The sequence below is a fragment of the Chrysemys picta genome, chromosome 12 (assembly GCF_011386835.1).
Source record: "Chrysemys picta bellii isolate R12L10 chromosome 12, ASM1138683v2, whole genome shotgun sequence".
Lineage (NCBI taxonomy): Eukaryota > Metazoa > Chordata > Testudines > Emydidae > Chrysemys > Chrysemys picta.
In genome coordinates, this window is record NC_088802.1 from 44,209,962 (window position 1) to 44,327,629 (window position 117,668).

The window sequence follows — 117,668 nt, forward strand, 5'->3', positions numbered from 1 at the left end:
GGCTATTGATTGTGGATCTGTGAAACCTACAGGAATAGTTGATACCAATTCAAACATAATTATTAGCCTAGATGTGCTAAAAAAGGCAAGGGAATAGGGGGATCCAAACCTGAACCAACTAACTGGAACAGTGATGGGGACACAGGCAACCATCTGGAAATTGGGTTTGAAGATTCAATTTGAGCAAGAGGGAACGGAGACATTGGATGAGCTGATAATCTATTTGGATTTCATTATGGCTAATAACTGTGTAATCAATGCCAGGAAGGGGGTCTTAGAAATTCACTCCGTGGAAATTCCCTTTAAAGATATGGTGGCCCAGGTGAGAGAAATGGTTTGCAGGCAACTGGTTTGCAGCGAACAAGCTGTCATACCTCCAAGGTGGAAACCATCATCACAGCTATGTGCTGTGATAGCTTTTGACCAAAGGAGAAAATGAGAAGTGATTGAAACCTGTTTTGAGCACCAGGGGAATCTCAGCTGCCAAAGCTCTTGGGATCTGAATGTGGAACACCTGCCTCATCAGTAGCTGAATATTTCTGGAGAACAGCAAATAGTGAAAAAGGAACCACGGTTGCAAAATGTGAATCAGTGGATCTGGTAAGTGTTGGTGCAGAAGGAAACCACAGGAGGGAATTACCACTGCCAATAAACAAGCTGTGCAGAACTGGACAAGTCCCCAGATACTCACACACGTGCAGTGTTTTATAGGACTCTGCTCCCATTACAGAAGGTTTATTTATGGGTTCACCAATAGTGCAAAAACCACCAAGGGCCACGGGGCTCTAGGGAAGCATCATGTGCTACCGCACTACCCAGTGACCTGTTAACAGGCACCAGAACTTGAAGCTCAGCTCTGACAGAGGACTTCAGTCCTGAGCTCTGACTGGTAGAGCTCCAGGTGTCCTGATTGGGTTCCTGCTTCTATTTAAACCGAGCAGAGGAAAAGGAAGTCACCCATGCAATTAGGTTTCCCCAGGGCTACCTGCTCCCACTGCCTGATGTCTGGCTCTCAGGCTGCCCTCTGGTCTCCTGGTATCTGCGATCTGAACTGCCTCCTGTTCTGACCATCTGCTCATGACAAGTGGGCGGAAGAGCGTGATTGAGCATTTTCAGAGTTGAAAAAGACTCTGATTGTTCCTGTCTTGGCCTATGTTAAAAACCCCTTTCACACTGACCACAGATGCTAGTGCTTACTGTTTGGAGGCAGTAGTGACACAAGAACATGAAGGACTTGAGACTGGTGGCTTATTACTGCAAACGTTTACATTTTCCTGAGAGAGGTTATTAAAAAAGCTGTCAGGTCCTGGGGGAAAACTCAGTTGTTTTTAAACCACAGATGTTTCAGTAAGAATCACCTTGCCGTGAACAGGGTTCTCACTGTCTGGAGAAGGAAAGCCCAGAGGAGGCTGGCTGTTCTCTTGCTCTCTCCGGGCTCGGGGGTACAGTACCTGTTGCTAGAATGTTTTAAGGGCTCATAAGCTTATTTCCTAATCAGAGATAATCGCACGTCCTTATTAGCATGTATTTAGAGAGGCCAGAGTGATGACAGGGCTGTACAGAAAACACAGATGGACAAATTCTAATCAGCCCTGTGATTGTACTGGGGAAGGCCCCTGGTAATTGCTGGGGATCATTGCTGTAACCAGTTAGCGATGGGGGACATCAGCCCAGTGACTGAAAGGGGGTGGATGGCACAGGAGACACAGACAGCCCCGAAGCCACAGGGGATCGGGCAGCAGAAGCTGGGGAAGAAGAGGCATCCTCAAGCAAAGGGCAAAAGCCAGGGTGCTAGGCCAGGAACAGTCTCCCAGACCCTTGAGAAGGCCCCTAACGAGGAACTCCCCTAATGATATAGCAGCTGGGGAAAATGATACGCTCTTGAAGAGACAAGGCCTCTGCTTTGGGAACAGATTGCACCACAGCATGCAGTGAAGATCAGACTTGCTCCGGGGTGAGCACCACAAGGGACAAGCTTAAGAGGATGGGGATGTCCACTGGGACACCTGGTCTACACAGGGGGGGGGGGGGGTTGCCAGGCTGCCAACTGTCATGATTTCATCACAATTCTCATGATATTTGATGTTTTTCTTTGAGCCCCAGCTCCTGGATTCCTGTGATTATGGGAGGCTTTCCGCTTTCATTCACCAAAACAAAAACAGGTTTCTACCCCTCACGGTTGTGGAGACAAATATTGAAAGTGTGACCCAAGCACACTTTAAATGTTCGAACACCAGAAGGGAAATAAAAAGAACCCAGGAGATTTCATTTTTTGCTCAGTGACACATTTGGGGCTAGCCATGGGATACAGGGTGACTCACTACTGCTTGCTTACGGCAGTAGGGAGCTTTGTTGTCTGTGCCCGCTGAGGGGAACTCGCTCACAAGTACCAGCTGCTGACAAAACAAGTGCCCCACTCTGGGCTCTGTGAGCCCTGCTCTTTCCCTCTGCAGGATAGCGATTTGCACACCCCAGCCCTGAGGCTCCCTAAGTGAGCCCTTGGGTGGAGCAGAGAGAACTGGTGCAGATAGTAACCCCCAGAGTTCTGCTCTGCCCCCAGGGCACAGGTCCCTGCAGCCTGTCTGCTCACCCCACTTCATTACACTCGAGTATGCAGTCCCTCGACCTCCAGACGCTCGCAATGCACACAGATTCGTTACCTCCATGGAAGCAGTGCCCCCCAGTTCACTAGCTTCCCCTCCATTCTGCACTCTCCTTAGCACCTAATCACGTCTAGAGTAAAACCAAACAGTTTAATTGGCAACACTTAATATAAAGATTCAGATAGAAGCAAATATAGGGACTGGAAACACATGGCTAAAGACAAAAGAAAAATATAAAATGCAATCTAGAGCTTATGGTTATTCATCAGTTCCTTTCCCATCTAAGGAGGTATTTGTCACCCAATGGTCATTCCATGCAGTGCTTGTACAGTTGATAAAGCTGGGATCCACCTTTCACGAGACACTCCTGCTGGCCGAGCGTCGCCTCTAATGGCTACCAACTTGTGTCCTTCGTTTTCCTTTTATACAGTTCCAGAGAGTCTCTTTTCATAACCCGGGTGGTTTTTACAACTTCATTTTGCTCACAATGGTCCCCCTATTCAAGGTCATTTTCTTGAGTTCTTTTGTGCTTGGGAAAGGCCCAAGTCTGCCCCTTGTCTAGAGCGTGAACACCTGGCTAGGCCAAAAGATGTCACTTGTTCTCACTTGACCGAGTTAGCTGCAATAACCTGCAATAATCACAATGATCGGAGAGTTCTTAGATTTTGGCACAGGCCAAATGTGGCCCCCTTGGGTGAAATCTTGAAGATGGTGATCACAGGGGAAACATGCCTGGTTAGACAAGTCCCTGAGAATAGACTTGTAACTATGTACCTCCATCAGTTGCCAACATGGGGCATCCAGATCACACGTATTCATGACTTTTAAGCCAGCCTCATGACTTTCTGGGGCCTCACTCACTAATTTTTGAATGCTTGAGGTTGGCAATACAGGGTTTGCACCTGTGCAGTTACATCACTATTGTTACCCCAGTTGCCATAAACCTCAGCGTAGGCCCAACTTTTCAGAGAGACCTGTACAATCACAGAGCCATTTTAGAGAAGTGAGGCAGATGAGAAATCTGGAAACTCCAAATGAAGAACTGGCCAGGGAGCCTGAGGGTTTCATTTTTACAGGTGGCAACAGAAAGAAGGTCCCTGCGCTATCTCAGAGAAACCAGACTCTTGTGGCAAGAGATTCACCTGCTGAAGGAACCAGGTGGACAATGAGGATTTTCCCTGTTTTGTTTTGGATTCTCCTCAAAGGTGAGAATGACATGGGCTCTGTGGGGGAGGGGGAGACAGGCTCACTGGCCCCCCACAGGTCCCATTGTCCATCATTTGCCCCCTCTTCTCCCCCAGTGGGCAGCCTTTGGGGAGGCTCTCTGCAGGCTCAGCCAACAAGCCGGGGTTGGCTCTTTCTTTCCTTCCCTTTGCAAAGTGGGGAAGGTCTGGCTGGACCAAGGACCAGGCTCTCAGGCAGCCCCTAGAGAGTCATCTCTAAGGACTGTCTCTCAGAGTCTATTGCCCCTTTGCAGGGTTTGCCTCCTAACCCTCTTCCCAGGGCATATTGCTTTACCATCGGTCAGTGCAGCTTTGGGAGTAGCACCTCACAGCGGTCTCCTCCTCAGCTGGACTCCCTCTGTCTCCAGCAGTCCCTGGGCAGAGCTACTTTCCTCCTGCTCACTCCCCTTCCTGTGAGGAGTTCCTGCCTTTTAGGGTCCTCCTCCTCCAGGCTGAACAAACCTTGCAGGTGCATCTCATTAGCATGGAGCAGGTCCGGAGGAGCTGGTTAACCTCCTCCATAACAGGGTGAGGGTGAGTCCCTTCACAGGCTCTTTGTGGATCACTGGAAATACACTGAAGTTACTGGGTTTACACAGTTCACAAGCTCTGCTGGCTTCACTGTGGGAGCTTGAAAGCCCCAAATATGACGTTTTGGTAGTTTTCTTAAAGCCCTGGGGCCTGGAGTCATGTGATTTGTGAGAATCTCAGTTTTCATCTTTTAAAAAGTGCATTTGTAGCCTTCATGGTTGTGGGGGGGAAATGGTTTGCACTGTAGGATTTTTCTCACATTCGTAGTCTCCTGCAGGAGTCTCTCTCTCTCTCTGCATCCTGTGCAGGGGTGGGGGAGGGTCTGAATCCTTTTCAAAATTCCCCAATGAATAGTTTGTTCCAGTGAGACAGGACAATCTGAATGTGAAGAACATATGGGGGAGAAGGGAAACTTGTCTTGAGATGTAGGGGTGACAGAGCAAAGAGCCAAGTTAACATATAGTGTAAGGAAGTACAATTCTACTGAAATCATGGGGTCAAACACAGGATCTGCATCAGAAAAGAGTCTGCATTGAGGACAATCACCCTGTCCACATACTCACAGTGATTGCAATGTATAGAGGGAGCTGCCAGGACAGGGACCCATGAGGGAACCTGCTTCATGGAATTCACTCTCACTCTTAGTCTAAAATAGGGAACCGTCTCGCCAGTTCAACTTTCACCTCTGGTACAGGTTTCTGGAGAGGAAGGGGAGCATTGAGAGTTGATGTTTGTGTATCAAGGCTGGAGTGTGTTATCACCTCTCTTAAAGAGAAAATGTTTTTAAAGAAAACGAACAGATTTCCACACAGCTTGAGTTCCGGCTTTGTCTCTTTTGTTTACTACCAATCAGACCCTAAGGATCTATACAGCACACAGCAGTTGGTGGCTGAATAGTATAACTACAAGGACACATAATTCAAGAGCAGGGGGCTCCCCTTCCTAATTTTGAGGAGGCTAGTACATTTATTTTTGTTTGTACTAGTTTGTATTTTTAATATATGGCAAAGGCACCTAGAACCCTGCATAGGGGATTTTTATGTTCTGATATATTACATCATTGATACATTCTAGTACAGGGGTTCTTAAACTTCATTGCACTGCAACCTCCTTCTGACAACAAAAATTACTCCATGACCCCTGGAGTGGGGACCAAAGCCTGAGCCTGCCCAAGCCCCACTGCGCCGGGTGGGGAGGCCAAAGCCTGAGTCCCACCACCCTAGGAGGGTGGGGGGACACAGTCGAAGCTCAAGGGCCCCAGCAAGTGTAAGCCAGCCTTGGAGACCCCATTAAAACAGGGTCACAACCCACTTTGGGGTCCAGCCCCACAGATCTCCTGTCCCAAACTGCCCATTGTCTCTCTCTTTATTTTATCTTCTTATTTATAAAGTGTACAACCAGGATGTGAAATTAAAACAAAGCAAAAGGAAACATGTTATCAGCTAAGAGTAAAAGAAGCAGAAGTGTTTGGGTGGCATGAACACTGGAGGCTTTGCAAACTCCAGAGGGAAATGTCACCACCTCAGAAGCACGACTCACATTTTGGGGCATTTGGAAGAAAGTAAGTGAGAAAGGAGCAGCTGAGCTGCCCTTTGCTGGGGTGAATCTCTTACTTCCAGGTGTGAGGTTCACATTCATCTATTCATGCCCGAGAGGTTAATTTAACCAGTGGACTCGGATTCATTCTCTTCCCTTTTCCCTCTGTCTGCTTCAGACAAGAGACACCCACATGTGCAGGGCTGGTGGATATTCTGATCTCTGTATGGTGGTTCATGCTGTGCATCCTTAGCACGAACACTATTGGTTATTGTGGTTATACTCCCCTGGGTGTCAGAGACTCTTCCCCCCTCCCACCAATATATTTCTTATAAGGTTTCCCCTGGTTCTTTGCATGGTATCATGCCATCCAGTGCAAGGGATAGTAAGATGAAGAACACAGTGACCAGCCCGGGCTAAGGGAGAGGAGTCACTTGAGTCGCTGCCTTGTATCCTCGACCCTTCTGTGTAGGACAGAGATGACAAGTTTTGCTTTATTTTGTTTTTCAGGTTATTTCCATGGGCTGGCTGCCCTTGAACTGACTGGCCCAGAGGCAGTGAGTGGGCTATGGGGCAGGTCAGTGTCTGTGCCATGTCAGTACCATGAAGGATATCAGGAAACTCCAAAATATTGGTGCAGCGGAATAACTTGGCAGAGCTGCTCTAAAGTGGTTGAGACCACGGGGTCGGAGGCCGAGGTGACGCGGGGCAGAGTCTCCATCCGAGACAATCACACCCTGCGCGTGTTCACAGTGACCATGGAGAACCTGACACTGGGAGACACTGGGATTTACTGGTGTGGGATAAATCTAAGAAGCAAAAGTGATTTTAATTCCCCTGTTAGCGTGACTGTTCTCCAAGGTGAGTCCTTGCTCTGATCTCTTTGTGGCAAAGCAGAGCCCACGTGTAGCTCAAGGTGAGGGAGGGCAGGGTAGAGGCCAATCTTTGCTATGCCTGGCCCCTCTCTTTCTTGGTCAACAAGATAATAACGGGGTGGGGGAAGGATGGATTTGAGAAAATCAGAGTGGGGCCTGGGATCCACATGTAATGATTCATCACATCACATAGGAACCACCCTGGAAGGAAGATAGAGGTCATTCTCCTCTCCAAACCTGGCCTGCACCAGCTCCCAGGCTGGCTGCAGCTAGGAGATGCTGAGTCCTGCTTCGCTCAGCTGCCGTTATTGCTGCCAGCCACGAGGCAGAACCATGTGGTAGATCAGCAAGGAGCCAGTCAGAGACAGAGGCTCCAAGGTTGTCTCTAGCCTGACCCCTAGCCCTGGTGTGGGGGTAGCAGCTTCAATATCTTCTTTCCCAGCAAAATAAGAGGTGTAGCTGTTGCCCTACATCAGTCCATCAGCTCCCACAACAGACAGGTGAGAGGGAGGTTGTGGGGAAAAGATAGCTCCTCCACTCTACTCCAAACTTGCCTGCTAGGAGCTGGTGTCCTCATTACAGTGGCTTGGAGGGGCACCTACCAGGAAGCTTTGGGATCTTGCACCATCCTCAACCCAGGACAGCAGTTACCTCAACAGGAGTGGTTAAGTTTGGTAGCTCCTAGTGAATGCTTTTCTAATCAGAGTGGATGCTTTGCTCCATATTTAATCCCCTCCATGATAATGGCTAGTACGCCAGCGGTGGCTGCCGGTATGTGGTGGGATTCTTGGTATGTTCTCGCTCATTCCTTTTTAACCTACTACACATGGGTTGGGAGTGAGTTAATTAACGTTTGTGAAGAGCTTCCCGTTCAGCACATGAAGCCATGGTAGAAGTATGGAGTGAGCATTAACATAGCATAAATCACATAATGAGATTTTGGTTTCTGTCAAACAGAGTTTTTCTATTCTACTCCATATACATCTCTAGCCTTTCCTCCATCACCAGGTGCACCAAAAACAGAGATGTCACATCCCGCACAGCCAAGTAGTAACTTCTCCTCAGGACCAGAGCTGGACTCCAGAAGGTCTGTTTGCGTCAATCTCAGTGCAATCCATGGCACAGGTAGCTTCTAGCCTCTCTTTCTTCTGGGAAGGTTCTAGGGCATCCTTGCCAATATCGTTCAGTGAAAATGAGAGGTTTCTCCAAGGTGCTCCTATGCTGGAAACACTCCACATAATTGTATCTTTTGCTAAGATTTATCACCCCATCCCAACCAAAGTTATCTCAATGAAACCAGTTTGTCATCACGTTGCACTATAGAAACCCAGAATCAGCATTTCTTGTGATGAGGCTGAAGTTTGTTGTGGTCCTTCTAGACAGAGGAGACTCCATCACCTTCTAGTCCTCTGCTTTCTACCAATTCCCTAACAAGAGCAAAGAATTCTCACATATATCGTATGCCACAAGAAAATCTATTCTCAGGACAGCATGGATTCTGAGAGGGTAGGATTGATTTGTAGGTCAATGGGGAACAGTTGAATTGTTGAAGCATCTGTCAGGTCTTGTCTGGACCAACACTAACATTCCAGATGATTTTGATTGCTGCTTTCAGGTAAATATTGTGAGCAAATGGATGATCCCAATAGATGGAGTTTGCTGAGGCCTCCACTTCACTGGGAAATCTCACTCAAACGTTCAGACAGAGTAGCCAGGCCTGTTTTATTCAGACAGGTTTGATCTCTCACACACAGCCTTGCAGACCAGGTGTCATTTTCTTTCTCCTACCTAGATACCAACTCAGCAACCATTTCATCCCTTTGCTACTCCTGGGCTTCTTGAAGACCTCCATTTTCCTGTGCCTAGTCTGTGCTGCAATCTGGGTGAGCGTACAGAACAAGAGAAACTCCAGGAAGCTGGTGCCAGATGGACATGGTGAGAGTCTCCCCCATGGGGGTTATACACTGCATCAGATTACTTTTAGTCTAGTTTTATTCCCCAGCGTATGAATGAGGAGATCCCGCCCATACACTACTGCATAGCCCTGCTCAGCAGTTCAGAGAGACACATAGGAGCAGACTCATACCATGATGGGTATGGAAAAAGCAACCAACATTGAGAGCTTTGCATCCAGTAACTGGTGGCTTCTGTTTTTCATTTCAGCTCATGACCTGCCTCATTCTGAGGTTAGGAACGGATCAGAACCAGCAGAGGTTAGCAGACCACAGCCCTGTGCATCTACCCAGCCACCTAGTGAGCGCGATTTTCCTCTCACACAAGCGAGAATGTGGAACAGCTCCAGTGAAGTCTATCGAGCTACACGGGTGTAAATCCAGTGTCAGTGAGACAAGAATGAGAACCAGAGTCTGCATGGTGGGGGGGGGGGCATTTCTGCCCTAATTTTGAGGAGTCTAGTGCCCTAACTCTTGTTTGTACTAGTTGAGTATATTCTGAATATTTGGCAAAGGCACCTAGAACTCTGGAGAGGATTTTTTAATATTCTCTGTACATCTAAATAGATAAAATATTCAAATCACCAATACATCCCAGTAACCAAAACTGCCATCCCTCCTAGAGCTTCTATAACAAACTGCCCATTCGCTCTCTCCTTTCACTTCACCCTCTTGTTATGAAGTGTGTAAGGGGCACGAGGTTAGCACCAGAAAAGCATCAGATAAGAAAAGAAGCAGAAGCATTGGAGTGCTATTGATGCTGCAGGATGTGAGCAGTCACATTATGTCATGTGCTAAAACCCAAACCAATAAAACCTTTTAAGTGAGAATATGGATGTCTGGGTGGGCTGGATTTGTTCTGGGGGTCAATCAGTGACAGCTAAAATGCAGAAGTATCTGTAAGGCGGGGGGGAGGGGGAGAAATCAATGAGTTCAAGTTCTAATTGATTACACTTGCTGCTTTCAACAGTAAGTGGTGCACAGGGAGAGAAGAAATACAGCACTAAGATGGGAGGCTGGTGTGAAGATTAAATAAATTAGGGACAGTTTAGTGAAACTGAGTTACAATGAAACCAGACCATGAGAAAAATGTATGATATACACACAAATGCAAACTGTCCATTGCACCTTTAACCAAATAAAAATCTCAGGATAGATCCCCAATGATATATTCACCACTGCACTTTCAACTAGTTAGGAGTGAAAGAAAAGCTCTTGGTGGTTTTTTGGTTTATTTGCTTAGCGTTCTCAAAAACAAACAAAAAAACATATTGTTTGGCCCATCCCGACCTTGATTTCATTGTTCCATAACACTTCCGTTATAACAGACGTAGTTCTCTATTTGTAGAAGGCTTGCGGTATTTGAGTTCCTCCTTTCCCTTATTGCAGGCTAGACGAGGGCTCATATTCAATTCCTGTTGTTACTTCACTACCAGGCTAGGCCTCAGGCAGGAGGGAAGGATGAATGTGCAGCAAGAATTGTCATCTTGACAGATGATGCCCAGAATTCTATCCCCACCACTTGAAGCGGGCCATGGAGGAATGATGGAACACTGACCTAGAAATGAGGGTTTGGAAGGCTTTCAGACCAAGTTAAAAAAAATACCCGTAGGGATTGTGTGCGTGCGCCTTGGTTTCTGTGAAGCCAGTTTTCAGAATGTGCTGAGCATTCACTCTCTTTAGAAGAAAGTGGCTCAAGGGGAGCATCCAAACACACTAGTCACTTTGGAAAGTCTTGGCCTCAACAGCTTCCACAATGGTTTAAACAGAATCAGTCCCTAGGACAGGCGTTGGTAACCTTTCAGAAGTGGTGTGCCGAGTCTTCATTTATTCACTCTGATTTAAGGTCTCGCGTGCCAGTAATACATTTTAACATTTTTAGAAGATCTCTTTCTATAAGTCTATAATATATAACTAAACTATTGTTGTATGTAAAGTAAATAAGGTTTTAAAAATGTTTAAGAAACTTCATTTAAAATTAAATTAAAATGCAGAGCCCCCTGACCAGTGGCCAGGACCTGGGCAGTGTGAGTGCCACTGAAAATCAGCTTGCATGCCACCTTCGGCAAGCGTACCATAGGTTGCCTATCCCTTCCCTAGGAGATGAGTGTTCTCCACTTTGGGGCAGCCAAAGAGAAAGCTCTCGGGTAGTTGTGTATTAAAATAGTGCATTTTAGAATTAGTCTGAACACTTAAACAGGAACAAAGAAGAGATGCCCAACCAACCACCTACTAGAGTTCCAAGGGGCTTATGCTGCAATCGTGTTTAGCTAGAAGATATCCCGTGAAGGTAAACAAAATAATAAGCAATTTAATTTCACATGCACATGAAGATAATCCCATCAGAGATTATGGGCCTGGGCTGGTTAAATTGACTTTGGCAGAGCTTCACTGATTTCAATTCTGCAGTCCTGGCTCAGTGGGTCTTGTCTGAGGTGGGTTTAAAAAACAAAACAACAGTTTTATCCAGCGCTTTGTTTCTTATACTGTAACAGGAGACCTGAGCCGGCTAACTACAGCCAGCAAAAATTCTTACAATCCAAGACTCAGATGGACGGACACCCAGAGATTGATCCAAAACCAGCTGCCAGTGGCAGATCTGCCTGCCTGCCAACCATTAGACATACACTTAGTCAATGGGTTGCAAGCGTTTGAGAGAAAAATTCAGCCTGTTAAGTCTATAGTGAGGGAAGTGTTCAGTTTATTTTAGAGGTGGCTGTGACATTCCCCTGGTATTATCTGGACGAGTGATCTGCTAGGTCACTCCAATCCTCGACTCTGGAGCCAGGCTTACCCTGCTCTGCTGTGAGAACCCCCACTCCTGGGCTGTTCACGCACAGCCTCTAGTGTGTAAACTGCTTGGATTGTGCAACCGAATGACACTAGCCAATATCTCCAGTCCCAGGCACAACCCTAGGAACCTCCGTCTTGCAGTGTCCAGTTATGCCCGCTGGATGCTGCAAGCTTATATGAGTGCGTCAGTTTAACAAAGAAATTGATATGAACCAGGCTTGTTCTCCCAACGGGCGCCTCTGACACACTTCAAACCAAACACTGCTTCAGGTAGAATAAACACACACATTTATTAACTACAAAAGATTGACTTATAATCACTTAAAATCTAAGCACAAGAAGTTAGATTTGGTCAATGAAATGAAAGCAAAATGCATTCTAAGCTGCTCTTAACACTTTCAGTGCCCTTACAATCTTAGATGCTTCTCACCACAGTCTGGCTGGTTGCCCTTCAGCCAGGTTCTCCCCTTTGATCAGCGCATCAGTTGCTTGGTGGCGGTGTCTGCGGATGGAGGTGGAAGAGCGAGTGCATGGCCAATGTCTCTCCCTTTTATCATGTACTTTCTTCCTTCGTGGCTTTGCTGCCACCCCCCCCCCTTTCAGAGTCAGGTGAACATTACTTCATCGTAGTCCCAAACTGACCAAGGGAAGGGGGGCAGATCCTTTGTTGCTGTCTAAGCCAGTGTCCTTTGTTCCTGTGAGGCTGGGCTAGGTTTGTCCCATACATGCCCTGATGAGGTATGAACTGCCCCTCTGCTCCTGGAGAGTTTTGCCTGGGCTTGAGGACACATTTTCAGCCTCATAACTATATACATGAAATTACAACCTATAACATCACTATAACAACCATGCTCAATGCATCAGGAGCCTTCCAAAGACACCCGACATGACAAACTTTGTATTGGATCCCACACAATCATTTTATAAGGATGAAAACGGGGGGGTTGCAGGGTGTCCCCCCAGAGGTACAGAGTGTCACAGTGGCAGTGATTTAATATATTCTGAAATACACACACACACACACACACACCCCTAGTGATGTGATCCTGTGACGTGCTGAGCCCCTCCTCCACCACCAGGTATCCTCTGTTCCTATTGACTTTAATGCTGCATACCTCTCTCAGGTGGACTTCAGCACCTTGAAGGATCACAACAAGAGGTTTCCATCTTTCTAGATCTACTCAGGTTTTTTTTTCCAGGAGGAAGGTGGATGGTTTTATGTTTATTGGGCTAGATCCTCAGCTAGTGGGAATCAGATCAACTCCATCAAATTCAATGAAGTTATACCAATTTACTCCAGGATCTTCTTATCTTAGAATCATAGGACTGGGAAGGACCTTGAGAGGTCATCTAGTCCTGTCCTCTGCACTCATGGCAGGACTTAGTATTATCTAGACCAGTGGTCTCCGAAGTGGGGTGCGTGCACCCCAGGGGGTGCACAAGAGGATCCTTGGGGGTGCACTGCAGGAGGAGCGCTTTTTTGGGGGGGGCTTCAACAAAAATGGTAGAGCTGGCGCGGCAGGGGGTGCGTGCTCAAAAAAAATTTACTGATGGGGTGCGCGATCAAAAAAGTTTGGAGACCTCTGATCTAGACCATCCCTGACAGATGTTTGTCTGACCTGCTCTTAAAAATCACCAATGATAGAGATTCCACAACCTCCCTAGGCAATTTCTTTCAGTGTGTAACCACCCTGACAGGAAATTTTTCCTAATGTCCAACCTAAACTGCCCTTGCTGCAATTTAAGCCCATTGCTTCTTGACCTACCCTCAGAGGTTAAGGAGAGCAATTTACCTACCTCCTCCTTTTAAGAACTTTTTACATACTTGAAAACTGTTATGTACCCTCGCAGTCTTCTGTTTTCCAGAAGAAACAAACCCAATTTTTTCAATCTTCCCTCACAGGTCATGTTTTCTAGACCCTTAATCATTTGTGTTGCTCTTCTCTGGACTTAATCCAATTCATCCACATCTTTCCTGAAACGTGGCAACCAAAACAGGACACAGTACTCTTACTGAGGCCTGATCAGTGTGGAGTAGAGCAGAAAAATTACTTCTTGTGTCTTGCTTACAATACTCCTGCTAATACATCCCCGAAGGATATTTGCTTTTTTTTTTTTTGCAACAGTGTTACACTGCTGACTCATATTTAGCTTGTGATCCACTATGATCTTGTTTTAGGCCTCATGATGTAAGTACCATACTCAGTTACTGTTCATGCTTTTGGGGCATGATTAGACATTCCATTAAGAAAACAGGATGCAGGAGTTCAAAAAACAGGCCTGATTATGAAGAAAATATAAACAGAAGTTTAAAAATGGGTGACGTGACACTCCCTCCCAAAATAACCCAACCACAAAGAGCAGAGTGAGCAGCATCTACTCCTCTCAGAAGGAAGCGAAGCGGTCAAAAACAGGAACTCAAACTAAAATTAAATAATTGTCCATAAGGGGTCATGCTTTTACTGTAGCCTATTAGAGGAGAAAGGTGGTCCTGGCTGGCCTAGTACCACACAGAAAACTCAACTTATTGCAGAGCGCGTTACTTTCCATTTAGCCTTCTGCTGCTCCGAGAAGGAACCAGGACAATGAGAATTTTCCCTGGCTGGGGCTGGATTGTTTTCCCAGGTGAGAAGGAGTTCTTTAGAGGTCAGTGGAATGAGGGCAGAGGCCTAAGAATCCTGCTACGGGATTTTTGTCATCAATAGCGGTGGGAGGAGGATATTACTAGGAAGGGACTGTTGGAACAAAGGCAACGGTTTCAAACCTGCGTACCCAAATTTAAACCTGCATTTAGATGCCTAATTTTAGACACACAAGTTTGAACATTTTGGCTAAAGAATAAATTCCCAGAAGCAGTCTCCAGGTAGGAACCCAAACTGGAGAACTCCACTGGGAAACAGTTTTTAATCTAAGAGCTGAAGCATTAAGGGAAAGTTTTCAATACTGCTACAGTAACTTTGCAAATGAGACTCTGGCTGCTAAGTGACTTAATCAAAGTGCCGAAGTCTCATTGAAAGTCAACGGGACTTAGGCACCTAGTGGGGTTTACAAAAAACACATGAGCAGCCTAAGCACCTAGAGTCACATTAGGTACTTTTGTAAACCCCACTAGCTTTACTTGCTGAAAAAGCTTTGGAAAATCTGCCCTTTGATCTGCTGTAGATAGGGTAGCATTTTTGAAAGTGATCTAAGTGGTTTGGAAACATTCAGGTACCATAGAATGTTAATACTTGCCTGCCAACGATCTTCGAATATTTCCATGCGTGCCTGCTGCTGAAAGGTCAGGAGGTTTGAACTGTGGCATTAACACCTCTCCCCTACTCTAAGCTTCATGCACTTTGCTGAGCTGATAATCTATTGTTAGCAATATGACTGATGGCAGTTCTGTCCCTCATGCGTACAACCAGTGTGCATATGCACCTTGGGATATACCGTTAGAAAAATTACTTTGGGGGTATTAGGTCTACTCACCTGCTGATATATCTGTTTGGTCATAAAAGAAACGTTTGCTGCAACATGCCTGCAGTCTAGCACAATGATAAGAAGGACTGGAAAATTGTTAGAGGACAGAAAGGCATTTCCCTTGATTATAAATGAACATGCTCATTTCTGTGAAAGTACTTCGGTTGAGGAGTATTGCTTTTGGGTACAGAATTGGCTAGGAATTGGATTTGGAGATTAGCTTGGGTAACAGTCTTCGGGGGTAGTTAGCGAGTCGCCTTCCAAATTGGTCTGTGCGGATGTTTGCGAATTCAGCCCAAGGTTATCTAAAGTCACTAGTGATGTTGAGTACCTCGAAGGCCCCCATGCCCCCCTGCAGCAATTGTGAGGCATGAGTGCTCAGCACTTTTTGAAAATTCAGAACTCTTCAAAGAGGTTGCAAACAGGGTACTCAAAAATCATGACTCTTTTGTGAACTCTTGGCCTTTAGTGAGAAGACACAGGTTTCTTGACGCTCACGGTTGGGTGTCCTACAGACGCCAGGAGTATACAAGTAGATGTTTAAAAATTGTCTATTTGTTTCTTATTCATTTTATCTTCTGTGCAACATGGATGTAAGAAAGCCCTGCTGAACAGCCTGGTTCCCCTCCTCCTATCACCTGTCCTGGTGGCTGTGTAGTAATGGAATTTCCTCTCCACATTCAGACCTGTCACAACTGTAGAAACACTTCAGACTCACAGCAATATGATCCTGAAGGGAAGAAGTGTCCCCCTCCCCTCTCTAGGTTTCTAATACCGCACAGTGAAGGAATTGAAAGGAGTTTGGTAGGTAGGTGGCTAGCCGAGTTCCTGGTGATTACTTTAATGCTGGTTGCAATCTTATTAATAATGATGTGTTAGGGTGCCTATAGCCTCGAAGAGGCATCTTTATATCATTTAAGGGTACGTCTATACTTACCCGCTGGTTCGGTGGCAAGCAATCAATCTTCTAGGATCGATTTATCGCGTCTTGTCTAGGCGCGATAAATCGATCCCGGAAGTGCTCGCCTTCGACGCCAGTAATCCTGCTCCACGAGAGGAGTAGGTGGAGTCGACGGGGGAGGCTGCCTGCCGCATGTTGACCCGTGGTAAGTACCTTTAAGTTCGAACTAAGATACTTTGACTTCAGCTACGTTATTCACGTAGCTGAAGTTGCGTATCTTAGTTCGAACTGGGGGCTTAGTGTGGACCGGCCCTATATCTAAATAAATAAAATGCTAGATAACGTCAGAGCATCTTGCAAATATTAGGTTAAAAGACGCACTGGTGTTTTTCCACTCCCGGCCATTGATTTTTTTTTTTTTTTAATAATAAAAGGTGCGGGAAAGTGGAGCCAAAGAGGCCAGAATGTTTGTGTCACTATCCTAGATGAGGGTGTGTGTGTGTGTTGGGAGATTTAACAGCACTTTGGAACTAAAAAGCGCAGGTTATTAGTTAATTTCAGAGAAGTTATTTAGGTAGGGCTGGAGGAGGAAGGTATTACAGACGATCAGGGCCAGCTCCAAGTTTTTTGCCGCCCCAAGAAAAAAAGTTTTCCCATGCCCCCGAGCCCCGCCCCAACTCCACCCCTTCCCCGCCCCATTCCAACCCCTTCCCCAAATCCCCAGCCCCACCTCCTCTCCCGGGCACGCCGCATTTCCCCTCCTACCCCTCCCTCCAGGCTGGGAGGGAGGGGACAGAAGCGGAGCGGCAGTGCACTCGGGGGAGAAGGTGGAGGTGAGCTGGGGGAGGGAGCAGTTCCTCTGACCCCCCGTTACTTCCTGCGGCCCTCTCCGCGCCCCTCACCTCCGCTCCGCCTGCTCCCCTGAGCGCGCCACCACCGCGCTGCTTCTCCCCCCTCCCTCCCAGGCTTGCCACGCAAATCAGCTGTTTTGCGGCAAGCCTGGGAGGGAGGGAGGGGGGAGAAGCGGAGCGGCAGCACGCTAGGGGGAGCAGGCAGCAGTGGAGCGGAGGTGAGCTGTGGGGGGGGGGGGGAAGTGGTTCCTCTGCCCCCCCCCGGTTTACTTCCTGTGGCCCTCCCCGTGCTCCCCACTGCTACAGCTCACCTCCGCTCAGGGCCGGCTCCCGGCTTTTCGATCAAAAAAAAAATAAAAAACACAAGGAGCTGGAGTGCCGCCCCTTGGAAAGTGCTGCCCCAAGCACATGCATGGAGGGCTGGTGCCTAGAGCCAGCCCTGCAGACGATCCCATCTTCCCCACACAAGTGAGAAGAGAAGAAGAAAAAAAAAAACCCACCAAAAAAAAGGAAAACATTTAGTCTGTTTTTGGACAGCCAAGCCAATGTTTTCTTTTGATACAAGGGAATCTACACAAGATAGGAAGATACAGGTAACTAGTTCTGAACTGTCCGATTGTAAAGATGCAGACCGTACTACCAGCCAGTCAGACTGGTTCCTCATCCTGAGGCTATTTATAAATCTTCTCCGCTACCAAAACCAAAAATGATTAATTATTGGGCTGCTGGATGAGCGAGGTGCTAAAGGAGCGCTCAGGGAAGACCAGGCCATGGCAGAGAAGCTGAATGAATTCTTTGCATCAATCTTCACTGCAGAGGATGTGAGGGAGATTCCCACACCTGAGCCATTCTTTTTAGGTGACAAATCTGAGGAACTGTCCCAGATTGAGGTGTCATCGAGGAGGTTTTGGAAAATATTGATAAAATTAAACAGTAATATGTACCTTGGACCAGATGGTCTTCACCCAAGAGTTCTGAAGGAACTCAAATGTGAAGTTGCAGCTACCAACTGCGATATGTAACCTATAGCTTAAATCAGCCTCAGTAACAGATGACTGGTAGATAGCCAATATGACACCGATTTTTTAAAAACAGGCTCCAGAGCAATCCTGGGAATTACAGGCCAATAAGCCTAACTTCAGTACTAGGCAAATTGGTTGAAACTACAGTAAAGAACAGAATTAGACACATGAACACAATATGTTGGGGAAGAGTCACTACAGTTTTTGTAGAGGAAAATCATACCTCATCCTCCTTGAGTCAACAAGCGGATAAGGATGATCTAACAGATATAATGTACTTGGACTTTCAGAAAGCCTTTGACAAGGTGCTTCACCAAGGCCTCATAAGCAAAGTAGGCAGTCATGGGTTAAGAGGGAAGGTCCTCTTATGCATCCGTAACTGTTAAAAGATAGGAAAAAGGATAGGAACAAACATCTTTCACAGTGAAGACGGATCTGTACTGGGACTAGTGCTGTTCAACATAATCAGAAGTGATCTGGAAAAAGGAGTACACAGTGAGATGGCAAAGTTTGCAGGTGATATAAAATTATTCAGGATAGTTAAGTCCAAAGCATGCTGAAGAGCTATAAAGGGATCTCACAAAACTGGGTGACTGGGCAACAAAATAGCAGATGAAATTCAATGTTGACAAATGCAAAGTAATGCACATTGGAAAACAGAATCCCAATAGATTATATATTTATTTATTTTACATACACACACACACAACAATGGGGTCTAAAATAGCTGTTGCCACTCAAGAAAGATTTTGGAGTCATTGTGATAGTTCTCTGAAAACATCTGTTCAATGTGCAGCAGCAGTCAAAAAAACACCACAACAAAAAAACAGAACTAAATGTTAGGAACCGTTAGGAAAGGGATAGATAATAAGACAGACAATAACATAATGCTGCTATATGAATCCATGGTACTCTCACACTTTCAATACTGTTCGCAGGTCTGGTCACCCCATCTCAAAATGTATATTAGATTTGGAAAAAGGACAAAGAAGGGCAACAAAAATGATTAGGGAATAGCTTCCCTAAGATTGTGACTGTTCATTTTAGAAAGGAGGTGACTAAGGGGGGTGGATGTGACTAGGGATGTCTTATTTACTCCTTTATATAAACACAAGAACCTGGGGACACTTAATGAAATCAATAGATAGCAGTTTTAAGACAAACATAAGGAAGTTCTTCTTCACACAATGCACAGGTCAACCTGTGGAGCTCATTGCCAGGGGATGTGTGAAAGCCAAAAATATAACTGGGATCAAAATAAGAATTAGAGAAGTTATAGGTCCATCAATGGCTATTAACCAAGATGGTCAGAGATGCAACCCAATGCTTTAGGTGTCCCTAAATCTCTGACTGCCAGAAGCTGGCCAGAAGAGACCATAACGATTGTATAGTCTGACCTGCACATTGCAGGCCACAGAACCTCAGCCACCCACTCCTGTAATAGACCCATAACCTCTGGCTGAGTTACTAAGTTCTCAAATAATTGTTTAAAGACGTCCAGTTACACAGAATCCACCATTCACACTAGTTTAAACCTGCAAGTGATCCATGCCCCATGCTGCAGAGGAAGGCAAAAAAAAAAAAAACACCTCCAGGGTGTCTGCCAACCTGACCCAGGGGAAAATTCCTTCTCAACCTCAAATATAGTGATCAGTTAAACCCTGAGCATGTGAGCAAGAGCCAGTCAGACACCTGGGAAAGAATTGGCTGTAGTTACTCAGAGCCCTCCCCATCTAGTGTCCCATCTCCAGCCATTGGAGATATTTGCTAATAGCTGGCGCAGATCGGCTAGATGCTATTATAGGCAGTCTTGTCATCCCCGTCATAAGCTTATCAAGCTCAGTCGTGAAGCCAGTAAGGTGTTTTGCCCGCTCTACTCCCCGTGGAAGGCTGTTCAGAACTTCACTCCTCTGATGGTTAAAAACCTTCATCTAATTTCAAGCCTACACTTGTTGATGGCCAGTTTATATCCATCGATTCTGTTCGCTCCCTCTGAAGCATTTGGCATTGGCCACTGTCCAAAGACAGGATACGGAGCTAGATGGACCTTTGGTCTGACCCAGTATCGCCGTTCTTATGTTCTTATCCCCATTTCTTTCTGGATTTTTTTTTTTCGTAGGATGTTGGGCTTTGATTGGCCCTCAGGAGGCAAGTGGTCCCCTGGGCGGAGAGCTCACTGTACAGTGTTGGTATGGCAGAGGCTACGAGAATTATATTAAATACTGGTGCAGAGGAACAACTTGGACATCCTGCCTCATAGTTGTTACGACAGGGTCAGAGGCAATTGTGAAGCACGACAGAGTCTCCATCAAAGACATTCACACTTTCTGCACGTTCATAGTGACCATGAAAAACCTCACAGAGAAAGACTCCGGGACTTACTGGTGTGGGATAGACAAACTGGGATTGGATCTCATGTTCTCTGTGAAAGTGAATGTTCTTCCAGGTAAGTTCCTGCATGAGTCTTCTTTGATTGTTACTGCCTTAAGTCTGCACACAGACTTATACTGGAACAAGGGGTGTGAATTGTAACCAGATGTAATTACTGCAGTGCACGTTTGTATGTAGACCAGTCCGAAGATGCAGGGCCGGCTTTAGGCCAATTCCCCCGAATTGGGCCCCGCGCTTAAGAGGGCCCCGCGCCCAGTGGCAGGGTCGCCCAGAGTGGAGGGCAAGTGGCAGAGAATCCCTTCCCTGGCTAGAGGCACCTTTTTAATTTTTACTCACCTGGCGGCGCTCCAGGTCTTTGGCAGCGGGTCCTTCACTCGCTCGGGGTCTTTGGCGGCACTCTGGCGGCGGGTCCTTCAGTGCCGCCGAAGACCTGGAGCGAGTGAAGGACCCGCCACCAAAGGCTAGGAGCGCGGCCCGGTGAGTACAAGCCCCCGTGTTTTTTTTAACGTGGTGTTTTTTTTTTTTTAGTCATCCCTGTCGGGGCCCTGTCGAAAATGTTCGAATCGGGCCACGCACTTCCTAAAGCCGGCCCTGCAAAGATGTAAGCTAAACTGATAAAAACAATTTTAAACCTGGGGTCTAGGACTGCCCAAGCACAAGGTTGTACTAGTTGAACTAAATTGGTTTAAAGTCACGTGTAGTTAAATCAGTGCAACTTGTTTTTAGACCAGGCCTAAACTGAAGAGAAATGTACAAGGGATATAAACCCTCCTGCTTCAGGGCAAAAACCAACCACCAAATGAGGGGAGCTGGAAGAAGTGTCCCCTATGAGCAGATTATTCCCTAATTATGGGACTCTTGCCCCTTCCTCTAAAGTAGTGGCCACTGTCAGAGGCACATCAACATGGACCACTGGTTTGATCAAGTACGACAATTCCCATGTTCCAGTATAAATAAGTGCCAGAGACGGGTGTAGGAGAAAGAATACTGACTTGGGCTAGGATGGCGTGGGGAAGAAGAGGGGAGGCCAGAAACAGCCGGCAGAGAGAAAGCCTAGTAACAAAACAGAATGTTTAAGTTACACATGTGCAGCAGCAACTTGGCTGTGTCCGCCCTGAGCTGGGATATTTTTGCTGAAAGTCAAACTCTCGTTACAAGTTAATTGGAGCTTTGCGTGCATCATAGTCAGGCCGTTAATACTATATTTGTAAGGCGATGGGACAGGGCAGCGATCACTGCACAGGAAGCCAGGCTTCATCTTTCTAAATCTTTAATAGCTATTTGCAGTTTCAGTCCACAAGAAATAAACCAGGAGATCTAAGTAGAGCTACAGGGTTAAAACCAAAGCACCCCACATCGCTGCTATGTAAGAGCTAGGTATTATTAATAGGAGTCATCCAGCAAATGCATAAACAGGGTGTTCAATACCCTGAAGACAAAGGCAGGTATATACTCAATTAATATGAAGCCAAAATATTCAGCAAAAATCAGAAGACTGTTAACACAGCTAAGTCTGCCTGTTCACAGCTGTTCCTGCCTCACCACCCCCAGCACCAATGAGAGAGACAACAGTGCATGCTGCCTCCACTGAGTCTTCTTTCAGATGGACTGCCCCTGAAGTGGCTGAATCCAACTCCACGGTTCACAGCAGCGACCCTCCTGCAGGGTGAGTGTCCAGGCACATTCTAGAGGGGTCATGACCAGGATGTGGGCAGTCTGACCTAGTGGTCAGAGCAGGAGCCAGGCCAGGTCTGGATACCAGGAGACCTGTATCTGAGATAGGCCAGAGGGCAGACCAAGAGTCAGGTGTTACCAGAAGATCAGAGTCCAAGACAGACCGGAGGCCCAGGCTCACAGGGTGTGCCAGATCAGGATGTCAGAATCAGGTACCATAGCCGCTGACTTCTGCTCCCCCCAGCCCCGCCCTGACTCTACCCCTTCCATGAGGGCCCACCCCCTCCCTGCTCCTATTCCAACTTTTTTCCCCAAATCTCTGCCCCGGCCCCGCCTCTTCCCCCAAGCACGCCACATTCCCATTCCTCCCTCCCCCTCCCGGAGCGGCCTAACAGCTGTTTGGCAGTGGCCGGGCAGGAAGCACTGGGAGGTAGGTGGAGGAGCAGGGACGTGGCACATTCAAGGGAGGAGGTGGACGGGAGGGGAGCTCGGCTGCCGGTGGGTGCAGAGCACCCACTAATTTTCCCCCCCATGGGTGCTCCAGCCCTGGAGCACCCATGGAGTCGGTGCCTATGTCAGGTACCAGGAGCTGGTAGCCCAGGGGATGCGGGCCTAAGCATGGAAAAACCCAGTTGCACAGACCATTTCCTGTACCTCTGCTCAGTTTAAATAGAAGCAGGAACCAGTCAGGACCCTCTGAGTTTTCTCACTCAGATCCCAGGACTGGAGTCCTCGGTCAAAGTTCAGGTTTGTGTTCCGGTGGCACATTGGAACATACCGGCTGTTAAGAGTCCTGTGGACCAGGGTTCGAGACCAACAGCCCCTGCCAAAAGGGCACTGTGGGGGAGCCCATTTCATGGAACATTCTGGCACGGCCGTGGTTTCTACACTGCTCTCAGAGGGCAGGCACTCCCTGCAGAGGACACCCATAGTGCTGGAGGTTTAGAGACATGCTCAACTCCAAGAGCATCTGTCTACACTGGCAAGTTTCTGTGCAGTAAAGCAGCTTACTGCGGTGTAACTCCTGAGGTGTACACACTGCCAAGCCACTTAGTGTGCAGAAACTGCGCAGTTGCAGCACTGTTAAAAAAACAAAACAAAACCACCCCGACAAGAGGCGTAGAGCTTTCTGCACCGGGGCTACAGCTCCGCAGTGCCAGTGCTGCAATTGGCCTCCGGGAGGTGTCCCACAATGCCTGTTCTCGCCTCTCTGGTCATCGGTTTGAACTCTACTGCCCTGCCTTCAGGTGACCAACCACGAGTCCCACCTCTTAAATTCATGGGAATTTTGCAAGTCCCCTTCTTGTTTGCTCGGTGACACGTGCAGTGGTCTCAGTGCATCTTTCCAGGTGACCACAGCTGCTCCATGCACCAGGAGATCCCCCACTTGGAGCAATGCCAAGCTGTTGGACCTCAGCAGCATTTGTGGAGAGGAGGCTGTCCCAGTCCCAGCTGCAGTCCAGCCATAGGAATTATGATACCTACAGACAGATTTCACAATGCATGATAGATCTATTTTCCAGCCACACACAGGTCACACCAGCAAGCCTTTCTTGGCGTGGTAGAAACAAACTTTACTTTTAGGTTGGAAGCAACAAAATCAGAGACAGCTTTATTTAAGCAATTGCAAGGGAAGAATACAGCTGGCAGAGAGCATCTCTGCCTCAGTGTCTCCGAAGTACAAACAAAATCACACAAACATTTATACCTCTTGTGACGTGCATTAATTAAGGTTTTCTAGACCCGAGACAAAGCACACACATCACTGCCTGCCCGTTCCCATCTGAACCCAGCTCTGCCTCGCTGAGCATTAGGAATGTAAATGTAAAAAATTAACTGGCTGCTGAAGTCAAGGGACTAGCACTTAGACTGTACGGCGGGGAGTTAGGAGATCCAAATTCTGTTCCCAGCTCTTCCACTATCTCACTGTAGCACATTGGAGATAGTCACTAAACATCCATGCCTCAGTTTCTCTCTCTGCAAAATGGGGGTAATACTCACACATCTCAGCCAAAGGCAATGAGCTCTTTGATTAAAATGCTACCTAAACAAGTGCAAGTATCAAGCAGGGTAGAAACAGACTTTCTTTTCCTCTTGCTTTTAGTACAACAGACCCAGTCCTCCATATCCTGACACCATGCATCCTGCTGGTTCTGCTTTTGATTTTGCTCACTGTTGTACTGTTTAGAAGGATGACGCAGAGGAGAAACAAAGGTAAAAACAATCCCTTTCCCAAGTAATGAGTCACTTTACTCTTCACTCAGTGCGGCCTGCATATTCAGGTTCATTTCTCTGACCCGCAGTGCTCCTTCCACCAAACGTAACTGCAGAGAAACTGTCTCCAAATATATCACAAGCATCTAGTCACAGCCACTCCCACCCCAGCAACCCCTCACACAGAAAGGGCATGCGAAAATTGGAAGGCAGCCGGTCTACACAGAATCAAACCCCAATCCCAGTCATAGCATAGGCATCTAACACAGGCCAGCTGGATGGGTGGGCATGTTTATTTCTAAGAAGCCTGCAATTTTTTAAGTGCATACATGCCAATAGAAATCAAAAGAAAACAATTGAGAAACCCAGCAGTAGAAGGTCTCTCACTAACCTGATGGTGAATCACCAGCTCTTTGACAGCCACTGCTATAAAGGTTTTCTGTACCTCCAAAGCCCCAGGCTGGCTTGGGTTTTGCACTCTGGGAATTGCTGAACCTCTGACTTTATTAGCCACAGCTGGGCTAGGCAGGTTCTAATGGCCAGAAGCAAAGAGACCAATTCCCTCCCTCCTGGAACAACCTCTGTAAGACCTCCTTTTATTGGCTAACACTGATCTTTCCTCCTAGCTTCAATGACCTGCAGCTGGGCTTTAATGAGCCTCATACATGGGGGTAAAACCCTGCAGTTCTCTTTTACTAGCTCTGGCACACGGTAAGAAAACACTGCAGCTGTTTAGAAAGCAAAAGGAAAGTTAATAATTTCCCCCACCCCACTTGTATCACACACACACAAAGCAGAAGAGCCAGGGCTTGTCTACATGAGAAAGTTGCACCAGTTTAACTTCGCTTTCTCCTGGCAGGAAATGTCTTGTGTCCACACACAAACGGTCTTACATCAGTTTATCTTGCACCTTCTTTCAAAAAATTAAACCTCCATGGAAGCAACTTAACTATTTTGGTGGGGGTTATATCAGGGCAACCCCATTCCATGGTGCCCACAGCCATTCCGTTCGCCCTCCGACTGCTATCCCATGGTGTGTCATTCACACCCAAAGTGACTTACCTGGTTACCTGTTTGTACTCCATTATCCTGGAGTCACATTAACCACATGAGCCTGTTGGGTTTAAATGCTGCTGGCACATGCCCAAGATCTTCTATTTGCATCTCAAACTAGTTACAAGTACACAGAGCCTGAGGCCACCTTGTCGCAATGTCTCTCTGCCTTGCTGGTGGCAGCCGACTCTCCTTTGGCAACATAGCTGGCTCCCAAGAAATGCTCCCAAAGCCGGGCATAATGATCCCACCATGGGAAGCTGAGGCCAGTCAGACCAGTGTTAAACTCTCTGGCAAGTTTCTGCCCTGCTTAACTATGGGAAGTCCTCCTTGGGTAGTGTTGCCTGGCTCTGTCCTCTCCTTGCCAAACATATCCGCAGACTCCTAACCTCATGGTAGCAGGAAAGAGGGGCTGAGCTGTGGAGGAAGGGCAAACACACTAGAGCCAATGTTACCACTTTCCACATGCAGTGAAAAGCAGAGTGGATCTCGGGATCCAGAGACCTAGAACCACTTCTGTACTGGGAGGTTCACCTGGTTCATTTAGGTCAGTGGTTCTCAACCTGCGGCCCGCAGGCCACTTGCAGCCCAATCAGTACAGAGCTGCGGCCCATGTGACATCCTCAGGGTCAGACAGGTAATATTGGCTGCGGCCCACAATGGTAAATAGGCTGAGAACCACTGATTTAGGCCTACTGGGCTGAGTCCATGTTAGCACCACTGGGTCACCCAAGTTCAGTGGGTTACATAGGAACCCAGACAGTCCAGTGTTTACCAAACTCATTCTCAAAAAGCCCTTAGATGATGAAAATTGCTAAGTGTTACGCCTTTTCCGAGGAGAGCTTCATATACCTGGCACTGCATCGAGGTGCTCAGCTATGGGTGTGCCAAGGGACTTAGAAACACCTAGACACACCTAAAAATAGCTTGACTTCACCTTGATGCACTTCCTCTTTCTGGTTCTTTCAGCCCTTGAGGGAGCGCCTGGACAAAGAGAAAAGAACTTCCATCCCTATCGGCTGGTAAGGCAGACCCGAGGCAGATGCCTGAGTTTAGAATATTTCACACATTGCTCAAAAGCTGAAAAAGGCAATGTTCCAAGGATCGGTCACCTAGTGCTGATTATCAGCCCTCGAAAGGGGGCATCTGTCTCCCCTGTGCTGAAGTAACTGCAGATGTGACCCACACTAGCACAACGTGTGACTTTCTCCCCCTCTAGTGGCTGGTCCACATAAAAGAGTTTACTGCAACTACCACTTAGCAGAGTTACTACAGCGTAAGTGGTGGCGTTTTCAGTCTTTTAATGCTGAAAGTGTCAAATTCAACTCCACTGATGACTCTGTTTAGGAGTCATTATTCAAACACATTCAGCAAAGGTGCAGAGGAGAAACTGATGCCTCGCTTCTGTAGCCCTATAGCTCCCCAGTGTGGACCTTGGGAAGAAGGGACTTGGAGTTTTCTCTTTGTTCTGAACACTGTTTCAGGTACCTGGAAACACCCCGTCGTCCTTCGTTACCAGTGAACCTGCAGCCTCTTGTAAGGCAGCCATCTGCACACCCATGGAGGAGACACCGGACTCAGCAGCCGATGAGGCTGCCTATGAAAATGTCATTCATGAGACCCAGGTAGGAAGAAATCCCAATAGTTACCACTGTTAGCCGAGTGCTGCTGGAGAGCGTCAGTCACCAGCATGGGAATTCTTCATGAGACCAGAGCAGGGGATAAGGCTGGTCAGATGTTTTCCATCAACATTTTGGATTTTCAATAAAAGAATTCATAGCTAGATAGCATCTATGAAGTTTTGATTTTTCATCAGAAAACCAAATAGCCAAAAACTGGAACATTTTGCAGTTTGGGGCAGTTTTCAACTGGAATTGGTTTTGGGTTTTGTTGCTGAAAACAAAAGAAAATTGGTTTTTGGTTATTTGATTTTTTGATGACAAGTCCAAGTTTTCCATGGAAATGCCAAAAACATTTGAGTTTGTCCTACTTTTCCATAGAAAAGAGACATTTTCCCACTAGCTGATGGAGTAATTCAGTAATGAAGAGAATGTGTGGGCAAATTCTTCCCTCTGGCCTTTCCTGCACAGAGCCTTTTCCTCTGTCTTAAAGATCACCAGTCTCATCTAGTGGCAACAGCTAATGAACTCTACAGGAAAGTGCAACAGAATCAGTTGAGGTCATTTTTCGCCGGTGCCTGGAGCTGCTCCAAACTAATCTGCGTCCTCTGATTCATGGTGCTTTTGTTTCAGGCTTCGAGATCGACAGAAGAGGTTGCTCCTGGCACAGTGAAATTTCCAACCTCACATCAGCAGACCATCTATGCCAATATGACTCCAAACACACGCAGTAGGACATCCCCCTCTCGTCATCAAGGAAAGCGTGGGAAAAAAAATACTGGATGAAGCTCAATGCTCTTGGAACGTTTCCCCTCCTACTGTTGGAATTTTTAGCGCTTGTTCTCATTTCCCTGCAGTTACATAGAAGCTTTCCGATTCCTGTTCCTCCATTATTCTTCTTATGCCAGGTCCCCCTGTACTGACATGCTAGTGTTGCTGCTGATTGTGTCCCATTGCCAGCGAGACTGTTTTCACAGATTTACTTACCGCTCAGTGCTTCTCGTTCTTCACATCAACTTGAAACAGAACGTATTCCTGGGGGCTTCACCTTCTGGATGACTGGGAGCATTTCTAGAAAGACTTTGTATGGGTCTGCAGGTTTGGCACACTCCCCCTTTGTCCGCCATAATTTCCGCGCTTTAAAGTTAGACAATTGCTAATAAAAAGCTCTTTTCTCTCTTCCGGACTGAGTTCCTTGGAATGACTCAATAACAGGGTGCCAAGGACAACATGGGAAGGGGCTGATGTCAGATTGTATCTGTAACAAGTGATCCGCTCAATTCCTTCGGTGGTGTAGACATGCCCATAAAAGGTAGTCTGTGCTAAGCTGTATTTCCACTCTCCCAGGATTTGGAATCTCTTAGAGGTGTTTGTCTCTCTGCAGCCCACGCTCAGGGGTATCTGAATCCTGATCATTCATTACTAGCAAAATTTCCCAATGAACAGCTCATGCCAGTGAGACAGGAGAGTCCCACTGCGATGAACATGTGAAACGGGCTGCAGAAGTAGGAGAACAAAGAGCCAGATTCACAGATGGCATAAACAGCTGCAACTCTACTGAAATCATAGAAACAGAGTCAGCAGAGACGAGGTTACCCCCTGTAGCCTTTTATTCTATTTAATGTTAATTATGCTTCAGGGGGTTCAGCTCCGGCGGTTACAGTCTCAAGTTCAATAGCGTTATCTCTGTTTGTTCTGGACCTAGAGCCCATAGGAACACATGAAACCACAGATAATTGCAAGAGCATCTATCTTTTAGCAGTTTTATTAAAGTTACCAACAAAATCATAAATGTCGCAGCATATACAATTCCAAATGAAGATAGGTACCATGTACTAGTTATAACTACAGACATAATCACCTCCTCCTAGATGGTGTTAGAGCCTGTTGGCCCTCTCGTGGATTGATAATCTATACGGGAGTCATTTCTGCCGGAGTTTCTCATAGGAAGCTCAATTTTCCTGCTCTGGGCACCCTTTTTTATACTATGATTCTGTCTATTCCTACATTCTGTGCATGGACATGAAAGTGTCAGTCCTCTCTTTCTTATCGGTCTGTGTCCCCTAGAAACACAAGGAACCTTGAATTCTACAGACTGGGTAGGTACCACCTTTATCTTGTGGTTAAGGCACACATTGGAGACAAGATGTGTTGTTACAGCATTTTATAATTTAAATTGAATCTTTCCAGCTAGACTTTTGCAATATTACCAGTTTGTACCTCTTTTCCCAGAATCTTTCGGGTTATTTCTCGGTCATTGACTTATGCCATTATTTCTTAGCATAACTTCTTGGTAAGTTCAGTGGAGTTACACTTGCTTACACCAGGTATGAATTTGGCCCTGGGCTCTCCAACCCCCTGATAAGAACCTACATACCCTGGCCTGGGAAACAGAAATAGACACCTCCAGCAGACTTCATCCTCTGAGAACATTGAGGAAATAACTTCCCTTGACATGAGAAGAAAATCAGGCCCCTGGTGTGGGATACCTTTGCGCAAAGCTGGAAAATGAATCCTCCTTCTGCTGGTTATGATCCATTGCTAAGAACTAGCAAAGAGGCAGTTCATGAGCTGTAACGAAAACAACGACACCACCAGTGACTGGAGGAGAAACACTTCATGCTGGGAGCTTTTTGTTCATAGCCATCGTGGGGTGAGTCTGGTTCTAGGAATTCCTGATCAGGGCTATAGAGCAGCGAGGATGTCTCCCTATTCACACACAGACTCATCACAGTCCTATGTAAAGGTTTCGGTCAAATCATGGCCCTGCTAGTACACCAGAGGGGCATAAGGGGGTGTAACTTAGGTATCTGTGCAGGAGAGGAAGCAGATGCAGCCAAGCACAGGACAGGTAGAAGCTAAAGGTTGGGGAATGGGTGGATCATTGGCTCCACCTCCACAATGAACCTGGCAGTGTAGCTGAGCCGATTCACCACTGGAAGTTCTCTGCATCAGTTATAGATCTGGCGGTTTGCTCCATCCCTGAAACAGGGGGAGAACGGAAGGGACATTGTAACTTGGGCAGTAATGATCTGCCTCCCAGGGTGCTCCAGGGGCAATGCAACAACTCCCTGCCCCTTACTCTGCTCACAGGAAAGCTATAATTGAGCCCTTGGTGTTCAAGAGAAGACTGAGAACATTCCCATGGAGCGTGTCACACCGGAGTGGGAATGTTGGACGCTCTCACCTTGTCTGTCTGGCACCATCTCCCTGTGGCTCCTCCTGTCGCGTACGCTCATCCAGATCACAGCACAGACTATGCACAGGAAGAGGAGAACTTTCAATAAGCCCAGGAGCAGGAAATAGATGATGATGGGTTGGAATCTATGCAGTGGAAATACAATAGAAACTCTAAAACTCTGTAAATGTGACCAAACTCCTCCCAATAAAACATTCTGGGGCTGCTCCCAGACTGAAGATACGCACAGAATTTCATTGTAGAAGATGCAACACACAGAGGCTCAGCACCCTGCCCTTATGGGGAACCACAGCACCTACTTGGGGATTCATTCATCCTGTTGTACAGTCTGATGTGACTGGACCCAGACAGTCCCTGTCCAGTGCTACTCTGCATCTAGAATTGCCATTTTCCTATATATGAATCCAGCTTCACTGGACCTCCAGGTTCTTGCTGATAAAAGCAACATTCGTTTTTCTGTGGGGCGTTATCACCATGAGGTCACTATTTGTTGTGCCTCTGGAGATGGCTCTTGCTAGGGCACCGGGAGAAGTGACCAGAGCGACATGGGACAGGAGTAATGGCACTCACCGGGGAGGAGCGATGTATGCAGTAGGAGAGAACCTTGATTCAGTCTTTGTTGGAGGAGGCGAATCTGGCTGCTTTGTTGCATGTGGTGTCCTTGCAGTCGGGTTTGGGGAAGGAACAGCTGTAGAGAAAACCAGAGATCCAGTGTACTCCACAAATCAACCCAACCTGAGATGTTTGGCATAAGTTTGTTCATTAATGAATCTGTTGCTCTCCCAGAACCTCACACTTAATCCTGGCCCACATCCCAGTCCAAGCTTTTCTCAGCCACCAACCCCTCCACACATATACCCCCAAATAATGACGTCGACCTCTGCAAAGAACTTGGCTATCTCAAAAGTCTGCTTCCAATGGACTGTAGCGCTCCTCAAGAAGTTCTACAATTTATTTACAACAATCAGCTTCATGGCAACTTCCCACACAGTTGGATAGCGCTCAGGATCTTGTTAACTATGTCCATATCTGTGGCGAGCAGTGAACGGAGCTTCTGGAAGTTGAAGCTCATAAAAACATATTTGCGATCGACCATGGGAGATGACAGGCTATCTTCACTGGCCATCCTTTGTATCAAGAATGCTGTGGCTCAAAATATAGACCTGTCCCAAGCAATATCAGAGTTTGCAGCAGCGAAGGCACGCAGGGTTTTGCCTTCTGAATCTTAGAATCTTGGTGAACAACATTTTTTAGTTGTTATTCATTAGTTTAGTGTTTAATTTAATGTTTAGTTTATGTGTCTCTTAGCTATAGTGTTATTTTTATGACTTACATAGTTCATTATTTGAATAGAATTGAATGCAATTGAATCAAATTTTGTAGCATTTCCTCTTTTGTATTTCTCTTAGTAAAAACTTTTGAGATTGCAGCTTTATTTCTGAAATTTCCACTAACACTACTGCATACTCCAACTCAAAGGGCATCAAGGGCTGCAGTCTCCCGACGGCCGGCCCTGCTGCGGCTGGCCTGTGCTAGCTGACTCAGGCCAAAGAGCGCGGCTACGGGGCTATGTCATTGCGGGATAGACATGTGGGCTCAAGCTGCAGCCTGAGCTCTGGGACCCTCCCACCTTGCAGGGTCCTAGAAGCCTGGCTCCGGCTCCAGCCCAAGCCTGAACGCCTCCACTGCAGTTACACAGACCCTTAGCCTGAGCCCTGCGAGCCCAAGTCAGCTGGCACAGGCCAGCCACAGGTTTTTCATTGCAGTGGAGACCAGTGGCTCTCAACCCATGGCCCGCAGGCAGCTTGTGGTCCAATCAGCACACAGCTGTGGCCCATGTGACATCCTCAGGGCCATACAGATAGTGTATATATTGTGTGGATGTGGCCCACATAACACACAGAGAGCTGCATATGCGGCCCACAATGGTAAATAGGTTGAGAACCACTGGTGTAGACATATCCACTGAGGCTTCAGCTACCTGTGTGTCTACAGCACTTATTATTTCTATATGGCAGCAGGGATATGGTCGCCTCCGCCTCCCCCCCCCCCCCCCCCCGGGAATTCAAAAATCATCTATAGGTCTCAGCACCCATGAGATTGGCTTTAAAACCTCAAGAGTTTGTTTATTTAAAAATGACTCTTTGGGTTCATTTTTTATCTTCCATTTTTTGAAATCTGAGGGCGCACTTGGGTCACCTATACAAATTTTTCTCTGCTGCAGGGTGGGCTGGAAACGTATCATTTCTTTTTCTAAGGAAAGCTGAGATTCTCCAATCATCCCAAGAATCCAGGAACTGGGGCTTTAAGCAAAGCAGCGAATGTTGTGAGACTTGCACTAAAACCATGAGAGTTGGTAACATTGGGGCAGCCGAATGGAGCTGGTGGGGGCTGTGCAGACGGGGAGGTCAGCATGGAGGTGGTGGGGGGCAGGGTTGAAAGAAGAGTGGAGCTCCTGTGGGCAAAATAGGGAGAAGGAGCAGATTCCCTATTCCCCCCTCCCCCAGCATCATGATTCAACGTGGGGTTACTGGAGGTGCTGGGGGTGTGTGGTACTAGGAACCCTAGTGGAGCACATGGTGGAGATGAGGCTAGGAAGGAAAGGCTGGAGGGCATAAGGGGAAAATATGGAAACTGCAAGGGAGAAGGAGAAGAGGGAAAGTCTCCAAGTATGAAGACTGGACTATACTATGCGCCTCACTCACCCCCCATTTACTGTCTCTCTTTTCTAGAGGTGTGTGTGTGTGAGAGGGAGAATTGATTAAAGTAACTGAGTCTAATTGGACAAGTGAAATGGCTCAGATAAAGTCACAGGTTTGAAGGCAAAATCATGAACTCAGCTGGAAGGAGCAGAAATCACCCCAGCGAAGGGCAGCTGCGTCGTCTCCCCAAATGCCCCTTTCTCACTAAGCTTTTTTCAATCTTTTCTTTAAAATGCCTCAAAAAAAAATTGCCTCCCTTCGGGACAGTCACATTTCCTGCTGGACTTTGCAGAGCCTTCAGCTTTTCTGAAACTTGAAACATTTATTTCTCTCATTTGGGGTCTCATTGCCTGTTCTCTGTTCTCTCCCCCTGTCCCTGTTATACAGTCTATAAACCAGAAGGTGGAAATGAACAAGAAAGAGAGTACGTGTAACCAATGAGCTGCTGGGGTAGCCTTTGAGACCTTATCCACTTGGTTCCCAAGAACTCAGCTTGACTCTGAAGGCATCACTGAGGTTCCTTTGATTGTATGCCAATAAATTATACTTGAGTTGATCAGGCTCAAGTGTAGAGGGTGGGTGCAGGGTATACCACACATCCAATGTACATAATCATGAATCAGCTTCTAGACATGCTTACACTTAATACTACTGGTTAATAGATCAGATCACACACACTATGACTGGTCCACTAATTTTTGTAGCCAATCCCTGTCTAGATCATGAGCTGTTCACATGCTGCAAGCAATCACATGTTGCTTACTATCCTATTCTCTCTTTTCTACTAGCTACATCTTTTACATATTTACAAGGCTATTGTCAATTCATACTTTGTTCATTGGTTCATGTTCTTGCTCAGAACAGACTGACATGGACGACAGTTCAATGTGTGACAATTTTGGTCCCTGTAATGTTCCAGTAATTTAATGTAAAATATTGTATGTATTTATTTACTTATCTAAAACTCCCTCCTGAAAGAAACTAATATAACAGCTGTTCTAAGGTAAGAAGTAGGCTATTTTGAATTAACTTAACTATATTTTACATGTTTGAAGACTGAAATGTAACCACAGAATGGCTTTACGTTAACTAAAAGGCAAGTTTAGTATAGTGTTAATACCCTCGATGCCATAATTGTGATCATCTTATTTTAAATTAGGAAAAAGACTTGTATACAGGGGCCCCACAAAATCTCATAGCCCCGGGCCCACAGGAGAGTTAATCCAGCCCTGGCTCCAGGTTGCCATCAGCAGATCAGAGCAGAGACTCACCTGGGAGAACAGTCAAGTTAACAAGGGAATAAGGATCATCTCCACCTTTTATATTTATTCCACACCAGTAGATCCCAGCATCTTCCAGAGTCAGGTTCTCCGTGGTCACAGTGAATGTGCTCGTGCTGTGACTGTCTGTGATGGAGACTCTGCCCCGTTTCACCTTGACCTCTGACCTTTCAGTCTCAACAACTTTGGAGCAGCTGTTCCACTGTGCTCCCCTGCACCAGTATTTCGGAGATCCCTGAGCTGTTTTACCGTAGTGACACGGTACGGACACCGTGCCCCCCGGGGGCCCGCTCACCTCCCTAGGGGCAGTCAGTGCCGGGGCAGCCAGGGCAGAGAAATAGCCTGAAAAACAAAGCAAATCTCAACACCCTGCTCCACGCCCCCAGGAGTGAGGGATATGGGACAGCAGCCCCGAATCCCAAGGGCCTCATTCCCTGTGTCATGCTGAATACATGCCGTTCCATGCAATGCACTGGATGGCAGGATGCCAAGCAAGTACTCCCCAAGCCCTGCTAATAAGCATTTCTCAGGTCTCATGTGGCTCCTGCGGGGTTATGCACATGACGCCTAGCAGCATTACTGCTGAGTTACACAGCGTAAATCCCCAGCTGGAGAGCGGGAGATGCCCCCTTAGGTTCTCTCCACTCTGAAGTTGAGAGAGAGCAGGAAGGGGAGAGAAACTCCAGTGTGGGGTGACTGACCTTCCGGGCAAAGTGGTTCTGGTGTGAATGGAGGAATAAAAACCTCTTACCTGGAAGGAGAAGAATCACCCTGGTGAAGGGCACCTGCAACATCCCCATAACTGCCCCTTTCGCCCTTAATCTGTTTCACGTCTTTTCTCTAACTGGCACCGAAAAGCAAAATCTGCTTCCCCCAGGGACCGCAACCTTCCCTCTGAAGGCTGCCTTGTCAGTGATACCCAAACACTTCTGCTTCCTTTTTCTTATCTGATGCCTCATTTCCTTTTGCTCTGTTCCCCCCGCCCCCATTTACAAGCAAGAAGGCAGAGAGGAAAGGAGGGGTGTCAGTGGCAAGTGGAGCGGCGAACAGCAGAGGCTAACAGAGGGAGTTTGCCTGGGGAGAGCTCACTGAGGCTTTCATCTGCAGGTTTCTCTGAGTAGTTCCTGCAACAGTTGAGGAAGCTCTTAAGAGGACGGTGATATGGAAGGTGAGCGATCAGCTGTTGTAACCTGCACAGGTTGTGCCATGTTTGTCTTTCTTCCACAGGACAGAAGCGACTTTGTCTGTGCAAAGTGCAATCTGGTCTCCATATTGGAAGAGAAAGTTTGAGGGCTGAAGAAACGAATATCGACTCTGCGTTGCATAAGGGAAAATGAAGATTTCCTGGACAGACGTCAGGAGATGCTTCTATGGCCACAATGTTCTGAAGATTCAGAGCAGGCGCAGCAGGGACAGAAGGATTGTGAAGAGTTTGGCAGCATGTGACCTTCAGAAGGAGAAAGAGGAACGTCCATGCACCAGCAATGGAGATACAGGTGAGCAATCGTTTCCATGTTCTCTCTACAGGTACTAATGTGGAGAGTGGACTAGATGACCCATCTGAGGGAAGGGAGCAGAAGGAGACTCCACCGATTGGAAGGCAAAAGATGCACTGTCCTAGGGATGGGGGTTCCACGACCACCACTCCCAAGAGGAGGAGGAGGGTGGTGGTGGTCGGGGACTCCCTCCTCAGGGGGACTGAGTCATCTATCTGCCGCCCTGACCGGGAAAACCGAGAGGTCTGCTGCTTGCCAGGAGCTAGGATACACGATGTGACGGAGAGACTGCCGAGACTTATCAAGCCCTCGGATTGCTACCCCTTCCTGCTTCTCCACGTGGGCACCAATGATACTGCCAAGAATGACCTTGAGCGGATCACTGCAGACTACGTGGCTCTGGGAAGAAGGATAAAGGAGTTTGAGGCGCAAGTGGTGTTCTTGTCCATCCTCCCTGTGCAAGGAAAAGGCCTGGGTAGAGACTGTCGAATCGTGGAAGTCAACGAATGGCTACACAGGTGGTGTCGGAGAGAAGACTTTGGATTCTTCGACCATGGGGTGGTGTTCCAAGAAGGAGGAGTGCTAGGCAGAGACGGGCTCCACCTAACGAAGAGAGGGAAGAGCATCTTCGCCAGCAGGCTGGCTAACCTAGTGAGGAGGGCTTTGAACTAGGTTCACCGGGGGAAGGAGACCAAAGCCCTGAGGTAAGTGGGGAAATGGGATCCTGGGAGGAAGCACAAGCAGGAGAGCGCAAGAGGGGAGGACTCCTGTCTCATACTGAGAAAGAGGGACGATCGATGAGTTATCTTAAGTGCCTATACACAAATGCAAGAAGCCTGGGAAACAAACAGGGAGAACTGGAAGTCCTGGCACAGTCAGGGAACTATGATGTGATTGGAATAACAGAGACTTGGTGGGATAACTCACATGACTGGAGGGTAGGGATCGGATACAGAGGGACCTAGACAAATTAGAGGATTGGGCCAAAAAAAACCTGATGAGGTTCAACAAGGACAAGTGCAGAGTCCTGTACTTAGGACGGAAGAATCCCATGCACCGCTACAGACTAGGGACCGAATGGCTAGGTAGCAGTTCTGCAGAAAAGGACCTAGGGTCACAGTGGACAAGAAGCTGGATATGAGTCAACAGTGTGCTCTTGTTGCCAAGAAGGCTAACGGCATTTTGGGCTGTATAAGTAGGGTCATTGCCAGCAGATTGAGGAACGTGATCATTCCCCTTTATTCGACATTGGTGAGGCCTCATCTGGAATACTGTGTCCAGTTTTGGGCCCCACACTACAAGAAGGATGTGGAAAAATTGGAAAGAGTCCAGAGGAGGGCAACAAAAATGATTAGGGGTCTGGAGCACATGACTTATGAGGAGAGGCTGAGGGAACTGGGATTGTTTAGTCTTCAGAAGAGAAGAATGAGGGGGGATTTGATAGCAGCCTTCAAGTACCTGAAGGGGGGTTCCAAAGAGGATGGAGCTCGGCTGTTCTCAGTGGTGGCAGATGACAGAACAAGGAGCAATGGTCTCAAGTTGCAGTGCGGGAGGTCCAGGTTGGATATTAGGAAACACTATTTCACTAGGAGGATGGTGAAGCACTGGAATGCGTTACCTAGGGAGGTGGTAGAGTCTCCTTCCTTGGAGGTTTTTAAGGCCCGGCTTGACAAAGCCCTGGCTGGGATGATTTAGTTGGGAATTGGTCCTGCTTTGAGCAGGGGGTTGGACTAGATGCCTCCTGAGGTCCCTTCCAACCCTGATATTCTATGATTCTATGATTGAACTGGTTACAACTGGATTTGTGATGGAAGCTCCTGTAGGACAGTGGCTTTGATTGCTGCACGGTTACAGTGGTTTAACACACACAACATGCACGTTTTCTGCACCGATAGCAGAACTTCCCTTCCAGCAACTCTGTGGCCCTAGTTATCTGAGCACAGGGATGGGAGTTAGGAAATCCGGACACTGACTTGACTCTGTGACTTGTGACAAGTCACTTCAGCCGTAGGATGGGGGTACAATGTACTTACCTGTCTCTCGGTGGTGCTAAGAAGATAAACCCATTAACATTTGTACAGCGCTGCTGTGAAGACAGGAAGCACCATATAGGTGCTAAGTGTTATATATTGAGCTGCCTTTCCTGTGTCTCACATCAGGTTATCAGACACTTGAGATTGCAGCTTTGCTGTTAACGGTTGATATTTATTACGTGTAAGGGACTTTAAAAATAGCCATTTGCTCTTTGAAATGTAGCTGTAGTGATTGGAAAATCATTTCTACGCAGTCTTCCTTCAAATTAGGTGTGGGTTCAAACTAAACCCAAGCTCCAGTCCCTTCCCTGTCCCAAACATTGGAGTGTGGGTGGGCGGGGAGAGAGAAAATTCTGGATCTGAATTTTGTAGTTGGCCCCATGCCTGTAAAGAGCGGAGTCAAAACCCTTGATCTGGACACACACCCCCCAAACCCTGTGGGGTGCAAAATCTGGATCCCTATTTTGTGGCTTGGGCCCCTCTCTTTTCTAAATAGATGATATCAGGGCCGCCCGGGGGGACAAGTGGGGCAATTTGCCCCAGGCCCCGGGCCCCACAGGGGCCTCCACGAGAATGTTGGAGGTTCCGCCTTTCCCCATCCCCCGGCGCCTCAGCGCGCCGCATCCAGGAGCGGCCCTGGACAGCGAGGCAGCGGCGTGGCTCAAGTGGGGCCTGAGGTCCTCCCGCTCAGAGATGCATGGTAAGGGGGCGGGGCTGCGAGCTCCGGTGGGCCACGTGGCAGGAGCTCCTGGACGTGGCTCACTGGGGCTCTGGGTAAGGTAAGACCCTCTGAGCGGGGCATCCCCCCAGCCCTGACCCCTAGTTCCAAGCCCAGCCCCTCTGAGCCGGACACCCCCCGACCCGCCCCTTCAGCCCTGACCCCCACCTACAAGCCCAGCCCCTCTGAGCCGGGCACCCCCTGATCCCATCCTCCCGCAGTCCTGACCCCCAGCTCCAAGCCCAGCCCCTCTGAGCCGGGCACCCCCTGATCCCATCCTCCCGCAGTCCTGACCCCCAGCTCCAAGCCCAGCCCCTCTGAGCCGGGCACCCCCTGATCCCATCCTCCCGCAGTCCTGACCCCCAGCTCCGAGCCCAGCCCCTCTGAGAACTGTCTGGTGGTGAATGAGGTTCTAGTGGGAAGGGTTGTTATTTTGCTGCTGGCATCATTTGGGAAGACTGTTTTCTGCAAGACTAGAATGTTCCACAGGGCATGGGTTTATGCTGCATAGGCCGGATCTTCCCCAAGGAAAGGCTAGACAGGTTGTTGTTGAATAGCATTAAGGCTTAGACTGTAGAAATGAGAAGTGCCAGGGGCACCCTTGGTACTGTAGCCTCTGTTTTCCAGTGAACCCCTGCCTGCCTGTCTGAGGTTTTATGCTGTAAATATATTCTTCTTCCTCAGAATAAAGAAGAAGTTATACAACCCATTGCAACAATTGCAAAGCATTGACCGCTAGCTTGGTCATTGACATGCAGGGCAGAATACACGAGAAGAGGGGCAGTTATGCTTGCCTTTAGAAGTTCATGTCCTTCATAAAAAAAGTCTGTAAGTACCTTTTTTAACTTTATTTTTATTAATTAAGAAGTAAGATACCTAGTTATGCGATTGCTTGAGTATCTCTCAGACTGAATATTCAAAGCAGTCAGCGATTCAGAAATAAAAGCAAAGATCTTAACATGGAAGCGCTGGGCAATGTAAAGATTTCTTGAAACTAAAGTTGAAGTCATGATAAAGTATAATCCAAGGCAGCGAATAAACTGAACTAACAAAGCCAGTAAATGTTTTTGGATGCTGGATCTACCCCATCACGTTTTGGAGCTTTCTGTGCCAAAGAGCCTGTTTTTAAGCTGGTGCATATCCCCCGGCCCCCCATAGCTTGCTGACTTATGGTTAATGAGGGTGGGGAAGATCCCTCCTTTCTTAGTTTTCCACCACTAGAGTTTCCTTTTCCATTGCAACTTGTTTCAGTGTTTTCCCATTAACTTTAATGGTCCACCATCACCTTCCCCTGGGGTGCATAATGCTAGGTACTTGGAGCTCGGCTCCATGGTTGGAGAGGCTGCTTCTCCCTGACAGATCGCTGCATCTCCTCTCCGTAGTAAGGTGGAGCTGAATGCTGCAGCGCAAATTATGAGCATAGTTTTATAGATATAAATTCATACCCACAATTTGTAAACCTCTCTCATAATGGCCGGCAGGCTCAGAACATTACAAGTTTTCATGAGAGACCTAACCTGACATATTTATACACAATAATATTGTCTACAACCCGTTGCTTCAATTGCATATTCTTTGGGTTTCAGATCCCTCTGCTCTCCCCTGGGGGTGTCTGGACCCTGATGGTCACAGAAATGTCGAATTAGCAGGAATTACCTGTTGCTTCTCTTTTCCTTGCTGCAGTCCAATCAGCCACTGCATTCAAGTGGACTAAGCAGTTTTCATGTTTGATTCAACCTTTGCCAGGAGACAGTGCATTTTTTCAACTGTAAAATCCAGATTTGATAAAAGCCATATCAGCTCCCATTCCACCAGGGCGTGCATACATCTGAAACCATGTCAGCTTTAACAGAGATGGTACCCACAACCCTGTTGTCTGTCGATTTAGGCATTCCCCTTGATGCTGCAGTAGCAACACAGGTTTTTCTGGGCTCTAACGGAGCATTTCAGTTCTAATCAGCCCACCCATGCGCCACAAAAGGAACTCTCTCCTCTTCCTTCCATACACATAGGCCGGGTCTGGTCACAGAAATTTCTCCTCCGATACCAATCTGGTGCCATCGTTAAGGCTTTGCCCTAACTCTCCTTCAGCAGCACACCCTCTCTTAATGATACCGCTTCTCTTGCACAGTGGGAGTGAGCTGGGCCTGCATTATATAGGACCCCAGATTCTGTCCACTCCCTGCAGGTTTTGCTGAGAGTTAGTAGTTAATTGGAGGCTGCAGGACCACACCCTAGTTCTAATTCCTTGGGGTAGTCAAGCTTCCTTGCTAAGTGTAGCTTCTTAAAGGACTTTTCTTTCCTAGTCGACAGTTTAACTTGTCAAAGAAAACATGGCAATACAAGAGTCTTCTGCACCAAAGTTATTTTTCCCATGTTCTTGTGGGATGAAATATGCTGCAGCCGGGCATCTCTCTGCTCTTAAGGCGCTGGAGTGTCTGAATCTTGAGCACTTGTTAGTAGCAAAGGAAAAATTCACGCTTTAAGATTTTTCCCTTCTTTCCCAGGAGTTGGAATCTCCTGGAGATGTCAGTCAGGCTGTCTCTTTGCTCTCCATGGGGAAGGGTATCTCAATCTTTATTATTACACACAAGAAAATGATGTTAGAAGAATGTTACGGTTGTACAGCCAAGTACTCAAAAGTTAGGCAATGCCAGAATTAAAGTTGCCCATATACCCTTAACCCAGCGCTCTTGAGTGTATGCATTATGATAGCCTTTAGTTGCAGGTCACCTACTATTTTCTATATAGGATAAGGAGACATTTTTTGTGGGTGCCCTTTGTTAAACTGTTAGCAGCACATCAGTGTTCCCAAAATAGGGAAGTTTGGGTTAAATAAAAATCAGCCCCGGATTTGCCATACTCTGGTGCAGACACATTTCATGCTTCTAGGATTTTGACAACAGGATGGTCCCTAAAGAGGAAGAAACCGGGCAAGGCTGCTCAGTCTTTGAGGAGACGGAACCTCTAGTTTAGGGACTACATCAGCTTGGAACAGGTCCCCAGGACAGCAAGGATCTGACATTAAGCCAGGTGATGGCCACGGTTAGACCCTGTAATTTGTCACCAACAGAAGCTGTAGCCAGACCAACAATGCAGCAAGATGCCAGGGCAATGACACAAGTATGCCCCCCAGCTCATGGCCAGATTCTTGGAAGCAAAGCCAAGCCCAGGCCTGTAAGACCAAGGATCTAAGACTCTCTCTGTCAAAAAGAGAAGCCATAAAGAACAAGGATCATCTTGTACTTTCCTACTGACCTGCCCTTATTGCAAACTAATATGAATTGGCTCCTTTTCTACTGGCATGGTAGTTGGTGCAGTTACAGTTTGCCAAGTGATTTTGTTCCCCGCTACATGCGTGCAAGGGTTGAGTTAGTTTTGGTTGTGCAAGGTTCTGCACAGAGTGGCCTGTGTGAGCAGCCTGGCCCAGATCCATGAAGGTGTTCAGAGTCCTGACTTCCATTGCAATCAATAGATGGTAGGAGCCTACATACCTTTGTGGATCCGGGTCTGCATCAGTAATTTTTCCTTCTCTGGGAAGCTGAGCTACAAGGCCCTGGACACCTGTTACTGCTCAGTAGAGGGGCAATGCTCTTCCACCAGCCCTAACAAAGCACCATCACTAGTGTTGCCATTGTGCGATTGGGCAGTTTTCTGCAAAGCAGGGGTCACAGGCCAGCTGTGCATCCATTCCCATTGGGAAGGCTCCTCACAACTGAAAAGAGCCAGGACATTATTCTAAAGGAAGCTTAGATTCTTTGGTAGCTGGGAAGACATTTCAGAGAAACCCCGAAATAGCGGGATGCTATATATGCTGTGTCTCACTGTCCCTCTGCTTGCTTGCTCAGGAGAATGACCGACAAGGAAATGTGACTTTTAATAAAAAACCCCAAACAAAATCGTTTTAGAAAAGGGAGGAGGAGCAGCCTCTGTCAAAGGAAGTGCGGCACCCAGCAGATTTGGAAAACTCAAACTAGACACCAGGTACGTGAATCTCCAAGTTCCACGTCAACATCAAAAAATACACACAGCGGTGGTGCTATCTTGAAGAAAGGTGATTTTCCTGGAGACACTCGCAGCAAGTGACTTTCACCCAGAAGGAGTTGCAACAATGAGGCTTTCCCCGGTCCTGGTTTGGATTCTTTTCCCAGGTAAGAGTGACACGGGCTCTTGGTGCATCACTGAAATTACTTGGCTTGCACAATTTACACGTTCTGATGGGGAAGCCAGCAGAGTTTGAAAGCCCCAGCTAGGCTGCTGTAATGATTAAAAACTGCACTGAGGAAGGTTTCCACCTCTGGAGCTTACGAGCTAGATAGGAGAATAAAAGTTGCAGCGCAGAATCTGCTTCTCCATTGACAGCTGTCTAGAGAGCACGTTTTCCATGGTACAGACTTTCTACCCACAGCAAATATTAGCTACAATATTAAGTGCTACTGTTAGCTGCGTTGCTGACTGTATTTCCCTGGCCTAAACGAAATCAAGGTTTTAAATGTTAACAAGTTCATTTTCTTCAGGGTTATTGGGGGGGGAGGGCGCGAGGGGAGCGTGTGCAAACAATGGAGGGCCAGTGCTTTAAGAGTCACACCTTGCCTGAAGAGTGTCCAGCTGAACAATTCACTGCCCGATTTTTACATATAAATGAACATTGTTATGTTTACTTAAAATAGGCAAGTTTACATTGGATAAATACAGTTAGAAGCAGATTCTCCTTTGTGTATCTCAAGCCTGCTGACACTTTCCACAAAGAAATTCAACTGGGGGCCGAGACCAAGCACTGAAGTTTTCAGGCAGCGAGGGAATTGTTTCAGAACGCTAGGGGTATGTGAACAGGATGTTTTAATGAAAGCCCTGATGTGAGCTTGCCTATGGCAGTTGCGACCAGGCACTGGCTAGAACAGCATCAATACTGCTTTTTAAATACGAAAAAGTTTGCAACAACTGTAGAAAGTAAGAAGTTGCAATTCCCCGACTCTCAATGGGCTGGAATGGTGCTCAACGTGAATTTCTTCATAGCTCTGATATCAGAGCCTGGTGCATGCTGAGGCATCACATCTGAGCAGGAACCAGCCAGCTGCACTGGGGATAAGAGCCTATCAGGAGAAAAACAAAGTCAGTGCATAAGAACAGCCCTACTGGGTCAGACCAAGGGTCCATCTAGCCCAGTATCCTGTCTTCCGACAGTGGCCAGTGCCAGGTGCCCCAGAGGGAATGAACAGAACAGATAATCATCAAGTGATCCATCCTCTGTCGCTCATTCCCAGCTTCTGGCAAACAGAGGCTAGGGACATCATCCCTACCCATCCTGTCTAATAGCCATTGATGGACCTATCCTCCATGAATTTATCTAGTTCTTTTTTGAACCCTGTTATGGTCTTGGCCTTCACAACATCCTCTGGCAAGGAGTTCCACAGGTTGACTGTGTGTTGTGTGGAGAAATACTTCCTTTTATTTGTTTTAAACCTGCTGCCTATTAATTTCATTTGGTGACCCCTAGTTCTTGTATTATGAGACGTAGTAAACAACATTTCTTTATCTACTTTCTCTATACCAGTCATGATTTTATAGATCTCAATCATATCTCCCCTTAGCTGTCTCTTTTCCAAGCTGAAAAGTCCCAGTCTTCTTAATCTCTTCTCATACGGAAGCCGTTCCATACCCCTAATCATTTTTGTTGCCCTTTTCTGAACCTTTTCCAATTCCAATATATCTTTTTTGAGATGGGGCCACCACATCTGCACACAGTATTCAAGATGTGGGTGTACCATGGATTTATATAGAGGCAACATGATATTTTCTGTCCTATTATCTATCCCTTTCTTAATTATTCCCAGCATTTTGTTTGCTTTTTTGACTGCTGCTGCACATTGAGTGGATGTTTTCAGAGAACTATCCACAATGACTCCAAGATCTCTTTCTTGAGTGGTAACAGCTAATTTAGACCCCATCGTTTTATATGTATAGTTGGGATTATGCTTTCCAATGTGCATTACTTTGCATTTATCAACATTAAATTTCATCTGTCATTTTGTTGCCCAGTCACCCAGTTTTGAGGGATCCTTTTGTAGTTCTTCGCAGTCTGCCTGGGTCTTAACTATCTTTAGTAATTTTGTATCATCTGCAAATTTTGCCACCTCACTGTTTACCCCTTTTTCCAGATCATTTATGAATATGTTGAATAGGACTGGTCCCAGAACAGAACCTTGGGGGACACCACTATTTACCTCTCTCCATTCTGAAAACTGACCATTTATACCTACCCTTTGTTTCCTATCTTTTTACCAGTTACCAATCCATGAAAGCACCTTCCCTCTTATCCAGTAGCAGCTTACTTTGTATAAGAGCCTTTGATGAGGGACCTTGTCAAAGGCTTTCTGAAAATCTAAGAACACTATAGCCACTGGATCCCCTTGGTCCACATGCTTGTTGACCCCCTCAAAGAATTCTAGTAGATTGGTGAGGCATGATTTCCCTTTATTAAAACCATGTTGACTCTTCCTCAACAAATTTATGTTCATTTATATGTCTGACAATAATGTTCTTTTTATAGTTTCAACCAGTTTGCCCTGTACTGAAGTCAGGCTCACAGGTCTGTAATTGCCGGGATCACCTCTGGAGCCCTTTTTAAAAATTGGCATCACCTAAAAAGAATGGCTCAGGTTTGGGAATCTCCCTCAGATCCTCAGCCGTGAAGACCGATGCAAAGAATTCATTTAGTTTCTCCGCAATGGCCTTATCGTCCTTGAGTGCTCCTTTAGCATCTCGATCATCCAGTGGCCCCACTGGTTGTTTATCAGGCTTCCTGCTTCTGATGTACTTACAAAAAAAAATTGCTTTTACTTTTTGAGTCTTTGGCTAGATGTTCTTCAAATTCTTTTTTGGCCTTCCTAATTATATTTTTACACTTCATTTGCCAGTGTTTATGCTCCTTTCTATTTTCCTCACTAGGATTTAACTTCCAGTTTTTAAAGGATGCCTTTTTGCCTCTCACTGCTTCTTTTACTTTGTTTAGCCATAGTGGCACTTTTTTGGTTCTCTTACTATGTTTTTTAATTGGGGAATACATTTAAGTTGAGCCTCTATTATGGTGTCTTTAAAAAGTTTCCACACAGCTTGCAGAGATTTCACTTTTGGCGCTGTACCCTTTAATTTCTCTTTCACTAACCACCTCATTTTTGTGTAGTTCCCCTTCCTGAAATGAAATGCTACAGTGTTTGGCTGCTGTGGTGTTTTCCCCGCCACAGGGATGTTAAATTTAATTATATTATGGTCACTATTACCAAGTAGTCCAGCTATATTCACCTCTTGGACCAGATCCTGAGCTCCACTTAGGACTAAATCAAGAATAGCCTCTCCTCTGGTGGGTTCCAGGACTAGCTGCTCCAAGAAGCAGTCATTTATCCGGAGGTGACATGTACCCAGTCAATATGGGGATAATTGAAATCCCCCATTATTATTATTGAGTTCTTTATTTTAATAGCCTCGATAATCTCCCTGAGCATTTCACAGTCACTATCACCATCCTGGTCAGGTGGTCGGTAATATATCCCTACCGCTATATTCTTATTATTAGAGCAAGGAATTTCTATCCATAGAGATTCTATGGTGCAGTTTGATTCATTTACGATTTTTACTTCATTTGATTCTATGCTTTCTTTCACATATAGTGCCACTCTCCTACCAGCACGACCTATTCTGTCCTTCCGGTATATTTTGTACCCTGGTATTACAGTATCCAACTGATTACCCTCATTCAACCAAGTTTCTGTGATGCCTATTATATCAATATCCTCATTTAATACGAGGCACTCTAGTTCACCCATCTTATTATTTAGACGTCTAGCATTGGTATATAAGCACTTTAAAAACTTGCCTCCTTTTAGCTGTCTGCCATTACACGGTGTAATTGAATGGGACTCTTTTTTATTTCACTGTTTCTGATCAGACCTTGCCTGTATTTTATCATTTTCCATCCTCTCGTCCTCATTAGGACATAGGTAACAGTGTACTGTCCCTCTCTGCCTGGCTATTGGGGGCATTCAGCACCTGGTCATAAAGTTATTGGAGCTTGATCACTTACCTGCTCATTCTGATCAGCGCTCCTGGGTATCCAAACCTGGGCACATCATCTCATTCTGTAAGTCCTTCTTCTGCAGAGAGTTTGCACTGCTGCCTTTGCCCCCAGCCTGCTATTCTGCCTCTCCCTCAGACTCGGACAACAGAGCAGAGTCCACTGAGGCACCTGTATACCACCCCTTATGACTCTGCAAAGAGGCAGTCTTGAGGAGCGTGCCACCCACAATTCCATGCCCCACCTGCAGCTCTGCCTCCTTCACCTGACATCTCCCAGCCCTCATGGGGAGTGTCCATGTTGCTCTTTCTCCCTAGTGGGCCTCTACACAAGTGACATTTCTAGACATGTGACTGTCTAAATCCCAACCCTGTGGACTCTGCAGTCTCCGTGCAGAGATAATTCATTCCTTGACACTGCAGGGAAAATCCAGCTTGTGTCTCTTCCCTGGAGTTAGTGAAGGCAAAGCTAGATACGAACAATTTCCAATAAACAAGCCACCAGGATCCAATCTCCTGCCAGGAACGGGGTGTGTGAGAGAGGCAGGGAAGAGACATCCAGTGCCCAATTTATTTCATTTTACTGCCATAATTCAGAAAAAGATTAATGGAAATGCCCCACTTCCTGTAGGGTTATATTATTGTCTAGCTGGGCTTTAAGAACCAAAATCCCAAATGGAGGCTGGGAAAGACGTCAAATTTTCCCAGTTTTCTCAGCTCTAGGGGTCTGAGCTTCAAAGACTGAGCTCCACCCAGGCCCCAATGTCAAAGCACTGTCCACACAGCTATTTTTAGCACACTTGTGTGAGCCCCACTAGAATGTGTCTGTGGACCCGGGCTGGGATGCGCACTCCCAGATGCAGTGTAGACAAACCCTTCAGGAGCGGGCATATGTGGTTCCTGGAGAGATCTGAACACTGTCGTTCTGTGTGGCCAGGTGTCAGAGCATGTGACCTGCAGCCGACATTTATAAAGCAAACCTGTAGGTTAATCTGTGGAGGAGCTGGAACTAAACCCCGATTGCCTGAATCCCAGTCCAGTGCCTTAACAACCCTGTAAGAAATAAATCAAAGGAACTGAATAGAAGGTGTTGAAAAATTGTCCTCCTAATTTGTGGGCTCAGGCAACTTTTATGAGACAAAGCTCTGCTCCCCGCTCTCCACCTCTGCCTGCCACTGCGGGTACTAATATACAAGGAATAAGCCAAAGAACAGGATGTCCATGTATAGTCAGATGAGTCAAATCGCTCAATACATTGTAGCGGTTAAACCAAGTCTAGATTGGCTGAGCCACAGGTGGAGGAAGTATTGCTACCACTTCGGACCCCAGCGGATAGCCACATTCAGGCTGTTCAGTGATGAGGAGAAATTGATGGGAGAATCAGGTATTTCCTTTGAGGCGATCTCGTTTCAATGTACAAAGTCCCGGTTCCCTGCACACGGGAGGAACCCAACAAATAGAAGATCGTCTCTTTGCTTACAGCCCCAAGCCTCTCTAGCCAGACCCAGAAGCTCACCCCCAGTTCTGTCCACACACACATGCAGTGGGAGCTGTGTGAACAGCAGGAGAGTTGTTCTCTGCCTTGGTGCCTAATTACAGTCCACTTCTGAGTCACTCCCTGAGAGCCAGGCACTGCAGCAGGGCTGAGAATGCCAACAGAGGGGATTGCCCGCACTCTGTTTGCTCCAGGACTGGTGTACAGGTATAAACAAAGTTACACTTGAAATTTATTGGATACTGTGCCACTGATTTCTCCTCCATTGGGAAGCCAACCTGGCCTGCGAGGTCCCGGACATCTACAACTGCTCAGGAGAAGGGCAAAGCTATTCTGCCCGTCCTAGCAAAGTTCTGCCACTACTGCTGCTATTGGCTGACTGGAAGCAGTTTTCTGCACCATAGGGTTGACAAGCCAGCAATGCATGGGTTCCAGGGGGAAGGCTCCTCACCGCAGAAGAGCTCAGTAACCTTGCACTAGAAGAAGTTTTGATTCTGTGGTAATCAGCAAAGCATTTCCAAGGACCCCAAAGTGGGTGCGGCCCTGCATTTTGTCACTTTCCTTTTCCACTGACCGATGTAGCATGATGCAGCACATAACAGGAAATGTCACTCTTCTTAAAAGAAACTATTTTCATCACAGGCAAACGGAGGCTAATAGCAGCCTCTGACAAAGGAAATGAAGCAGCGAAGCGATTCAGAGACTTCAAAGAAAAGACCAGGTCACTGAACCACAGGGTTTCATATAAAACTGTAAAATCAATAAAGTAAAATAAAATAAAAACGGTCCTGGTGATATTCTGGAGAAACCTCATTTCCCAGAGCCACTCACAGCAAGTGATCTTCACCCAGGAGGAGAAGGCAGCACAATGAGGATTTCCCCCGTCTTGCTTTGGATTCTTTTCCCCGGTGACAATGACATGGGCTTTTTGTGAAACAGCAGAAATACACTGAAATTACCGGCCTCGCCCTGTTTACAGGTTCAGCGGCTTCTCCATCAGAGCTTGAAAGCCCCAAATATGTTCTTGTGGTAATTAAAAACTGCCCAAGAGAAGGGCTTCCACCTCTGGCGTTTACAAGATTTGCAGGAGAATAAAAATTTGAGTACAGAATCTGTGTCTCCATTGACAACAGTCCAGAGAGCAAATTTTCTATGTTGCAACCTTCCTATTTATAGTAGATGTGAGCTACAATATTCAGTAAGAACCACTGTTTGTATTCCATGGCAGCTGACTGGGAATTTACCATGCATGAAATCAGTTTTGAGTGCTAACAATTCACTTCTTCCTTTTGTTGTTGTTGGGGGACATTGATTTTTTGATTTTGGCTTTTTTGGGGGCGATGGGGGCAGGAGAGGAGGGGTCAGGGTGGTTGCAAATTATGAAGAGGACCAGTGCTCAGTGAATAACACATGCCCTAAGAATATCCAGTTGTCAAAGGTGATTGATATGTTTACTTTGTACATCTCCAAAACAGCTTCACTGATTTTGCTTAAACTTTCCACAAAATATTCAGCTCTGGCTGAAACCAAGCATTGAAATTTACACTCACGTGTACACTGAAAACAGGACATTTGAACAAAATCCCAGGTGCAACCCTGATTATGGAGAATGCTACCAGGCACCTCCTATACCAAGTTCTATACTTCCTCCTCTCCTCCAAAGTTTACTTAAACAACATGAAAAACTTCTAAAGATCCCTAGAAAGTTAGAAGCTGGGCTTCCCCGACTTTCAAAGGGTTGGAGTGGTGCTCAAGATGAGTTTCTTGGCAGCTCTGTTATCACAGCATGGTGCGCGCAGAGGCACCACATCAGAGCAGGAACCAGCCAGCTGTCCTGGTGATAAGGGCCAAAAAGAAGAAAACCAAAGCCAGAGGGTAGGTAACAGCACGCTGCCTGCCCGGCTACTGGGGGCATTCAGCACTCGGTGGTGAAGTTACTGAAGCTTGATTGTATATTTGCTCAGTTTGATCAGAGCTGCTGGGTACCTAACCTGGACACATTGTATTCATCTTCTGCATAGTTTGTTCTAACACCACCCTCTCCCCATCCCCACTTCATCTGTCTTTCGCTCCAGCTAGGACAGGGGTGGGCAAACTTTTTGGCCCGAGGGCCACATCGCATGGAATAAGAAGAAATTGCATGGCAGCCATGAATGCTCACAAAATTGGGGTTGGGGTGCGGGAGGGGGTGAAGGCTCTAGTTGGGGATGCGGGCTGTGGGATGAGGAGTTCAGGGTGCGGGAGGGGCTCTGGGCTGGGGTGGGAGGGTGAGGGCTCTGTGGTGGGGCTGGGGATGAGGGGCTTGGGGTGCAGGAGGATTCTCCGGGCTGGGATCAAGGGGTTCAGAGGGTGGGAGGGGGATCAGGGCTGGGGCAGGGGGTTGGGGTGTGGGGAGAGACTCAGGGGTGCAGGCTCCTAGTGGCGTTTACCTCAAATGACTCCCGAAAGCAGCAGCATGTCCATTCTCCGGCTCCTATGCGGAGGTGCAGCCAGGCGGCTCTGCGCGCTGACCCGTCCACAGGCACCACCCCTACAGCTCCCATTGCCTGCGGTTCCTGGCCAATGGGAGCAGAGGGGGTAGCACTTGGGACAGGGGCAGCGTGCAGAGCGGAACCGCCTGGCTGCCCCTACACGTAGGAGCCGGAGGGGGGACATGCTGCTTCTTTCGGGAGCAGCATGGAGTAGCCCCCAACCCTGCTCCCCAGCTGGAGCGCCGGAGCGGGACAAGCCCCAGACCCCACTCCCTAGCAGGAGCTCAAGGCCCAGATTAAAACGGCTGGCGGGCCGAATCCGGCCCGTGGGCCATAGTTTGCCCACCCCTCAGCTAGGAGGACTGAACACAAAATCCTCCCTGGGGCACTACCACGGTACCACCTAATGTGCAACGACAAAGCTTAGAAGCACAAGCCACCCAAACTCCCTCACCCGCCCTGCAGCCTGGCCTTCTTCACCTCATCTCTCCCAGGCGCAGTCGCTCTTGCTCCCAAGCTGACGCTGAACAAATCAGTGTTATAGACACGGGCCTATTTCGACCCAGACACTGTGGACTCCGCAGTCTCTGTGCAGCGGTGAATCCTTCCCTGGAGTCAATGACTGACACTGCAGGCAAAAGCCACCACTTTTCATCTTGTCCCTGCAGTACCCGCAGGAAGAGTTTAGTGCGAACAATCTCCAGCCGGCCTGGTGCTCACAAAGTGGGGAGAGATCAGCATCCGGCTTGCTTCATTCTACGGCACCAATTCTGGAAGAGACGAATGAAATGCCCCGCTCCCTGCAGGGATACGCTGGTTTCTAGCTTGAGTTTTAATAATCAAAGCCAAGAGAATGCTAAATTTGACCTGTTTCTCTGCTCTGCCCTTCCTGTTCTCCCCACTCCATGCACCCGCCTTGCAAAGCCTCAGGTAGCATCCCCAATCCCCTCCCCCCCCCCCCCCCCCCCAGGGCACGGGGTGCATTTTATTGTTTTTTGGAGTAAGAAGGATTCTCTCTCTCCCTCGCTCGCTCTAATTCTCCTCGTTGCCCCACAGGCTGCTGGGCGGTGACGGGCCCTGGGTCAGTGCACGGGCTCCCGGGCGGGTCAGTGGCTGTGCGGTGCCAGTATGAGAGAGGCTACGAGGATTATCTGAAATTCTGGTGCCGGGCAGGAAGTTTGGTAGGAGGTTGGTTCTGTTCCAACGGTCACATCGTTGAGACCGATGGGTCGGAGGCGGAGGTGACCCGGGGCGGAGTCTCCATCCGAGACAATCACACCCAGCGCGTGTTCACTGTGACCCTGGACAACCTGACACGGGCAGACGCCGGCACGTACCACTGCGGGGTAGTGAGAACTGGGCTTCTTGATCTCAGGGCCACTGTGGAAGTCACCGTCTCCGCAGGTAAATCCCGGCGCTGCCCCCCGGCAGTGTCGGGGCTGCCGGGCTTGGGGCAGGGCCGGGGGGGCGCTGGGCGGTGGAAGGGGGGTGCTGGGCGGGGGAAGGGGGCGGGTGTCTAGACTGGTAGATCTGCTGTAACCCGGGCGGGGCCAAAAGCCGCAGCCCGCTCTGCGCAGGGGCCCGGCCCGGAGCTGCGAGGGGCCAGAGGGCGGGGGCTGCCCCCGGCTGCACACCGGCCATCAAGTCCCTCCACGGCTCCCCACAGCGCCCTTTGCTCCGCGCCGCCGGGCCCCTGCCCAGCCCAGCACCCGTGACCGTGGAGAACCTCACACTGGGAGATGCGGGGACTCTTCTTCCCCATCTCTGGGACTCTGTGGAAATGTCCGTCCCCCCAGGTAAATCCCTGCTCTGCTCCCCCATGGTAATGTCAGGAGTGTAGAGGTTTGGGGAGCATTGGCTGGTAGGGACGTGGGGGTGCTCCTTAGACACAACTATTTACTGTAAGCCAGTATGTCCAGAAACTACATCCGCCTGCGTTAAGGGAGCTGAAGACAAGACTTAAAACATGGTCAACTGAAGGAAAACAACATGCAAATAAGGATAGAAATCTGCTGTGATCCCATCATTCTAGAGAGCACTGAAGGGGGAGGGAAGGTTCTTGGTGCACGAAGTAGTTTCTGGGTTCCAAAGAGCTTTGCTCCCCTTGTGTGTTAACCACTTACACTGGGCTTAGTTCTGTACAGGGCAACAACCGCCAAAATTAAGACCGGGCGAGCTGAGGCGACTAGGAGAGCCAATAACTTGTCATTTCCAAAGTTATTGGCTCACTTCTTGGGAGTGACCTGGAAGAAATGCCTCTTTAGGAGAGAGACCGGCATGTGGGGCGGGGGATGGGTTGGGAAGTTGGGGTTGGAGGGTATTCCATGGATAGGGGCTGGCATGGAAATAGACACCACACCAGCAGTGAGACAAGGGGACAAAGGGAATGGTGGCAGAACAGGGAGGCTATAGAAAGGCTCATCTGGTCCAGCATTAGGCTCATCTGCTGCCTCAGTTTACCTTCCTTTAGTTCACTCAAGCCACCACATCACTGGTGCTATTGCATCAACTCTCCCCTTCAGTGCTCTGGTTTATTCACCTACAATAACACTCAAAGGTAAATATTCCAGCCTTCTTACTTCACATTCAATTGTCATTTCAGTGTGAATCAGGCTCCACTATCCTCCTCGCCCTTCCTCCAGGGCCTCCCAGTTAAGGTGGCTCCCTCTTTCCCTGTAGCTTCTCCCACAGCTCTGAATCATTCACTAACAACCTCCAGGCTTGCTTTATATACCGTGGTCGGCAGCAGGTCACATGCTCTGTCACCTGACCCACAGGACCATAATTCCCAGATCCTTCAGGGAGCTACATATCCCAGCGTGGCTACTTGTTACGGGGCTGAGCCTCACTCTCTATGATGGGAATTCCCAGAGAGATTTGATTATTAGATCATTGCATACGCTAAACCAAAAGCTAAGATCAGAGTTGTAATGGTTCATGTTTAATTCTGATGTTCACATGGCAATTACTGGTGAACCTCTTAAAACTTCCTAAACATTATAAAAAAAAGGGGCTTAGCCTTGGGACAGGGTTAGCTGGCCCCAGGCTTCCCTTAAAGGGGACAGGCCACCCTGTTATATGGGTGGAGGGAGATGTGATAAGATCAGAGATGTGGACTGGGGTGTAGCTGGGCAGAGCCTTGAAGGCCTGGATAAGAAGCTTAAACTTGAAGTGAAAACCAGAAACCTTATTCTTCTTCCTGTAATTCAAGAGCAATCTCTCCTTTAGCTTCCAGAGGCTGGTCTGGAAGCCAAGCAGTCTTATAGGTACCAGGCAGCATCTCTCTGCAGGGATCATCCAGTTGAGTATATTAGATAAATAGCAGGACAGCCCTTTCAGAGGGTGATCCCTAGAAAGGACCGCACTCAGCTTGTCCGCATCCCCCAGGGCAAGGAGAGTCACATCACACTCATGTAGGAAAGTTGTGTGTATACCTATGGTACCTTCCTTGTATTTGTCATACTCAGCTCTGGCATCTTCCCGTAAATTAGATCGTGAACTCTTCCTGGCAGAGGCCACCTTATGCTGAGAGTGTCTGTCTATAAAATGCCTCCATTGCAAAACAATGCCATTATCATTGTTATGGGAAATCCCACAGGTCCCAACCAAAATCATAACCTATTTGTACTAGGTGCTGCACATACATACAGTGTCTAAACAGTGTGATGGGTTGGGTCACAGTAACACCCTTGGGACTGCCACCTGATGTGCTGAGACTACCTCTGAGCCCGTTTTCCCTGACAGCTTGGGACTCCAGTACCCTGTCTTGTTGAGCCGGACACTCTAGCCTGCTGCAACACAGACCCATGTTTGAACCATGTCCCCCAAAAGCTGCAGGCTTAACTGAAAACGGCTTAGAAAGTGTTCCTGTCTCTAGCACCCAGACACCCAGTTCCCAATGGGATCCAAACCCCAAACAAGTCTGTTTTATTCTGCATAAAGCTTATACAGAGTAAACTCATAAATTGTCCGCCCTCTCTAACACTGAGAGAGAGATATGCACAGCTGTTTGCTCACCCAGGAATTAATTACTTGCTTTGGGTTAATTAATAAGCAAAAAGTGATTTTATTAAGTATAAAAAACAGGATTTAAGTGGTTCCAAGTAATAACAAACATAACAAAGAAAGTTACCAAGCAAAATAAAATAAAACATGCAAGTCTAAGCCTAATACAGTAGGAAACTAAATACAGATGAAATCTCACCCTCAGAAATGTCCCAATAAGCTTCTTTCACAGACTAGACTCCTTTCTAGTCTGGGCCCAATCCTTTCCCCTGGTACAGGCCTTGTTCCAGCTCAGGTGGTAGCTAGGGGATTTCTTGTGACTGCAGCCCCCTTTGTTCTGTTCCATCCCCTTTTATAACTTTTGCACAAGGCAGGAATCTTTGTCCCTCTCTGGGTTCCCACCCCTCCTTCTAAATGGAACAGCACCAGGTTAAAGATGGATTCCAGTTCAGGTGACATGATCACATGTCACTGTAAGACTTCATTACCCACTTGCCAGCACACACGTATACAGGAAGACTTACAAGTAAACAGAACCATTTACAACCAGTTGTCCTGGTTTATGGGAGCCATCAAGATTCCAAGCCACCATTTATGGCCCACACTTTGCATAATTACAATAGGACCTCAGAGTTATATTTTATATTTCTAGTTTCAGATACAAGAATAATACATTTATACAAATTGGATGACCACACTCAGTAGATTATAAGCTTTGTAATGATACCTTACAAGAGACCTTTTGCATGAAGCATATTCCAGTTACATTATATTCGCACTCATTAGCATATTTTCATAAAATCATATGGAGTGCAACGTCACACACAGCCCCTGCCCCAAAGAGCTTACAACCTAGAGTCAAGCCAGGCAAAGCAAGCAGTGTTATCCTCATTTTAAAAGGTGGGGAACTGAGGCACAGAAAGATTCATGACTTGCCCAGGGTCTCTCAGGAAGTCTGTGGCAGAGCTAGGAACTGAGCTCAGATCTCCTGAGTCCCGGTCCAGTGCCTTATCCACCAGGCCAGCCATCCACGCTGGAATGAATAAGTAAGAGGAACTGCCTGGGAGGAGCTAAAAAAATGTTCTAATAATTTACAGGTTCTGATAGTTTTACCAGACAAAACTCTGTCCCCCCAACCCCCTTCACTTTTGACTACTACTCTCAATACTAAAATGATTATATAAGCCAGAGAACAGGAGGCCCAGATATACTAAAGGGAGTAAAATCCCTAAGTACATTGTAGGAGTTAAACCAAGTCTCACTCTGCTGAGCTGGAGATGGCGGTGAGGCGAGTACCTTCCCCCTGAGGTCTGAACCCCCGAAACAAGCAACTTTACTCTCTTGGTAACAGTGAAGAGATTCAGGTTGGGGTTTCTGCAAGTAACACTGGCTCTCTCTGTTTTTATCTGCAGCCATCCATACCTCCACCTCCACTGGAAGGCCCCCAGTGACAACAGAGCAGCCCAGCGGGGCTGCTTCCACATCCATTACCCTCTCTATAAGCAGCAACGACACTCATGCACTGTGAGTTTCAGGGATCCACTGGACTGAGTCTCACTCTTATTACCATCATGTGGCCCATGCCCAAGGGCCCTTACCTATCTCCCCAGCCCACCCAGAGGTTTCTGCTGCATCTCTGCCCTTCCTGCCCATCAATGTTACAGACGGTCCCTATTCCATTCTACCCTAACAACACGCAAGCTGATTTTCTCTCTGATGCTGGGATCCAAAGCTCTTTAACACAATCTTATTGAAACCAGATTTGTTTTTTGCCACATCTAGAAACTCCCAAATATCCATCACATTGGATGAGAGCTATGAGATATTTATGGTCATCTAGAGCAGTGACTCTCAACCTACTTTACCCCTTTCAGGAGTCCTGGTTTGTCTTGCGTACCCCAAGTTTCCCCTCACTTAAAAACTACTCGCTTACAAAATCAGACATAAAAATACAAAAGTGTCTCAGCACACTATTCCTGACAAATTGCGGACTTTCTCATTTTTACCATATAATTATTAAATAAATCAATTGGAATATAAATACTATTCTTACAGTTCAGTGTATAGTATCTAGAGCAGTATAAACAGGTCATTGTCGGTATGAAATTTTAGTTTGTACTGATTTCGCTAGTGCTTTTTTATGTTGTAAAACTAGGCAAATATCTAGATGAGTTGATGGACCCTCTGGAAGTCCTCTGTGTACCCCCAGGGGTAAGCAAAGCCCTCGTTGAGAACCACTGGTCTAGAGAAAAAAAGGTCCCACACTTTACGCAGAGAAGCAAAGAATACTCACATCCTTGGTGATAGGATCCCACAGAACAAACTAACATAGGGACCTTGCGAGGTTAGATTCCTTGGCAGGAAGCTAGCAACTCTTGTTGCGGGAAGCACTGGACAGGGCCTGCCTGGGTCCAATCACTTCAACATCTACATGTCTGGATGACTGTCCCCTGTGGGTCAAAGGCAGTTAGGGTGATTAACTGGGAGATGTCCTAGCAAGGGAGGGTGCTACGGCCTATGTCCCTCTCGTCTTCTTGTTCATACTGTCATTCTCAGGCAGAGCAGCTAGGGAACGCTCAGTTGGGAGCAGTCAGGTCATATCTACAGGGTTTCACAGCTTCTACTTACTCTCTCCTCCATAGATCCCAGCTCAGCAATGTCCATTTCTTGCTCCTGGTCATCTGGAAAGTCCCCATCTTTCTGTGCATCATCTGGGTGAACATCCGGTACAGGAAGAACTCCAGGGAGATGCCAGACAGACCTGGTGAGACTGAGCCGCCAAATTTCACACCTTGGGCTGACACATTCCATCTAATTATGCTCAGTCTTGTTTCAATCAGCAGCCCTCCCTCTCTGACTGTGTGTGTGTGTTTGAGTGTGTACATGGTGGACATCCCTTCCCTCCTGTTCTATCGCCCTGATCAGGAACTCACACATGCAGGGGAACAAACATGCTCCATGATGCGTATGAACAAAAAGATAATAGTACCAAGCATGTCTCCTCCACTAACTGGTGGTTTCTGGATTTTTTGTTGTAGCTCCTTCCTAGTTTAGGAATGGATCAGAACCAGCAGAAGAAAGATTGAGCTCCCAGCTCTGCACAGCAGCTACTCCCACCTAGAGCCCACGTGGATCTGTGTAAATGAAATCCTGTAACAGTCAGCCCGGCTGAAGGGTTCAGTGGATCCAGAGCCTACTCCAGAGTGAGGAGAAAGGAGGGGATGAGCCCCAAGGGGCACAGTTCCCCATCATGAACATAGAGGAAATATAAGCTATCAGAGCCTGAGAGCTGGAAGAAGAGACTCATCCCCTTCCCACAGTTTGATTTTGGCTCTTTGCAGCTGGATTGCACTTTCTACAGCTCCTTTTCCGTCATTCATCTTCACCCCTCCGGTCTCTTCTACAGCAAGCTCCTGGGAATGACTCAAACATAATCACGGACATGCACACAGAGAGGTTAGCCTCAGATTGTATCTCGAAAGTGGTCATCTCACTTACTGCTAACCCGTAACACACGGCACCAATGAAATGTGTTTTGCAATAAAGCTTTTTCCTCGTGTTCTGCAGAGCGGCTCTCCTGGAGACATCTGTCTGGCTCTCTGCCCCTCTGGCAGGCAGGTATCTGAATCCTTAGCACTTACTGGTGTCAGAGAGAAAAATCCCTGCTGGAAACTGCATGAGCGTGACAGGAGAGTCCAACTGAGAAGACCAAGTGAGAAAGAGCTGCCCGTGGGAGAGAGGGGAGAACAAAAAGCCAAAGTCACTGCAGGCGTAAGCCACTGTGGCTCCAATGCAGAGGTGAAAGTAAGCTGATCCGGTCCGGTACAGCAGGGCTGCTGATGGCGCGGGAAAAAGGGGCAGCTGCCCTCAGACCCGGTGATTTAAAAGGGCCTGGGGCTCCTGGCAGCGGCTGGAGCCCCGGGCCCTTTAAATCGCTGCCAGAGCCCCGGGGCTCCCGGTCACCGCCGCTACCCCAGGGCTCCGGTGGCAATTTAAAGGGCTCGCGGCTCCAGGCCCTTTAAATCACCGCCAGAGCCCCGGGCGGTGTGGGCCTGGCAGCACTGAAGGGCTGGCTCGGGGAGTCTGTCCCCAGCCCCTCCCCTTCTGCCTGAGGCCCAGAGCCCCCACCCCACCCCCCACCTTGCCCAGGACCCCGGCTGCCCTGCATACCAGTAAGTCCCTTAAGTTACTTTCACCCCTGGGGCCATGTGACAGTCAGAGGTGCTGAGCTCTTGATAGAAATGCATAGGAGGTCACTGTTAAGGGTGCAAGTTTGCTGACATTGGGTACATGTTGCATTTGGTTGTTTCGAAACGGAAGTGGAAACCTTGAGGGCTGAAGTGCGGAACTCCCAGCCCTACAGGCAATACGGATGTGGGAAGGAATCCCAAAGTCTTTCCTCTTCACTTTTTATTTCCATGTGTTAACAGTTTTGGATGGAGGCGTGTGTGGGGGTGTAACCTTGGCTGCCGTTGTTCTTGCTAATTATTTCTAGCTCTGCAGTGCCAAGAGGGCTCAATAGAGATCAGGGCCCAGGTGTGCTGGGAGCTGTACAAATACCAAATAAGAGACTGCCCCTGCTGCGAAGTGTTTCCAATCTAAATAGGGACAAGAGACATGACAGTTGGGGGTAGAACAAAGCAGAGCTGGTCAGAAAACAGACATGTTTCCCTATGAGAAATTACCAAATTCTGAACTTATTAAAACAAGAATTTTCATTTTGAATCAACTTTTTGAATTGATTAAGTATTGTTTCACTTCATTTACCCCCCCCCCCAAAAAAAAAAAACCTAAAGGAAGCAATCCACGTCCAAACAAAACTAACATTTTCATTTCATTTTGAAACGTTGATTCAAAATAAAAAGAATTCACACATTTCACGGAATTTTCCCACAAAGATTTCAGTTTCAATTACACATTGTTCAGCAGCAGGAAAGCTTTCCACACTAAACCTTTCAACCAGAACTAAGAACAAAGTTAAAACGTTAAGAGGCATGTGGTGCCACTGGATGAGTTCATTTTCTGCGGTTGCTATTGTCCATTTTCTGCAAGACTAGGCTGGGTCACTGGGCAGCAGGAAGTTGGTTTACACACTGCCCGGGGCAGATCTGCCAAATAAGAAAAGACTGAGAATATTTGCGTGTTTAAAATGAAGGGTTTGATGGTGGAAATCCACAGAAATGTCAGGAACCCCTTGCTACTGCAGGTTCAATTTTCCACCAGACCCTGTAATAGGCCATGGTGCTTGCAAACAAAATCACCAAACAAAAACACAACACCCACAGCAATCAAACCACCATCGACTGAGCCAGACACCAGCCACTTCCCCCTTAGCGTTTCCCGAGGGAAGTGAGGTAGCGCAGATAAGAGGAACCCTTGTAGTGAAAGAACTAGTTGTTAGAGAGTCTGTTTCATTGCAAACGCCTACAGGAGAAACCCGGACCCGGGGCTTCCTAGGAACACAAAGGAAGGATTTTCCTGGACAGAGACTCCCCCGGAATCGACGTCCCAACCGGCTGCGGGCAGAGGCAGAACAATGAAGATTTTCCCCATTCTGGGTTGGATGCTTTTCCCAGGTAAGGCAGCAGTGAGCGGCGTATGCCCCAGCAGAACCAGCCAGCGTTGTTCCTCGGGCCTGTCGCACACCCACGTGTGTGTTATCGGCGAGCAGCTGCTGAGGAGAGATTCCAGGAACGGCCCCTGAGCCTGCAGGACCCCAGAGCACTGCTCCCAGAGACTGGGATTTTGTGCCTTTGTAAAGTACCTGCCTCTCGCTCGGGGCCTGTATCATTTGAACGGCTCCTCGCGGTTCATGTAGCTGCTCAGTCAATAGGAGTTTGTTTGCAGAGCTCCCCTGGTGGTAAAAAGAAGAAAAGGAGTACTTGTGGCACCTTAGAGACTAACAAATTTATTAGAGCATAAGCTTTCGTGGACTACAGTCCACTTCTTCGGATGCATATAGAATGGAACATATAATGAGGAGATATATATACACACATACAGAGAGCATGAACAGGTGGGAGTTGTCTTACCAACTCTGAGAGGCCAATTCATTAAGAGAAAAAAAAACTTTTGAAGTGCTAATCAAGATAGTATGTGTGTATATATATCTCCTCAATATATGTTTCATTCTATATGCATCCGAAGAAGTGGGCTGTAGTCCACGAAAGCTTATGCTCTAATAAATTTGTTAGTCTCTAAGGTGCCACAAGTACTCCTGTTCTTCTTTTTGCGGATACAGACTAACACGACTGCTACTCTGAAACCTGGTAGTAAAGCTACTGCAGGTTGCTGCTTTACATTTGTAAGTGACCAAAAACTTCCCAGCCCAGAAGGGGACAACGGGACTGTCCCAGAGTCTCTCTGTGGCCATGAAGAGTCTGTGTAAGGTACATTTGCCCCCACATTTTCCCGTGATGCTCTGTCAGGAGGGGTTCACGGGGTGTCCAGACTTGCAGCCCCTATGATCCTGCAAACACATTTTCTGCTGTGGTTTATTCTGAGCGCCAGCCGCCCTCTGCGCTTCCTGCAGAGCGGATCCTTCTCCCTGCCCTGGCTCAGGAATTGGGGGAGGGGAAACTCCCCTGGGGGGGGGGAGTCTCTCCCCGGGAGTTAGTGATGATGGACCCAGCACGAAGGAAGGGGACCAGGGATCCCGCTGACCCAGTTTCACGTCATGGACTCTGAGAGGAGGGGGGAGTTAGCGGAAACCTGCCCCGGTCTGTGGGGGGTGGGGGCGGGGAGTGATTGTTTGGGGGGTTATTGCCCAGCCGGCCATGAGGCGAGTCCCTCCATCTCTCCGCAGTGCCCGGCTCCTCTCCTCGGATCACGGGTCAGAGGCTCAGGTGGCGCCACAACGTGCCCCGGGGCGCTGGGGGCATTTTGTGTTTGTTCCGATGGAAACGGGGCCCGGGTCTCACTGGCTCTGTCTCTCGCAGGCTGCTGGGCGGTGACGGGCCCCGGGGCAGTGCGCGGCCCCCAGGGCGGGTCGGTGGCTGTGCGGTGCCGGTACCCGACGGGCTATGAGCGTTATCACAAGTTCTGGTGCCGGAAAGGAGGTTTGGTAGACGGTTGGGGCTGTTCCAATGGGATTCACATCGTTGAGACCGATGGGTCGGAGGCGGAGGTGACGGGGGACAGAGTCTCCATCCGAGATAATCACACCCAGCGCGTGTTCACTGTGACCCTGGAGCACCTGACACGGGCAGACGCTGGCATGTACCACTGCGTGGTACGGAGAACTGGGCCTGATCTCAGGGATACTGTGAAAGTCACCGTCTTCCCAGGTAAATCCCGGCGCCGCTCTTCGAGGGAATGCAGGAGTGCGGGGCCCGCAGCCAGGCAGGCCGGTGTCCGGCGCGCTGGGCTCTGCGGGGCTGCAGCACTAGACACTTGTGTGCGGAGGGGAGAGGGGGGCACCGGGGTGTCAACCAAGGCGCTGCCCTGGAGAGTGAATTTTAGATCCAGGCCAGTTTCCTAGTGCCCCGCCCAGCGCTCGCCCCAGGGAACATGGTGAGCGCCCCTCATCCAGGCCGGCCGGCAGCACCTGTAAATAACACAGCAGGGCAGTTTCTTCCTGCACTGGGCTGTGTTCCACATGTGGAGGGGGGTTTGCAGCGGGGGAAGGGGCTTTACTTTCACCCTACGCTGTTCTCATCATAGATTGTGTGTGTCCCGCCCTCGTCTGGAGCCTGCGGACTCATGTTACTCACTGAACTCCCAGTCACTCGCTGGGCTTTAAGGAAGAGCCTTGATTGGTGACACCGCTTTGGTTCCCGAGAGTGGGGCTGTTAGTGCCCTGTGGGGAGACTCCTGAACCGGGAGAGGACAGGAGCTGGCATCAGTGGGGTCTGGGTATCACTGTTGCTGACAGGAATGGGGAAGTTCCAAGTGAATAAAAGACTCGCAGTGTCAACCTGTGGAACTCCGTGAGCGAAAACCAGAGACAGTTTACACATTTTCTAAAAAGCTGTGGATTCTGACAGCTTTTGCCAGCCGACGCCCTATTCCCTGGCTTCTTTCATCTTGCAGCCGCTGCTGTGGGTACCAGCCAGAGAGAGAGGGGCAAAGAGATCAGCGAGGGTGGATGTACTAACTCTGTTGCTGGAGTGTTAGTTCAGCAAAGCATGGGCTGGCCAGCGGTGAAAAATTTTTGGCTAAAATTCTCTGCTCTGCCTCTGGGCGGCGCACCCTGGGGGAGGGGGGCAAAGCTGGCTTTAAGTCACCCTGGCGTCTTTCCAGTTCTGAGCTGTCACATGCACTAGGCAGAGGAGTGGCTGCTCTAATTTCCCACAACCTGCCCCCATGGGCTGCCCATGTACTACTCTGCATCCCCCAGAAGCAGAGAGTTTCTATGACCCTGAGTGACAGAAAGAGACATGCCCCCCCCCCAGCCTGGCATACCCCACGCCAATGTTTTCAGTGGTGGGAAGCAGCGTAGGGCCACTTGTTGCAGCCTGATGCAGTTCTTATGCTGGGGCAATTCTGCCCTGGTGACTGAAGGGCTTTCCTGGCCCCTCTACCCCACCGGAGCAGCCTGCAGGGGCCTCGGCGGAGAGGAGAATCCCTCCCCTGTGTCTCTTGAAGCCTAAACCTTGTTTTTAGGAACAAGAATGTTTAGTGCCATTGGCCATTTAGTGCAATGGCCTTTCGTCCTGGGGAATCTGATTTACTGAGTCTGTTTTTATCCACAGATCATTCTTCCCCAGCCCCAACAAAAAGGTCATCATCAGCGACAGTGCATCCAGCTTCTTCTTCCCCCTCAAAACCTACTTTCATCTGGACAACTACTGAGAAAGAGAAATCCAGCTTCTCCACTAACCAAAACCCCACTTCCCCTGAGTGAGTACCAGTGCTCCAGCCAGGGTCGCTTATGGGTGCGTCTACACTGCAGCTGAGTGCAAGCTCCCAGCCTGGGTACACACACTTGTGATAATGGGGCTTGCGATAATGTGCAGACATTGGAGCCTGACCCCTAGGCGTGATAACAGCCCAGACCACAAAGTCTAAGTATGTGCACATGCCTGCTGGGAAAGCCATGGGGACATAGTGCTGTAACCATCCCCCTTCCTCATTCATTTCCCTCCTCACAGCTTGTTTCTCCCACTTCCTGCACCAGATCTGAGAGTCTGCCCCTGCCAGCATGTAGGCACATGGGCCATTTGAGTCACATGACTAGTTCCAGGGACATCTACATTCTGGTCTATACAATCTATTCCTGACACGGAGAGTCAGCAAAGGGTGCAGCGAATCAGCGCTGAACAAGCTCCAGCTGTAGACAAGCTGCAAGATCTAGAGCCAAAATACTTCAAACTAAGAATTTTAAAAATCGAACGATCTTTTCCCCGTATATTTTGTTCACTTTTTGAGCTCTGTGCATCTTCCAGAATGAAAGCCGACTGGTCAGTTTCACTTTTGCTTCTAATTCGTTCCACTCCAGCCCATGCACTGACTAGCATAATCCTGCCAGGTTTGGGTTGCCAGATGCCAGCGCTGCAAGGGGCATCCTTATTTATTTACATAGGAATTTAAAAGAATGCATGGAAACATCTCTGGTGGTCTTAGGTTTTTGTCAACATTTTTACCACATCTAAATTTGGGGCCAATTTGCTGCTAAACCCAGGGTTGTGAGTTCAATCCTTGAGGGGGCCACTTAGGGAGCTTGGGCAAAAATCAGTACTTGGTCCTGCTAGTGAAGGCATGGGGCTGGACTCGATGACCTTTCAAGGTCCCTTCCAGATGTATGAGATAGGTATATCTCCATATATAAAAGTGGATTAAAACTACAGAATCCCTGGCGCCAGGAAAAAACCTAAAAGAAACCAAAATGTCTAAGGCTTTTATCCTACAAACCTTTCCACATGATTGCTTAACTTTAAGCATGTTTATAACGTTAAATATTTGCTTAAAATGTTTCTAGGAATGGAGCTGAAAATACCAAAGAATTAACAAACGACACCACAAGTTGATTAAAGCTCATATTTATCAGCTATACCAGAGAGGCTGCTGCTCATTTCTGCTCATCTCAAAGACAAGACTAAGGGCAGGTCTACACTTACTTCCTGGTCCGGCCCTAAGCAATCGATCTTCTGGGATCGATTTATCGCGTCTTGTCTAGACACGATAAATCGATCCCGGATCAATCCCGGAAGTGCTCACCGTTGACGCGGTACTCCAGCTTGGCGAGAGGAGTACGCGGCATCGACGGGGGAGCCTGCCTGCCGCGTCTGGACCCGCGGTAAGTTCGAACTAAGGTACTTCGAATTCAGCTACGTTATTAACGTAGCTGAATTTGCGTACCTTAGTTTGAAGTGGGGGGTTAGTGTGGACCAGGCCCCAAAAAAGGGACAGAGGAAGTTAGTTACGTAGCTGGCTATGCACATTCCCATGCAGCGTGAGATAGTGTCCAGATAAAACACTGTGCTTGAGAAATGAGCCAGGAGGTGGGGGAAATCACCAGATTAACGCAGCTTTGGACATCCTTAAACTTGCCCCACCCAGCATCAACTACAACATTAGTGTCAGCTGGGCAGGAGGGGGTGGCTGGGTGTGACCAACCCACCCGTAGGGATCCAGACAAAGCTTCACCCTCAAAGTTTCTATGACCTGGGCAGACAACAAAGGGGAGGGCGGGATAATATTATCTACGAATAAAGGTGCTGATACAGCTAAAAGAAGAACAGGAGTACTTGTGGCACCTTAGAGACTAACAAATTTATTAGAGCATAAGCTTTCGTGGACTACAGCCCACTTCTTCGGATGCATATAGAATGGAACATATATTGAGGAGATATATATACACACATACAGAGAGCATGAACAGGTGGGAGTTGTCTTACCACCTCTGAGAGGCCAATTTTTGAAGTGATAATCAAGCTAGGCCAGTACAGACAGTTTGATAATAGGTGTGAGAGTACTTACAAGGGGAGATAGAGTCAATGTTTGTAATGGCTCAGCCATTACATGAAAAAACTCGTACAGATACAGACAGACATCATCTTCCTTTCCAAATGCAAGCAGATGGACATCATACCAAAAGGACTAAAGGTAAAAAATCCATTACAATCTACATATCACACAGACTATGCTGAGAGACTGTGTCACACACTCTCAAAGAAACTGCGAAACCACCTGATCAGCATCCTATACAGCAAACAGGGAAAGATTAAGAATGAGCTCTCAGAACTGGATACTCTCATAAGAAACCAACCTTCCACACAAACTTCCTCGTGGATAGACTTTACAAGAACTAGACAAGCCATTTACAAGACAAACTTTGCCTCTCTACAAAGGAAAAAGGACACTAAACTATCTAAACTTCTACATGCCACAAGCAGCCACAACAGTAGTTCCCTTAACCCACCCAGCAATATTGTTAATCTTTCCAGCTATACTCTTAGCCCAGCAGAAGAGTCTGTCCTATCTCGGGGCCTCTCCTTTTGTCCCTCCAGACCCATGAATATGATACAGTTCTGCGGTGACCTAGAATCCTACTTTCGACGTCTCCGACTCAAAGAATATTTCCAACATACCTCTGAACAGCATACTAACCCACAGAATCCTCCTTACCAGCACTACAAAAAAAAGGATTCTGCATGGACTCCTCCGGACGGTCGAAACAACAGACTGGATTTCTACATAGATTGCTTCCGTCAACGTGCAAAGGCTGAAATTGTGGAAAAGCAACATCACTTGCCACATAACCTCAGCCATGCTGAACATAACGCCATCTACAGCCTCAGAAACAACCCTGACATCATAATCAAAAAGGCTGACAAAGGAGGTGCTGTCGTCATCATGAATAAATTGGAATATGACCAGGAGGCTGCTAGACAGCTCTCTAACACCACATTCTACAGGCCATTATCCTCTGATCCCACTGAGGATTACCTAAAGAAACTACACCATCTGCTAAAAAAACTCCCTGACAAAGCACAGGAACAAATCCGTACAGACACATGCCTAGAACCCCGACCAGGGGTATTCTATTTGCTACCCAAGATCCATAAACCTGGATATCCTGGACGCCCCATCATCTCAGGCATTGGCACCCTAACATCAGGCTTGTCTGGTTATGTAGACTCTGTCCTAAGACCCTACGCTACCAGCACTCCCAGCTATCTTCGAGACACCACTGACTTCCTGAGGAAACTACAATCCATCGGTGATCTTCCAGAAAACACCATCCTGGCCACTATGGACGTAGAAGCCCTCTACACCAATATTCCACACAAAGATGGACTACAAGCTATCAGGAACAGTATCCCTGATAATGTCACATCTAACCTGGTGGCTGAACTTTGTGATTTTGTCCTCACCCACAACTATTTCACATTTGGGGACAATATATACCTTCAAGTCAGCGGCACCTCTATGGGTACCCGCATGGCCCCACAATATGCCAACATTTTTATGGCTGACTTAGAACAACGCTTCCTTAGCTCTCGTCCCCTAACGCCCCTACTCTACTTGCGCTACATTGATGACATCTTCATCATCTGGACCCATGGAAAAGAAGCCCTTGAGGAATTTCACCATGATTTCAATAATTTCCATCCCACCATCAACCTCAGCCTAGATCAATCCACACAAGCGGTCCGTTTCCTGGACACTACTGTGCTAATAAGCGATGGTCACATCAATACCACCCTATACTGGAAACCTACTGACCGCTACACTTACCTACATGCCTCCAGCTTCCATCCAGGACACACCACACGATCCATTGTCTACAGCCAAGCTCTAAGATATAACCGCATTTGCTCCAATCCCTCGGATAGAGACAAGCACCTACAAGATCTCTATCAAGCATTCTTAAAACTACAATACCCACCTGCTGAAGTGAAAAAACAGATTGACAGAGCCAAACGAGTACCCAGAAGTCACCTCCTACAAGACAGGCCCAACAAAGAAAATAACAGAACACCACTAGCTGTCACCTTCAGCCCCCAACTAAAACCTCTCCAGCGCATCATCAGAGATCTACAACCTATCCTGAAAGATGATCCTTTACTCTCACAGATCTTGGGAGACAGACCTGTCCTCACTTACAGACAACCCCCCAACCTAAAGCAAATACTCACCAGCAACCACACATCACTGAACAAAACCACTAACCCAGGAACCTATCCTTGTAACAAACCCCGATGCCAACTCTGTCCACATATCTATTCAAGTGACATCATCATAGGACCTAATCACATCAGCCATACCATCAGGGACTCGTTCACCTGCACATCTACCAATGTGATATATGCCATCATGTGCCAGCAATGCCCCTCTGCCATGTACATTGGCCAAACCGGACAGTCTCTACGCAAAAGAATTAATGGACACAAATCTGACATCAGGAATCAAAATACTCAAAAACCAGTGGGAGAACACTTTAACCTGTCTGGTCATTCAGTGACAGACCTGCGGGTGGCTATATTACAACAGAAAAACTTCAAAAACAGACTCCAAAGAGAGACTGCAGAGCTAGAATTGATATGCAAACTAGACACAATCAACTCCGGTTTGAATAAGGACTGGGAATGGCTGAGCCATTACAAACATTGACTCTATCTCCCCTTGTAAGTACTCTCACACCTATTATCAAACTGTCTGTACTGGCCTAGCTTGATTATCACTTCAAAAATTGGCCTCTCAGAGTTGGTAAGACAACTCCCACCTGTTTATGCTCTCTGTATGTGTGTATATATATCTCCTCAATATATGTTCCATTCTATATGCATCCGAAGAAGTGGGCTGTAGTCCACGAAAGCTTATGCTCTAATAAATTTGTTAGTCTCTAAGGTGCCACAAGTACTCCTGTTCTTCTTTTTGCGGATACAGACTAACACGGCTGTTACTCTGAAACCTGATACAGCTAGAGCAGGTTAAATAAAAGTGACATTATCTCCTCCAATGCACCAAGCCCTGGCCTGTGTCTCGCTCCCCCACATGCACAGGGCGCAGACCATGCCTGCTGCATCAGACTCTTCCTACAGACTGCACCATCTTGCTGGCTACTCACATTTGTATCTGATACAGGTGCCAAACTCATTTGATAGGTGACCTGAGTTAGATTTAGCCCGGACTAGGATATTAATCTGCTGGACCCCATGGGTCTGGTGCAAACAAACAGCTGCTCCAGGCTGAATTAGCAGTTGAAGGAGAAAGTGGGAAACAGACATTCTCTCTTTTTCCAACAGGGCCCAAGACTCAGACATCCTCCTCCGCATCCTGCTACCATGCGTCCTGCTGCTTCTCATTTTGTTTCTGCTCGCTGCTGTGATGTTGGTGAGACTGTCCAAGAAGAGGAAAAAAGGTAAGTGAAATCCTGCATGTGTCCTCCAATGAGTCGTGTTTCTGATCCTTCTGCTTCTCTCCCTCCCTCCCTCTTCCCAAATGGGAAAGTCCAGAACTCCACTAAGCACAGGAGCTGGAAATAGGGGAGCTGTCGCACCCCCTGGCTTGAAGTAGTTTCCATTATATACTGGGATTTAGTTTGCTTCAATGGCTCTCAGCAACTCCACTATACACATTGTTCCAGCGCCCCTGCCACTAAGGGCTTGTCTACATTATCCGCTGGATCAACAGGCAGGGATCGATGCAGCGGAGGGGTCGATTTATTGCGTCTAGTCTAGATGCGATAAATCAACTGTCGAGCACTCTCCCGTCGACTCCGGTACTCCACCAAAGCGAGAGGCGCAGGCGGAGTTGACGGGGGAGTGTCAGCCGTCGACTTACTGCAGTGAACACACTGCGGTAAGTAGATTTAAGTACGTCGACTTCAGCTACGTTATTCACATAGCTTTTGCGTAACTTAGATCGAGCCTCCCCCAGTGTAGACCAGGCCTTAATGACTTCTCTGCTTATTGCACCCTGCTAAGATCGACAGAGCATGTCTGAAATGCATGAGAGACCCACGGGCAACATTGTCCAAAACTGCGAAGAACTCTGGTTATGGTGTTCGTTCTACATCTCGGTTGGAGCTGGGCAGAGTTTTACCACCAAAACTATTTTTCAGAGAAAAAATGCAGACTCGGTGACACCTAAACGTTTTGCCAAATCATGTCGAATTGTTTCAGGGGGAAAAAAAGCCAACCCTACACATCCAAAAAAAATGATCTATTTCATTTAAAAATGTCAAAACTGAACATTTGGGTTTTTCAATTTGAAACAAATTCTTCTTTCAAAAATTGTGTAAAAAACAATCAAATCTTGAAAATGGTCAAAACTGAAGAGAAACATTTCAATTTTATCTCAACAAAACATTTAATTTAACCTGAAAAAAAAGTGATTTCAATGTTTTGAAGTTGCCAGCTCCCTCTGTCCATTATTTGCCCAACTCTAAACTGCATAAACACCCCTCATGCTGTGTAGCTGCTTACTCCATCACTGAAATCAGTGGGACTCCCTGTGGAGTAAAGGTGCTACCCTAAGTAAGGGTATCCAAGTCTGACCCTAAACACCAAGGTCTCCTTCCTTTTCACTCACTGTGTCACTGCGTGGGAGCCTGGCTTGAGAGCTCAGGTGAGCTCTGATCAGTCCAGGATCTGGCGGTGTGTGGATAGCGATGGATCATTTCAGGGTCAGTCAGTTCCACAGGATCAGCTGTTAACTAAAAACATTACCGCACTCTCCGGTGATTGCCTCAGACAATGGAGCGCAGCTGTTGTCAGCTGTGGCGTTTGGGACCATTCCTGTAGAATAGACCATTTTCATGTGGGAACTTTTGCTAGCACCAAAGGATCTTTTCAAGTTTGGTTGAATTGGTTGGATGGATTTATGCTGACTTGCCCCTGTTTGGTTTGGTTCAGTAGGCTAGGTCTGCACTGAGTCTAAAGAGAAGCTGGAGTTTGGTTCAGAGGGCTGTATTGTGCAGGTGATGGAAAGCGGTCACTGACTGGTGCAGTTGGCCGGATCTCAGTTAGCACCTAGAGAACAGACCCATTTCCTTTTGGATCAGTGGCAGGGCAGCACGGAGTTAACCTAGACTCAATGGGCTGGATTTACTGTGGCACTGCAGTTTTCATACATTTCTGGTCTTCTGAGCTCAGTGTGTGTGTGTCCCCTGAAACATAGTTACAGGTCAGCCCTGCAACGTAGAACTGCAAAGCTGTGAGAGCCGCAGTTACCCCCTTATCTGTTGCTGTAATTTGGCTCTAGTTTGATCTCTTTTCTGTCTCATCCAGCGCTTTCAGGAGCATCTGTGCGGAGTGACAAGAAAATCAACCTGTCAAATTTGGTAAGGCAAATCATATGTCCTGGTAACATCACCTCTTAAATGCTGTCCTAGGGAGGTGTAATATCACAGGTGCAGGGGAGGGCCCAGAGAATTGGTCTTCAAGAGGGACCATTCTCAATAGACTGACTCAGACTTTACTGAATTGCATCAGAGTGAACTATGGTCTCATTTCCAAAAAAGAGAAACTGCAGAAATGGGAATCTTGGAATTCACACAGGAAGCTGATTTGGTTATTCGGATCCACTGGCAACAGAAAAACTAAAATAGAACCATGAACCACAATAGGTGGTTGCAATGGGGCTTTTGCCACATACTGTGGGTGTGTCATTGGTTTCATGCTTTCATTTACCAGTAGCTCATTGATCTGTTCTCCATTGTGGCTTATTACAATTAGAATATGGATGAAGTTCATGTATCTTTCCACCAGAATAAGTAGTTCATGGAAATAAAGCAACAGGAGCTACAAACGCTTATTCTCCACTCACACCAGTGTAAATCCAGAGTGACTCCACTACAAATGAACAGGCCAGATTCTCTCCTGCACTCGGACAGCACTGCACCCCTCTACCAGAGCAAAGCTGCCCCAAAGTCAGCATATCCGGCCTTCAGAAGGTCACCCCAGCATATGGGAAATCCTGGGTGGTGTAGAGTTGCCGGTGTGGCTCTTACATCAATTTACAGCTCTCCTTGAGATTTTTAGCTTCCACCGGTAACATTTCTATCCACATATTAATCATCCTGGGCTGGATTTTCCAAACCCCAGGACCCCTGGGCTGTGCACATCTTCATGCCCCATGTGCATGAGCACTTACACCAATTGTGCGCACAAATCACATCCTAGATTATTTGTACAGGCAAGTTTAGCCTGGCAAGTGTAAGTCAGGTGCAATGTTGTACCTCTAGTTATGCACATTCCCCTGGGGTTTTGCCCATCAATCAGCCCCAGCAGGTGGAGGGATGTTTATTTTTCCTGAGCGGGATGAGATTCTAGGCCCACCCTGCTGGAAATTGTGCATGGCTGTGGCATCATTTAAGGTGCCGCCCCTTCCCTCCAGTCAGACTGTGGTGACAAGAGAATGGATAGAAATACCCAGTTCCAATGGGCAGAGCCGTATTTCTTTGTTAGGTATGTACGAATCTATGCACATACCTCATTGAAAGTCAGCATCTTTAGACCCAGGACCTGCTGACCCCTTATATCCCATGTCCATGTTCCCAGGCTGTGACTGGATATAAGCAAATTCATTGCCTTTAAAATCTCTTGCTCTGGGTCACTTGCAGCTTTTAATCATCCTCAGGAGAGGAGATCCCATGACAAGAGGTGCTTATTTCCACCCCAGCTGCCATCCCAGTAGCTACATTGTCAGTTTTACTAAGATATGGAGCCCTCGTGTATCTCATTGCGCTGAACTCAGCTCATCTTTGTTTCAGGCGGTTGGGAACAATGCAGCATATGGCAGCCCAGAGTATGCGGTTATAGATTCTCCCGCAGCCACTGACCAAACAGGACTTTACAGCAATGTTGAGATCCTTCCTAACTCACTGAACCCTGACGGCAATTATGTGGGAATCCAGCCCCACTGTCAGGTAGGAAGAAAATGCAACAGCTTCCCTGAGGAGCTCAGGACTGCAGCTAAGTCAAGATCACCCACTCAGGGCTCAGCGGGAAACACTTAACAAGGCAGGGAACTCCCCTCTCTGCCAGCTCTGCAGACTTAAGATAAACTGGACTTATTTAAAACCGGACTCAAGACTGCAGCCCTTACTCAGACAAATCGTCCCAAGCACTTCAATGGGGCTACCTGCATGACTGAGAGTTGCAGGGTAGACCCACAGCATAGGAAGCAGTCTGGGGTTAGCATCTGGGTAGGCGAGATAAGTTAGTCAGTTTTTCCTAGAAGAAAGTCTCTTCCTCCTCCCTCTCCCCACTAGAGCCACTCTACACACCACAGAGCCCCCTGCACCTCCCTTCACTCACTCAGGACAGGGGCCAATAGCAGAAACAGGAACAATTCTTTAGAGTGCTGTGCAGGCCAACACCAAGCTACCAGACAAACATGTCCCCTTTGAGAAGCACCACAACTGATCCCAGCCAGCAGAGTTTCTAGTTTCCTCAGTGTTCCAGGCGGGAAGTTGGTCTTTTCCCTAGACACCAGCTCAGGAGAGGAACCAAATAGCCCAGTTCACAAGGCCCTTACCTCAGAGCCCTGACTGAGAACAAAGCATCTAGGGCGCAGGTCACACTAGCGACCTAGGGCCTGCGATAGCCAATGTGCGGTTGGGTTTCAGTTCCCTGTTCTCCCCCTTGCTTCCTTTTCCTGTTTATATAGTTCAGCCGCAGGGCAGGGCTCCCTGATTGCACCCAGACTGCTTTGGCTGAAAGGAGTAATACACCCGTCCACAGATACTTTAGGGATCTCAGCGATAAGTCCTCAGTACACAGCCCAGACAAGTCACTTGGTTAAAGGGACCCGCTGAAGTTCATGAAGCCAGGAGCTGCTCAGCTGCAGATACTTGGGCTCCTATTTTAGCTTCTTCCCTCTGATCAATGAGGTTTTTATTTCAGGGGTCAGGAGAGGTTTCTTATGCCACTGTGACAATTTCCACCCCCGACCAGCAGTCCATCTATGCCAACGTGGAGCAGCGCCCCAAGACAACACGCCCAGCCAAGCCCCCTGAGGAAACCCTGTACAGTGCTGTGAAGCAGACGCCCAAACACTAACCCTGGATATGAGGCAGTGTGGGGATGGGGGGCTGCATAGTCCTTATCCAAGCTGCTTGATCCCTCCCTGGCAAAATTTGAAGCAAATCTGACCTGTACAAACTCCGGCAGCTGTTGTAGGCAGAGGACTTACGGACACACTCAGCCTGGAACTGGAGTCTGTGGGTCTGTACGATGGCCAGGTGGCCTGCTGGAATTAAACAGTTGCAGTTATCTTGTGAGGAGTGAGTTCAAAGAGCTAATGGCTGGGCTTACAGACAGTGAAACTCCCCAGGATCTGTTCAGCAGGACAAGAGAGATACGTGGTTCTATGGTTACGGAGTTGTCCGATGTTTTCAGTTTAACAGGAGTTTTAAACCTTTACTTCATAAAATTCTCATTCAAGTGGCAAAATCCAAAATCCAGATCATGAACTTTGAGCATAATTTGACTTGTTCCTGGTCTGATGAAAAACGTACCCATTTCGCAAGAAATCTAAGACACTGGGCTCTGTCCTTTGGCCATATCGATGCTTCTCAAATGCTAATTGCCCAAAGATCAGTTATACAGAGTGGGTATTTGCCTACATAGTATTTTGTAACTTTCTAGTCATAACTCCATTGACAACAGAACCCCGCCCATTGGTGATAGGTTGTGTCTACACTGAAGCGCTACAGGGACACAGCTACACCATTGCCGTTGCAACCTTTCAAGTGTAGACAAGCCCCCAGTCACTATCTCCAACCACAAAACCTTAACAAGCACCTGGCTGTGTTAAGGCAAAAGGAACTTGCCAAGTGCCTGGGCCACGTGACAGTCAGAGGTGCTGAGCTCTTGATAGAAGTGCATATGTGGTCACTGTTAAGGTTTTGCTTTAGGGTGCAAATTTGCTGACGTTGGGTACATGTTGCATTTGGTTGTTAGAAATGGAAGTGAAAGCCGTAAGGGCTGAAGTGCGGAACTCCCAGCCCTACAGGCAATACGGGCGTGGAAAGGAATCCCAAAGTCTTTCCTCTTAACCTTTTATTTCCACGTGTTAACAGTTTTGGATGAATTATGTGTTGGGGTGAAACCTTGGCTGCCATTGTTCTTGCTAATTATTTCTAGCTCTGTAGTACCAAGAGGACTCAATAGAGATCAGGGCCAAGTTGTGCTGGGAGCTGAACAAATACAAAATAAGAGACTGCCCCTGCTGCGAAGTGTTTCCAATCTAAATAGGGACGGGAGACATGACAGTTGGGGGTAGGATAAAGCAGAGCTGGTCAGAAAACAGACATTTTTCCCTATGAGAAATTACTAAAAAAAATTAAAAAATCTTTGTTCAAAATTTCAGTTGAAAATTTTCAGGTTTTTCCAGAAATTCTGAACTTATAAACAACAAGAATTCTCATTTTAAATCAACTGTTTGATTTGACTTAATGTATTGTTTCACTTCATTTCTCCCCCAAAGAAACCTAAAGGAAGCAATCCACATCCAAACAAAACTAACATTTTCATTTCATTTTGAAACGTTGATTCAAAATAAAAAAAAAATTCATCTCAAATTTGCCTGCAGGAAAACACACACATTTCACTGGAATTTTCCCACAAAGCTTCAGTTTCAATTACACATTGTTCAGCAGCAGGAAAGCTTTCCACACTAAACCTTTCAACCAGAACTAAGACAAAGTTAAAACATTAAGAGGCATGTGGTGCCACTGGATGAGTTCATTTTCTGCGGCTGTTATTGCTGATGAAATTCATTTTCTGTAAGGCTAGGCTGGGTCACTGGGCAGCAGGGAGGTGGTTTACACACTGCCCAGGGCAGATCTGCCAAATGAGAGAAGCTGGGAATATTGGCATGTTTAAAATGAAGGGTTTGATGGTGGAAATCCACACACATTTCAGGAACTCCTTGCTACTGCAGCTTCCGTTTTCCACCAGACCCTGTAATCGGTCATGGAGCAAGTGTCACCAAACAAAAATAGAAACACCCCAACCATGGCAAGCAAACCATCATGCACTGAGCCACTTCCCCCTTAGCCTTTCCCGAGGGAAGTGAAGTAGTGTAGATAAGCGGAACTCTTGCAGTGAAAGAACTAGTTAGAGAGTCTGTTTCATTGCTAACGCCTAAAGGAGAAACCCGGACCTGGGGCTTCCTAGGAACACGAAGGATTTTCCTGGACAGAGACTCCCCTGGAATCAACGTCCCACCCGGCTGTGGGGAGAGGCAGAACAATGAGGATTTTCCCCATTCTGGGTTGGATGCTTTTCCCAGGTAAGGCAGCAGTGAGCGGCGTATGCCCCAGCAGAACCAGCCAGCGTTGTTCTCCTCGGGCCCGTCGCACACCCACGTGTGTGTTATCGGCGAGCAGCTGATGAGGGGGGATTCTAGGAACGGCCCCTGAGCCTGCAGGCAGGGCCGGATCCAAGCACCAGCTTGGCAAGCAGGTGCTTGGGGCGGCCACTTCGGAGAGGGGCGGCAGGTCCAGCCATTCGGCAGCAATTCAGGGGATGGTCCCTCACTCCCGCTCGGAGCGAAGGACCTTCTGCCAAATTGCCATCGGGATCTCGCCTTTTTTTTTTTTTTTTTTTTTTGGCTACTTGGGGTGGCCAAAACCCTGGAGCCAGCCCTGCCTGCAGGACCCCAGAGCACCGCTCCCGGAGACTGGGATTTTGTGCCTTTGTAAAGTACCTGCCTCTCGCTCGGGGCCTGTATCATTTGAACGGCTCCTCGCGGTTCGTGTAGCTGCTCGGTCAATAGGAGTTTGTTTGCAGAGCTCCCCTGGTGCTAAAGCTACTGCAGGTTGGTGCTTTACATTTGTAAGTGACCAAAAACTTCCCAGCCCAGAAGGGGACAACGGGAGTGTCCCGGAGTCTCTCTGTGGCCATGAAGAGTCTGTGTAAGGTACATTGGCCCCCACATTTTTCCCGTGATGCTCAATCAGGGGGTTACGGGGTGTCCAGACTTGCAGCCCCTATGATCCTGCAAACACGTTTTCTGCTGTGGTTTATTCTGAGCGCCAGCCGCCCGCTGCGCTTCCTGCAGAGCGGATCCTTCTCTCTGCCCCGGCTCAGGAATTGGGGGAGGGGAAACTCCCCTGGGGGGGGGGTGTCTCTCCCCGGGAGTTGGTGATGATGGACCCAGCACGAAGGAAGGGGACCAGGGATCCCGCTGACCCAGTTTCACGTCATGGACTCTGAGAGGAGGGGGGGGTTAGCGGAAACCTGCCCCTGTCTGGGGGGGGGGGCAGTGATTGTTGGGGGGTTATTGCCCGGCCGGCCATGAGGCGGGTCCCTCCATCTCTCCGCAGTGCCCGGCTCCTCTCCTCGGGTCACGGGTCAGAGGCTCAGGTGGCGCCACAACGTTCCCCGGGGCGCTGGGGGCATTTTGTGTTTGTTCCGATGGAAACGGGGCCCGGGTCTCACTGTCTCTGTCTCTCGCAGGCTGCTGGGCGGTGACGGGCCCCGGGGCAGTGCGCGGCCCCCCGGGCGGGTCGGTGGCTGTGCGGTGCCGGTACCGGACGGGCTATGAGCGTTATCAGAAGTTCTGGTGCCGGGAAGGAGGCTTGTTCTGGTCCAACGGGCTTCACATCGTTGAGACCGATGGGTCGGAGGCGGAGGTGACGCGGGACAGAGTCTCCATCCGAGACAATCACACCCAGCGCGTGTTCACTGTGACCCTGGACAACCTGACACGGGCAGACGCCGGCACGTACCACTGCGGGGTAGGGAGACGTGGGCTTCTTGATCTCAGGGCCACTGTGGAAGTCACCGTCTCCCCAGGTAAATCCCGGCGCCGCTCTTCGAGGGAACGCGGGAGTGCGGGGCCCGCAGCCAGGCAGGCCGGTGTCCGGCGCTCTGGACACACAAAACCTCTGGGCTCTGCGGGGCTGCAGCACAAGAGATGTGTGCGGAGCGGGGTGGGGGGACACCAGGGTGTCAATTAAGGCGCTGCCCTGGGGAGTGAATTTTAGGTCCAGGCCAGTTTCCTAGTGCCCCGGCCAGCGCTCGCCCCGGGGAACACGGTGAGCGCCCCTCCCGGCAGCACCTGTAAATAACACAGCAGGGCAGTTTCTTCCTGCTCTGGGCTGTGTTCCACGTGTGGAGGGGGGTTTGCAGCGGGGGAAGGGGCTCTGCTTTCACCCTGGGCAGTTCTCATCATAGATCGTGTGTGTCCCGCCCTCGTCTGGAGCCTGCGGACTAGTGTTACTCACTGAGCTCCCAGTCACTCGCTGGGATTTAAGGGGGAACCGTGATGGGTGACGCCGCTTTGGTTCCCGAGGATGGGGCTGTTAGTGCCCTGGGGGACTCCTCGTGAACCGGGAGAGGTCAGGAGCTGGCAGCGGTGGGGTCTGAGTATCATTGTTGCTAACAGGAATGGGGAAGTTCCAAGTGAATAAAAGACTAGCAGTGAAGGTCAAACACTGTAACAGGGTTAAGAAAAGAACTAGATAAGTTCATGGAGGATGGGTCCATCAGTGGCTATTAGCCAGGATGGGAGGGATGGTTTCCCTCGCCTCTGTTTGCCAGAAGCTGGGAATGGGCGACGGATCACTTGATAATTACTGGTTCTGTTCATTTCTTCTGAAGCACCAGGCAGTGGTCACTGCCGAATGACAGGATACTAGGCTAGATGAACCATTGGTCTGACTCGTATGGCCATTCTTATGTTCTTAGGGGAGGGCTGATGTTCTGTGGGGACCAGCCCCCACAATTTGTGCCCTACCCCACTGGTTAAGGGGAAATATAAATATTGGCCCTGCCCTTTAGTTCCCCCCCCCAAACCCAATACACAAATCTCACATTCATAAAGAATTCCCATTAGTGGAGTCCAATTCCAGCCCTGAAATCTACATGGATTGACTTGTGATCCTTGATCCTGACAGGTTGCACCCCCCAGTGCAGACAGTGCCCCCCAGGAAGGAGCGTACTAAGGTGCATTGTTTATTTACCGTGGCAGGGAAATGAGTAACCAGTGTCTCTTCCAGGCAGGAGGCTCTGCCCTGATTCAGCATCTGGAGGCAGAGACTCCTCATTGCACTTAAACCAGATAAAGGGGCATGAGTGAAAACCAGAGACAGTTTACACATTTTCTAAAAAGCTGTCGATTCTGGCAGCTTTCACCAGCCGACGCCCTGTTCCCTGGCTGCTTTCATCTTGCAGTCGCTGCTGTGGGTACCAGCCAGAGAGAGAGGGGCAAAGAGAACAGCGAGGGTGGATGTACTAACTCTGTTGCTGGAGTGTTAGTTCAGCAAAGCATGGGCTGGCCAGAGGTGAAGAATCTGTGGATAAAATTCTGTGCTCTGCCTCTGGGCGCCGCATCCCAGTGGGAGGGGGGCAAAGATGGCTTTAAGTCACCCGGGCATCTTTCCAGTTCTGAGTTGTCACATGCACTAGGCAGAGGAGTGGCTGCTCTAATTTCCAACAGTTTGTCCCCAGGGGCTGCCCATGTGCTACTCTGCATCCCCCAGAAGCAGAGAGTTTCTATGGCCCTAAGTGACAGAGAGACATATGCCCCCAGCCCGGCATTCATACTCCAGGCCAATGTTTTCAGTGGTGGGAGGCAGCAAAGAGCCACTTGTTGCAGCCTGATGCAGGTCTTATGCTGGGGCAATTCTGCCCTGGTGACTGCAGGGCTTTCCTGGCCCCTCTAGCCCACCGGAGCAGCCTGCAGGGGCCTCGGCAGAGAGGAGAATCCCTCCCCTGTGTCTCTTGAAGCCTAAACCTTGTTTTTAGGAACAAGAATGTTTAGTAGCACTGAGAAAACGGCCTTTCGTCCTGGGGAATCTGATTTACTGAGTCTGTTTTATCAACAGCTAATTCTTCCCCACCCCCAACAGAAAGGTCATTATCAGCGACAGATAATTCTTCCCCTAATTCAACAGAAAGGTCATCAACGACAGTGCAACCAGCTTCTTCTTCCACGTCAAAATCTACTTCCATCTCCTCCACTGCTGAGAAAGGGAAATCCAGCTTCTCCAGTGACCAGGACATCACTGCCTTCATGTGAGTACCAGTGCTCCAGCCAGAGTCACTTATGGGTGCGTCTACACTGCAGCTGGGTGCGAGCTCCCAGCCTGGGTACACAGACTTGTGATCGTGGGGCTTGCGATAATGTACTAAAAATAGCTGTGCAGACATTGGGGCCTGGGCTCTCGAGCTCACGCCTGACCCCTAGGCGTGATGACAGCCCAGACCCCAGATTCTAAGCAACAGCTACTTTTAGCACACTAGGGTGAGCTCCCACTACACAAGGAGGTCTGCCTGGGCTAGAAGGATCACTCCCAGCTGCAGAGTAAACATACCCTATGGGCTGCCAGCTCACTAGAACCAGTGCAACGTCAGGGTGTATAGACCCCCTTACTTTTCCTTCACAGTTCAGTATTGCGTTTCACCCGGCATCATGTCTGAGCCCGGACAAATCACAACTTGTGTCTGCCTCTGCACATGAGCTCTCTGATCTGTGAGGCCAGGACACTAAACCCTGCTCCTCTGTCTTCTCTCATTTCCCCCCTACAGCCTAAACCATGAGCTCTCTCCCTGGGATGTGGTGCTGTATGGGCTAAACCCTACGGAACGGTCAATTCTGCCTGGGCTACAGCTCGGAGGAACAAGTGAAGATCTTCTGGACTAGAACTGTGACCCCTCTTCCTTCTCTGCAGTTCAGTGGGGCTGCTCATGTGCTTAAAATGATGCACGAGCTTAGCTCTGTCAGGTCACATCTGATTACAACCCTCCCCCATTAAACCACTAAGATGTGCGTGCCCTGCCTGCTGGGAAAGCCATGGGGTCATACTGCTGTAACCATCGCCCTTCCTCATTCATTTCCCTCCTCACAGCTTGTTCCTCCCACTTCCTGCACCACGCCTGAGAGTCTGCCCCTGCAAGCAGTAGGCACGTGAGCCATTTGAGTCACATGACTAGTCCCATGGACATCTACATCCTGGTCTATACAATCTATTCCTGATAAAGAGTCAGCAAAGGGTGCAGCGAATCAGCACTGAACAAGCTCCTGCTGTAGACAAGCTGCAAGATCTAGAGCCAAAATATTTCAAACTAAGAATTTTAAAAATCGAATGATCTTTTCCCCGTATATTTTGTTCACTTTTTGAGCTCTGTGCATCTTCCAGAATGAAAGCCGAAGGGGCATCCTTACTTATTTACATTGGAATTTAAAACAATGCATGGAAACATCTCTGTTGGTCTTAGGTATGATCTGACGCTGTCCCTTTAAACAAAAGAAGATTTCTATCAGCTAAAATTAAAAGTGGATTAAAACTACAGAATCCCTGGCACCAGGAAAAAACCTAGTGGAAACCAAAATGTCTCAGGCCTTTATCCTGCAAACCCTTCCACATACTTGCTTAACTTTAAGCATGTTTAGAACATTAAGTATTTGCTTAAAATGTTTGTAGGATTGGAGCTGAAAATAGCAAAGAATTAACAAAAGTCACCACAAGTTAGTTAAAGCTCATATTTATCAGCTGTGCCAGAGAGGCTGCTGCTCATTTCTGCTCATCTCAAAGACAAGACTAAAAAAAGGGGCAGAGGAAGTTAGTTACGTAGCTGGCTATGCACATTCCCATGCTGCGTGAGATAGTGTCCAGATAAAATCCTCTGCATGATAAATGAGCCAGGAGGTGGGGGAAATCACCAGACTAACGCAGCTTTGGGCATCCTTAAACTTGCCCCACCCAGCATCAGCTACAATATTAGTGTCAGCTGGGCAGGAGGGGGTGGCTGGGTGTGACCAACCCACTCGTAGGGATCCAGACAAAGCTTCACCCTCAAAGTTTCTATGACCTGGGCAGACAACAAAGGGGTGGAGGATAATATTATCTACGAATAAAGGTGCTGATACAGCTAGAGCAGGCTAAAAATAAACGTGACATTATCTCCTCCAATGCACCAAGCCCTGGCCTGTGTCTCGTTCCCCCACATGCACAGGGCGCAGACCATGCCTGCTGCATCAGACTCTTCCTACAGACTGCACCATCTTGCTGGCTACTCACGTTTGTATCTGATACAGGTGCTAAACTCATTTGATAGGTGACCTGAGTTAGATTTAGCCCGGACTAGGATATTAATCTGCTGGACCCCGTGGGCCTGGTGCAAACAAACAGCTGCTCCTGGCTGAATTAGCAGTAGAAGGAGAAAGTGGGAAACAGACATTCTCTCTTTTTCCAACAGGGACCCAGACCCAGACATCCTCCTCCGCATCCTGCTACCATGCGTCCTGCTGCTTCTCATTTTGTTTCTGCTCGCTGCTGTGATGTTGGTGAGACTGTCCAAGAAGAGGAAGAAAGGTAAGTGAAATCCTGCATGTGTCCTCCAATGAGTCGTGTTTCAGATCCTTGCTGCTTCACTCCCTCCCTCCCTCTTCCCAAATGGGAAAGTCCAGAACTCCACTAAGCACAGGGGCTGGAAATAGGGGTGCTGCCCCACCCCCTGGCTTTAAGTGGTTTCCATCATATACAGGGGTTTACAGTTTGCTTCAATGGCTCTCAGCACCCCCACTATACACATTGTTCCAGCGCCCCTGCCATTAAGGTAGGGTTACCATACGTCCGGATTTTCCTGAACATGTCCGGCTTTTTGGTCCTCAAATCCCCATCCGGGGGGAAATTCCAAAAAGCTGGACATGTCTGGGAAAATAGGGAGGGGTCGTGGGGCTTGGATCCGGGCTGGAGCCGCTGGGGGCAGAGCTGGAGCCACTGGGGCCGGCGGTGCTCGGCCGCCAGCCGGCGCCGCTCACCCGGGGCCGGGGCCGGTGCTGGGGCTGGTGCCAGACGGGCTGGTGCCCCGGGGCCCGATCTGAGCTGGAGTCGCCGGGGCCGGAGCCACTCAGCCGGTGCCCCGGGGCCGGAACCGCTCGGCTGGGGCCGGTGTCCGTGCCCCGGGGCCCAAGCCGAGCTGGAGCAGCCGGGGCAGGCCGGAGCCGCTCAGCTGGGAGGCCGGACTGGGCCGCGCCACCTCGTGCCCCCGCTGCTCCAGCCCCAGCTTACCTGCTGCCTGCCTTTTTCAGGCTTCCCGCGAACATTTGATTCGCAGGAAGCAGGGGAGGGGGAGGAGCAGGGGGGCGGAGCATCCAGGGGAGGGGCGGAGTTGGGGCAGGGATTTTGGGAAAGGGGCGGAGTTGGGATGGGGCCAGGGCCCCTTGGTGTGTCCTCTTTTTGTTATTTTAAAATATGGTAACCCTAATTAAGGGCTTGTCTCCATTGCACTCTGGATCGGCAGGCAGCAATCCATCCAGCGGGGGTTGATTTATCGCGTCTACTCTAGATGCGATAAATCGACCGCCGTGCGCTCTCCCATCGACTCCACCAGGGCAAGAGGTGCAGGCAGAGTAAACGGGAGAGCATCAGCCATCAACTTACCGCAGTGAAGACACCGCGGTAAGTAGATCTAAGTACGTCGACTTCAGCTACGTTATTCACGTAGCTGAAGTGGCGTAACTTAGATCGACACTCCTCCCCCCTCCCCCCCCCCCCCGTGTGGACCAGGCCTTAGTGACTTCTCTGCTTATTGCACCCTGCTGAGCTCGACAGAGCACGTCTGAAATGAATGAGAGCCCCACGGGCAACATTGTCCAAAGCTGCAAAGAACTCTGGTTATGGTGTTTGTTCTACATCTCGGCTGGAGCTGGGCAGAGTTTTACCACCCAAACTATTTTTCAGAGAGAAATGCAGACTCAGCAACACCAATATTTGGGTTTTTCAATTTGAAACAAATTCTTCTTTCAAAAATTGTGTAAAAACCAATCAAATGTTGAAAATAGTCAAAACTGAAGAGAAACGTTTCAATTTTATCTAAACAAAACATTTCATTTAACCTTAAACAAAAAGTGATTTCAATGTTTTGAAGTTGCCAGCTCCCCTATCCGTTATTTGTACAGCTCTACACTGCATATTCACACACACCCCTAATGCTGTGTAGCTGCTTACTCCATCACTGAAATCAGTGGGACTCCCTGTGGAGTAAAGGTGCTACCCTAAGTAAGGGTATCTGAGTCTGACCCTAAACACCAAGGTCTCCTTCCTTTTCACTCACTGTGTCACTGCGTGGGAGTGTGGCTTGAGAGCTCAGGTGAGCTCTGATCAGTCCAGGATCTGGCGGTGTGTGGATAGCGATGGATCATTTCAGGGTCAGTCAGTTCCACAGGATCAGCTGTTACTAAAAACATTACAGCACTCTCCGGTGATTGCCTCAGACAATGGAGCGCAGCTGTTGTCAGCTGTGGCGTTTGGGACCATTCCTGTAGAATAGACCCTTTTCATGTGGGAGCTTTTGCTTGCACCAAAGGATCTTTTCAAGTTTGGCTGTATTGATTGGATGGATGTACGCTGACATGCCCCTGTTTGGTTTGGTTCAGTAGGCGAGGTCTGCACTGAGTCGAAAGGGAAGCTGGAGTTTGGGTCAGAGGGCTGTATGGTGCAGGTGATGGAAAGCGGTCACTGACTGGGGCAGTTGGCCGGATCTCCGTTAGCGCCTAGAAAACAGACCCATTTCCTTTTGGATCAGTGGCAGGGCAGCACGGAGTTAACCTAGACTCAATGGGCTGGATTTACTGTGGCACTGCAGTTTTCACACATTTCAGGTCTTCTGAGCTCAGTGTGTGTGTGTCCCCTGAAAAACAGATACAGGTCAGCCCTGCAACGTAGAACTGCAAAGCTGTGAGAGCCGCAGTTACCCCCTTACCCATTGCGGTAACTTGGCTCTAATTCTATCTCTTTTCTGTCTCATCCAGAGCTTTCAGGAGCATCTGTGCAGAGGGACAAGAACATCAACCTGTCAAATTTGGTAAAGCAAATCATATGTCCTGGTAACATCACCTCTTAAATGCTGTCCTAGGGAGGTGTAATATCACAGGTGCGGGGGAGGGGAGTGTGACGGGTTGGGTCACAGAGACCCCCTTGGGACTGCCACCTGATGTGCTGAGCCTATCTCTGAGTCTGTTTTCCTGCCAGCTTGGGACTCCAGCACCCTGTCTTGTTGAGCCGGACACGCCAGCCTGCTGCAAACACAGACCTAGGTCTGAACCACATCCCCCAAAAGCTGCAGGCTTAACAGAAAACAACTTAAGAAGTGCTCCTGTCTCCAGCACCCAGACACCCAGTTCCCAATGGGCTCCAAACCCCAAATAAATCCATTTTACTCTGTATAAAGCTTAGTCAGACTAGCAACCTATTGCCTGAGATAGCCAATGTGCAGTTGGGTTTCAGTTCCCTGTTCTCCCCCTTGCTTCCTTTTCCTGTTTATATAGCTCAGCCACAGGGCAGGGCTCCCTGATTGCACCCAGACTGCTTTGGCTGAAAGGGGTAATACACCCGTCCACAGATTCACAGCCCAGACAAATCACTTGGTTAAAGGGACCCGCTGAAGTTCATGAAGCCAGGGTCTGCTCAGCTGCAGATACTTGGGCTCCTATTCTAGCTTCTTCCCTCTGATCAATGAGGTTTTTATTTCAGGGGTCAGAAGAGGTTTCTTATGCCACTGTGACGATTTCCACCCCCGACCAGCAGCCCATCTATGCCAACGTGGAGCAGCGCCCCAAGACAACACGCCCACCCAAGCCCCCTGAGGAAACCCTGTACAGCGCTGTGAAGCAGCCGCCCAAACACTAACCCTGGATATGAGGCGGAGTGGGGATCGGGGGCTGCATTGTCCTTATCCAAGCTGCTTGATCCCTACCTGGAAAAATTTGAAGTAACCGGGTTTAGAACCAAATCTGACCTATACAAACTCCAGGACTTACGGACACACTCAGCCTGGAACTGGAGTCTGTGGGTCTGTACAATGGACAGGTGGCCTGATGGAATTAAACAGTTGCTGTTATCTTGTGAGGAGTGAGTTCAAAGAGCCAATGGCTGGGCGTACAGACAGTGAAACTCTCCAGGATCTGTTCAGCAGGACAAGAGAGATACGTGGTTCTATGGTTACGGAGTTGTCGGATGTTTTCAGTTTAACAGGAGTTTTAAACCTTTACTTCATAAAATTCTCATTCAAGTGGCAAAATCCAAAATCCAGATCATGCACTGAGCATAATTTGACTTGTTCCTGGTCTGATGAAAAACGTACCCATTTCACAAGAAATCTAAGACACTCTGGGCTCTGTCCTTTGGCCACATTGTTGCTTCTCAAATGCTAATTGCCCAAAGATCAGTTATACAGAAGGGGTATTTGCCTACATAGTATTCTGTAACTTTCTAGTCATAACTCCATCGACAGCAGAACCCCGCCCGTTGGTGATAGGTTGTGTCTACACTGAAGCACTACAGGGTCACAGCTACACCGGTGCCGTTGCAGCCTTTCAAGTGTAGACAAGCCCCCAGTCACTATCTCCAACCACAAAACCTTAACAAGCACCTGGCTGTATTAAGGCAAAAGGAACTTGCCAAGTGCCTGGGCCACGTGACAGTCAGAGGTGCTGAGCTCTTGATAGAAACGCATATGTGGTCAGTGTTAAGGTTTTGCTTTAGCGTGCAAGTTTGCTGACGTTGGGTACATGTTGCGTTTGGTTGTTAGAAACGGAAGTGAAAGCCGTAAGGGCTGAAGTGCGGAACTCCCAGCCCTACAGGCAATACGGGCGTGGAAAGGAATCCCAAAGTCTTTCCTCTTAACCTTTTATTTCCACGTGTTAACAGTTTTGGATGAATCATGTATTGGGGTGAAACCTTGGCTGCCATTGTTCTTGCTAATTATTTCTAGCTCTGTAGTACCAAGAGGACTCAATAGAGATCAGGGCCAAGTTGTGCTGGGAGCTGAACAAATACAAAATAAGAGACTGCCCCTGCTGCGAAGTGTTTCCAATCTGAGGCCTTGGCTACACTTGCAAGTTGCAGTGCTGTAAAGCCGCCCCCAGCGCTGTAACTCACTCCCAGTCCACACTGGCAAGGCATTTGCAGCGCTGTATCTCCTTGGTTGCAGCGCTGCATGTACTCCACCTCTCCGAGAGGAATAGCAAGTGCAGCGCTGCAGCGCTGCGGCGCCAGTGTGGCCACCCAATGCGCTGTGAATGGCCTCCAACATTATTCGACAGTATCCCACAATGCCTGTTCTTGCCACTCTGGTCATCAGTTCAAACTCTACTGCCCTGGCCTCAGGTAACCAACCATGTGACCGACCCTTTACATTCCCCAGGAATTTTAAAAATCCCCTTCCTGTTTGCTCAGCCCGGCGTGGCGTGGAGTGCTATCAGCGAATCTTTCCAGGTGAACATGCCTCCACGCGCCAAGCGAGCCCCAGCATGGAGCAATGGCGAGTTGCTGGACCTCATCAGTGTTTGGGGGGAGGAAGCTGTCCAGTCCCAGCTGCGCTCCAGCCATAGGAATTACGATATCTTCGGGAAGGTATCAAAGGACATGATGGAAAGGGGCCATGACCGAGACGCCCTGCAGTGCAGGATTAAAGTCAAGGAGCTGCGGAGTGCCTACCGCAAAGCCCGCGACGCAAACGGCCGCTCGGGTGCTCCCCCCGCGACCTGCAGATTCTACAAGGAGCTGGATGCAATACTTGGGGTTAACCCCACCTCCACTCCGAGCACCACCATGGACACTTCAGAGCCGGTGTGGGGGGGGGAGGAGGAAGAGGAGGAGGAGGAGGAAAACGGGAGTGATGGTGGTGGGCCGGATGGAGACACCCCGGAATCCCTGGAGCCATGCAGCCAGGAGCTCTTCTCACACCAGGAGGATGGTAGCCAGTCGCAGCGGCCGGTACTTGGTGGAGGACAAACAGAAGAGCAGGTTCCCGGTAAGTGTTTTTATTTTTTCGGGAAGGAATTTTTTCGGTGCAGGCTCTTTGGGAGAGGAGGGTTAAGCATGCATGCCTAGATGTGGAATAGTACATTGATGTGGTTTATCACATCGCGGTAATCAGCCTCGGTAATCTCTTCGAATGTCTCATCCAGAACGTGTGCAATGTGCTTGCGCAGGTTTATAGGGAGAGTCACCGTGGTCCTTGTCCCAGCCAGGCTAACGTGTCTGCACCACTGTGCCACGAGGGGCGGGAGGACCATTGCTGCACACAGGCAAGCTGCATATGGGCCAGGGCGGAAGCCGCATTGCAGTAGAAGACCCTCCCTTGCTTCCCAGGTCACCCTCAGCAGCGAGATATCGTCCAGGACGAACTCCTGTGGAAAATGTTGGGACAGTGTTCAGTGTAGGTACCCCCTGAAGCTGTTGGCTCTCCCCAAGGCACAGAAACCCAGAGGAGAGTGCAGCCCTGAAACAATCAGTCCCCATTACTCACCATTTTGAGGCTCCCGTGGGATATGTGTGCTCTGTTTCGGACGGGAAAATTATGCTATTGTGTAGACCCTGTGTGTTTTCTACTCCTTAAGTGCGGGGGGAATCATTACTCTGTCTGGTTTAAACAATGCTGCCTCTGTTAAATGTTACATTTTTCCTATACAGCTGCATCAACCTTGAGACCTCAGCCGTCCCTCTTTTCGCCTGCTCAGAGACTGCAAAGACTCAGGAAGAGACCGCGAAAAAGCAAAGAAGATATGCGGCAAGAAGTGATGCGGCAATCTATTAAAGAGAACGAGAAGACACAGGACTGGAGGGAGAGAGAAAGCAGGATCCGCCAGGAAAACGCAGCGCACCGGCAGCAAAGCACCGCGCACCGGCAGCAAAGCACTGATAGGCTCATCAGCATCCTGGAGCGCCAAGCAGATGTTATCCAGGAGCTGGTAGCCATGCAGAAAGAGGAGCAGTACCGAAAACGCAAACACCCCCCCTCCCCACAGCCCTTGTCTCAAAACTCTTTCCGTTGTGCCCCACTGTCACCTCCAACCCACTTTCCCCAACTTCCGTGTTCTTCACGCCACCCGCTGCCTCCAACACCAGTATCTTCACCACCCAACCCTGAAGACCACGATCCTTACCCTCTGCACTCAACCCCCATCACCATGCAGTATAGCTGCCCTGAAGTGCAGCACTCACTGCACAGCACACCAGACAGGACATACACGAATCTGTGATTGTGCTGTTCCCCACTCCACCCCCTTTTTAATTTTCAATAAATATTTTTTTTTCTTTTCAATAAATGGATTCTTTGGCTTTGAAAACATTCTTTATTATTGCATAAAGTAAAAGACTCCTTAGCCCAGGAAATAAACCGGCACTGCAAGTCTGCTTGTCTGCTAAGCAGACACTGATTCCTAAAGATTGGACCTACTGCACTTCACTCCCGTGCAGGGCACCAGATATCACTGCTGGTTTTCAGCCTCAAATTGCTCCCTCAAGGCATCCCTAATCCTCGCAGCCCCGCGCTGGGCCCCTGTAATAGCCCTGCTCTCTGGCTGTGCAAATTCAGCCTCCAGGTGTTGAACCTCGGAGGTCCATGCCTGAGTGAAGCTTTCACCCCTCCCTTCACTAATATTATGGAGGGCACAGCACGCGGATATAACCGCGGGGATGCTGCTTTCGGCCAAGTCCAGCTTCCCATACAGAGATCGCCAGCGGGCCTTTAAACGGCCAAAGGCACACTCCACAGTCATTCGGCACTGGCTCAGCCTGTAGTTGAACCGTTCCTTGCCGCTGTCAAGGCTCCCTGTGTAGGGTTTCATGAGCCACGGCATTAACGGGTAAGCGGGATCTCCAAGGATCACAATGGGCATTTCAACTTCCCCTACCGTGATCTTCCGCTCTGGGAAAAAAGTCCCGGCCTGCATCTTCCTGAACAGCCAAGTGTTCCAAAAGATGCGTGCGTCATGCACCTTTCCAGGCCAGCCTGTGTTAATGTCAATGAAACACCCACGGTGATCCACAGGCGCCTGGAGAACCATAGAGAAATACCCCTTCCAATTAACGTACTCAGATCCTAGGTGGGGTGGTGCCAGAATAGGAATGTGCGTCCCATCTATCGCCCCTCCACAGTTAGGGAACCCCGTTTGTGCAAAGCCATCCACTATTTCCTGCACGTTACCCAGAGTCACGGTTCTTCTGAGTAGGATGCGATTAATGGCCTTGCAAACTTGCATCAACACGTTTCCAACGGTCGACTTTCCCACTCCAAACTGGTTTGCGACTGACCGGTAGCTGTCTGGAGTTGCCAGCTTCCAGATTGCAATAGCCACCCACTTCTCCACTGGCAGGGCAGCTCTCAATCTCATGTCCTTGCGCCGCAGGGTGGGGGCAAGCTCCTCACACAGTCCCATGAAAGTGGCTTTTCTCATCTGAAAGTTCTGCAGCCACTGCTCGTCATCCCAGACTTCCATGACAATGTGATCCCACCACTCGGTGCTTGTTTCCCGAACCCAAAAGCGGCGTTCCACGGTGCTGAGCATGTCCATGAATGCCACAAGCAATTTCGTGTCGTACGCGTTACGCGTCTCGATAGCATCGTCGGAATCCTCACCCTCACTGTCACGTTGGATCTTAAGGAATAGTTCGATAGCCAAATGTGACGTGCTGGCGAGACTCGTCAGCATACGCCTCAGCAGTTCGGACTCCATTTCCCGCACAGAAACCGTTGAAAGATGGTGCCAAAGGTGGACGGAAACAAAGGGATTTCTGGGATGTGAAGCGATGCATTACGGGGCATTGGGACAGGACCCAGAATCCCCCGCACCCACGCCCCCTTCCCACAACCCACGGCACCAGAATGGGAAAAGGTGCTCTGTGGGATAGCTGCCCATAATGCACTGCTCCCAATAGCGCTGCAATTGCCGCAAATGTGGCCACGATAGTGCGCTGGACAGCTGTCAGTGTGGACAGACTGCAGCGCTCTCCCTACTCAGCTGCACGAAGTCAGGTTTAACTCACAGCGCTGTACATCTGCAAGTGTAGCCAAGGCCTAAATAGGGACAGGAGACATGACAGTTGGGGGTAGGACAAAGCAGAGCTGGTCAGAAAACAGACATTTTTCCCTACGAGAAATTACTAAAAAAAAAAAATCTTTGTTCAAAATTTCAGTTGAAAATTTTCAGTTTTTTCCAGAAATTCTGAACTTATTAAAAACAAGCATTCTCATTTTAAATCAACTGTTTGATTTGACTTAATGTATTGTTTCACTTCATTTCCCCCGCAAAGAAACCTAAAGGAAGCAATCCACGTCCAAACAAAACTAACATTTTCATTTCATTTTGAAATGCTGATTCAAAATAAAATAAAAAATTCATCTCAAATTTGCCTGCAGGAAAACACACACATTTCACTGGAATTTTCCCACAAAGCTTCAGTTTCAATTACACATTGTTCAGCAGCAGGAAAGCTTTCCACACTAAACCTTTCAACCAGATCTAAGAACAAAGTTAAAACATTAAGAGGCATGTGGTGCCACTGGATGAGTTCATTTTCTGCGGCTGTTATTGCTGATGGAGTCCATTTTCTGTAAGGCTAGGCTGAGTCACTGGGCAGCAGGAAGTTGGTTTACACACTGCCCAGGGCAGATCTGCCAAATGAGAGAAGCTGGGAATATTGGCATGTTTAAAATGAAGGGTTTCCTGGTGGAAATCCACACACATTTCAGCAAGAACAGGAGTACTTGTGGCACCTTAGAGACTAACAAATTTATTAGAGCATAAGCTGTAGCCCACGAAAGCTTATGCTCTAATAAATTTGTTAGTCTCTAAGGTGCCACAAGTACTCCTGTTCTTTTTGAGGATACAGACTAACACGGCTGCTACCCTGAAACACATTTCAGGAACTCCTTGCTACTGCAGCTTCCATTTTCCACCAGGCCCTGTAATAGGTCCTGGCGCAAGTATCACCAAACAAAAACAGAAACACCCCAACCATAGCAAGCAAACCACCATGCACTGAGTCAGACACCAGCCACTTCCCCCTTAGCCTTTCCCGAGAGAAGTGAGCTAGCGTAGATAAGAGGAACCCTTGCCGTGAAAGAACTAGTTAGAGAGGCTGTTTCATTGCAAACGCCTACAGGAGAAACCCGGCCCCGGGGCTTCCTAGGAACACAAAGGAAGGATTTTCCCGGAGAGACTCATCTGGAATCGACGTCCCACCCGGCTGCAGGCAGAGGCAGAACAATGAGGATTTTCCCCATTCTGGGTTGGATGCTTTTCCCAGGTAAGGCAGCAGTGAGCGGCGTATGCCCCAGCAGAACCAGCCAGCGTTGTTCCTCGGGCCCGTCGCACACCCACGTGTGTGTTATCGGCGAGCGGCTGTTGAGTAGGGATTCCAGGAACGGCCCCTGAGCCTGCAGGACCCCAGAGCACCGCTCCCGGAGACTGGGATTTTGTGCCTTTGCTAAAGTACCTGCCTCTCGCTCGGGGCCTGTATCATCTGAACGGCTCCTCGCGGTTCGTGTAGCTGCTCAGTCAATAGGAGCTTGTTTGCAGCGCTCCCCTGGTGGTAAAGCTACTGCAGGTTGGTGCTTTACATTTGTAAGTGACCAAAAACTTCCCAGCCCAGAAGGGGACAACGGGAGTGTCCCAGAGTCTCTCTGTGGCCATGAAGAGTCTGTGTAAGGTACATTGGCCCCCACATTTTCCCGTGACGCTCTGTCAGGGGGTTACGGGGGGGTCCAAACTTGCAGCCCCTATGATCCTGCAAACACGTTTTCTGCTGTGGTTTATCCTGAGCGCCAGCCGCCCGGTGCGCTTCCTGCAGAGCGAATCCTTCTCCCTGCCCCGGCTCAGGAATTCATAGATTCATAGATTTAGGACTGGAAGGGACCTCGAGAGGTCATCGAGTCCAGTCCCCTGCCCGCATGGCAGGACCAAATACTGTCTAGACCATCCCTGATAGACATTTATCTAACCTGCTCTTAAATATCTCCAGAGACGGAGATTCCACAACCTCCCTAGGCAATTTATTCCAGTGTTTAAACACCCTGACAGTTAGGAACTTTTTCCTAATGTCCAACCTAGACCTCCCTTGCTGCAGTTTAAACCCAATGGGGGAGGAGAAACTCCCCTGGGGGGTGTCTCTCCCCGGGAGTTAGTGATGACGGACCCAGCACGAAGGAAGGGGACCAGGGATCCCGCTGACCCAGTTTCACGTCATGGACTCTGAGAGGAGGGGGGAGTTAGCGGAAACCTGCCCCTGTCTGTGCGGGGGGGGGGCAGTGATTGTTGGGGGGCTATTGCCCGGCCGGCCATGAGGCGGGTCCCTCCATCTCTCCGCAGTGCCCGGCTCCTCTCCTCGGGTCACGGGTCAGAGGCTCAGGTGGCGCCACAACGTTCCCCGGGGCGCTGGGGGCATTTTGTGTTTGTTACGATGGAAACGGGGCCCGGGTCTCACTGGCTCTGTCTCTCGCAGGCTGCTGGGCGGTGACGGGCCCCGGGGCAGTGCGCGGCCCCCCGGGCGGGTCGGTGGCTGTGCGGTGCCGGTATCAGACTGGCTATGAGGATTATCACAAGTTCTGGTGCCGGGAAGGAGCTTTGGAAGGAGGAGGTTTGTTCTGTTCCAACGGGATTCACATCGTTGAGACCGATGGGTCGGAGGCGGAGGTGACGCGGGACAGAGTCTCCATCCGAGACAATCACACCCAGCGCGTGTTCACTGTGACCCTGGAGCACCTGACACGGGCAGACGCCGGCACGTACCACTGCGGGGTAGTGAGAACTGCGCTTCCTGATCTCAGGGACACTGTGGAAGTCACCGTCTCCCCAGGTAAATCCCGGCGCCGCTCTTCGAGGGAACGCGGGAGTGCGGGGCCCGCAGCCAGGCAGGCCGGTGTCCGGCGCTCTGGGCTCTGCGGGGCTGCAGCACTGGACACGTGTGTGCGGAGCGGGGTGGGGGGGGCACCGGGTGTCAACCAAGGCGCTGCCCTGGAGAGTGAATTTTAGATCCATCCCAGTTTCCTAGTGCCCCGCCCAGCGCTCGCCCCGGGGAACACGGTGAGCGCCCCTCACCCAGGCCGGCCGCCAGCACCTGTATATAATGCGGCAGGGCAGCTTCTGCCTGCACTGGGTCGTATCTCGGGTGTGGAGGGGGGGTTTGCAGCGGGGGAAGGGGCTCTGCTTTCACCCTGGGCAATTCTCATCATAGATCGTGTGTGTCCAGCCCTCGTCTGGAGCCTGCGGACTCGTGTTACTCACTGAGCTCCCAGTCACTCGCTCGGGTTTAAGGGGGAACCTTGATTGGTGACGCCGCTTTGGTTCCCGAGGGTGGGGCTGTTAAGTGCCCTGTGGGACTCCTCCCTAACCGGGAGAGGACAGGAGCTGGCAGCCGTGGGGTCTGGGTATCACTGTTGTTGATAGGAATGGGGAAGTTCTAAGTGAATAAAAGACTCGCAGTGTCAACCTGTGGAACTCCTCGCCAGGGGATGTTGTGAAGGTCAACACCGTACCAGTGTTTAAAAAAAACAAGATAAGTTCACGGAGGACAGGTCCATCAATGGCTATTAGCCAGCATAGGCAGGGATGCAACCCCATGCTATAGATGTCCCTAGCCTGTTTGCCAGAAGCTGGGAATGTGTGACGGGGGATGGATTACTTGATAATTAACTGTTCTGTCCATTCTCTCTGAAGGACCAAACACTGGCCACTGTTGGAAGACAGGATACTGGGCTAGATGGACCATTGGTCTGACCCATATGGTCATTCTTGTGTTCTTAGGAGAGGGCTGATGTTTTGTGAGGACCAGCCCCCCCCACTTTATGCCATACCTCACTGGTTAAGGGGAAATATAAATATTGGCCCTGCCCTTTATCTCCCCCCCCCCCCCCGACCATACACAAATCTCACATTCAATAAGAATTCGCACTAGTGGAGTCCAATTCCAGCCCTGAAATCTACATGGATTGACTTGTGATCCTCCATCCTGCCAGGTTGCACCCCCCAGTGCAGACACAAAGAGATCAGCAAGGGTGGATGTACTAACTATGTTTCTGGAGTGTTAATTCAGCAAAGCATGGGCTGGCCAGAGGTGAAGAATCTATGGCTAAAATTCTGTGTTCCGCCGATGAGAGGCACACCCCACGGGGAGGGAGGCAAAATTGGCTTTAAGTCACCCTGGTATTTTTCCAGTTCTGAGCTGTCACATGCACTAGGTAGAGAAGCGGCTACTCTAATTTCCCACAACGTGCCCCCACGGGCTGCCCATGTCCTACTCTGCATCCCCCAGAAGCAGAGAATTTCTATGGCCCTAAGTGACAGAGAGAGACATGCCCCCCCGCCCCCAGCCCGGCATACCCCATGCCAATATTTCAGTGGTGGGAGGCAGCATAGGGCCACTTGTTGCAGCCTGATGCAGGTCTTATGCTGGGGCAATTCTGCCCTGGTGACTGCAGGGCTTTCCTGGCCCCTCTAGCCCACCGGAGCAGCCTGCAGGGGCCTCGGCAGAGAGGAGAATCCCTCCCCTGTGTCTCTTAAAGCCTAAACCTTGTTTTTAGGAACAAGAACTTTTAGTACCACTGAGAAAACGGCATTTCGTCCTGGGGAATCTGATTTACTGAGTGTTTTTATCCTCAGCTAATTCTTCCCCAACCCCAACAAAAAGGTCATCATCAGCGACAGTGCAACCAGCTTCTTCTTCCCCCTCAATATCTACTTCCCTCTGGACAACTGCTGAGAAAGGGAAATCCAGCTTCTCCACTAACCAGGACACCACTGCCTCTGAGTGAGTACCACTGCTCCAGCCAGAGTCACTTATGGGTGCGTCTACACTGCAGCTGGGTGTGAGCTCCCAGCCTGGGTACACACACTTGTGATCGTGGGGCTTGCGATAATGGGCTAAAAATAGCTGTGCAGACACTGGGGCCTGGGCTCTCAAGCTCACACCTGACCCCTAGGCGTGATGACAGCCCAAACCACAAAGTCTAAGCACGTGCCCTGCCTGCTGGGAAAGCCATGTGATCATACTGCTGTAACCATCCCCCTTCCTCATTCATTTCCCTCCTCACAGCTTGTTTCTCCCTCTTCCTGCACCACGTCTGAGAGTCTGCCCCTGCAACCATGTAAGCACATGGGCCATTTGAGTCACATGACTAGTCCCATGGACATCTACATCCTGGTCTATACGATCTATTCCTGACAAGGAGAGTCAGCAAAGGGTGCGGCCGAATCAGCACTGAACAAGCTCCAGCTGTAGACAAACTGTAAGATCTAGAGCCAAACTATTTCACACTAAGAATTTTAAAAATCGAATGATCTTTTCCCCCGTATATTTTGTTCGCTTTTTGAGCTCTGTGCATCTTCCAGAATGAAAGCCGACTGGTCAGTTTCACTTTTGCTTCTAATTAGTTCCACTCCAGCCCATGCACTGACTAGCATAATCCTGCCAGGTTTGAGTTGCCAGATGCCACCGCTGCAAGTGACATCCTTACTTATTTACATTGGAATTTAAAATAATTCATGGAAACATCTCCGTTGGTCTTAGGGTTTTGTAAACATTTTTACAACATCTAAATCTGGGGCCAAATTTGAGCTGACGCTGTCCCTTTAAACAAAATAATGTTTCTATCAGCTAAAATTAAAAGTGGATTAAAACTACAGAATCCCTGGCACCAGGAAAAAAACTAAAGGAAACCAAAATGTCTAAGCCCTTTATCCTGCAAACCCTTCCACATACTTGCTTAACTTTAAGCATGTTTATAACGTTAAGTATTTGCTTAAAATGTCTGTGGGATTAGAGCAGAAAATACCAAAGAATTAACAAAAGTCACCACAAGTTAGTTAAAGCTCATATTTATCAGCTGTACCAGAGAGGCTGCTGCTTATTTCAAAGACAAGATTAAAAAAGGGGACAGATGAAGTTAGTTAAGTAGCTGGCTATGCACATTCTCATGCAGTGTGAGATAGTGTCCAGATACAATACTGTGCATGAGAAATGAGCCATGAGATGGGGGAAATCACCAGACTAATGCAGCTTTGGAAATCCTTAGTGTCAGCTGGGCAGGAGGGGGTGGTTGGGTGTGACCAACCCACCCGTAGGGATCCAGACAAAGCTTCTCCCTCAAAGTTTCTATGACCTGGGCAGACAACAAAGGGCTGGGGGATAATATTATCTACGAATAAAGCTGCTGATATAGCTAGAGCAGGTTAAAAATAAACGTGACACACAGCCCAGACAATGCACAGCCCAGACAAGTCACATAGTCCTTATCCAAGCGGCTTGATCCCTACCTGGCAAAACTTGAAGAAACCGGGTTTAGAAGCAAATCTGACCTGTACAAACTCCGGCAGCTGTTGTAGGCAGAGGACTTACGGACACACTCAGCTGGAACTGGAATCTGTTGGTTTGTCCGATGGCCAGGTGGCCTGATGGAATTAAACAGTTTCTGTTCTCTTGTGAGGAGTGAGTTCAAAGAGCCAATGGCTGGGCTTACAGACAATGAAACTCCCCAGGATCTGTTCAGCAGGACAAGAGAGAAACCTTGTGTCTATGTTTGAACATCATACACGTGGTGCAAAAAGGGAGCTTAGCAGGACCACAAATCAAACCTGCCTGCAGGAGGAGTTTCCTCCAGATCAGGAGAGAGGGTAGTTCCCCCTGTCACCACCTCTGACAGCAAGTTAAACTGGAAACAGAACCAGGCATCGGAGAGAAGGATGGAAAGATAATTTATATGCTCACAGGTGTCCTTGTGATTAAATCTATCAGGCTCTGGAATCAAATCAGGTCAGGCACCCACATCCCAGCCTGCTTTCATACAGGAACTTAAAACCCACAGAACTGAATTTTGAACTGGCTGGACACAGGGCGATCACCATCTGCAGAGAGGAGAAGTGCCTGGGGAGGATCATGGCCTCAGGGCTGTATCTATGCATTATTGCGGGGGATGGTATTATTAAGGTTGCCTCCCCAACACTTCCCATTATAAGACCCTGTTTTAGTTGCTTTTAACTTTGCTAAACTTGAATTTTCCATTTTCCAGGCCAGGTGTCTACCTCAGAATGATTTTTGTTTTGTTTGTTGTTGTGTTTTAAGTTTCAACCAAACAGTTCAGATATTTCTGAGAACAAGGCCAGGGATAAATATGCTGTGTTGCAATGTTAACAAACGTTCTCTCCACCTTTTCTTTGAGACGCTCTAGTGCCTCCACACTTTGGAGCCGGGACTTGAAATCTGGCAGATGGTGGTCTGTGTGTCAGGGACGTGCCTTTTGCTGTTGCTGTGAAAATCCAGCCAAAGTTGGCCAATTTATAAGCCTTTGAAAAATCCGTGTTTGCACATGCTCAGTAAAAACCTCTTCCAATTGCACAGACCACCTTAATTCCGGCATCTCTGAACTTTTCATTGCTTGATTTTGCAACCTTAATATTATTTTAATGTGGTTTTTTTGCATGTAATATGTTATGCAAGGAGGGCCTTCCAACCCCCATCTATCCCTCACCCTGCAGTATGGGTTGATGGCACGGAAATTTTATTTATTTTTCTTGCAGATTTAAGCCTCTTTCTTCTTGCAAAGGGAATTTGTGACCATCCAGAAACAGTGGATTATTATAAATTATGTTTCATTGGCATCAGTCATTTATACTCCATGACCAGTGTTAATCAGGCTTCCTACAGAAAGCCCAATGAGGGTGAGAGAGTCGAAAAGCAACTGAACATTGCTGCCCTTCTTAATAAATATCCGGAGCCAGCCATGAATTTCATGCATTGCTGTGAACCGTGGGAAACAGAGGACCCTGGAAACAGAAAGCATAATAAAAAAGAATATCTGGCTTGTGTTTGAGGTACTGAGCTAGGGTGTATAAGATCTAGATTCAATTCCCACCTCTACCACAGACTTCCTCTGTAACTATGGGCAAATCACTTATCTCTTTGTGTGTCAGTTCCTCATCTATAAAACAGAAGTAATACTACTTCCCTACTTCACAGGGATTTTGTGAGAGTAAATTAATGAATATCCATGAAATGCTCACTTACTATAAGGAGTGGGGTTGTAACAGCATCAGCACCCATCTCTTGTGAGCACCCCCTTTGGGCCGACGTGTACCTGTAATTATTCAGGTTTTTCATGGGGCAGCACCTACCTCTCATAGGCAAACACTTTTTAGTGGGTTAACAGTGTTATCCTCATCTTACCCCTTTTAGGAATCTGATTTGTCTTATGTACCCCAAGTTTCACCTCACTTAAAAAGTACTTGCTTTCAAAATCAGACAAAAATACGAAAGTGTCCCAGCACACTATTCCTGACAAATTGCTGACTCTCTTTTTACCATATAATTATAAAATAAATCAACTGGAATACAAATATTGTACTTACAGTTGAGTGTATAGTATATAGAGCAGTATAAACAAGTCATTGTCCGTATGCAATTTTAGTTTGTACTGACTTCACTAGTGGTTTCCATGTAGCCTGTTGTAAAACTAGGCAAATATCTAGAAGAGTTGATGTACCCTCTGGAAGTCCTCTGTGTACCCCAGGGGAAGCAAATCCCTAGTTGAGAACCACTGGTTTAGAGAAAAAAAGGTCACACACTTTACGCAGAGAAGCAAAGAATACTCACATCCTTGGTGATAGGATCCCACAGAACAAACTAACATAGGGACCTTGCGGGGTTAGATTCCTTGGCAGGAAGCTAGCAACTCTTGTTGCGGGGAAGCACTGGACAGGGCCTCTTTGGGTCCAATCACTTCAGGGTCTAGATGGCTGGATGACTGTCCCCTATGGGGGGGTTAGTGTGACGAACTGGGGGATGTCCTAGCAAGGGAGGGTGCTGCGGTCTGTCCCCCTCTCTTCTCCTTGTTCATACCATCACCCTCAGGCAGAGCAGCTAGGGAACGCTCAGTTGGGAGCAGTCAGGTCATATCTACAGGGTTTCACAGCTTCTACTTACTCTCTCCTCCATAGATCCCAGCTCAGCAATGTCCATTTCCTGCTCCTGTTTATCTGGAAAGTCCCCATCTTTCTGTGCATCATCTGGGTGAACATACGGTACAGGAAGAACTCCAGGGAGATGCCAGACAGACCTGGTGAGAGCCTCCAAATTTCACACCTTGGGCTGACACATTCTATCTAATTATGCTCAGTTCTGTTTCAATCAGCAGCCCTCCCTCTACGACTGTGTGTGAGTGTGTGTACACATGGTGGATATCCCTTCCCTCCTGTTCTATTGCCCTGATCAGGAACTCAAACATGTTCCATGATGGGTATGAACAAAAAGATGCTAGTACCAAGCATGTCTCCTCCATTAACTGGTGGTTTCTGTATTTTTTGTTGTAGCTCCTTCCTAGTTTAGGAATGGATCAGAACCAGCAGAAGAAAGATTGAGCTCCCAGCTCTGCACAGCAGCTACTCCCACCTAGAGCCCACATGGATCTGTGTAAATGAAATCTTGTAACAGTCAGCCCTGCTGAAGGGTTCAGTGGATCCAGCACTTACTCCAGAGTGAGGAGAAAGGAGGGGATGAGCCCCAAGGGGCACAGTTCCCCATCACAAATGTAGCGGAAACATAAGGTGTCAGAGCCTGAGAGCTGGAAGGAGAGACTTGTCACCTTCCCGCAGTTCAATTTGGGCTCTTAGCAGCTGGATTGCACTTTCTACAGCTCCTTTTCCATCATTCGTCTTCACCCCTCCGGTCTCTTCTACAGCAAACTCCTGGGAACGACTCAATCATCATCTGGACTCTCAGACATGGACGCAGAGAGCTTAGCCTCAGATTGTATCTCAAAAGTGGTCATCTCATCTACTGCTAACCCGTAACACACGGCACCAATGAAATGTGTTTTGCAATAAAGCTTTTTCCTCGTGTTCTGCAGAGCGGCTCTCCTGGAGACATCTGTCTGGCTCTCTGCCCCTCTGGCAGGCAGGTATCTGAATCCTTAGCACTTACTGGTGTCAGAGGGTAAAATCCCTGCTGGAAGCTGCATGAGTGTGACAGGAGAGTCCAACTGAGAAGAACAAGTGAGAAAGAGCTGCCCATGGGAGACAGGGGAGAACAAAAAGCCAAAGTCACTGCAGGCGTAAGCCACTGTGGCTCCAATGCAGAGGTGAAAGTAAGTCGGTCCCGCCCAGTACAGCGTACCGGTAAGGAAGCCGGTACACAGCCGACTGTACTGATAGGGACGCTGATGGGGGGGCAAAAGGGGCAGTTGCCTTGGGGCCTGGTGATTAAAAAGGTCCCGGTGCTCCCGGCAAGGGCCAGAGCCCCAGGCCCTTTAAATCAACACCTGGCCACCCTATGTACTGGTAAGTCCGTTAAGTTACTTTCACCCCTGCTCCAATGACATCAAGCACCACATTGTCCCCTCTGGTCTATCAGTGCTACCCCATGTAGTGTGGAAAGACTTTGTCTCCACGTTTTATAAAGTGCCCCAGCATCACTGGAGTGTTTGGTTTCACTCTTGCCTTGGGAGGGAATGTGAGCATTTCAGTGGTCTCCAGTAGGCTTACTAGTGATAGTAATTACAGTGGTGCTGGCCCTGGCTCTATGGTTAAGGAGTTGTCAGATGTTTTCAGTTTTACAGGAGTTTTAAACCTTTCGTTTCTAAAATTCTCATTGAAGTGGCAAAATCCACAACATGAACTTTGAGTATAATTTGACTTGTTCCTGGTCTGATGAAAAACGTACCCATTTTGCAAGAAATCTAAGACACTCTGGGCTCTGTCCTTTGGCCACATTGTTGCTTCTCAGATGGTAATTGCCCAAAGATCAGTTATACAGAAGGGGTATTTGCCTACATAGTATTTTGTAACTTTCATAACTCCGTCAAGAGCAGAACCCCTCCCGTTGGTGATAGGTGGTGTCTATGCTGAAGCGCTGCAGGGGCCAGTGCAGCCTTTCAAGTGTAGACAAGCCCCCAATCACTATCTCCAACCACAAAACCTTAACAAGCACCTGGCTGTGTCAGGGCAAAAGGAACTTTCCCAGTGCATGGGCCATGCGACAGTCAGAGGTGCTGAGCTCTTGATAGAAATGCATTAGAGGTCACTGTTAAGGGTGCAGGTTTGCTGACGTTGGGTACATGTTGCATTTGGTTGTTTGGAAGTGGAAGTGGACGCCTTGAGGGCTGAAGTGCAGAACTCCCAGCCCTACAGGCAATATGGACGTGGGAAGGAATCCCAAAGTCTATCCTCTTAGCTTTTTATTTCCATGTGTTAACAGTTTTGGATGGAGGCGTGTGCTGGGGTGAAACCTTGGCTGCCATTGTTCTTGCTAATTATTTCTAGCTCTAGTGATCTCTCTCCTGCCATCCATCTCCACCCTCTGGCAAACGGAGGCTTGGGACACCATTCCTTACCCACCATGGCTAATAGCCATTAATGGACTTAACCTCCATGAATTTATCTAGTTCTCTTTTAAACCCTGTTATAGTCTTAGCCTTCACAACCTCCTCAGGCAAGGAGTTCCACAGGTTGACTGTGCGCTGTGTGAAGAACTTCCTTTTATTTGTTTCAAACCTGCTGCCCATTAATTTCATTTGGTGGCCCCTAGTTCTTATATGATGGGAACAAGTTAATAACTTTTCCTTATTCACTTTCTCCACACCACTCATGATTTTATATACCTCTATCATATCCCCCCTTAGTCTCCTCTTTTCCAAGCTGAAAAGTCCTAGCCTCTAATCTCTCCTCATATGGGACCTGTTCCAACCCCCTAATCATTTAAGTTGCCCTTCTCTGAACCTTTTCTAGTGCCAGTATATCTTTTTTGAGATGAGGAGACCACATCTGTATGCAGTATTCAAGATGTGGGCGTACCATCGATTTATATAAGGGCAATAAGATATTCTCCATCTTCTTCTCTATCCCTTTTTTAATGATTCCTAACATCCTGTCTGCTTTTTTGACTGCCACTGCACGCTGCGTGAACATCTTCAGAGAACTATCCACAATGACTCCAAGATCTCTTTCCTGATTAGTTGTAGCTAAATTAGCTCCCATCATATTGTATGTGTAGTTGGGGTTATTTTTCCCAATGTGCATTACTTTACATTTATCCACATTAAATTTCATTTGCCATTTTGTTGCCCAATCACTTAGTTTTGTGAGATCTTTTTGAAGTTCTTCACAGTCTGCTTTGGTCTTCACTATCTTGAGCAGTTTAGTATCATCTGCAAACTTTGCCACCTCACTGTTTACCCCTTTCTCCAGATCATTTATGAATAAGTTGAATAGGATTGGTCCTAGGACTGACCTTTGGGGAACACCACTAGTTACCCCTCTCCATTCTGAAAATTTACCATTTATTCCTATCCTTTGTTCCCTGTCTTTTAACCAATTCTCAATCCATGAAAGGATCTTCCCTCTTATCCCAAGACAACTTAATTTACGTAAGAGCCTTTGGTGAGGGACCTTGTCAAAGGCTTTCTGGAAATCTAAGTACACTATGTCCACTGGATCCCTCTTGTCCACGTTTGTTGACTGCTTCAAAGAACTCTAATAGATTAGTAAGACATAATTTCCCTTTACAGAAACCATGTTGACTATTGCCCAACAAATTATGTTTTTCTACGTGTCTGACAATTTTATTCTTTACTATTGTTTCAACTAATTTGCCCGGTACTGACATTAGACTTACCGGTCTGTAATTGCCAGGATCACCTCTAGAGCCCTTTTTAAATATTGGTGTTGCATTAGCTATCTTCCAGTCATTGGGTACAGAAGCTGATTTAAAGGACAGGTTACAAACCATAGTTAATAGTTCCGCAATTTCACATTTGAGTTCTTTCAGAATTCTTGGGTGAATGCCATCTGGTCCCGGTGACTTGTTACTGTTAAGTTTATCAAATAATTCCAAAACCTCCTCTAATGACCCTTCAATCTGTGACAATTCCTCAGATTTGTCACCTACAAAGGACGGCTCAGGTTTGTGAATCTCCCTAACATCCTCTGTCGTGAAGACAAAGGCAAAGAATACATTTAGTTTCTCCGCAATGACTTTATCATCTTTAAGCGCTCCTTCTGTATCTCGAGCATCCAGGGGCCCCACTGGTTGTTTAGCAGGCTTCCTGCTTCTGATGTACTTAAAAAACATTTTATTACCTTTTGAATTTTTGTCTAGCTGTTCTTCAAACTCCTTTTTAGCTTTTCTTATTACATTTTTACACTTAATTTGGCAGTGTTTATGCTCCTTTCTATTTACCTCACTAGGATTTGACTACTACTTTTTTAAAAATGCCTTTTTATCTCTCACTGCTTCTTTTACATAGTTGTTATGTGACGGTGGCTCTTTTTTAGTTCCTTTACAGTGTTTTTTAATTTGGGTATACATTTAAGTTGGGCCTCTATATGGTGTCTTTGAAAAGTGTCCATGCAGCTCGCAGGGATTTCACTCTAGGCACTGTACCTTTTAATTTCTGTTTAACTAACCTCCTCACAGTGCCGGCTCTGGCTTTCTGGCCGCCCAAGCAAAAAAAAAAAAAAAAAAAAAAAAACCTGCGGCGCGGCCGGAGCCAGGGTGCAGGGGGACTCCCTGCCCTGCAGATGTGCCCCGGCTAGTGGAGGGAGCAGGGGGAAAGAGAGAAGGGGGGGGCGGCCAGGGCTTCAGCGGGGTGCTGCCACGCGGCTCCTCCCGCCGTGCCCCATGCCGGGAGGGCTCCACACCGCTCCGGTCGGCTGGGAGAGAAGGACGCAGACTGCCCTGCCAGGCTTGCTGCAGGGCACTCCCGTCCTCCGCACCGCTGCCCCCTACAGGGCGGCCAGAGCAGACCACCACCACCACAAAACAATGCCGCCTCCTACAAGCTGGCACCCCAAGCACCAGCTTGCTCGGCTGGTGCCTGGAGCTGGCCCTGCCTCCTCATTTTTGCATAGTTCCCCTTTCTGAAATTAAATGCACCAGTGTTGGGCTGCTGTAGTGTTCTTCCCTCCACAGGCAGTACCAGGAGGGCTCGGAGATCATTTCCAAGGTGTGCTGGGAGCTGTACAAATACAAAATAAGAGACTTCCCCTGCTGCGAAGTGTTTCCAATCTAACTAGGGACAAGAGACATGACAGTTGGGGGTAGGACAAAGTGGAGATGGTCAGAAAAAAGACATTTTTCCCTATAAGAAATTTATTTTTATATATATATATATATATATAGTGACAAAGTTCCTCCTCTACCTTGGTGGGTCCTGCGCTTATTGGCAGATTTGCTCCGCCACAGATCCACCCTGTGTGTCAGGAAACAGTCCAGAGACCTTCCCCTCTGGTAGAAGCTATAGACCAGGTCAGTTCCTCCTGTGTTTGATCATGTTGTGGTCAAAGACACCCACACATTGATTTTAGTTTACAGACTCAAGCCTGAGGCCAGTTTATTGACATACATACCAGTGCACTGGGGTGCAGTCCGAAGACTGACACCCCTAGGTCAGCACGCAGGCTGCCTTTATTTCGTTAAACCGCAAGCACAGTACAACTTATACGTCATTTGCAAGAAATAAGAGTTGGGGTCAGTCCCCCTTTCCCGGTACCTTCCTAATTATTTTCTGAGAATTGGGTGTTTATTTGGGTAGCGGGGCGCTTCTTGGTGGCTTCCGATATGGGCAGTGCTTGGCATTTATTCAGGGTATATTCTCAGCAGGGTGCATAGTACCTTCCGGATGTTACGGTCAGTGTATCGGGGAGTGGTTGACAGGACGCTTAAAGAAGGTATTTAATTGGCTAGTTTTGCATTTAGCTAGAAATTCAGGGTGGTTACAGAGCACCCAGAAGAGAACCATGATTGGCTACCTTGCATTTAGTTGGAATCACGGAGTGGGTCACAGATCACCCAAAGGAGAAGCTGCATTTAGTCAGTTTGCATTTAGCTAAAGTTACCTATTGCTTCACACAAGTGGTTATTATATTTCATCAGCCATGAACATATTTCATTAGTGCTGCTGCTGGGGCTTTTTATTCTTTCCCTCCTTCCCTCCCCCCCACCCCCTCTGGTCATGACCCTTGCCCGAGTTTGGCAGGGAATTGTGCAGTCTAGCCCAGTTCAGGCCCTGGCCTGTACTGCTTTCTGTAAGGGCTGTCAACATAACAGACCTCTGTCAAAGGGTCAGAATTTGGGTCTTTAGGATTACTTTGCTCATTAAAAAGAAGGCCCCCCAGTTCTTTTCCCCCACAATCAGGAGTTGGGAGGTATGGGGGGAACCCAGGCCCGCCCTCTACTCCGGGTTCCAGGCCAGGGCCCTGTGGACTGCAGCTGTCTATAGTGCCTCCTGTAACAGCTGCATGACAGCCACAACTCCCTGGGCTACTTCCCCATGGCTTCCTCCAAACACCTTCCTTATTCTCACCACAGGATCTTCCTCCTGGTGTCTGATAACACTTGTGCTCCTCAGTCCTCCGGCAGCACACCCTCTGTCAGCTCCTTGTACCTCTTGCTCCCAGCACCTCATACCCACTTCCTCTCCTCTAGCTCCCCCTGGCTTGACTGGAGTGAGCCCTTTTATAGCATCAGAGGGGCCTTAATTAGAGTCAGGTGCTTAACTGTCTCACCTGACTCTTAGCAGGTTAATTGGAGTCAGGTGGTCTATTAGCCTGGAGCAGCGCCTGCTCTGGTCACTCAGGGAACAGAAAACTACTTATCCAGTGACCAGTCTATCTCCCTTCTACTACTCTGCTGTTCCCAACTGCTCTGGGTCTATCACAATATATATATTTGTTCAAAATATCAGTTGAAAATTTTCAGGTTTTCCCAGAAGTTTTAAACTTATTAAAAACAAGAATTTTTATTTTGAATCAACGTTTTGATTTAACTTCATTTTTGTTTCACTTCGTTTTCCCTCAAAAAACCCTAAAGGAAGCAATCCACGTCCAAACAAAACTAACATTTTCATTTCATTTTGAAACATTGATTCAAAATAAAAAAAAATTCATCTCAAATTTGCCTTCAGGAAAACAAACGCATTTCACTGGAATTTTCCCACAAAGATTTCAGTTTCAATTACACATTGCTCAGAAGCAGGAAAGCTTTCCACACTAAACCTTTCAATCAGATCTAAGAACAAAATTAAAACGTTAAGAGGCATGAGGTAGCACTAGATGAGTTCATTTTCTGCGGCTGTTATTGCTGATGGAGTCCATTTTCTGTAAGGCTACGCTGGGTCACTGGGCAGCGGGAAGTTGGTTTACGCACTGCCCAGGGCAGATCTGCCAAATGAGAGAAGCTGGGAATATTTGCGTCTTTAAAATGAAGGGTTTGATGGTGGAAATCCACACACATTTCAGGAACTCCTGGCTACTGCAGCTTCCATTTTCCACCAGGCCCTGTAATAGGTCCTGGCGCAAGTGTCACCAAACAAAAATAACAGAGGGTCCTGTGGCACCTTTGAGACTAACAGAAGTACTGGGAGCATAAGCTTTCGTGGGTAAGAAGTTCACTTCTTCAGATGCAAAGATTTCAGTTTCAATTACACATTGTTCAGCAGCAGGAAAGCTTTCCACACTAAACCTTTCAACCAGATCTAAGAACAAAATTAAAACGTTAAGAGGCATGTGGTGCCACTGGATGGGTTCATTTTCTGCGGCTGTTATTGCTGATGGAGTCCATTTTCTGTAAGGCTAGGCTGGGTCACCGGGCAGCAGGGAGGTGGTTTACACACTGCCCAGGGCAGATCTGCCAAATGAGAGAAGCTGGGAATATTTGCGTGTTTAAAATAAAGGGTTTCCTGGTGGAAATCCACACACATTTCAGGAACTCCTTGCTACTGCAGCTTCCATTTTCCACCAGGCCCTGTAATCGGTCCTGGCGCAAGTGTCACCAAACAAAAACAGAAACACCCCAACCATAGCAAGCAAACCACCATGCACTGAGTCAGACATCAGGCACTTCCCCTTAGCGTTTCTCGAGGGAAGTGAAGTAGCGTAGATAAGAGGAACCCTTGCAGTGAAAGAACTAGTTAGAGAGGCTGTTTCATTGCAAACGCCTACAGGAGAAACCCGGCCCCGGGGCTTCCTAGGAACACAAAGGAAGGATTTTCCTGGAGAGACTCCCCTGGAATCCACGTCCCACCCGGCTGCGGGCAGAGGCAGAACAATGAGGATTTTCCCCATTCTGGGTTGGATGCTTTTCCCAGGTAAGGCAGCAGTGAGCGGCGTATGCCCCAGCAGAACCAGCCAGCGTTGTTCCTCCTCGGGCCCGTCGCACACCCACGTGTGTGTTATCGGCGAGCAACTGATGAGGAGGGATCCCAGGAACGGCCCCTGAGCCTGCAGGACCCCAGAGCACCGCTCCCGGAGACTGGGATTTTGTGCCTTTGTAAAGTACCTGCCTCTCGCTCGGGGCCTGTATCATCTGAACGGCTCCTCGCGGTTCGTGTAGCTGCTCAGTCAATAGGAGCTTGTTTGCAGAGCTCCCCTGGTGCTAAAGCTACTGCAGGTTGGTGCTTTACATTTGTAAGTGACCAAAAACTTCCCAGCCCAGAAGGGGACAACGGGAGTGTCCCGGAGTCTCTCTGTGGCCATGAAGAGTCTGTGTAAGGTACATTGGCCCCCACATTTTCCCGTGATGCTCAATCAGGGGGTTACGGGGGGGTCCAGACTTGCAGCCCCTATTGTCCTGCAAACACGTTTTCTGCTGTGGTTTATTCTGAGCGCCAGCCGCCCTCTGCGCTTCCTGCAGAGCGGATCCTTCTCCCTGCCCCGGCTAAGGAATTGGGGGAGGGGAAACTCCCCTGGGGGGTGTCTCTCCCCGGGAGTTAGTGATGACGGACCCAGCACGAAGGAAGGGGACCAGGGATCCCGCTGACCCAGTTTCACGTCATGGACTCTGAGAGGAGGGGGGAGTTAGCGGAAACCTGCCCCTGTCTGTGGCGGGGGGGGGGCAGTGATTGTTTGGGGGTTATTGCCCGGCCGGCCATGAGGCGGGTCCCTCCATCTCTCCGCAGTGCCCGGCTCCTCTCCTCGGCTCACGGGTCAGAGGCTCAGGTGGCGCCACAACGTTCCCCGGGGCGCTGGGGGCATTTTGGGTTTGTTCCGATGGAAACGGGGCCCGGGTCTCACTGGCTCTGTCTCTCGCAGGCTGCTGGGCGGTGACGGGCCCCGGGGCAGTGCGCGGCCCCCCGGGCGGGTCGGTGGATGTGCGGTGCGGGTACCAGACGGGCTATGAGCGTTATCACAAGTTCTGGTGCCGGGCAGGAGGAGGTTGGTTCTGTTCCAACGGTCACCTCATTGAGACCGATGGGTCGGAGGCGGAGGTGACGCGGGGCAGAGTCTCCATCCGAGACAATCACACCCAGCGCGTGTTCACTGTGACCCTGGAGCACCTGACACGGGCAGACGCCGGCACGTACCGCTGCGGGGTAGTGAGAACTGGGCTTCCTGATCTCAAGGATACTGTGGAAGTCACCGTCTCCCCAGGTAAATCCCGGCGCCGCTCTTGGAGGGAACGCGGGAGTGCGGGGCCCGCAGCCAGGCAGGCCGGTGTCCGGCGCGCTGGGCTCTGCGGGGCTGCGATACTGGACACGTGTGTGCGGAGGGGGCTGGGGGGGCACCGGGGTGTCAATCAAGGCGCTGCCCTGGAGAGTGAATTTTAGGTCCATCCCGGTTTCCTAGTGCCCCGCCCAGCGCTCGCCCCGGGGAACACGGTGAGCGCCCCTCACCCAGGTACACCGGCAGCACCTGTATATAACGCGGCAGGGCAGTTTCTCCGTGCACTGGGTCGTGTCGTGGGTGTGGAGGGGGGTTTGCAGCGGGGGAAGGGGCTCCGCTTTCACTCTGGGCTTTTCTCATCATAGATTGTATGTGTCCCGCCCTCGTCTGGAGCCTGCGGACTCGTGTCACTCACTGAGCTCCCAGTCACTCGCTCGGATTTAAGGGGGAACCTTGATTGGTGACACCGCTTTGGTTCCCGAGGGTGGGGCTGTTAGTGCCCTGGGGGACTCCTCCAGAACCGGAAGAGGACAGGAGCTGGCAGCCGTGGGGTCTGGGTATCACTGTTGCTGATAGGAATGGGGAAGTTCTAAGTGAATAAAAGACTCGCAGTGTCAACCTTTGGAACTCCTCGCCAGGGGATGTTGTGAAGGTCAACACCGTACCAGTGTTTAAAAAAAAAACAAGATAAGTTCACCAAGGACAGGTCCATCAATGGCTATTAGCCAGCGTAGGCAGGGATGCAACCCCATGCTCTGGATGTCCCTAGCCTGTTTGCCAGAAGCAGGGAATGTGTGACGGGGGATGGATTACTTGATAATTAACTGTTCTGTTCATTCCCTCTGAGGCACCAAGCACTGGCCACTGTTGGAAGACAGGATATTGGGCTAGATGGACCATTGGTCTGACCCATATGGTCATTCTTGTGTTCTTAGGAGAGGGCTGATGTTTTGTGGGGACCAGTCCCCCCACTCTATGCCCTACCCCACTGGTTAAGGGGAAATATAAATATTGGCCCTGCCCTTTATCTCCCCCCCCCCCCCGCCCCGGACCATACACAAATCTCACATTCAATAAGAATTCGCACTAGCGGAGTCCAATTCCAGCCCTGAAATCTACATGGATTGACTTGTGATTCTCGATCCTGCCAGGTTGCACCCCCCAGTGCAGACGCAAAGAGAACAGCGAGGGTGGATGTACTAACTCTGTTGCTGGAGTGTTAATTCAGCAAAGCATGGGCTGGCCAGAGGTGAAGAATCTATGGCTAAAATTCTGTGTTCCGCCTCTAAGCGGCACACCCCACAGGGAGGGGGGCAAAGTTGGCTTTAAGTCACCCTGGTGTTTTTCCAGTTCTGAGCTGTCACATGCACAAGGTAGAGCAGCGGCTACTCTAATTTCCCACAACCTGCCCCCACGGGCTGCCCATGTCCTACTCTGCATCCCCCAGAAGCAGAGAATTTCTATGGCCCTGAGTGACAGACAGAGACATGCCCCCCCCCCCCAGCCTGGCATACCCCAGGCCAATGTTCTCAGTGGTGGGAGGCAGCATAGGGCCACTTGTTGCAGCCTGATGCAGGTCTTATGCTGGGGCAATTCTGCCCTGGTGACTGCAGGGCTTTCCTGGCCCCTCTACCCCACCGGAGCAGCCTGCAGGGGCCGCGGCAGAGAGGAGAATCCCTCCCCTGTGTCTCTTGAAGCCTAAACCTTGTTTTTAGTAACAAGAACGTTTAGTGCCATTGAGAAAATGGCATTTTGTCCTGGGGAATCTGATTTACTGGAGTGTTTTTATCCTCAGCTAATTCTTCCCCAACCCCAACAAAAAGGTCATCATCAGCGACAGTGCACCCAGCTTCTTCTTCCCCCTCAATATCTACTTCCCTCTGGACAACTGCTGAGAAAGGGAAATCCAGCTTCTCCACTAACCAGGACACCACTGCCTCTGAGTGAGTACCAGTGCTCCAGCCAGAGTCACTTATAGGTGCGTCTACACTGCAGCTGGGTGCGAGCTCCCAGCCTGGGTACACACACTTGTGATCGTGGGGCTTGCGATAATGTGCTAAAAATAGCTGTGCAGACATTGGGGCCTGGGCTCTCAAGCTCACATCTGACCCCTAGGCGTGATGACAGCCCAAACCACAAAGTCTAAGCATGTGCCCTGCCTGCTGGGAAAGCCATGTGGTCATACTGCTGTAACCATCCCCCTTCCTCATTCATTTCCCGCCTCACAGCTCGTGTCTCCCACTTCCTGCACCATGTCTGAGAGTCTGCCCCTGCAACCATGTAAGCACATGGGCCATTTGAGTCACATGACTAGTCCCATGGACATCTACATCCTGGTCTATACGATCTATTCCTGACAAGGAGAGTCAGCAGAGGGTGTGGCTGAATCAGCACTGAACAAGCTCCAACTGTAGACAAGCTGCAAGATCTAGAGCCAAAATATTTCAAACTAAGAATTTTAAAAATCAAATGATCTTTTCCCCCATATATTTTGTTTGCTTTTTGAGCTCTGTGCATCTTCCAGAATGAAAGCCGACTGGTCAGTTTCACTTTTGCTTCTAATTAGTTCCACTCCAGCCCATGCACTGACTAGCATAATCCTACCAGGTTTGAGTTGCCAGATGCCAGCGCTGCAAGGGGCATCCTTACTTATTTACATTGGAATTTAAAATAATGCATGGAAACATCTCCGTTGGTCTTAGGGTTTTGTAAACATTTTTACAACATCTAAATTTGGGACCAAATTTGAGCTGACGCTGTCCCTTTAAACAAAAGAAGATTTCTCTCAGCTAAAATTAAAAGTGGATTAAAACTACAGAACCCCTTGCACCAGGAAAAAACCTAAAGGAAACCAAAATATCTAAGCCCTTTATCCTGCAAACCCTTCCACATACTTGCTTAACTTTAAGCATGTTTATAACGTTAAGTATTTGCTTAAAATGTCTGTAGGATCAGAGCAGAAAATACCAAAGAATTAACAAAAGTCACCACAAGTTAGTTAAAGCACATATTTATCAGCTGTACCAGAGAGGCTGCTGCTTATTTCAAAGACAAGATTAAAAAAAGGGACAGATGAAGTTAGTTAAGTAGCTGGCTATGCACATTCTCATGCAGTGTGAGATAGTGTCCAGATACAATACTGTGCATGAGAAATGAGCCATGAGATGGGGGAAATCACCAGACTAATGCAGCTTTGGAAATCCTTAGTGTCAGCTGGGCCGGAGTGGGTGGCTGGGTGTGACCAACCCACCCGAGGGGATCCAGACAGAGCTTCACCCTCAAAGTTTCTATGACCTGGGCAGACAACAAAGGGGTGGGGGATAATATTATCTACGAATAAAGGTGCTGATACAGCTAGACCAGGCTAAAAATAAACGTTTCATTATCTCCTCCAATGCACCAAGCCCTGGCCTGTGTCTCGTTCCCCCACGTGCACAGGGCGCAGACCATGCCTGCTGCATCAGACTCTTCCTACAGACGGCACCATCTTGCTGGCTACTCACATTTGTATCTGATACAGGTGCCAAACCCATTCGATAGGTGACCTGCGTTAGATTTAGCCCGGACTAGGATATTAATCTGCTGGACCCCATGGGCCTGGTGCAAACAAACAGCTGCTCCTGGCTGAATTAGCAGTAGAAGGAGAAAGTGGGAAACAGACATTCTCTCTTTTTCCAACAGGGCCCAAAACTCAGACATTCCCTTCTACATCCTGCTACCATGTGTCCTGCTGCTTCTCATTTTGTTTCTGCTCGCTGCTGTGATGTTGGTGAGACTGTCCAAGAAGAGGAAGAAAGGTAAGTGAAATCCTGCATGTGTCCTCCAATGAGTCGTGTTTCTGATCCTTGCTTCCCTCTCTCTTCCCCAAATGGGAAAGTCCAGAACTCCAGTAAGCACAGGGGCTGGAAATACAGGCGCTGCCACACCCCTGGCTTGAAGTGGTTTCCATCAAATATGGGGTTTACAGTTTGGTTCAATGGCTCTCAGCACCCCCACTATACACATTGTTCCAGCGCCCCTGCCACTTGAGTGACTTCTCTGCTTATTGCACCCTGCTGAGCTCGACAGAGCATGTCTGAAATGCATCAGAGACCCACGGGCATCATTGTCCAAAACTGCGAAGAACTCTGGTTATGGTGTTTGTTCTACATCTCGGTTGGAGCTGGGCAGAGTTTTTCCACCAAAACTATTTTTCAGTGAAAAATGCAAACTCAGAAACACCAAAACGTTTTGCCAACTCACGTCAAATTGTTTCAGGGGGAAAAAAGCCAACCCAAAAAAATTGATCTATTTCATTTAAAAATGTCAAAACTAAACATTTGGGTTTCTCAATTTGAAACAAATTCTTGTTTCAAAAATTGTGTAAAAACCAATCAAATGTTGAAAACGCTCAAAACCGAAGAAAACATTTCAATTTTATCTAAACAAAACATTTAATTTAACCTGAAAAAAAAAGAGTAATTTCAAGGTTTTGAGGTTGCCAGTTCCCCTCTATCCATTATTTGCCCAGCTCTAAACTGCATATACACACACACCCCTCATGCTGTGTAGCTGCTTACTCCATCACTGAAATCAATGGGACTCCCTGTGGAGTAAAGGTGCTATGCTAAATCTGACCCTAAACACCAAGGTCTCCTTCCTTTTCACTCACTGTGTCACTGCGTGGGAGCCTGGCTTGAGAGCTCAGGTGAGCTCTGATCAGTCCAGGATCTGGCGGTGTGTGGATAGCGATGGGTCATTTCAGAGTCAGTCAGTTCCACAGGATCAGCTCTTACTAAAAACATTACAGCACTCTCCGGTGATTGCCTCAGACAATGGAGCGCAGCTGTTATCAGCTGTGGCATTTTGGACCATTCCTGTAGAATAGACCATTTTCATGTCGGAGCTTTTGCTAGCACCGAATGATCTTTTCAAGTTTGGTTGAATTGATTGGATGGATTTATGCTGACTTGCCCCTGTTTGGTTTGGTTCAGTAGGCTAGGTCTGCACTGAGTCGAAAGGGAAGCTGGAGTTTGGTTCAGAGGGCTGTATTGATGGAAAGCAGTTACTGACTGGTGCTGGATCTCAGTTAGCACCTAGAGAACAGACCCATTTCCTTTTGGATCAGTGGCAGGGCAGCACGGAGTTAACCTAAACTCAATGGGCTGGATTTACTGTGCACTGCAGTTTTCATACATTTCAGGTCTTCTGAGCTCAGTGTGTGTGTGTGTGTCCCCTGAAAAACAGTTACAGGTCAGCCTTGCAACGTAGAACTGCAAAGCTGTGAGAGCCACAGTTACCCCCTTACCTGTTGCTGTAACTTGGCTCTAATTCGATCTCTTTTCTGTCTCATCCAGCACTTTCAGGAGCATCTGTGCAGAGGGACAAGAAAATCAACCTGTCAAATTTGGTAAATTAAATCATATGTCCTGGTAACATCACCTCTTAAATGCTGTCCTAGGGAGGTGTAATATCACAGGTACGGGGGAGGGGAGTGTGACAGGTTAGGTCACAGAGACCCCCTTGGGACTGCCACCTGATGTGCTGAGCCTACCTCTGAGTCTGTTTCCCTGCCAGCTTGGGACTCCAGCACCCTGTCTTGTTGAGCCGGACACGCCAGCCTGCTGCAAACACAGACCTGGGTCTGAACCACATCCCCCAAAAGCTGCAGGCTTAACAGAAAACAACTTAAGAAGTGCTCCTGTCTCCAGCACCCAGACACCCAGTTCCCAATGGGCTCCAAACCCCAAATAAATCCATTTTACTCTGTATAAAGCTTAGTCAGACTAGCAACCTAGGGCCTGCGATAGCCAATGTGCAGTTGGGTTTCAGTTCCCTGTTCTCCCCCTTGCTTCCTTTTCCTGTTTATATAGCTCAGCCGCAGGACAGGGCTTCCTGATTGCACCCAGACTGCTTTGGCTGAAAGGGGTAATGCACCCGTCCACAGATTCACAGCCCAGACAAGTCACTTGGTTAAAGGGACCCGCTGAAGTTCATGAAGCCAGGGTCTGCTCAGCTGCAGATACTTGGGGGCTCCTATTCTAGCTTCTTCCCTCTGATGAATGAGGTTTTTATTTCAGGGGTCAGAAGAAGTTTATTATGCCACTGTGACGATTTCCACCCCCGACCAGCAGCCCATCTATGCCAACGTGGAGCAGCGCCCCAAGACAACACGTCCAGCCAAGCCCCCTGAGGAAACCCTGTACAGCGCTGTGAAGCACCCACCCAAACACTAACCCTGGATATGAGGCAGAGTGGGGATGGGGGGCTGCATAGTCCTTATCCAAGTGACTTACTTGATCCCTATCTGGCAAAATTTGAAGTAACCGGGTTTAGAAGCAAATCTGACCTGTACAAACTCCGGCAGCTGTTGTAGGCAGAGGACTTACGGACACACTCAGCTGGAACTGGAATCTGTTGGTTTGTCCGATGGCCAGGTGGCCTGATGGAATTAAACAGTTGCTGTTCTCTTGTGAGGAGTGAGTTCAAAGAGAACAATGGCTGGGCTTACAGACAATGAAACTCCCCAGGATCTGTTCAGCAGGACAAGAGAGAAACCTTGTGTCTATGTTTGAACATCATACACGTGGTGCAAAAAGGGAGCTTAGCAGGACCACGAATCAAACCTGCCTGCAGGAGGAGTTTCCTCCAGATCAGGAGAGAGGGTAGTTCCCCCGTCACCACCTCTGACAGCAAGTTAAACTGGAAACAGAACCAGGCGTCGGAGAGAAGGATGGAAAGATAATTTATATGCTCACAGGTGTCCTTGTGATTAAATCTATCAGGCTCTGGAATCAAATCAGGTCAGGCACCTACATCCCAGCCTGCTTTCATACAGGAACTTAAACCCCACAGAACTGAATTTTGAACTGCCTGGACACAGGGCGATTACCTCACGGAAGGGGTGGAATGGGGGCGGGGCCGAGGGCGGCAGGGGGGGAGCTGTCAGTAATGCCGCCCTCGGGGCAATGTACTAGTCCTCATGTGGCCCTCATGGTCATTTGAGTTTGAGACGCCTGGGCTAAATTCTGGGCTAGTCCCCTGAGTTCAGCCCCCATAATGACCTGTCCATGGTCCTGCTGCTCTTCCAGGCACCCAGTCCTCCATCTTCAAGCTCCAGGCAACAGACTGCTCTGCCTCTGTTGCTTCCTTTATTAATGGCCCTTCTGGTCCCTGGTTGGTTGCTCCAGCAGCCCTCTGATTGGCTACTTCTCTGCAGCCACTTTAGGCCACCTGGAGGACTTCTCTGCTTTTTTTGGGGGGGGAGGGGAAGGGGGAGCAGGAGGAGGCAGGGCTATGAGGTCTTCAACGGGGGTCCTCCAGACCTAGTCCACCCCATCACAGGAGTCAATAAAAGTATCTAGATAGATAATTTGCATGCCATGAGGGATTAAATTAGTTTCTTAAACTAAGAATCCCTCAGCAGTGTTAAAGCAAAAATAACTTCTCAAGTGCATGGATCATGTGACAGTCAGCAATGCTGATCTCTTGATACAACCTGTTAAAAAAGAAAAGCGTATGAGGTTTCTTAAGGTTTTGCATTAGGATACAAGTTTGATACATATCACGTCTTTGGTACCTCTTGGAGATGGAAGTGAAAGCCTTAGGGAGTGTTGAAGTGTGTTATTGACAGTGTTCTAGGCAATGTGAAGGTGGAAAGGAATGCAAAAAGACATCTTTTTATTTCCACGCTTTAAAAGTTTTGGTAGGAGAGGAGGTGTCCTGATGCAATATTACCTGCCACCAAATATAGTTTTTCTTTGCTAATTATTTCTAGTACAGCAGCACTCAGAAGCCCAAATCAAGATCAGGGCCCGGATGCGCTGAAAGTTGTGCAAATACAAAATATGAGCCTGTCCCTTCTCCAAAGTGCTTACAATCCAACTACGGGCAAGATGTGATAGGTGGACGTAGGGCAAAGCAGTGCTGGTCACAGGACATTTTTCCCCATGAAAAATTTCAAACAGACTTTGTTTGAACTTCTCCAAATTTCCCACAGAAAGCTTCAAACTCATTCAAAACAAGAATTTTCATTTTCAGTTTGTTCAACTAAAAGTGTTATTTCTTTGTTTTGTTTTTTTTTAAAATTAATTAAAATGACATTTAAGTAAAAGCAAAACTAAAATTTCTCTTTTCTTTTGAAATGTCCATTCAAAGTAAAAAATTTCATTTTGAATTTTACTGAAGAAACCAAAATCTTTCATTGGAATTTTCCTGTTACAAAACAGGATGTTAACAGAACCCGCAGCCATCTTGTATCCTTAGCCACTATACGCTGGAAGTGAGGACACCACATAATCAGGAATAATTTGACCTAGCTGTAAGTAGAGCAGACAAAACAGCTGCACAGCACCAGTGTTTGTTAGTGAGGATAAGAAAGTGACAGGTTCATAGGAATGAAAGGGAGTGTGAAGAACTGATATTGGCTAGGGTGACCAGATAGCAACTGTGAAAAAACAGGATGGGGGTAATAGGCACCTATATAAGAAAAAGTCCCCAAAAACGGGACATCTGGTCACCCTAATCTTGGCTCTAGGTGTCTGTGATTATAAGTTTTGTTTTTTGCTGAGCGCTGCTTTACTGATAAGAAGAAATGAGGGTTTTTTTGTTTTGTTTTTTAAATAAACGGTTGCTAGGGAAATGGTCAGCCTATTCGAGATTTTCTGAGTTATTCCCCTGAAGTAACCTATACAAAGATTGGTCACTGACAAAAAACCTTCCCAGTGGCTAGGAGGAAGGCTGGCCACTGGAGACCTGCTACCAGGGCCGGCTCTAACATTTTTGCCACCTCAAGCAGCAAAAAAACAAACAAACAAATCACAAAACCCACGATTGTGATTAGTGGCAGCTCTACCGCTGCTTCATTTTCTGGCGGGAATTCGGCGGCAGGTCCTTCGCTCCCAGAGGGAATGAGGGACCCACCGCCAAATTGCTGCCGAAGAGCCAGACGTGCCACCCCTCTCCGTTGGCTGCTGTGCTGGTGCCTGGAGCCAGCCCTGTCTGCTACTGCCACTGGAGACCACCTCAGACTTTGGGTAACTAGCTGGGGTGCTCTCAACTATTGCTATTTTGTGTGTGCTGTAGACTCAATAAAAATAAGGCTTTGGGGATGAAGCACTTGTTTGTACCAATCATTTATCAGACGGAGGAGCTGTGCCCCCATTGATTTATTTCCTGCCAAGTGGATTTTTTCCTCCACAAGAGGTGTAGTGCTTATGTCGATGTAGTTAGGGTGATGCCGTATCTGTGTAGACACTGCGTTACTTACATCGGCTGTCAGCTCTGAATGGGGCTCATAACTTGAGCCCTTCCTCCACCCCTGGTGCTGACAACCTGAGCAGTCCACCAGGCTCACAGCTGTGAGCCTCTGCCCTGCTCCTAACAGCAGGGGAGGCAGCTGTGAGCCCTGTACATACAACTGAGGCGGTCAGCCCCAGGGCTGCAGAGCTCCAGCTGTCAGTGT

General features: G+C 48.4%; 7 protein-coding genes and 1 long non-coding RNA gene across 17 annotated transcripts; 7 read left to right on the forward strand and 1 right to left on the reverse strand.

Annotated features, from left to right (window-relative positions):
* Window positions 1-7,725: 7,725 nt before the first annotated feature.
* LOC135974664 (uncharacterized) lies at window positions 7,726-9,547 on the forward strand. Its single transcript, XR_010591791.1, has 3 exons — window positions 7,726-7,855; window positions 8,561-8,703; window positions 8,932-9,547. It is a non-coding gene; the product is annotated as an uncharacterized LOC135974664 (long non-coding RNA).
* A 4,390-nt stretch (window positions 9,548-13,937) lies between these two features.
* LOC101950700 (CMRF35-like molecule 7) lies at window positions 13,938-29,699 on the forward strand. Its single transcript, XM_065563466.1, has 7 exons — window positions 13,938-14,138; window positions 19,869-20,195; window positions 21,668-21,806; window positions 23,919-24,028; window positions 26,051-26,103; window positions 26,566-26,706; window positions 27,334-29,699. The coding sequence occupies exons 1-7, from the start codon at window positions 14,099-14,101 to the stop codon at window positions 27,484-27,486; spliced, it is 963 nt and encodes a 320-aa protein (XP_065419538.1). The 5' UTR covers window positions 13,938-14,098; the 3' UTR covers window positions 27,487-29,699.
* A 12-nt stretch (window positions 29,700-29,711) lies between these two features.
* On the reverse strand, window positions 29,712-35,193 carry LOC112061745 (CMRF35-like molecule 5). The gene is made up of 4 exons (XM_065563473.1): window positions 34,633-35,193; window positions 33,873-34,223; window positions 30,470-30,587; window positions 29,712-30,024 (listed from the first exon to the last, which is right to left on the reverse strand). Exons 1-4 carry the CDS (start codon window positions 34,679-34,681, stop codon window positions 29,820-29,822), a joined length of 723 nt encoding a protein of 240 aa, XP_065419545.1. The 5' UTR covers window positions 34,682-35,193; the 3' UTR covers window positions 29,712-29,819.
* Window positions 35,194-50,127: 14,934 nt separating this feature from the next.
* LOC101950409 (CMRF35-like molecule 5) lies at window positions 50,128-58,943 on the forward strand. The gene is made up of 5 exons (XM_065562992.1): window positions 50,128-50,176; window positions 51,170-51,568; window positions 55,582-55,693; window positions 56,812-56,933; window positions 57,208-58,943. Exons 1-5 carry the CDS (start codon window positions 50,128-50,130, stop codon window positions 57,216-57,218), a joined length of 693 nt encoding a protein of 230 aa, XP_065419064.1. The 3' UTR covers window positions 57,219-58,943.
* A 7-nt stretch (window positions 58,944-58,950) lies between these two features.
* Window positions 58,951-73,122, forward strand: LOC103305805 (CMRF35-like molecule 3). The gene is made up of 7 exons (XM_065563487.1): window positions 58,951-59,745; window positions 61,108-61,455; window positions 62,863-63,010; window positions 68,362-68,477; window positions 70,348-70,400; window positions 71,832-71,987; window positions 72,967-73,122. The coding sequence occupies exons 1-7, from the start codon at window positions 59,706-59,708 to the stop codon at window positions 73,120-73,122; spliced, it is 1,017 nt and encodes a 338-aa protein (XP_065419559.1). The 5' UTR covers window positions 58,951-59,705.
* A 2,096-nt stretch (window positions 73,123-75,218) lies between these two features.
* Window positions 75,219-88,305, forward strand: LOC135974794 (CMRF35-like molecule 5). 7 transcript variants are annotated; one of them, XM_065563482.1, is made up of 7 exons: window positions 75,219-75,358; window positions 76,528-76,866; window positions 78,900-79,089; window positions 81,274-81,389; window positions 83,831-83,883; window positions 84,552-86,832; window positions 87,495-88,305. In XM_065563482.1, the coding sequence occupies exons 1-6, from the start codon at window positions 75,319-75,321 to the stop codon at window positions 84,705-84,707; spliced, it is 894 nt and encodes a 297-aa protein (XP_065419554.1). In that variant the 5' UTR covers window positions 75,219-75,318; the 3' UTR covers window positions 84,708-86,832; window positions 87,495-88,305. The 7 variants fall into 7 exon arrangements, with proteins under 7 accessions (XP_065419554.1, XP_065419549.1, XP_065419551.1 ...); XM_065563477.1 differs by lacking the exon at window positions 75,219-75,358 and adding an exon at window positions 75,595-75,886; XM_065563479.1 differs by lacking the exon at window positions 75,219-75,358 and adding an exon at window positions 75,595-75,886 and having other exon boundaries at window positions 78,969-79,089.
* A 2,622-nt stretch (window positions 88,306-90,927) lies between these two features.
* On the forward strand, window positions 90,928-99,698 carry LOC101949227 (CMRF35-like molecule 6). 2 transcript variants are annotated; one of them, XM_065563488.1, is made up of 5 exons: window positions 90,928-91,112; window positions 92,307-92,660; window positions 94,463-94,610; window positions 98,792-98,913; window positions 99,164-99,698. In XM_065563488.1, exons 1-5 carry the CDS (start codon window positions 91,073-91,075, stop codon window positions 99,172-99,174), a joined length of 675 nt encoding a protein of 224 aa, XP_065419560.1. In that variant the 5' UTR covers window positions 90,928-91,072; the 3' UTR covers window positions 99,175-99,698. The 2 variants fall into 2 exon arrangements, with proteins under 2 accessions (XP_065419560.1, XP_065419561.1); XM_065563489.1 differs by lacking the exons at window positions 98,792-98,913; window positions 99,164-99,698 and adding an exon at window positions 94,896-96,638 and having other exon boundaries at window positions 90,939-91,112.
* Window positions 99,699-106,316: 6,618 nt separating this feature from the next.
* Window positions 106,317-117,319, forward strand: LOC135974795 (CMRF35-like molecule 2). Of its 3 annotated transcripts, none has more exons than XM_065563484.1 (6): window positions 106,323-107,234; window positions 107,876-108,214; window positions 110,022-110,169; window positions 111,908-112,023; window positions 113,563-113,615; window positions 114,286-117,319. In XM_065563484.1, the coding sequence occupies exons 1-6, from the start codon at window positions 106,955-106,957 to the stop codon at window positions 114,439-114,441; spliced, it is 1,092 nt and encodes a 363-aa protein (XP_065419556.1). In that variant the 5' UTR covers window positions 106,323-106,954; the 3' UTR covers window positions 114,442-117,319. The 3 variants fall into 3 exon arrangements, with proteins under 3 accessions (XP_065419557.1, XP_065419556.1, XP_065419558.1); XM_065563486.1 differs by having other exon boundaries at window positions 106,330-106,932; XM_065563485.1 differs by lacking the exons at window positions 113,563-113,615; window positions 114,286-117,319 and having other exon boundaries at window positions 106,317-107,234; window positions 111,908-113,546.
* Window positions 117,320-117,668: the final 349 nt, after the last annotated feature.

Bases quoted from the DNA above. Each gene is read 5' to 3' on its own strand.
- LOC101949227 (XM_065563488.1), top strand. From the start codon at position 91,073: ATGAGGATTTTCCCCATTCTGGGTTGGATGCTTTTCCCAG. The intron at 92,661-94,462 runs GTAAATCCCGGC...TTTTATCCTCAG, and splicing joins GGAAGTCACCGTCTCCCCAG to CTAATTCTTCCCCAACCCCA. The intron at 94,611-98,791 runs GTGAGTACCACT...TCTCCTCCATAG, and splicing joins CAGGACACCACTGCCTCTGA to ATCCCAGCTCAGCAATGTCC.
- LOC101950409 (XM_065562992.1), top strand. From the start codon at position 50,128: ATGACTCCCGAAAGCAGCAGCATGTCCATTCTCCGGCTCCTATGCGGA. The intron at 50,177-51,169 runs GTGCAGCCAGGC...TTTTGGAGTAAG, and splicing joins TCTCCGGCTCCTATGCGGAG to AAGGATTCTCTCTCTCCCTC. The intron at 51,569-55,581 runs GTAAATCCCGGC...TTTTATCTGCAG, and splicing joins GGAAGTCACCGTCTCCGCAG to CCATCCATACCTCCACCTCC.
- LOC103305805 (XM_065563487.1), top strand. From the start codon at position 59,706: ATGAAGATTTTCCCCATTCTGGGTTGGATGCTTTTCCCAG. The intron at 68,478-70,347 runs GTAAGTGAAATC...TGTCTCATCCAG, and splicing joins GTCCAAGAAGAGGAAAAAAG to CGCTTTCAGGAGCATCTGTG. The intron at 71,988-72,966 runs GTAGGAAGAAAA...TTTTTATTTCAG, and splicing joins GAATCCAGCCCCACTGTCAG to GGGTCAGGAGAGGTTTCTTA.
- LOC135974795 (XM_065563484.1), top strand. From the start codon at position 106,955: ATGCCCCAGCAGAACCAGCCAGCGTTGTTCCTCCTCGGGCCCGTCGCA. The intron at 108,215-110,021 runs GTAAATCCCGGC...TTTTATCCTCAG, and splicing joins GGAAGTCACCGTCTCCCCAG to CTAATTCTTCCCCAACCCCA. The intron at 113,616-114,285 runs GTAAATTAAATC...TTTTTATTTCAG, and splicing joins AAATCAACCTGTCAAATTTG to GGGTCAGAAGAAGTTTATTA.
- LOC135974794 (XM_065563476.1), top strand. From the start codon at position 86,088: ATGCGCTGTGAATGGCCTCCAACATTATTCGACAGTATCCCACAATGC. The intron at 86,833-87,494 runs GTAAGTGTTTTT...TTTCCTATACAG, and splicing joins AACAGAAGAGCAGGTTCCCG to CTGCATCAACCTTGAGACCT.
- LOC112061745 (XM_065563473.1), bottom strand. From the start codon at position 34,681: ATGGGGATGTTGCAGGTGCCCTTCACCAGGGTGATTCTTCTCCTTCCA. The intron at 34,224-34,632 runs GTAAGAGGTTTT...TTTGTTTTTCAG, and splicing joins GGTGATTCTTCTCCTTCCAG to GCTATTTCTCTGCCCTGGCT. The intron at 30,025-30,469 runs GTGAGTGCCATT...TCCACTGCATAG, and splicing joins GCATACATCGCTCCTCCCCG to ATTCCAACCCATCATCATCT.
- LOC101950700 (XM_065563466.1), top strand. From the start codon at position 14,099: ATGAGAATTTTCCCTGGCTGGGGCTGGATTGTTTTCCCAG. The intron at 14,139-19,868 runs GTGAGAAGGAGT...TTTTTTTCGTAG, and splicing joins GGGCTGGATTGTTTTCCCAG to GATGTTGGGCTTTGATTGGC. The intron at 24,029-26,050 runs GTAAAAACAATC...TGGTTCTTTCAG, and splicing joins GACGCAGAGGAGAAACAAAG to CCCTTGAGGGAGCGCCTGGA.